The 144,179-nt window shown below is 38.4% G+C and overlaps 3 protein-coding genes and 1 pseudogene across 8 annotated transcripts; 1 reads left to right on the forward strand and 3 right to left on the reverse strand.

The window, feature by feature from the left end:
* The first annotated feature begins 23,358 nt into the window (after positions 1-23,358).
* LOC105061365 (uncharacterized) lies at positions 23,359-41,619 on the forward strand. 4 transcript variants are annotated; one of them, XM_010945384.4, is made up of 7 exons: positions 23,440-23,604; positions 31,308-31,438; positions 37,800-37,899; positions 38,156-38,332; positions 38,809-38,907; positions 38,992-39,234; positions 40,778-41,619. In XM_010945384.4, the coding sequence occupies exons 3-7, from the start codon at positions 37,831-37,833 to the stop codon at positions 41,237-41,239; spliced, it is 1,050 nt and encodes a 349-aa protein (XP_010943686.1). In that variant the 5' UTR covers positions 23,440-23,604; positions 31,308-31,438; positions 37,800-37,830; the 3' UTR covers positions 41,240-41,619. The 4 variants fall into 4 exon arrangements, with proteins under 4 accessions (XP_010943688.2, XP_010943686.1, XP_010943687.1 ...); XM_010945385.4 differs by having other exon boundaries at positions 31,308-31,407; XM_010945386.4 differs by lacking the exon at positions 31,308-31,438 and having other exon boundaries at positions 23,359-23,604.
* Positions 41,620-61,378: 19,759 nt separating this feature from the next.
* Positions 61,379-62,506, reverse strand: LOC140857075 (uncharacterized). Its single transcript, XM_073255356.1, has 4 exons — positions 62,386-62,506; positions 62,124-62,225; positions 61,671-62,030; positions 61,379-61,569 (listed from the first exon to the last, which is right to left on the reverse strand). The coding sequence occupies exons 2-4, from the start codon at positions 62,178-62,180 to the stop codon at positions 61,492-61,494; spliced, it is 495 nt and encodes a 164-aa protein (XP_073111457.1). The 5' UTR covers positions 62,181-62,225; positions 62,386-62,506; the 3' UTR covers positions 61,379-61,491.
* A 415-nt stretch (positions 62,507-62,921) lies between these two features.
* Positions 62,922-74,955, reverse strand: LOC140857072 (putative disease resistance protein RGA3). 3 transcript variants are annotated; one of them, XR_012140572.1, is made up of 4 exons: positions 71,341-74,955; positions 67,802-67,918; positions 63,192-63,383; positions 62,922-63,108 (listed from the first exon to the last, which is right to left on the reverse strand). XR_012140572.1 is itself a non-coding variant. In XM_073255349.1 (1 exon), the coding sequence occupies exon 1, from the start codon at positions 74,663-74,665 to the stop codon at positions 71,864-71,866; it is 2,802 nt and encodes a 933-aa protein (XP_073111450.1). In that variant the 5' UTR covers positions 74,666-74,955; the 3' UTR covers positions 71,168-71,863. The 3 variants fall into 3 exon arrangements, 1 of the variants encoding a protein (XP_073111450.1); XR_012140573.1 differs by lacking the exon at positions 67,802-67,918; XM_073255349.1 differs by lacking the exons at positions 62,922-63,108; positions 63,192-63,383; positions 67,802-67,918 and having other exon boundaries at positions 71,168-74,955.
* Positions 74,956-75,208: 253 nt separating this feature from the next.
* On the reverse strand, positions 75,209-106,469 carry LOC105061377 (protein NINJA homolog 1-like; annotated as a pseudogene).
* Positions 106,470-144,179: the final 37,710 nt, after the last annotated feature.

Below are 144,179 nucleotides of genomic sequence, written 5' to 3' on the forward strand. Positions count from 1 at the left end.
ACTATTAGTTTTTATATACTATGGCACACATACCCAATGATTTCAATTATGTCACTAGTTTATGTGCTTCTAGACCTATTATCTTTATGATAAAAATAGAATAAACATACATTGATATATATATATATATATATATATATATATATATATATATATATATATATATATATATATATATATGGCTTTACTTGGGGATACATGATAAGCAAATAGTAGCTGAGGATTCAAATATGAAATAATGTATAATATGAATTAATTATTGCAAGTTTAAAGATTATTATCTAAAGTGTTTGAAACAACATGACTTGAGAATATCATGCCAAGAGGATGTATCAATGAATCCTCATGATCACTAGATGCATCAATTGACTACATATAATGATCAATGAATAAAGTCACATATTATTTTAATTTTATATTATATACAAATCTTCATGCAAACCTCAGGAGAACTATCTTTGTGTGTGAAGGGGGTTGCATAAGTCATCAACCCAAAACTTTGTGGGTGCATAATTGTGTAATTCTTATGCAATTTGCCCGATAGAAAAAAATTGAACCTGCACTTATAAATATTTCTGCTCTATATCCATATATTTTTGCTGTATATCTGTGCATTTTTCTTATTGTTCTTTCTCCTACCGATATACTTATAACTTTTGCTTGAAGGCCAGAACCTGCTTAGTAATTTCCGCCATGTTCCCCATAGCTTCATCATGGTTCTGATTTTTACCCAAGTAGTTCTCGGGTGAGGGATCTAATCCCACCATTCAAATGCTCCCACTTTTCGTTTACCAAAAAAAAACGCTCCCACTTTTCCCTTGTTTTATGCCTATTGCATTTAGGGGTAGCATCTTTTTTTGCTAACTCAGGATTTTAAGAAGCCACATCTTATGACTGTTGCTTAATGTTTCTTCTTTTGTGGTGATTCATGACAAATGTTGTCATCACTAGTGATCTTCCCATATTTCTTGTATAGACTTGTAGTGAAGCAAGACTTTAAGCTCTTGAATTTTTTAAAAAAGATTTTGGACTTGCATTTTTTTGAACTTTGAATAGAATGCAAGAAATTTCATTCTCGGATTATTGACCACTTCAAAAACTTGTCCCCTTGTGTGATTGAGTTATAGGACATTGGTTGGGAGGGCCTCTAATTTCTAGAGTGTATGAGTAGACAGAATGCCTAGCTTCTGAAGGCATGAATAAAGTGTTTTTTTCTAGAAACCTCTTCTTCTTAGTTTGCTGTACCACTATGGGACCTTTCATTAACTTATTGTAGCTTCTTTATTTTTGATATCTTCCTTCTTTGAAAAATGAATAACACTTACAAGGTCTTGGGGCAGGAGGACCATCTTTGGTCTTCTGTGGAACTGGAATATGTTTCCAGATGTAAGCGTCTAGTAGCCATTAACGTTGATGTCGGTTTGTGAATTTGGTGATTTTAAAAATGTCAAAATGCTCATTGAAAAGAAAACTGATCACTTATTGTATGTTAAAGTAGATTTGCTTGTTGGTATCCTGTTCTTGTTTTCTTTAGATTATCTACTGAAAATGAGGTGATCATTAAGTGATTAGAGTATCTTGTTCCTGTTTTGTCTAGATTATCTTGTTCTTGTTTTCTAACAATTGATGTTGATGCGGTTCTAGTTGGTCTGATGATGTAGAATATTGCGACTTCATAAAAGATCAAATGGATGCCACTTTATAATAAGAAAACACATCGATGTTTACTACATGTTTGAATCCTCTTTGGAGTAGAATAGATCATGCAGAAAATGATGCATCAAATTGTATGGAAAGTTATGATAACTCTCAAATGTGAGGGCAGAATTAATAGAATCCATCGTACGCAGACAGGCATGTATATGATGATAGATACTTCACAGTTGCAATAGTGTCTGGATCGGTATGTCCTTTACTTCTGTTTAGAAGCGAGCTGATAAGAGACACCATGTAGACACTGACATTGGTTCTGTTGCCCATCTTATCATCAACATTTAGCAAGTACCTTATTCTCTGTGCATATGACGTTAGGTGATGACGTACTTTATGCTAAAAGAATGGAATGTTGAGACGTATTTCTGGTGAGAAATTCCATATTCCATTTCGCAGCAAGCCTAGTGGTGACAACTGAAAAGCTATCAGAAAAGGATTTCTTACCCTTACTTCAAAATGCATAATTATTTTGCCAATGCAAGATCACCCCAGATTAGCAAGCATTTACCATTCATTATAGATCTCCACTCACTATTACATGTTAATAATAGTTTTATGCCAATGGATAAAAATTTATTTGTGGTCCCTTGGAAATTTTCCTTTTGATTTGCGCATCTTCTGTTTAATGTACTAATCATGATGTGCACTCCAAGTGCAAATTTCGATTTACCTCTAGTAAACCATGAAAATTACAACCTTTGTTGCAAAATATATATGGTGCTGAACTTAGAGAGCAGTGCATGCATGTGTCTTCTGCTTTCATAGTTTAGTTCTTTGGTCATAATATCTGCTGGTAGCTTGTGATGTCGTGAAGAGAAATCCAAATTGACAATTTAAATAGTTGATATTTTCTTTTATTCTGATAGTTTATTCGTGACTTCTTCCCTGTGCTTTTGGTGCTGTGTAAGAAATTTCCAGGATCATGAAATGGCTTCTTTTACATACCATGTTATCAGACCAGGTTTGTTCTACCGCACTACGGATGGTAGGCCCATGATATTCTAGAGTGGCACCACAGTCATTATCAAGTTTGATGCCATCCCTTCTACTCAAAAAAAAAAAAAAAAAAAAGGGAAAGGAAGGTTTGATGCCATCCCCTAATGTATGATGGCCCATTGATAAAGATATTGGCTAAAGACTGCTTTTCTGGCTTCAGCTTTCTATAAACGAGATCATGTCCTTCTTCTAAAGTTGGTCGGTCTTGTTTTCCTTTTCTGGCGTGATAGTTATCCACAGGAATTTTTAGGGACACTGGAACATTGTCATGTCTCAAGCCATTACCTTACAGATTCTGATGGACCAAGAACAAGGCGCATAACATAAGCTTCTTTTGTATTGTTTATCTTTTATTGCTCACATAAATAACCACAAGTCTAGTAGTTATATCCTAGGAAGTAGGAACTTTCACATATAGCTCCATACATTCATAATCACGTACTGCTTGAATTCTATTAGATTGATAACTTTCACTGTAATAAAATTGCTGTTGTTAGTTCAATTCATATGTTTGATTTGAGTTAGCCATAAATAATATAAGTTCCTTTGCTAAAAGATAATCAGTTTTAACTTAACATCTCAAAATTCTATAGATCACAACATAATCTTGCCTCTTTAGACTGTTGGACTCGTAAAATTGCTAAATAGTTCATGGATGGAAATCATAGTTTCCTGGAGAAGAATTTCTGATTGCAATGTGCAGGATATTAAGATATTTAGAAGATCTAACTATTTCTTTCTCATATTTATAATTCTGTGAAACTCTGATTCCGAGTTTACATTGCTGAAAGGAGCCATTCCCTGACATCTTCAAGAATATAGCAAAAAAAAATTCACATCAATACCTCCAACCTGTATACTTGAAAGCAGCATCAACTGGCTAGAACTACATCTTTATGCGTGAGAATTGAACAATATTTTAATACGAGCTGAGCATATCTAATTTATCAGAGTATATCTCAGAAATTGTATGTCAAGACAATGCCAATACGAACAAAACACTAGATGTTTATTGTTTTAGCCTCCATAGCAACGTTTAATCCATAGCATCCGTAAGTAGCATGAGAAAGCTTGATGTCAAGTTGGGTTGGTGTTCACTAACTGGCTCGACTCGATAATTTCTAATCTGCACTTCTACAGGGTTTTGCAAAACTTCATACAGCATCTGTAAGTAGATATTGTAGATTGGGCAAATACTAGCCTATCTTCAGATAATTGTGCCAAATTAACCTTTCATCAATAAACATTCCTCTTCTTTTCCTCATGGATGAAGCAGTTCAAGCAGACTGATCCGACCAACTTCAACAAAGAAAAAACTGATTTGAGCAACAACATGACTCAGCTTTTGTGTTTTCTTGTAAGAATTGTGCATTGGTCAGTGACAAAGATTCACATGCTTCAGACTCATGACTCATAATCTGATTAGTAAACTATATATCTTTCTTCCTGCATGATATATATTTCAATATCTTTTCTTCCAGCACAAATTTAAAATGGCTGAATAATCATCTGGGCTTTTGGACGAGCAAGATTGTGCTGGGCTGGATTTTACAGGCATCCTCACCCTGTTTGATACTGTATCATATAGATCATAGATATTGAGGAGTTTAATACACTGCCAGATTGGTGGAATTCAGTACAAACCTGCACTTAATTTTGTCTAACCATTTAAACAGAAAGAAGGTCCGTCAACCTTTCTGCTCAAGTTTTATCTGGTTAAGGTCTGGAGCCAATCAACTTTTCCCTGGTTAAAGTTGTTTTCTGGATGAAGTACTTGCTGTCTCAGAAGCCATATAAGACTCCCAAGTCAAAGGTGGAGGCGCAGCTGAAGGTACCACTGATGATGTATGATTGAGTTATGTTTGAAAGAGATTTAAAGCTGGCAAATTGGCGATTATTTATCGCTATCAATGCATCTGCATAGAGCTTATAATCTAGCCACTTATAAAAGCTTGTCTCTTATATCAATCAGAGGCCATGGTTCAATAATTTGTGACCAGCCTTCTGGACCTCTCTAGTTTTAGGGTACTTGCGATTATTCTCAATGTCTTCACCTCCTTGCGAGATTGAATGATCGAATCATTTCACATGGCATGTCTCACCTATAAGTAGTTAATTGTTTAGCCTTCTTAATGGTGTCAAATACTTCATAATGTCCACCACCAAAACATCTCAAGATATTAGTTGGTCCAGGCATGGAAGGGAGCTTCGCACCGACATGCATATGTGATGATAGCATGTTGGTCTTGCTAGGTGGAACTTGGTGGATTTGATCATGTTAAGTATCAAACTGAGGCCAATTAACCCAGACTATCGGAACCTGATCCAATTCCCATGATTAATCCAATCACCAAAACTCGAACCTGATTCAACTTCGAAACTTTGCAACTCAAATGCAGTTAAGATTGGATTCAAGCACGAATTAGGTTGGATTGGATTGCAAAATTTATTAGTCTAAATATGGAAGTTTGGGCTGGTCCAGGTAGTTGTTCTCTAGAAATTTGTGTTGGACCTGGATCTGAATCAATATTTTCCACTCAGGTATGGGAGGGTCGGCTCGCTTTAGCCCTGCTCAAGTATGCGGGGCCATTGCTTTCATTGAGGTGACCAAGACTAAATAACTTGACCAAAAGCCTTAATTGGCTTGGATATGACTACAGCATTCCAAGTTGCTGAAGCCTCAACCACTTGAATTTTTCCAGCCTGGGGACCAGGTCTAAATGGGGTCCAAATGTCATCTAAGTGAAAATGGTTAGGGTTGGATGAACTCAATAATCCAAGATCTTAAACCAAACAGGTTGCCTTCTGCTAATTGGATCCAAAGTCACCTAACAACCCAATCAATTCCATAAATTGTCGAAAATCTACAAGCGAGAGTTTCCCTTTTTTTTTTTTCCTTTTTCTTTTTCCTCTTTTTTTTTTTCTTTTTGAGATTAAGATGGCTAATCCCTGCCTCTCTATTCTATTTACAGGGCTGACTATTGTTGGAATGGAACCCTGCTCCCAGCAAGAGCAAACGCTCCATGGTACGTCTCAAGCTTAAGCATGTCCGTCCTGATTCTATCCGATAGATGCAGCTGCATTTAAAGATGTTTCAATTTAGTTCCATGTGTACCTTATCAAGAGTTCTAGGCCCAAACCAAGATAAATGGCTTTATAATTGTTATGTTCAGCTTCATGTGTACCTTATCAAGAGTTCTAGGCCCAAGCAAAGGTAAATGGCTTTATAATTATTATAATGGTTTTGACATAGGGTTGAAATCGGATTGAATATGAATCCGGTACTGATATATCTATATCTATATTTATTTTGCTTGACAAACATAAATATAAAAATAATTGTTAGTTCAATGTAAAAATTTATATCCATATTTATTTTTCAAATGGATACAGATGCAAATTGGATTCTAGAAATATGAATATAAATATAGATTTAAGTCACATAATTAAACTTTATGATCATATAATCAAAGATATTACTATTTGAATAATACATCGAGTTAATAGTAAGTTAATATGATTATTTATTTTTTCTAAAAGTTCATGAGTACTATATAAAATTAAGAGTAAATTATAAAAATTTTCTGAGATTTGCATTTATTACACTTATATCTAATTGTTCGAAAAATTATAATTATATCCTCGAGATGTAACGGTGTTATTCAAACCATTTTACAAATATGAAATAACAAAAATACCATCTATCATTTAAGGAAAAGGGGTTTTTGTACTTTACTTTTAATATTAAAAATATGAATTTTGCTATGATGCTCCAAAGAATATTTTAATCTTTTTATTGTTTATATGTTTATAACTATTAGATTAAACATGGAACACTCAGATTTCAACCAATTAAAGCGCTCATGTACATGGCTGGTACAGTAAATATTTCAAAGATTAGAGATATTTTAGCATTGAATTGATTACAATTTTTATAATTAAATTAATCTTTTTTTCAAAAAATCTTCTCCAGCCAGCGAAGGCAGAGGAGCTGTGGATGGAGGAGCTGCGGTCGCTGACGGAGAGGTGACTGTAGGTGGAGGACTCGCGAGCATGTGAGGAGGCAGAAAAGCCGCGAGTGATGGGGGGCGGCGTGGATTGAGGGCAGGAGGGGTGATCGCAAGCAGGCACCGACAAGAGGGGTGATGTGGGCAGAGAACTCGCGGGCATGCGAGGGGGCGAAAGAGCCATGGGTGGTGGGGGGCGACGTGGATCGAGGGTGTGGGGAGGGGGGGGGGACGACCCACGGGGGGTTGGGAGGGTGTAGAACTTGTGGGTTGGGGTGGGGGGCAAGTGGGGGTGCAGACAACCCATAGGGGGTTAGGGGGATGCAGGCAACTTGTGGGTAGGGGTGGGAGGCAGGCGGAGGTGCAGATGACCAGTGGGTGGCCACGAGGAGAGGTTGCGAGAGGTGACCACAGGTAGGTGGGGGGACGAATGACCCACAGGTGGCTATGGGAGGTGATCGCAGGCAGGCAGGGGGGGTGGATGACCTGCAAGGGGTGTGGCAGCGAGGTGTGGTGGTGCGGACAAGCTGCGGGCATCAGGTTGGGGGGGAGAGGGGGTGGGAGTGTGGTAGAAGAGCTACGAGGAAGGAAGAAGAAAGAAAAAATTTATAAAATATTATTTTTTAAAAAAATAAAATATATAAAATTATAATGTGTAATATTTATGATATTTTTTATAGTAAAATATTATAAAGGAGCTCCATAGCCAAACTTTAAAAGATTCAGTATTTTTTTTTACTTTTAAAAAAATTAGGTTGTTAGATCCTACACAATGTCAACATTTCTAAATGCTTGTTGTCAATGGTCCTTAAAAGCATGCAACCTCTCCTTCCTTTGGTCTTTGGCTCTTCATCTCATGCATGTTGAAAGCTTCGAGAAATTGCTGGATAAAATAAAAGTGTAAATTTTGATTGTCTTTCTGCTACAACCAACCACATCAATTCCTCCATTCCCATCCAAGCCATTTCCATGAACTACAACTGCTAGAATTTTGAACAAGTTCACGCCAAAGAGCCTGATCTCCTGAATTGGTCTGGCCTCGACATAACCATCGATAGCTCAAGGCTTCCGATTGATGAACAATTGCTTATTCGGGTTGATTGATCGCTAGAAGGTAATGACATCCTCCAACTTTGAGGCTCTTCTCTTTCACGAACCAGCTCCACTCTTTGGTGAGTACGGCTCTTCTCTTTCACACTTTCTCATAGATGTCCTTAAAGTTTAGCAGCATATATTTGCAGGTAGCACCGCTAATCTGTAGCAAAAAATGCTTCTCAGTGTGCTGGTCCGATATCATGCGTGCCAAGAGGTCCTCCATCTTCATGTCCTAGACATCTTTCACCACCACCTCTTGGAGGTCCGCTTCCATGACCCTCAATCCCACCAGCACCCTCAATGTCACGTCCAGCAGTATGCTCCCTGTGTCTTCATCTCACTCAGTGCCACCGCCACCCCCACTTCTGGCTTCTCCTGTCCTCTTCAACGACATTGTCATCACCACCAAACTTTGTGCCTCCTGGTAGAACACCTGTAGCAGCCTCAAGCACAATACCACCCCATGTTACACCACCGTGGCCCACCCCTTTTCTTGTAACATACACCGACTTTCTTGTTGGGGTTTTCAACCTGCACAGTGATTGCTAGCTCTGTTGCGATGCTTCTATCCTTGGGATTGATGTCGACGGCGGTGATGCTGAAGCACCTGACCTTGTAGGTGGGCATGACGGGATTGATGTCGATGACACATCACCCTATAACCAATTCAAGGGTTACTTCCTCAGCCCTCTACCTTCCCATCGACTCTACACTAGAGTCTGTAGCTCAACTAGGAGAAGAAGAAATCATAAGGACAGTATTGAACAATTTCGACATACCTATTCTAGGTATGTCTTTGTTTCTTTAGGCTCTCCAGGTATTTACCTCTGAACTCTTTCAAGGTTTCTTTGTTATCAACACTTGACCAATTCAGATAAAGTGCCATGATAGTCTTTCAAATGGTAGTTTACCATAAACTATCCATATAAACTAATTAGGGATCGTAGGATCAAATCCATAAGCAATTCCTTATGCATGGTCATGTCAAGCCTTTTAAACTTTTTAATATCCTCAATCATTATCAAATAACAATCATAGACGGACTGCTCATCATGCATCACATGCACTGTGCGACTCTGATCACCTCACAATACTTGTGGATGAATCAAAATATCATTGATAGTGTACATATACTCATGCATAGCACCTATCTTTATTGTTATTGTCCATCCACTCGTCAAGTATAGCTCGTTGACTATGGGTTGGATGGGTTGTTAACATTAGAATAACTTAGTAGAGAACATTGCTTAATTTTTTTAAAATTAAGAACAATTCTTAAGTTTGTAAGCCAGTCTATGTACTCGATTTCGGTTAATCGATTGATATCTAGGATTCAAGCTAGAGGGTTGGAAGCCGACACAATGAACAGCAAAGAGCAAAGATTCTAATTGGGTGTTTGAATTTATTTTATAATTTTATTTTAGAAATTTTTAGATGTAAAAAGAGATTCTCACTATTTTATCAGAACTCCCACACTATCTGGATAGAGAAACGAAAATTCTAACGTGACAATTAAGTTTTTAGTGGGTGCTGCAGTCCCACTGATGCCGTGCATCTCACCTAACAATTATTGGTAATACGAATAAACATCAATGCATGGACAACTCTTTATCCAATTACTTTTCTAAACATATTACAACTATTTGGTCTCTAAGTCATGTGGGCTCACCTAACAATTATTGCCCATACTTCTTAGTTAAGTCAAACCTATCGTTGACAAGCAGGTGTAAAGCTATCATTGGGTCCCTCACCTAACAGTTATTGAGCCCAACCCCATCTTTACCCCACAGCAACTCTTTGCTAATAGAGTAGTTGAATGATTTCGATGTAACTGAACCACTGTGACCAGTCGAGAACAATCAACGTCGGTAGCACGCCCGCACATCTACAATGATGGAAGACCTTGAACTTAATATTTTATGAAGAGATTTGAGTTTAGGTCTCATCTAATCAGTCATTACAAGACTGATGTAATTGGCATGGGCTAAATCAAACTACCAAGCAACCATATTTATGACTCAATCTTTCAAATTGGTCAGATAAGTGGAGATTAATGGGGGTCCCCCCCGTTACTTTCTTTAGACACCAATAAATTAGTCAGGTAAGCAAATAGAACCAATTAAATAACCATCTTTCAATTACTTACCTTAAACATCAATTGGACAACTGATCAAAATTCGTGAGCTCAAGTAATCGGGCTCAAATCAACAAGCCAAATTAGGTCCTTAGGTTAATCGATTCTACATATGGGACTCAATCGATTTGATCAACAATAATTGTATGATCATTAACTTAATTGATCTAACTCAATTCAATACTGGACTCGGTTTAATCAATTACTTAATCGAATTAGACCCATATGTCCCAAATCAAAAATTTTAGATGTAATCCTATTACATGATCTAATTTTTGATTTTTTCATGATCAAAATCCTCATACACAAACATAAATTTCAGATTCTAAAATTATATTTTAAATCTAAATATTTTGCATGAAAGTAAGTATTAAAATATAAAAATAATTTTCAAGTTTTAACATACAAATATATATCAGATATATGCATGTAAAATCAGATCTTAAACAAAATTTCAGATCTAAACATGATATCATATATCTCATATACTAATCATAAATCAGATTAAAATTAAATTTATGATTTAAACATGCAATCATATATCATACATATGAATCAAAATTTAGATCATAAAAAAATTCAAGTTTCATGCATGTATCTATTTCACATGAACTAGAACTCTTTCTAGGTCAATTTTCAGATCTATGCATGCATCAACATATCAACTATATATTCTAGAATTAAATCTAAAATCAAATTTTAAATTTAAAGATCTATCCATACATCTCATGTATCAAGAAAAAATTAATTTTAAATTTTTTTTAAAAATATGTATATTAAAATTCAGCATATGAAAATTCGTAGCTCTGATACCACTGTTGGGATTCGGAGTTTGAAGCATGCATATATATTTCAAAACTTGATTTTCTAAACACCATAGTAGAGAATAAGATTAAAATAATTTTAATCTAAATTTTATAAGCATAAAAATATAAAACCATATGGATCTATTTCATATACTAAAATTGATATATGTTGAAATTTAGATTGTGATCAAATCACATACCTGTTTCGTAATCTCTTTTTTCAAATCTGGATCTGAAAGAGATGAGGCTCTCTGTTAGCCGCATAAGTATCTGATTTCTACGAGTATCCACTTGGGATCAATCTGGAACAGTCCTTTATAATCTGAATTTTGAATCTTCAAAATTCAGCCTGCTAAATCTGAACGAAGCCTGGATCGCGATCAATACTTAATTTTTCTCTTTGATCTTCTTCTTCTCCTCTTCTCTAGAGTTTCTCCTTGCTATATACTACTATCAGATACTAAAAACCAGCAAGAAAGAGGCACCCAAATTCTTTTGAGCATGGATCACCTTGGGATGCGCATCCTAAGGGAAGGATGTGTAGAACGCCCAAGAGAAGAGAAGAGAAAAGGGGAGGAAGACAGGGCATGGGGAAAGCCTTTGGATGTGAGGGGCCACTGGTTTAGATACTCTAGAAAACTTAGGGGAGGTCCTTTTAAATAGACATAAGGATTGAATCCTATTCAATCTCATAATACAAGTCCTACTTGCATTAGGATTCTTATTAACTTAAGTTATCCAACTTACATTAGGAAACCTATTAGGCACCAACAATTGGAGCCCTTGCACCCATAATTAGACATCCCAAAATACACCCAAGAGATGGCCTATATGAAAACAGAAGGTCCTCTAATTAATGGGCATGCCTAAATTGATCAAATCAAGGTGGCGCCCCATAATAACTATTAAGGAGATTCATAAGGGACTTGTACCCTTAATTTATGTGATCCATAACCTTAGACACTTAATAATTGAAGTCTCATGAATCTTATTCATATAGGTTATTAGCAGGTAATTAAGTTAGAATTAACTTATCAAATAAGTAATCTCAATGAAAAGAAGAATTGGGTCCAACCATGTGCTAGCAAGGTTACTATGAACCCAATGGATTTCTCTAAACCCAATTGACACTTCATAAGCTCAATTACTTATTTCAGGCCTAATCCCTTTGTTGTGTGATCTCATGGATTCAATTATATCTGGTAGTAAGATATACAATGATCTCTATCATCGTATCATTGAAACTCTTTTCAATGGATCGGAATAATTCCACTCTAACTCAACAAGAATTGTCGATCCAAAATAATTCCAGTGAGCTCTCATAATCCACTAATGACACCTAGCAGTATATAATGGTAACCCAATAGAACTGAAATGAACCTCTAGGTATAGTTAACGTGTGATTCAGTCCCTCTATCATGAGTCTCGATTAGATGGCAGGTCATAGATAAATCGTCAAACCTCAACATCGATCATATGATAGATTCAATCAGCTTAAGTCCATATGTGATTCTATAAAAATTCTTTTTTATCAATCACACTGCTATAGCCATAGACTTAAGGACTCAACCTCTTAAATCTCATAGGACTACTCTCTTGATGCACACCCCACTCCTACAGTAGATCAACTGTCGCCAACATCCACTATAAGGGCTTATTGAGACCCATGTTGATGTGTCAGTCAAACTCCAACAGCCTCACTGCGAGCAGTTGTATCATCTTAGATCAAAAGATCAGTCATACAACTGCAGCATCGAAAAAGTCACTAACGAGTGAGCAGACATCCATGTGACTTCTCGTGTTGGTCACGCTCAATGCTAGTTGTTCTCTAACAACCATCTGCACTCTTGCTCCAGTGCTCTACACTGCAGACTCGAGATCCATCTATCCGAAGGAAGCGATCTGTGCACTGGTCTATCTGGATCAATCACCATCCCCATGATGATCATATGACCAAGAGCAATTTAAGAATCAACCATCAATGACATATGCCTCAAATTCTCAACTCTTTGAGAATATGTGTCATCATCTTATTAATCCTTTGGATGATTCATGGACACATAGATATGAATGATAATATAATTATCCAATAAGTACAAAATCATGTCCTAGAGATGTGAAATGTGTCAGTCAAGATTGGCTTCTAGGGCATACATCCAACAATCTTCCACTTGTACTCAAGACAATCTGCCATGTACTAAGTCCTATCTTCACAAGACAGGCTATAGTCTTAGACTAGCCAAGTAACTTACCAATGAGTCATCCACATCATATGTGAAGTTTACTCTATGCACCTCTATATATTTCTACTTGAGATAGTCGGGTGTTCTGCTGTTCTATATGCTTGGATATCTGGTGAGACCTAGGCTCTTTAGCAAGGGTTATGGTACAATTATCTTTACAGTATAGTGTCACGACATCTGATAGTATGACAACTAATTCTACAACTAATATTACAATCAGAATATATCCTACATATCTACAGTGTACTCAGCTTCTATTGATCGATTATTTGAAATCCTTCCAAGATATCGATATAGGAACACATCCATGATGTAGATATTTTACCATCAATATCAGATATAAAGTCTGAATTAGTGTATCCTCCAACTCCTAGTTTTGATCTTTCTCCGAATATATCTCCAGTTCTTCTTAAGAGCTTAAGGATGTTTTCACAGTAATTCAGCGCTCACAGCTTGGATACAACTGATATCTACTTGTGATAATCATGGTATAATCAATTCAAATACTTTATGGCATATGACTATGCCCGAAAGGGTAGCAGACCTCTCTTCGAAATTTTTATGCTGAACATTTTCAACATCCGATCTCTGTACTTTATTGACAAGCATCCAATTGCATCTATCTCTATAGATCTTTAGGATGCCCACTTTATATCTTTCATGGAGAAACTGTATTCAACCATATTTTAACTGATGTCAGTATTGGACACTCCCACTGATCCTTTTGAAACTCATAATTTCTTATATCTGATCAAACAATTTGATCATATCATTGAAATGAATGTTTCAACTCTAAGGATATTATGGTCTTTGTGATCACCTATCACAAGAAGTGAAATCTATAGGCTATTCCATATAGAAATCTTTAAAAGATCTCTACTCAAGAAAGTTATTTCACATCCTTGGAGTCGATGTCTCACATCGCCTCGTTGTAGGTTCTGAGATCATCTCTATGTTTTCTATCTCCCATGAAAAATGATTTTTTTTACATTCTCTGTTAAGCATACTCAAGTACCTTTCGAGAGAAATGAAGATCCTACTATGTGTACGAGGTGGAGGAGAAATACACATCTACTGGCTTATGATTAATATATTCTTAAGGTCCCAAGGCTCTCTGCTCTTCAGAGACACTCTCTTAGAGCTTAACTTTCCTTCCGCTGCTTCATCTTAGTTAAACAGTTTTCCAAGAAGATAGTATTGAGTCACAATCACATTGTAATCCTATCGAAAAGTAATATCCCAAACTCTTTTAGGAAGAGCTTTATAGACCTATCCTCTAACATATCCACCTGCTATCCTAGACATAGGCTAAATATCCTTGAATCTCAAAATAATCAAGATTCCATTTTCACCATGTCATATCTTATATGGTGTGGTAGTAACAGGTTTAGAGAGAACCCAATTTCATAGAGATAAAGTATGTTCCTAAAGAAATATAAATAAATCAGTGAATTTCATTATGGATCAGATCATATCTCATATAGTCCCATGACTCTTCTTATCTCATTGAGCTGAGATTTACTAAGCGGGGTCTAATATGAAACAATGCCATTTTATGAGATAATTGAAAAATTTCTTTCAATGGTATTGCATCCTCGATCCGATCGAAGTACCTTCAAAAATTTTTTGATTTGTTTCTCTACTTACATCTGAATTCTTTGAACCTTTCAAAAATTTCAGATTTGTATCTCATATACAATGTAGAGACAACTCCTTGGTTAGCATATCACATGGACTACACACATCAAATGTGTACAAGGATAAGTATCTCAGTGATCTTTTTTCTTTTATCCCATAAGAGTAACTTGGTCATATTTTCTCAAAGAGATGATGCACAAACTAGATTTGACTCAACAATCAATGAACCCAAGCCCATATTTTTTTAGTTTCTTAATCATTTCTTCTCCAATATGACTTAGCTATAGGTTCCATATATACTTTAAATTTTATCTCAATTTTGGATCTCTCAGATCCAATGGCATTCACTGATTGCTCAATTAAGTTCACATATACATCAACATACAAATGATAGAGACTATTTCTAAGAATTAAATCCAAATGATGATCGCAAAGAAGAGATACCCATAGCTGCAGCAGCATCTATTGCCCTATAGCCAATTAAAGAGTTATTTCCTCAGCCCTTTACCTTCCCATCGACTCTACACTAGAGTCTGTAGCTCAACTAGGAGAAAAAAAAAATCGTAAGGACAGTATTGAGTAATTTCGATATACCTACTCTAGGTATGTCTTTGTTTCTTTAGGCTCTCTAGGTATTTACCTTTGAACTCTTTCAAAGTTCTTTTGTTATCAGCATTTTGACCAATTCAGATAAAGTGTCATGATGATCTTTTATATGATAGTTTACCATAAACTATCCATATAAACTAATCAGGGATTGCAAGATCAAATCCATAAGCAATTCCTTATGCATGGTCATGTTGAGTCTTTTAAGCTCTTTAATATCCTCGATCATTATCAAATAACAATCATAGACTGACTGTCCATCATGCATCACATGCACTGTGTGACTCTGATCACCTCACAGTACTTGTGGATGAATCAACATATCATTGGTAGTGTACATATACTCATGCATAGCACCTATCTTTATTGTCATTGTCCATCTACTCGTCAAGTATAGCTCGTTGACTATGGGTTGGATGTATTGTTAACATTAAAATAACCTGATAGAGAATATTACTTAATTTTTTAAAATTAAAAATAATTTTTAAATTTGTAAACCAGTCTATGTACTCGATTTCAGTTAATCGATTGATATCTAGGATTCAAGCTAGAGAATTGAAAGCTGACACAATGAACAACAGAGAGCAAAGATTCTAATTGGATGTTTATATTTATTTTATAATTTTATTTTAAAAACTTTTAGATGCAAAAAAAGATTCTCACTATTTTATCAGAACTCCCACACTCTCCGGATGGAGACGAAAATTTTAACGCGATAATTGGATTTTTAATGGGTGCTGCGGTCTCACCGATGCCATGCACCTCACCTAATAGTTATTGGTAACATGAATAAACACTGATGCATGGATAACTCTTTGTCCAGATGCTTTTTTAAGTATATTGCAGCCACTTGATTTTTAAATTATGTGGGCTCACCTAACAGTTATTGCCCGCACTTCTTAGTTAAGTCAGACCCACCGTTCACAAATAGGTGTAAAGTCATCATTGGGTCCTTCACCTAACAGTTATTGGGTCCAACCCCATCTTTACCCCGCAGTAACTCTTTGCTAATAGAGTGGTTGCATGTTCCCGATGCAATTGAACTACTGTGACCAGCCAAAAATAATTAATGTCGGTAGCATGCCCGCACATCTACAACAGTGGAAGACCTTGGACTTAATATTTTATGAAAAGATTTGGATTTAGATCTCATCTAATCAGTCATCACATGATTGATGTAATTGGCATAGGCTAAATCAAACCACCAAGCAATTATATTTGTGACTCAATCTTTCAAATTGGTCAGGTAAGTGAAGATTAGTGGGGGTCCTACTATTGCTTTCTTTAGACACAAATAAATTGACCAGATAAGTGAATAAAACTAATTAAATTATCACCTTTCAATTACTTATCTTAGTCATCAATTGGATAATTGATCAGAATTAATTAGCTCAAGTGAATCGGGCTCAAATCAATAAGCCAAATTAGGTCCTTAGGTTAATCGATTCTACATATGAGACTCAATCGATTTGATCAACAATAATTATATGATCATTAACTTAATTGATCTAACTTAATTCAATACTTGAGTTAGTTTAACCAATTACTTAATCGAATTAGACTCATATGTCCCAAATCAAAAATCGTAGATGTAATCCTAGTACATGACCTAATTTTTGATTTTTCTATAACTAAAATCCTCATACACAAACATAAATTTTAGATTCTAAAATCATATATCAGATCTAAATACTTTGCATGAAAGAAATATTAAAATATAAAAATAATTTTCAAGTTCTAACATACAAACATATATCACATATATGTATGTAAAATCAAATCTTAAACAAAATTTCAGATCTAAATATGATATCATATATCTCACATACTAATCATAGATCAGATTAAAGTCAAATTTATGATTTAAATATGCAATCATATATTATATATATGAATCAAAATTTAGATCATAAAAAAATTCAGATTTTATGCATGTATCTATTTTACATGAACCAAAACTCTTTCTAGATCAATTTTCAGATCTATACATGTATCAACATATCAACTATATATTCTAGAATTAAATCTAAAATTAAATTTTAGATTTAAAGATCCATCTATATATCTCATGTATTAAGAAAAAATTAATTTTAAATTTTTTTAAAAAATATGTATATTAAAATTCAGCATATGAAAATTCGTGGCTCTGATACCACTATTGGGATTTGGAGTTTGAAGTATGCATATGTATTTCAAAACTTAATTTTCTAAGTACCACAGTAGAGAATAAGATTAAAATAATTTTGATCTGAATTTTGCATGCATAAAAATATAAAACCACATAGATCTATTTCATATGCTGAAATTTAGATTGTGATCAAATCACATATTTATTTCATAATCTCTTTCTTCAAATCTGAATCTGGAAGAGACGAGGCTCTTTGTTAGCCGCACAAGTATTCGGTCTCTACAAGTATCCACTCAAGATCAGCTTGGAACAGTCCTCTATAATCTGAATTTTGAATCTCCAAAATTCAACCTGTTGAATCTGAACGAAGCCTGGATCATGATCAACACTTGATCTTTCTCCTTCATCTTCTTCTTCTCCTCTTCTCTAGAGTTTTTTCTTGTTATGTGCTACTACTAGATGCTAGAAATCAGTAAGAAAGAGACACTCAAACTCTCTTGGGCATGGAACATCTTGGGACGTGCGTCCCAAGGGAAGGGCGTGTAGAATGCCCAACAGAAGAGAAAAGGGGAGGAAGAGATGGCGTGGGGAGAGCCTTTGGATGTGAGGGACTGCTGGTTTGGATGCTCTAGAGATCTTAGGGGAGGTCCCTTTAAATAGGCATAAGAATTGAATCCTTTTTAATCTTATAATACAAGTCCTACTTGCATTAGGATTCCTATTAACTTAAGTTATCCAACTTACATTAGGAAGTCCATTAGGCACCAACAATTGGAGCCCTTGCATCCATAATTAAACACCCCAAAATACACCCAAAAAATATCCTATATGAAAATAAAAGGCTCTCTAATCAATAGACACGCCCAAATTGATCAAATCAAGGTGGTGCCCCATAATAACTATCAACGAGATTTATAAGAGACTTGCACCCTTAATTTATGTGATCCATAACTTTAGACACCCAATAATTAAAGTCTCATGAATCTTATTCATGTAGGTTATTAGCAGATAATTAAGTTAGAATTAACTTATCAAATAAGTAATCCCAACAGAAAGAAGAATTGGGTCCAACCATGTGTTAGCAAGGTTATCATGAACCCAATGGATTTCTCTAAACCTAATTGACACTTTATAAGCTCAATTGCTTATTTCAGACCTAATCTCTTTGTTGTGTGATCTCATAGGTTTAATTCTATCTGGTAGTGAGATATACAATGATCTCTATCATCATATCATGAAAACTCTTTTCAATGAGTCGGAATAATTTTACTCTAACTCAACAAGGATTGTCGATCCAGAATAACCTTAGTGAGCTCTCATAATCCACTAGTGACACCTAGCAGTATGTAGTGACAATTCAGTAGAATTGAAATAAACTTCTAGGCGTAGTTAATGTGTGATTCAGTCCCTCTATCATAAGTTTCGACTAGATGACAGGTCATGGATAAATCATCAAACCTCAAAATCGATCATATGATAGATTCAATCAGCTTAAGTCCATATGAGATTCTATGAAATTTTTTTTTCATCAATCACACTGCTATGACCATAGACTTAAGGACTCATCCTCTTAAATCTTATAGGACTACTCTCTTCTGCTAAGATCGATAGATCCCATCTTGATGCACACCCCACTCCTACAGTGGATCAACTATCGCCAACATCCATTACAAGAGCTCATTGAGATCTATGTTGATGTGTCAGTCAAACCCGGCAGTCTCACTATAAGCAGTAGTGTCAGCTCAGGTCAAAGGATCAGTCATACAACTGCAGCATCGAAAAAGTCACTAATGAGTGAGCAGACATCCATGTGACTTCTTGTGTTAGTCATGCTCAGTGCTAGTTGTTCTCTAACAACCACCTGCACTATCGCTCTAGTGTCTCTACACTGCAGACTTGAGATCCATCTGTCCAAAAGAAGTGATCCGTACATCGATCTATCCGGATCAATCACCATCCCCATGATGATCCTATGATTAGAAGCAATTTAGGAATCAACCATCAATGACATATGTCTCAAATTCTCAACTCTTTGAGAATATGTGTCATCATCTTGTTAATCCCTTGGATGATTCATGGACATATAGATATAAATGATAATATAACTGCCCAATAAGTACAAAATCATGCCCTAGAGATATGAAATGTGTCAGCCAAGATTGGCTTCTAAGGCATACATCCAACAGGAGCTCCATAGCAAAACTCTAAAAAGATTCAGTATTTTCTTTGACTTTTAAAAATATTAGGCTGTTAGATCCTATACATTGTCAACATTTCTAAATGCTTGTTGTCAATGGTCCTTAAAAGCATGCAACCTCTCCTTCCTCTGGTCTTTAGCTCTTCATCTCATGCATGTTGAAAGCTTCGGGAAATTGCTGGACAAAATAAAAGTATAAATTTTGATTGTCTTTCTGCTACAACCAACCACATCAATTCCTCCATTCCCATCCAAGCCATTTTTATGAACTATGACTGCCAGAATTTTGAATAAGTTCACGCCAAAGAGCCTGATCCCCTGAATTGGTCTGGCCTCGACATAACTATCGATAGCTCAAGGCTTTCGATTGATGAACAATTGCTTATTCGAGTTGATTGATTGCTAGAAGGTAACGACATCCTCCAGCTTTGAGGCTCTTCTCTTTCACGAATTGGCTCCACTCTTTGGTGAGCACAGCTCTTCTCTTTCACACCTTTTTATAGATGTCCTTAAAGTTCAGCAGCACATATTTGCATGTAGCATCGCTAATCTGTAGCAAAAAGTGCTTCTCAGTGCGCTGGTTCGATATCATGCGTGCCAAGAGGCCCTCCATCTCTAAGTCCTAGACATCTTTCACCACCACCTCTTGGAGGTCTGCTTCCATGACCCTCAATCCCACCAGCACCCTCAACGTCACATCCAGCAGTATGCTCCCCATGTTTTGATCCCACTCAGTGCCACCGCCACCCCCACCCCCACTTCTGGCTTCTCCTGCCCCCTTCAACGACATTGTCATCACCACCAAACTTTGTGCCTCCTGGTAGAACACCTGTAGCGGCCTCAAGCACAATACCACCCCATGTTACACCACCGTGGCCCACCCCTTTTCTTGTAACATACACCGACTTTCTTGTTGGGGTTTTCAACTTGCACATTGATTGCCAGCTCTACTGCGATGCTTCTATCCTTGGGATTGATGTCGAGGGCGGTGATGCTGAAGCACCTGACCTTGTAGGTGGGCATGACGGGATTGATGTCGATGAGGAGATGTAGAGAAAGGAAGCAATGGAGATGAAGAGGAAGAGGGTGCAGGAGTAGCAGAGCCGACTGTGGCAGCAACCTGTGGAGTGGTGGTGGCGGGGATTGTAGATGAGGAGTGGATTGTGCTGCATGTTACAGAGGGTTCTATAGGACAGCAGACAGGGGACGCTCATACTGGGTGCGTGGAGGCCTTGGAGAGGAGGCCATGGAGGGTTTAGTAGCCGTTTTGGCTTGTCAATGCTGGTCAGTGTGAGGGTCTTGATGTGCTCGCACTGCGTTTTGTTGCCCAAGCCCGTGAGGAATCAAAAGCCCAAATCGCCGCCATAGCCTGCAAGCATTTTCTCATATTGGAGGTCTTGTTGGCCCTAAAGGTGTGCTTGTTCTACCAAACCTCGTCATGGCTAGGTGTGCTTGCGCAGCATGTTGATGATCTTGGCCTGGGAGTGGGAGATGAGGAACAATAGCTCGACTGCATCATCATCATCGATCTCGAAGAAAGGCTTGAAGTTGGTGATGATGTTGTGACCTTGGAAGCATGAGATCGTGACATACGTTGTAGGTGTGAGTGGCCTTAGACTTCTTTTTTTTGAGGAGAAGGGAGTTGGAGAATAGAGTCCTAAAGACTCTTTCCTTGTTGAAGACTCTTTTGATCATTTCAGAAGATTGCTATGACATGACATGTAGATCCCATTTAGGGTTAATGGTGTGTCAAACAACATCTTAACTGAAGATTGCTATGACATGATATGTAGATCCCATTTAGGGTTAATGGTGTGTCTAACGACATGGGTTAAGATGTATGCTTAAAATAAATACAAAGAGTATAGATATAGGTTTTACAAATTATTGAATGTAATATAATTTTGATCTAATTTTAAAAAAAAATTTATAATTTATCTAAAATTAAATAGATTATAAATAGAATCAAATATTCAGATATGGATCAGATAGTTATTCATACATATCTAATCATTTTTCTAAAATATATATGAATATTAATATGAAAATTCAGATGTTCAAATTTCTGTTGATATTTGAATGGATTTGAATATGAAAATAGGTCTGGACAGATATTATTTGATCCACTTTTATCCTTTTATAATGAGAGGAGAAACAATAAAATTTATTATTATATATTATTTAGAATTATCATAATATGTGATAACATAAATAAAGCTGTTATTTTTTACTTGTATGTTTTGAAACTAACATATTGATTTTTTAATTCACTTTTTCAACTAATTTCTCTCCAAAACAGAGTTCACGGTCTGAAAAATTAATATTTTAATCCAGTAAACAGTGAATAAATCATTATTTTCCAACTATATTAATAATAAAAATTTGAAATACTACTTTTGAGGGAAATAGCAGGGTTTTAACCTTTACAACCAATAACAGTCTCGGTTGGGTTCACGTATAACGGAATAATGCCGTTGTTGAAACTTCAAACCGTTTCGGACATGGATGCAGGACTAACCCACACAATAACCGGTTTGGATTTGGTTGGAAGATTTTGTCGAGCTTCTGACACCTGGGAACTAGTTAGCGTCCTATAGCAGAAGAAAACTTGCGGTTGCGGGCTTGTCGGGAGTTTGTGGTTTTTTTCTTTTGGACCAATGGATAGAGATAACAATAAGAAACATGGGTGACAAGAATATTCTTAGATGGATTCTTATTGATTTTGAATAAATTATATTTTTAATTTTTAAATTATATCAATTTTTTTAAATGATTCTTAAACTATAAAAACTTAAGTTTTAATCTTTGAATTTTTTGAATCATTTTAATATTATTTTTTTTCCATCTCTAACGACTTTCTCACACCGAAAATCATATGTGGCAGTCACCGATGCTTACATGGCTCTGTTCATTTGAACAGATGGCACCAACGCTGACTAGAACCGATTTTTTTTTTCATTCTTCTTCTTTCTGCTCTGCCCCCCCTCTCCGGCGCCCCTCTGGCCCTCCTCTCCGGCGCCCAGGGTTTCTGCCCCACCCAACGCACCCTCGTCCGCTCCAAAGTTGGTAGGTCATGCGCTGGCGCCCTCCTGACCCAGCCCCACCCAACCCCGCCCTCGTGTGCCTCACCGTTGAAGATGGAGGCTTGAAGTGTGGCGGTGGGAACAACGGGCATGTGTGGAGTCGAGGTGGAAGCTGAGGGCGAAGGATTGGCCACCAGTGCACTCCAGGACCTCTAGATCAGCCGCTTTATTCTGTCGCTCCAAGCCTCCCATCCTGTTAAGCCTGTTGGGGGGGGGGTGCAGAACCCACCGGCGGTGATGGAGGGCGGGGCCCGGGGGGGTGATGCACAATCCACTGGTGCCGGAGGAGGGTGGCCGGAGAAATTGCAGGGGCATATGGGGCTGGGGCGGGGCTGGGGCCGGAGGTGGTGTGGCGAGGGGGGTGCCAGGGTGGTCCGGGGGTGTGCACCGGGGTGGGCGGGGGTGTGGCGGGGGTGCGGTCGGAGAGGTAGGTCGGGAGGAAAGAAAAGACTCCTTACAGAAGTCTTTTTTATTTTTTTTTGGATGCTTTACGATTTGTGCGAGATGTCGATTGAGTTTGATTGCCTACATAAGTAACAATTTAGGGTGAAAGAAATAAATTGATGAGAGTAAGTCGCTAAGAACTATTGGAAGCTTAAATTTTTATAATTTAAAAATTATTTAAAAAAATTGATATAATTTAAAGGCTAGGGACATAATTAACCCTATTTTTTAAGTCCAAACCTTGGGAGGTACTTGGGTGCCTGCCACTGTTCAACCCCCGACCAACAATCGGTCAAAGAAACACGCATGAGAGAGATTTCCAGGTTTACCTACCAAGGCCACCACAAGTCCTTCCTCTGTTCCCATCACCCCTTATCTCACAGTGGACTTTGATCTGGAGCCGGCTCTCCTGCATGTTTTTTTTTTTTTTTTTGATCTCTGTTACAGATGAGGTCCGTGAGAAGCAGCTAGTATTACATGATTCAGGCTCTATCTACCAGATTTTAGGTGGAAGGTAAATGGCTTTCTTCATCCTTCTTCCCCAAGCATTTGGGTTATTTATGCCTTGTGTTTCTTTCTCTTGATTCTCTTGATAGTTATTTATTTTGATTCTTATATGAACTGCTTGTTCTTATATCATTGGTTTTTTTTTTTTTTTTTTTGGTGGTCTTTGAGCACGATTCATATATTTCTGGATTGTAAATTGAAGTCATTCAAGAACCTGTCTGTATTTATCTCCTATGAAGAAAGAAGGCTTGGTATGATTGTTTGCACGTATGAGATGGAAAGATTGTTCCCCTCCTAATGGAAGTTTGGAGTTAAAGTTACGCACACTAGGTGGGGAAGTTAGATAAAGATCGGAAGCATTTGTCCCTAAGATCGGCGTTAGGGGCTTTTATTAACAAAAGTTTTTTTTTTTCCTATTTATTTTGAGTTCTTGATCTGATTCGATATAGGAAGTAAAATTTATGTTTTTCCTTTAACAAAAATAGATGATGGCAGGCAGGGGGAGAGCCATCTGGTGGGAGGACCAAGGTCCCAACTTTGGGGGACTCACCTCCTAAGTTTTAAACTGGGAACCTCCTCCATTCCCCTCCATTTGGAGGAAGGGCGTGACTACTGACCTTTTGCTCGATTTACATTCTACACTTTCCCTTTTACTTGAATTGGAGTTGTATATAAATATGGATCAGATGCCAGCAGACTCCATTGACAACAGATTGCGAAAGCGGTGTTGATCTGGCTGTAGGTAGGACCATTTACCTCACACTAACTTTACCTTAATTGATTGCTAATTCTTCCTTTCAACGTTAACTGTTTTACATCCTCAATTTTGCATTCAATATGTCTTTTTTTTTCCCCCACATTTATCAAATATGAACCTTTCTGTCAATCTCTAGTCTATCTGATCTACAAGTTACTGTAAGACCAAGTATTTTCCAATAACATAAACTTCCCGTTGCTAAACAAAATTCTCTGAATTACACTAGTACTCATTTTCCAGTGATTCAGTAGAGTTTCCTGCATGCTCTGAATTGAGTTCCCAAATAACAATAATATGTGAGAAACAATTTTAATGGCTGTGCTTGACTAAAACGTAAATGGTTTATGTATTTGGCAATGTCAAGCAAACTTCAAATTTGCCACTTAGATGGTCTTTTCATGGAAAATGTTCTCAATACAGATCCAACCTATTTAATAATATTTACTAGAGAACATGGTCAAAGGACTAAATATGCATATATTTTTTTCAATGCAAAGAAAGGCTCACTCAGCAAGTGCCATTGGAAAAAAAATGGAGCATCACCAGATTGGATGACCATAAAGGTCTAGAATTAGTTGTACATGACATATAGAACAAAGCTGTATAAATTTATAACAATCAACTATTTTTCATATGTTTTCTTTAATATACTCATTATCAGTGGATAGACTGAAACAAGAAATATATAAATCCAGTTGAAATCTCTATAATCAGTTAAAAGGCCTATTCATGCAATGAAGACATTTAAATTATTATGCTATATCTTACAAGAAGTTTAAATATTTTAGCAATGCATAATATACATTCTATGATTTACTTGTATTCTATTTGCTTGTGATTGCTGTTTCATTCTCAAGAACGTTGCAAGCTTACTGCAAATCATTTGTTGCTTTGGTAGCAGCATCATAAATCCTTGTCAATCTTTCAGATCTAGATTTCGAAAATCAGATTTATACTTTGCCTCCCTTTATTTAGTTAATATATTTCATGTATGCAGGATTTTTGTTAGGTACAGTCAATTATTTTTCTCCACATGTTTTAAATTTATAGAATTGAATTTTAGAAGTTAAAGATATGGCTAGAATGTTTGAGACGACCCCTAAGAAACCACTTTATATACTATGCTGTGTTTATTGTCCTCTTTGAGGGCTTACATCGATAGATTTTGCACTTCATGTTTTGGTCTTGTCTAACTCTGACAAATTGTTATCAGGAGTGCTAGTGGGCTGGGTTGGTTCTGGGTCAGGACTAGGCCTAGGACCAATCCATACTTTTCTCAAGTTGGGTCTAGTTTGGTCCAATTTAATCCTTCTTGAACCATTGTCCAATGATTTGGGTCTTGCCTTTGATCATTGGTGTTGCGCCCATAAAGGTTGGTTTTGGTTGGGCTTCCACTAGAAGCAAATTTGACTGTATTAAATTTGAATTACTTCTTGATAGTACGGATATGTCACTGGATTCACATCTCAATTCATGGATGTTGATGATATCATAGAAATATACATGAGGTCTAGGGGTAAAGAAATTGAATATTATGGTGCATTGTTTGGTGACCCGTCCAAGTCAAACTGCTCAACCCACCTGAACCACCACCTGCCACCTCTTACTGGCCAGGTCAGGTTCACTATCAGCATGCCAGGAAGAGACTGTTGGGAGGAGGCTGACACTAGGAACAGGCCATGGCCAGGAAGAGGTTACCTTGGAAGGTTGAGGGTGGAGGTTTTTCCCCAATTTTTGCATATTCTTCTTCTTTTGGTCCATCCAGCATTGATGTTGAGGAGGTCACTAGCCATCACCTGCTAGCCAACAGACAGAAGGAGTCAATTCCAGATCTGGTCAGAGGGGAAGGTTGCAACCATATCTTGTCAGTGAGGAGGCATCCAGTTGGGTTTTTTAAGGACATGAGAGCCAAATCTGGTAGGAAGTGGGACTAAGCTATTCTTCCTCTTCCTTTTCTTCTTCTCCTCAACTGGACCAAAGCACCAATAAGTAGAGAGAGGGAAGAAGAGAGGATGGATTGGAGGGTGAAGAAGAGAGGATTGGTTGGTTCTGGATTTTGGGAGGAGCAGACATGATAAACTAAAAGGATAGGAAATGGAAGAGCAGTTAGCCAGTTGACTCATGTTTGACCTGCAGTCAAATAGCCTGTAACCTTGCCATTCGAGCAGTTCAATCTAGGTCATATTCAAAACACTGGTATAATGAACATCTCCTATTTTGTTTTGAAGTCATGGAGCAGCTGGTATCTTGAAGCTTGAAAAAAAAAATGTTAGAACTCTCTTAACATTGTAGTGTGATGTATCAAGCATTGGGTTTGTTTAGCCCTACTTTCGAAAAACTCTATAAGTGATCACTAGTTAGTGGTACTAGTTTCTAGAAGTCTGAGACACTGTTGTCATTAATTAGGAATAGAAATCAAATGAAGTGGTTACAGTAACTTGGTACCTCTTACATTACAAGCTCTATATAAGCTCTTGCAGCTGTGCAATTATTAATGAGAAGAGCCTATTCTATGTTTTGTTTTCTCCTTCCTAATTACACTAACATCTCCTTGTTGGTCTTAGCACAATTTAAGGACTCGCCTATAACTAACTATAGGTGATGAAATTATGGGCTTGGTCAACCAGGAGATACATTTTGAGCATGTTGTTACCATCGGTGCTAGGATGTAAGTTGCCTATGACCACTGCTATTCTTTTTTTGGTGATTGCAATAAGTGAAGAGGAGAACAACAGAAAATAAAGCAAAATACAAAGAAAAGAAAGAGTTATTGAGGCCGGGGGCGACACAATCCACAAGCGTCAGCTGCCAAGAGCGCTGCTAGATCCGGGTGAAGCAAGTCGAGCTGAGAAAGGAAGAATTTGCCACTAGTGCGTATGACCACTGCTATGAGGGATGGCTAAATGTACTTGATAATGGCAACTCTTCAATATACACTTCATCTGAAACAGAAAGAGAATATGATGGGGGATCATTGAATTGAAAAAAAGCTAAACTAATTTCAGTTTTAGGCTTGAGTGAGCTAGAGAATTACTAGAGCAATGCCACAGAGATCATGAATTAGCTCACTCCCTCTCTCTTTCTCAAGTCCATACATGTGGGAATTGGGGGTGTTTTTTAACCCATGGTGGAGTGAACCTCAGGCGGAAACACATCCCTGAAGTTCCACTATACCAGTAATGATTCATGCAATTTATTGTGGAGTTTCCCAAACTAGGAAGATCTATATTTCCTTAATCTATTTACTAACTATCATAAAGTTTCATGATGAGAGAAATCTCGAATCATAGACCTTCTCAATAAAACAGATCAAACTGGTTATTATTGAAATGATTCAAACCATTTCAAAGATCTATAAACTGATGTGAAGATCAGTTAGTCCATCATATTTTTCTTTACAGGAAAATAATGAGATAGTTCCATGTGCTCTGATTCATCATTTGTAATTTGATCTAGGAGCAATACCAAAGTATTTCAAAGAAGGGTTATTTTGACCTAGGTTTGTTTGCGGCCTAGATCAAACTAAGTTAGATGGAGTCTCTGTTGCTACATTGCAAGAGTTGAATATGAGACTTCATACAGCTTAAAGTTCATAGGATGAAAAAAGGTTATCTTGAGGCTCTTATACTCATTATGCCTAGCATTGAATAGACTAGCTGACTGGGTATTTACCTTATCAACTATCAAATCAATGGCGGGTTCTATTTGATTTGGCATCTGAATTTGCTCTTGAATCGAACCAAACCCAGTATTTGTTAGGCTATTGTTCTCTTGTTCCCTCGAATCTATGGTAAGACATCGATTTGTCAAAAAGATCAATTATGTTTATTGTATAATAGGCTCCCCTAAAAAGCATTAGCGTACATATCAAGGACTGCCGAACCAGAATTGGATGCCATGCCAGTCGGACGGCGATATGGTTCGGCATGGGTATTCATACCGGTCCATGCTGGACCAAACCGACAGGACAGAGAAGGGGAGAGGAAGAAGAAAGAGAGGAAGAGAGAGGGGGGAAGAGAAGGAGAGGGAAAGGAAGTAAGGGCCTTTGCGGTCGCCAGAGGCCGACGGAGGCCGTTCGAGCCTGCATCAAGGGAAGTGAGGGTGGCTGAGGCTGGAGGAGGGCCTCCGCCCTTCTCCAGTGTGAAACAGTGGTTCGCCCCGATTTCGTATTTTTCTTTTTAGGTTTTATCACGCGAAGTGGGCAATTGGGTTGCCGACTTCGCCGTATTTTATTTTTTTTCAATTTCAGTTGAAGTTGGCAATCCGATCACTGACTTCAACCGAAATGAAAAAAACAAAATATGGCGAAGTCGGCAATCCAGTTGTCGATTTTATGCAATAAAATGCAAAAAGAAAAGTGAGACAGGGGTGAATCCCTGTTTTGCACTAGAGGGCGGAGGCCCTCCTCCGGCCTTGACCACCCTCATGTCTCTTAGTGCGGGCTCGGATGGCCTCCGTTGGCCATCGAACTGGACCGGCTTTTCGCCAGTACAGTTCAGCATGGTTGGAACTGTTCGGTTCGGCGAACGGTGGTACGTATAAAATGGTATACAACTATTGTTGTTCATGCATCACATGTGGATCGGTGGATTTCTCATAGTTGGTGCTGCTGCACATGCAGTCATTTTTGTGATTAGAGACTATGGTCCAACTACTCGATATAATGATCTATCAGATCGTGTCCTTAGGCACTACGATGCAATCATATCACATCTTAACTAGGCATGTATATTTCTAGATTTTCACAGTTTTGGCTTGTATATTCATAATGATACCATGAGCGCTTTAGGGTGGCCCCATGATTTGTTTTCAGATACCGCTATATAATTACAAAACATCTTTTCTCAATGGGTACAAAACATTCATATTTTGGCACATCTTTGGATACTTATATATCTGAATAAACAACTTGTCCTCACACTTTGTTAGAGGAATGATATATTGAAGTTCTTTATGGTAGTAAAGCATACCAAAAGAGCTGTAACTTTTGTACATGCTCTTGAACTTCAAATTCTAGTTGCATCTCAACTATGGCTGTTTAAATCCTAGCCAGACATGTTCCACTTAAAAACATCCCTACTCATCCAATCTTAATATGGTCAGTTTTGTTTCTCTCAAATTAACTCTAAATAGTTATTTGCCGAGGGAACACAAGTTTTATCACTGATTGAGAGTCAAAAATTTACTTGTTTTTGTCGTTGGATAAACACCACAACTAGATTATAAGGAAAATTCCAATGGAAGTGGAAAATCTTTAATCTAGCCTTTGCCTCTTGGACTTGCATTGTTTGATGGGTGAAAGCATAGATAACCATGACACTCTTAAAAGGGGTTCTAGGATTAGCTATATATCTAAAGTGCAGTAGATGCATGGAGAGCTCGAGCAAATATGGTGAAAATGGACTCCGTAACTTTCTGTTTGGATTTGTTTTTGTATTCGAATCTATCAAAATATCTCTTTCAACATCTGACTACTACCCATATCTAAATTCATATCCATCAAAGAAAATCAGAAGATTTTGGTATGGATAGACAACTATCTGATGCATATCCAAATATCCAGTTCTGATCGAAACTAGTTTAATCTTATATAGCTCTCATTAATCCTAAAGAAAAATAAATGACAATATTAACATTTCTTAAAATTAATCAAAAAAAATTGCATACAGTGATCCTTTCATTTGATGGTTCATAAAGTTTAACCATCCAATTTATATCCATTTTTATATTTGCATTGTCAATATCTAATTTGTTTTTGCATCTACTTAAAACAAATATAGATAAGGATTTTAGTATCTGATTAATATCCATATCTATATCTGTTGTCATCAAACTAACAAACACTAATATGGATATATAAATGTATGACTCGTATCCAATCCATATTGAGTGCTACTAATGGATGCTTCATAAAAAACAATGTAACTCTGATTATAACCAATTAAATATGATTGGCAAGACTACACATGATCAAAATAAAATTTTTTGGCTCTTAGGTTGTGGGTTTTTTTCTTGTCGAAACAATCAATAGCAATTTCTTACTTTGAGAAACATTCATGCTGGAGTTCGAGGGTGTTAGGGGCTAGAGTCGTTGACACTCTCAGCTAGAATTCCCAACTTTTTTTTCATAAACATATGAACATTGTGACCAAAGAGGATGGAATTAATTGAAAACTAAGTGGCATCCAAAAATCCATGTTTGCCCAAGGTCCTTATCAAAAAGATGAGATATCAGCCATCTTAGTTGAGCGAATAAGATGTGCTGAGATTCTGTTCTTTCAATTGTAGTGAAAGATGGTAAAGAATTTAGAAACAATTGAGATCATGATGCATACTCAAGACGGAATAAGAAGAATAAAAAGCAGCCACTAATCATTCTTATAAAAGACCACCTAGAAGGCCTGGACCAAAAGAAAATAAGAGAAGATGGCTGCTCAGAAAAGCAATCTCATGCACATCAGTCTGAAGGAAAGCTTCATCAGTGCTACTATAGTCAACATCAAGTCAGCTTCCCAATGCATCTCGAGTCACCCAAAATGGCAGTTGGATGAGGAAGTTATGGATAATTTACTGAAAACATGCTAGTACTGACAAACTGCTAAAACATTATAAAGTCCCATTTCATGGTCCGTAATTTGAGGATGAGTTTCTTTATTTTTTCTGAATTTTATATTTCATTCTTTTAGAAACTCATGTTAGATGAGTTATGAGTCCAGTATGAGTGAGAAAACTATTTTCTACTATTTATTTGATATTTTCTCTCTTTATTTTCTTTTACAAAATTTGTATCGTGTTGGAACTAGGGAAAATCTATTGGTTTTAGGAGATGTCTACTATAAAAACCTTGCTTATGCACTCAGTTTTGAGAATTGAAACGCTAATAAAATTTCATTAAGATTTCTTCTCAATTTCTTTGAGTGATGAGAGGCTGCTTGAGAGCCTGTGCTGTGCAGCCAGGGTTCAAGAGAAGGCTTTGAAGAGAAGCCAAGGTTCTTCAATTGAGGTCTGGTGAAGATTGGAGTTGTGAGGTTGAAGGTCCAGCAAGGAGAGGAGGTTTGAGGCATTCTACTTATCTCTAGCTTAGGTTTAAGCTCTTAATCCATTATCCTTTATTTCTCTTTGCTGTAATTTCAGTTTCTTATTCTTCTTTGTGCTTCTAGCATAATTTTTCTGCTTCTACTTAGTTGGGATAAGGAATCCTATGGGCCTCCTTGCATCACTTCTTGAGTTATATAGTAAAGTTAACATTATCTATTATTGCCACATATTATAGTTTTGATATTTACTAACTAAAAATTTTGTTTATAACGATAAAAATACTGAAAGTCTCAGCAGATCTATTGATTCCACATCAATTGATATTTTATATTATTTGAAACAATGAAGGCTACCATTATATATATATATACACACACACACACACACACACATTGTACAAATGATTGCTTGGTATTGATACAATGTCAAAGTCTTGAGTAAGTTCCTGACTGCTTTAATTGCATCCCTTGATTCAATTCTAACCTCAGAGACAACATTTCACCATGCCATCCTAGCCATTGCTATCATCCATGTTTTCCATGGACATAAAAAATAATACCATCTTTCAAGAAGTTTTGAACTGATGTTTGGGATGATTTTAATCATTATGGACCATTCTAAACAAATAAGTAGCTGACAAGATAGATGCATCGGCCATCCCACCTGAAATAAATCTAAACTATATCCTTTAAGACATGGCATGATATCATAAATAAACTATGAAAAACATAAACATATATCTACATTTTGTACAAAAGTGATTTCTCATTCAAGCACATTGGTTACCATGTGAGGTTGGAGAAAACAACGACTTCCCTGGAAGAAACTCCTTTGGTACATTTTTTAGGGATAGTATAAAAGGTTACACTGGAGTCTCACCAGAAGAAATCGCCATGCTTGACATTACCAAAGCATATCTTGTGCCACAACCTTCTCTAGCCTCTCTCCTAAAAATCTCTTGCCTTCTGCCTACACAAAAACCTTCAAAGCTCTTTTAATAAATCCCAAAGTTAAAGTTCAGACGTCATGACTATGCAATGTAAATCTTAAGATTTATAAAGTTATCAAAGGATACCTCAAACTAAACTTCACTTGTCTTCAAAGAACTAACTGCCAGTAGACCTTTCTAACTTTCTGTTTACAACCTAAAGAGCATTTATTCTCTTTTCTTTTGTGATCCACAATTAACAATTTGCTAGAGTCGAGGGAGGACCCACTCTTGCCTTATTGGTGTGCATGGGACTCAATTCCTGCTAATTCCTGAGTAGAACAGAGGACCTAGCTTTGTACTCCATAAACCATAAGATTATAGGATTTTGAGCTATGGCACTGAGAAATATTGTTTCTTTCCATGTGAGCTCATATACTCAATCAAAAAATCTCAAATAATATATAGATTTGCCATAGTGACAAAACAAGATTTTCTTAAAACAGTCTCCACCTTGGCTTGTTTTAATCAAGCCACTTGGGAATTCCTCTCTTCTTGGTTGTCTTTGAGCATACCTCCTCAAGCAAGATTCGCTCATTCGATATTGGAGGGTGTATCAGCCAACAACTAGTCTAGCACTGTCTGGGCTTGTACCATACTGTTCTAGGGCATATCGAAATAGGGAGAGCCAGAGGAGGGAGATGGGGAGAAAATGTAACGACCCAGGACCTCACCTAAAAAGACTAGCCGGAAGGTATTATTTGGATTCCTTGGCTCTATATAAGTACCCAAGATTTTCTCAAAGAATAACTGATATAGAATTAAATACATGCCTGCACGGGTCCTTACATACTCCCCTTATTTAAGCCCTGGCATTAGCACAATCGGCCAGTGGTCAGCCTTGATGAACCTGTGTTGCAGTATCCCATAGTCTACATAGGCTATAGGCTAGATCGGCTCTGATACAATTTGTAATGATTCAGGACCTCACCCAAAAGGCCAGCCAGAAGGTGTTATTTAGATATTTGTACAGGATCAAAGAATCCAAATAACACCTTCTAGCTGCCCTTTTGAGTGAGGTCTTGGGTTGTTATGGAAAAGGAGAGAGTAATAGAGAGGGAGGGAGAGAGAGTAGGAGAGGAAGGGAGGAAGGAGGAGGGTTGAGGGAACCTTGACCCTAACCCGAGCGAGCGAACGAGAGAGAGGAAGGGGGAGGGCCGAAAAATCCTAATCCTAACTTGAGTGAGAGAGAAAGGGAGGGACTTATTGCCCTCAGACCATCATGATCGGTCGTGGTGGGACTTTTAATGGAGCTGGTGAAGGTTCAGCCTCTATACCGAACCAATAGAGGGAACCATCTCGGTTCCCCGTTGGTTTGGCTCGAGATGTTCTAAATTGGGTAGTATGGTGAACCATACCCTCAAGGGTTTGCATGAATTGGACTTTTTGTTGATCCTATATACAGGAACCCTTGAACCTTCTATCTTCGCTACTTGAAGAAGATATCACCTAAACATGGCTATAATTAGGTCCACTCACATATATAGCTTCATCATGATCTTGCGAATATCTACTTGTCAATAATAGAGCTGGAACAAACCTTATTTTCATGGTTTTATCTTGCCTATGTGTTATGGAGATCTTTTCTTTTAGAAGTAACTCAACATATTGCCATGCACCTACATCCCTTGGAAGCCATTTTAATGAAGGAAAACTAAATTCTATTCAGCTTTTGGACATGCCTAAAATTGGTTAGAGTTTTCACAACACCATCAAACATATTCACCTTTATGCTTCCTATGGTGACGATTGCATGTGATTTATTGTTTTCCATCATAAACTGACTACCACCATAGAGCTTGTAGGTCTCAAATCACTCCTTATGTAGGCATGTGTGAAACGTAAGCTCGAGTCAAGAAAGCAAGCATTATAGTAAGAGTACTTACAAGAAGAAACTGAAAAGCAATACTTTCTTGGACCAAAGACCAGTTTTATCCATTTTGTGGATTTTTTTCTTCTTGAAATCCTTTTCCTTTTTCAAGTTCTCGCTGATTTTGTGAGTGTCTTTTTTATGTCCCTTTTTTCGTGATGGTAACAAGTCATTTAATTGTCCATGCCTCTTAATCTTCAACATAAGTCCAGCATCTTGACACTCATTAGATATGGTCTACTTTCTTGTCAGACAACAGAACCCCTATAGTCTCCTCAAATATGATTATATTCTTCCTTAATTCAAGAGAATCATCAAACTCGATATGGACTACTTTGGTCACTATGGATATGATTGGATAGGATTTAGGAGCAAGATCCACCACATCGAGAACCTGAATTGCAAGCCAAACTTTTGAAGGCCATAATTGAGTCATACGTGTAATTTCGATGATCATTTTCTTTAATTGGACAACTTTTCAAGATCTTCGATGTGATCCTGCCCTATCAAGGGGACAGACCCCCTAATGGTCGAGCCCAAATTTCTTCATCTAGAGATCAAAACGGGTTGGTCAAACTGAAAATTTCCTTTCTAGGTAAGATTTTGACCATGCGTAGCTTTCAATCCAAGAAGAGTCTGATAGAGCGACAGAAGGAAGAGTTGATGTAGAATTCGAGATATACTTTCTGAAGAGTTTTAGCTTTTTCTAGATTATTTCTATTAGGTATGTCTATTTTTGGCAAAAAGGTTCCCCTAGAACTTGGAAGTTCAATCCGACTCCAATTGTTTAAGGATGAAAGTTTATTTAGAAGCTAGGAAGAGGAATCTAATCCGAATTTTGCAAGAACATACCTCACTATATAAATAAAGGAATGTACCTCATTTAAAAAAAATAAATAAAGAAAGAGAAAGAAAAGGGACTTGAGCCATATTTTCAAAAAAAATTTCTCTTCTTCTACCTTTCTTGTGAGATTTGAGTTGAGTAGGTTGAAGAAAATCTTTCTTCTCCTCAATCGGATACTTCCTATTAAAGAAAAATCACTCAATCTCTGCACATGATTTCACAATATTTTAGCATCAATGTGATATAGGCAAGGCGCCCTCCATATGCCACAAGACATGCCTATTGCTAAATCCACTAGAAAATATAGCTTTTATATGTGGGTGCACATCTCTTTTCTTCCTCTTTTGCTAAGTTAATTATTTGTATGAGTAGTTCTATAAAAAAAAAGAGAGCTTATTTTGTGCATATGAAAAGTTCTTTATGTCACATGACATGAGAGGATTTGTGTAACTTGTCAAAGTTGCTGCCAAACATGAGGGGCAGTTGGGTAAGTTGCAAAGCTAGCATTAGTGGGCCAACAAACTTCTTGTACTCATTTAAAGGGTGCCTTAAATGCCCAAAATCACTTCCTGTTATTGTACAAATTCCCAAAATGGGAAGACCTTTATTTTCTTAATTGGTTAATCAACTATTTTGAGGTTTTCTAATTGATTCAAAGGAAATACATCATTTTGAAGATTTAAGAGAGATGATAACAATGGACTATTTATGGTGGTAGACAACAAGAAGTGGGAGGCGGCAAACATACGAGGCAATACGAAATTGCATTCGTGAAAGGCAATAACAAAGTCCAATTCAGTAATTTTCCCCCAATCTTTTGTGTCTCATTTGCGGCCTGCTCTTCTCTATTTCCTTCTTTTCCTCCTCTCGCCCTCGTTCTGCGTTCGTCTTCATTTTGTTTCTCCTCTTCCTCCTCTTGAATCTCATTATTTTTTAATTTTTTTCTGATTTATTTATTATTTCCTATATATCTTATATGTTTATGTGAATTTTTGAATTTGTATATATTTTAAATCAGAAATGCACAAGCACCCGCGTAGGTGGTGGCATACTACTTAAGTGCAATGGGATACCCCATCTGCACTTATAGCTTCCATTTTCAGAACCTTGTTGCTACTTATTTAAAAAATGATAAGGTCCTGATTGTGTATATATTAAATTAATGAAAGTGATTCTAGAAAACAAGGTCTCAAGCTTTTAATCCCCTTTCAATGAAAAAATGCAGATGTCGTGAGGGTGCATTTGTAACCTGATACCAAAGATACCCCTAAGAAACCTGTACAGAAATTAGAAACAAGAATTTTTAACAAAGTTTCAGGCCCAGGTCCTGTTAGGTCTATAAATTTTATAGTTTACATGCTTATGCTATGAAATTACATGATCAGTTTGAGTCACGTCCATGTCAGGTATATTATATGACACCTGGACCTAGATTAGGAATCTCTATTGACTCTCCTTTCGAACAACCTATAAATTGTGAAGCATGCAGATACAGGAAATGGATAAAGCACTATACAAAGAATCTAATGTATTAGATGTAGAATATGTTCCAGTTGGGATACAAGAATAAATAAATATACAATCTTTACTATACATAGAAAGGCATCCATAATAAATTATCATAATTTGTAGTCCATGCTTCATACAATAACATCATTAACAAACCCCATCATTTAATCATAATTAAAATCCATAGACCACAACCCATACTTTGTACAATAATGTCAACATTACCAAACACTATTGTCAATATTCATAACAAAAGAGCAAGCCCTCCCCGATATCCTTGGTGATATTGGGAAATATCTAGGGCATTTCTTGAGAAGTCTTCAGAGTCTTTTTTAAGTTTAAAATATGGCAATGAAAACAAGTTTTTTGACATGTAGTATGGCCATATCCAGCATATATCAGTATGTGATAGATTTTGGATAAGGATACGACAAGCAACTAGAAGTATCCATGCTTTCTAGCCCACAAATCTTAATTTCTTTTTTGTGTAGCTCAAGTCTAGGTTCATCCAAGTGGTATCTGGTCAATGAGTATGGTTGAAAGCTTTCACTGAAATCCTTAAGCTATCAAGCACCCTATTCTTTGGACCATTCTTAAATTTACTGATTCCTTTTGGATCCCAACCAAACCGGCTGGGTGATCTTTGCAGAGCATCTATGATTCTCAAGGTCTTTTTTTTCTAGATCAAACATCTACATGATAAACCAAAAGAGCGTACAGCATACAGCATAGAGCTGATGATGCTGTATCTAGTTCTTTGGACCACTGCTGAGATCAGGTTTGAAAAACATCACCTCCCAAATTTTCTATTGGATTAAATTTAGAAGCATAGATGGTGTTTTCAAAAATTAGTTGAATGAATTGCTTCAGTCATTTGTGTTTTACTCAAAGAATCAGTTCTAAACATTTTACTACTATGTTGGAAAAATGATCTCAGCACAAGACAGAGGACCCTGAATCACGTAAGATGTATCTAACAGCATCATATACATCAATATAACCTTTTTTTCCCATCTAGATAGGCTACTTTTGGGTATTTAAAGTTGTTTACATAGGAGACTATACTCTGTTCTATGAAATAAGATATTGATTCAGTTGATACATTTGGCTATGAATTTCCCTCACAGGAAAATTCAGTCTTTGTTATTGGTCTTCTTACTGGTATGCTGATGTACTCATTTTAATTTAATTTTTAGATCTTCCAGAAGTTTGCTAAATTATGCAACAATGCCTTTGAGAAAATCAAGATCGAGTGCTGTTGAGAAAGCCCTCCCTCCTGAAGAGCAGCAAGCAAAGGTAAACATATTCATTTGAACCAACTAAATACTTCCATTTATGCTTCTTAAGTTTTATGCATGAAATCTTTATTCTGAACTTTGGTTTCACTTAATGCATCTTATAGTTTTCACTTGAAAAACATCTTTAACTCCTTCCCTTTTCTGAGAAAGCATGTTAAGATCTTTATTGAATATTGTATCTCACAGCATTGTTATGGGTTCATGTTGTATTATGCTTATCATATATAGGTAATGTTGATGCTTTTGGCATGCAGATAAATGATGTTCGAAGGATTATTGGTCCATTGTCAGAAGCACTGCCAGACTTCTGTTCAGATGCTTCAATATCAAGGTACCTCCGGGCAAGAAACTGGAATGCTGAAAAGGCAAGTAAAATGCTGAAAGAGACTGTGAAATGGAGATTGAAATACAAGCCAGAAACCATTCGCTGGGTATGGTAGTTCTGTATGTTCTTGAAGAAATGCATTTTAACACAAGTTTGTGATGGACCAGGCAAATTATTTCTGAATTATAATTCCTTACAGGTTGATAGTAGTGTATTTCTCTCTAATAGAGCTCTAAGAAGAGGCTAGATTTATTAAAACGTTAAATCAAAAGGACACAATGACCTTTTGCTGCATTTGGCAAGAGCAAGATATAAATTGACAGAACACAAAGATTAAGTGATCTACCTCCTTCATTTAGTTTATTAGTGTGGCATCGTTCAACTGTAACAAAGAAGAATCTGCATCAAATTTTTATATCGCCAGAGCCCTTTTTCAAAGAAAGTGAAGATAAAGTTGCTATGGATTAGCTGCATAGAATTTTTAGCTTTCACTCATTCTTGATGTATTGGTAAAGCATACATGATCAGAAGTTGTTTGTAGCTTCTCTCTGTTTCCTGATATAATTTCTTTTTGACCACTAGGAAGATATCGCTCACGAAGCTGCGACTGGAAAGATTTACCGGGCTGATTACCTTGACAAATATGGAAGAGCTGTTCTTGTTATGAGGCCTGGATTTCAGGTGGGAGCGAAAAATAACAGAAAATTGTGAATATTCAATACATTTCTTCATCACCTGACTGTTTTGCTATCTCACTGTAATCAGAATACCAACTCAACAGAAGGGCAGATCAGATACTTGGTTTATTGTATGGAGAATGCCATTTTGAACTTGGCAGCGGATCAGGAGCAGATGGTCTGGCTCATTGACTTCCAATGTTGGACAATGTCAAGTGTATCAGTAAAGGTGACTCGTGAAACAGCCCATGTATTGCAAGACTTCTATCCTGAAAGGCTGGCCTATGGAATCCTCTATAATCCTCCAAGGATCTTTGAATCCTTCTGGAAGGTATGCAATTAATTTTTTGGTCCATTATATCACCCTTACTAAATTTATGGACTAGTGAAACTACACACAATATCCAAAACAAACTGAGCACACAGAGATGAGCATACAAATCTAGAGCTAATTTTTGTTAGGTTATGTAACTGGATTGGGAGCTACTGCTGCATCTGATGAGAGGCGTACTGCATCAAAACTATTAGAACAAGAGAACTATCCTAAAGAAAAATCTCATTTCAATAGTTAACTTACATGATACAAAAGAAGTACTATGGAACACCTTTGCAGAGGACAGTCCTTGAAAAATTCTGTACCATTTATTCCAACACAGAAGCTAAAACTCTTGAGTTTGAGTTGGCATCTCTTTCCACATGAGAGAGCTTCCAGGTTTTATTCAGGTGGTGGCATCCACACTATATTTCTGAAAAGGAAAAGAAAAAGAAAAGATCATCCTTACAATCTGAAACTTCTCTACAAGGATAAAAAATATCCCTGATTTTATGTAGAAGTTGTTTCAGCATTGGTAATAAGCCAAAGAAGTTTGCTTGATGCATTTGGAAACTTCAGATTATTCTCTGAACCAGTTCACTTCCTATATAACTTTTGCAAAAGTCCTGGACTCTAGCCCAAGTAGTGAGATAATATCATAATGTCTTTCTAGTTCTGGATGGTGAAGCCCAGGTGCTCAATAAATGCAAAGAAATTAAGACTCCTTTTAGGGTGTAAATTAGTCTCGGTAGAACCACAGTATTGGACCCCATGTTATAACCCCTTAAAAATCATTCAAGTGAATTATTATGAATTTTGATTTCATATCAAATACTGAAAATTTTTAGTTGGTTTAGGACTCTTCATATTTTAGGATTCCACACCAGTGCAGACTTCCATCACTTTGGAATTGTCACTTACTACCATGAGAATATCATGCATCAAATTTACTGGGCATACACCACTTTAACTGAACATATCTAAATCTGTTAGATTTATAGAGAGGGATTTTTGTACTAACTAGCTCTTAGTTGTCAGAAAATTGTACCTAGCTTACCATATCTGACTTGGATCTCTCCACTAATTTGCTCTGATACCTGCTTCTAAGTGCTTCCTCTTTGTCTACTTACTGTTATGTATGTATATGTATATGTATATGTATGTATATGTATATGTATATGTATATGTATATGTGTGTATGTATATGTATGCATATGTATATGTATGTATGTATATGTATATGTATAGATACATACATACGTATATAAGAAAAGAGATTTCTTTACTAACTAGCTCTTAGTTGTTAGAAAATTCTACCAAGCTTACCATACCTGCTTTAAAGAGAATTCTATACTAACTAGCTCTTAGCTGTTAGAAACTTCTACCTAGCTTACCCTACCTGCTTTGGATCTCTCCAATAACTTGCTTAAATACCTGCTTTCTAAGTGCTTTCTTTGTTTACTTACTTTTCTAAAGGAAATCTACTTCTGTGCCCGTGCATTGGACATGGTTCATGCACCTGCTTCCAGTTTTGGTGACTAGAGCTAGCCTTTTCTTGCAGATTGTAAAGCCTTTTCTGGAGCACAAGACATACAAGAAAGTAAAATTTGTTTATTCTGACAATGTTGACAGCCAAAAGATAATGACTGAACTCTTTGACATGGACAAGCTTGAATCTGCCTTTGGTGGTCATAATCCAGTTGGATTCGACATCAACAGGTATGCAGAACGGATGAAAGAGGATGATAAAAAGATGGATGCTTTCCTAAATTCAGGTGGCTCCTTTTTCTCCCAGCAGCAGCCACTTGTTTCACTTCTCCAACAGCCTGAATCCTCTTTGTCCGAAGCGCATTCAGAAGCCTCCTCTGAGACCTCTTCATTGAGTGACACTGAATTGCCGAAGCCTGAGGAGATCAAAAACTTGTCAGAAAAAGAGATTAAAGGGCAGTTTGGCTGCAAGAATGGTGTGGCTTCTGGATCAGAGATTCAGCATGATTTGATTCAAATGCATGAGTCGGCTTAAGTAACTAGATTTTACCACCTCACATTGGTGAGTTCGCATGCAACAAGACAAAAGCATGCACATAGTTGACTGAAATGGCTACTCTTGAGAAGAGGTTTACATTACATTTCCATGAGAACGAACCAATATTCTAAAAAGCCTTCTTGTGGGGCTGCAGGCCAGGGCAACCTACTTCCTCCAGCTGAGCCTGGCACAAGGACTGGTCCTTGCTTTATATGGGCTTATCAACCCTTTAGTTTTAAAATGCATGATACACAAATCTCTCTTTGTTTTCTTGTTTTTTGTTTTTTTTATTTTTGGGTACAATCGAGCAGTCACACCAGTTAGGTGTGAGTACAGTTCAAGAAATTAACATACTTATCATGCAAGATCTTTAGACATTCGTTGCCTTGGCATCAAGTCCAGTCTCCGGTGTGATCGACAACAAGGAAGGTAATTCAATTTTGTGGCGTTATTTGTTTCTGGAAGATATATTGAACAGTCATCACGGTGGAGTGACAGAGGGACCTCTAGATGTTTTGGAATAGTGGATGAATTTTTAGATGTTTTATCTCATCTCAGATCCACCTAACGACAGTAATAGAGTCATTCTTCATGAATATCTTCTCCATTTACAACATCTGTCGTGTGTAGATGATATTTGTCCAAGCGGCATGGAGCTTCACTTTGAGAACTGATAGCTCGAAGAGGGGAGAATTCAGTAGTCAGCAATCTAGCATCTGGTCTTTAGATGACGTAGTTTACAGCATCTTTGCTATTCCTAATATTGCTATCAAAGTTGATCTTGACAAATTCTGAGGGTGGGGGCTCGTAGGATATCAAAAGAGCCTTTTAGGTTGCTGCATGCGCAACAAGAGAGTCTCAGGAATTCAAAGAAGTAAGGGATTGGCCAGCACCGTCAAAACAGCAGTACTCAATAAGGCTATAGGCTCTTTTCAGCATTTTATGAGTGGACATCATTTCATAATCGAAGACAAGTTATTTCTAAACAGCCAAATCTAATAAGCGACATACATCATCCTATCATTGGAGGGTCGATCTTTTGTCATACTTCAATGGATCACATCTAAGGAGGATAGTCAAGAGCCATTAACAACTCTCCAAGGCTGGCCACCTGCCATCTTCCAGATCAAATATGCTCTTGAGCAACAAAGTAGGGCATGCTTCATCGACTCATCCTTAAAGTTTTTTTGTTTGAGAGAGAGAGAGAGCGCGCGTTTGTGGTGGATGTGGATAAACACGCAATTTTAGGCCGCACAATGAGATAGAATACCTATAAAACCTATTTCTGAGAATGGCAGGACTTGAACTCGGATACTTAGTGCAACCATGGAGATTTTACCAGCAAGTAACAAGCACTTTTGATCCTTCGCTGGCCCATTACCCATACTAATAAATGTCGGGTTAAAGGGGTGGGACTTATGGCACGCATGATGAATTGCATTCTGGTAAAATAGAACTATATGATGCACCATGTCAGATGTTGTACTACTAATAGTATTATATTGAACATCTCAGACAACAATTTTGCTTGTCGGTCAGTTATAGCTGAGGGTCTGCAATCATATAAAAAGCTACTGTGGCGTGGGAACGGAGGTTTTTGTCCTGACTTCCTGAGAATCAATCTTAGATTTGTCTTGAACCAGCCAACAATTTGGATGCGAGCTGTATGGCTTAAGCCTTAAAGTTGGAGGCAAGTTTACTATATATCCCTCATATGAAACAAAAATGCCTAGAAGATGCAACTTGAGCCAGATTTTTCTGAATCCAATCCAATTCATTAGCTGTGTTTGGTTAGGTCACTGTAATTGATTGATTTGAGATAGGCATTGCTGAAAGATCTCGGCCTGAATTGTGTCACTTGATGCAACTTAACCTGAGCAAAGGCCATATATTGTGTAGGGCTGCCAAACAGATCAGACTCAAAATAAATCCATATTCAGCAGCTAAGTTTCTGAATAAACCTCATTTAAACCGTCTGAATATACCTAAGTCAGCCTTTGGTTGCACTGCTTTGTATATCCACCTTGGGTGTAAGGAGATGTTGCAACTTAAGTAAACAGCACCAGTCTCTGGCTGAATTCCATATTTTCTAGAGGATTTCTAGTTTAGGCTTCTTCTACAGACATCTAAAGCACTGCTCCATGCTGAAAGCAAGTCTAGATTTGAAACCAAGTTCAGTTTTTGCATCCTAGATAACTCTGTAACAGAATAGTTTCAATTGGACATTAGTCTGCTAAAAATTCATTAAGTTTGAAGTTTTTCAAAACCTTTAATTTTTGCCCAATGAATGGGAAGAGCTGGGATGCTCTACGGTGCATGTTTTGCACCGCAGAGATATATACACCCTTTTGATGACTACCATGTTGCATGATTATGGAGATAGATGATGACTATAAAATATTAAAAGATGATGCACCATGTATGGCAGCCATCAAGCAATGTACAACTTTATACAATACAAAATTGATCTATGAAGATCATTAGACTTAATGTAAATTATTTTGACTACAATAGATATGGTTAAATAGGATTTAGGAGCAAGGCTTGCTACATCAAGAAGTTAAATTGTATGCCAAACTTCTAGAGGCCATAATTAGATTGTATGACGTCCTATTAAGATCATTCTTCCTTCTCCTTGATCAGTCTAAAAGGGAAAGCTTTAAAGGATGATGACTAGTGCCATCTACATATAAAGGTTTATTTTGCGAAGTCATATATAATGAAAGCCAATAAATATTAGTACTATATAGATATAATATGTAGTTAGATCTATATGAGCTACATGATGAGGGCAGTTGGATAGACCATGAATACAAAATTAAAATTTAATTAAGTTATATGAAATCAATAAAAAACTTCCTCTCCAAATTATTAAATAACATTTTTGAAATTCAATAATATTAATTTGATGATTGAAAAAATAAGAGTGACAATAATAAGAAGCTCCGAAGAAGAAATAATTAAAAAAGAAAAAATTTAAATGATGACTTTGGATGCAGTCTTCTTTTGTAGGTAGGTGGATGGCATCACTCTCCAATCGAATTTCTTACTTTTTGATGAGAAGAATATCTTTTTTAAAAGTAATTTATATCATAAAAAATTATAATTGTATGTAGAGGTATCCCCTTAGTTGTATGTAGAGGTATGCCCTTGGCACTACCCAAGTTTTCATTACGATCATGATAGACTGTGATTTAATTTGTTTTCATTTTTTTTGATAGCTACTTTATGGATGATTAAAGCATTGCATCGATTGAAATGCTGCCATAGTAGGAAGTGCCACAATTGGAGATGAAGGGCCTAGCGATCATTGGATAGCTCTATATTTTATTGCATTAGTTGGTTTAGACTTTTATATCTTCACGTTGAGATACGTTTTAGCACTACTCATATCTTTCCACACATGAACTCCTATAAATTTTATTATTGGATGCAGTGGTTGAGCTAGGAATTTACTTAAGGGGGCCAAGATCGTATTGTCATGAATATGGTAATTTAGCCTAATTCAATGGTATAATATTGCGAGCTTAGTAAAAGTATTTTAACTTTGGAGTTTGAGAAAAATAAAAATCTTTTGATAGCTATGATGATACTATGGTGAGAATTTAAATTTTCTAATAAAAAGGATATATATACAACTAAAAATTTATCCGATGATCAAATTTTAGTAATCATACTATTTTGTCTTAATATGATAAACTACAAAAGATCTTTGTTTATGTGACATCAAATTAAAAATTAATCAAAAGCAAAGCATAATCCTATTTCATAAGGGTTATTTCTAATATTATGGTGGCCATGGTGAAGTAGATGTTTTAGTTATAATATAAGAGAAGAAACTTGATGTACTAAATATAATAAGGATGTGAAGGAAAAACTAGCTTTTTCCGTCGTAGGATCTACCAGATCTAATAAGATCTGAGGCGGAATATTTCAAAAAAAATCCTACGATTATTTCATATCTAAAATCTATTAGATCTAATTTCTATTATCTGATATTAAATCTAAAATTAAATCTGAAAATATGAGAAATAGAGAAATACCTCTAGGGTAATTTGATTACCTTGTAGATGATCGCAGCGATGCTCGAGGTTCTGATGTAGCCACACAGTCGTCTGGCCTCTATTGGTATCCACTCAAGCAGGATCTGGATCGTCTTCTCCTCATGAATCTTCACTCCAAAAATCAGATCTGGATCTGATCTGAAAGTTCTTGAAAAGACCTTTTGAAGCTGGAGCAGCGGCTTCTCGACAGATTGCTGCAGCCTCTTGATCAGGCCGCCACCACGCCTTGGATTAGCACCAGATGGACGCCCAACTTCTTGGGCGTGAAGAGGAGAGAGAGAGGACTAGAGGGAGCATGGAGAGGTGGAGGGGTTTCAGGTTTTTGCTGGTATGGCGCATCATCATCTAACCCTAGGCGCAGATAGGGTTTAAATAGACCCTACTGCGCCACACAGTGCCACATCATTCGACCAATCAGAAAATTTCAATTAATTCTGAAAAATTTTGATTGGTGGAGTGATGTCATCTAATCACATCAGATGAAAATTCCCACAATCTCTCCTACTGTTGGTGCCAACACTGGATAAGCCCAGTGAGGTTGGCACCGAATAGTCCAAGTTGATCAAAGCATCAGAGTTCTCATCTCATGGGACTCTGATCCTTATCCAATTGGGGCGCAAGCCCAATCTGATTATGGCGCCCACTTTGAGGTTGAATTTAGCAGGTGGACACTCCACAAAAATTCTCCAATGACCTCTTGCCAAGTGGCCTTCAGTCCAAAGTCCTGTTAGATGTGTGCCCTAGATGCCAGATTGGCTGAAACATTCCTGTACAAATCTAAGGGCAAATTTGTAATTCTGACTATAAATGAATAAAAGGGTTATTCTACTATCACATTGTGTACATTATGTCTGTGATACATCCTTTGAGTTAGTAGGAATGTTAATTCATATTTTCAAGAGTTAAAAATTTAAGGCATGAATTTACATAACTAACTCATAAACAGCTCCTGACCATAGGATCATCATAAAGATGGTGATCGATCTGGAAGGTTGGTGTACGATCACTTTCTTAGGATAGATATGTCTTGAGTCTACGGTGTGGAGACACCGAAGCGAGAGTACAGGTATTCATTGAGAACGAGAGTACTGAGCGTGACCATCTCGAGCAGTCATAAGGAAGTCTACCTTCTCATTGATGACTAGCTCGATGCTGCAGCTGTGTGTCTAGTTCTTTGACCTGAGGTATATCGACAGTTCACCTTGAGTGTGTTATAGTTTGACTATACCATAACTCGATCTCCTAGCCATTCGAAATCCTGAGGTGTATGTTGGCTATAGCATATTCATTATAGGAACCAAATCCCACCAAGATGGGATCTATCAACCTCGGTAGATGAGAGGAGTAGTCCTATGATGATCGAAAGATCGAGTCCTTAAGTCCATGGCTATGACAGAGTGAAATAATGAAAAAAAGTTTTTCATTGGGGTTTCACATCGGACTCGGATTGATCGATTGATTCATATGACTGATGTTGGGTTTGACAAGTTCACCTTAACCCTAATTCAGTCAGGACTCATGATAGAGGAACTCAATCACACAGGTAGCTGCACCAAGAGGTTCGTCTTCATTTTTTATGGGTTGCCACCATATACTGTTAGGTGTCACTGGTGGATTTTGGGAGCAATTAGAATGATCTTGATGATCGATCATTCTAATTGTCTGAATCAGAAGAGTTCTGATCCATCGAAAGAAGTTTCGATGATGTCGATGAAGAGATCACGATATGTCTCATTACCATATGGAAATGAACCTAACTGGGTCACACAAATAAGAGTTAGGGTTTGGATATCATCAATTGAGCTAGCTCAGTTCGATTGATTTGGATTAGATCCAATTAGGTTCAAGAAAATCATGTTAGCACACGATTGAGCCTAACTTTCTCCTCGTGTAATCTTTTCCATCTCGACTGAGCCAAATGTGATTTGACTCATCCAGAGAACCTTGAGAAGATTTCTCTCAGTCTGACTGGAGCTAGTCCAGCTCAAAAAAGACTTGTCTTAATTCATGAGGTGAATTTAAGACAAACATCTGCTAATTTCTGTCACCTGTCATTTTTCATTTTAGGACATCAGTCAAACGTTGATCCATAGACCTTGGATTGAAAGCCACTTGGCAAGAGGTCATTGGAGAGTTTTTATGGAGTGTCCACTTGCTAAATTAAGCCTCAAAGTGGATGCCATGATCAGATTGGGCGTGCGCCCCAATTGGATAAGGATCAGAGTCCCATGAGATGAGGACTCTGATGCCTTGATCAACTCAAACTGTTGGGCGCCAACCTCACTGAGCTTATCCAGTGTTGGCGCCAACAGTAGGAGAGATTGTGAAGATTCTTATCTGATGTGATCAGATGACATCACTCAACCAATCAAAATTTTTTAGAATTAATTAGAATTTTTTGATTGATCGAATGATGTGGCACTGCATGGTGCAGCAGGGTCTATTTAAACCCTATCTGTGCCTAGGGTTAAAAAAAGGATGCACCATACCCAGCAAAAGTCTGAAACCCCTCCACCTCTCCATGGCCCCTTTGGTCCTCTCTCTCCCCTCTTCACGCCCAAGAAGTTGGGCATCCATCTGGTGCTAATCCAAGGCGTGGTGGCTCCTTGATCAGGAGGCTGCAATAATCTGTCGAGAAATCGTTGCTCCAACTTCAGAAGCTCTTTTGAAGAACTTCCAGATCTGATTTTTGGAGCAAAGATTCGCGAGGAGAAGATGATCTAGATCCTGCTCGAGTGGATACCGATAGAGGCCAGGTGACTACGTGTCTACATCAGAACCTCGGGCATTGCTGCGATCATCTACAGGATAATCAAATTTCCCTAGAGGTATTTTTTTATTCCTCATATTTTTGGATTTAATTTTAGATTTAATATCAGATAATAGGAATTAGATCTAATAGATCTTAGATCTAAAATAATTATAGGATATTTTTTTTAAAATATTCCACCCCAGATCTTATTAGATTTGGAAGATCCTACGGCAGAAAAAGCTAGTTTTTTCTTCAGGTCCATGGGTCAACGTTTGACCGATGTCCGAAAATAAAAAATGACAGGTGACAGAAATTAGTAGGTATTTGTCTTTAATTCATCTCATGAATTAAGACAAGTCCTTTCGGAGCTGGACTGGCTCCAGTCAGACTGAGACTTCTCAAGGTTCTCTGGGTGAGTCAAATCATATTTGACTCAGTCGAGATAGAAAAGATTACACGAGGAGAAAGTTAGGCTCAATCGTGTGCTAGCACGATTTTCTTGAACCTAATTGGATCTAATCCAAATCAATCATGGGCTAGCTCAATTGATGACATCCAGACTCTAACTTTTATTTGTGTGACCTAGTTAGGTTCATTTCCGTATGGTAATGAGACATGTCGTGATCTCATCATCGACATTATCGAAACTTCTTTCGATGGATCAGAACTCTTCTGATTCAGATAATTAGAATGATCGATCATCAAGATCATTCTAATTGCTCCCAAAATCCACCAGTGACACTTAGCAGTATATGGTGGCAACCCATCAGAAATAAAAATGAACCTTTTGGTGCAGCTACCTGTGTGATTGAGTTCCTCTATCATGAGTCCCGACTGAATTAGGGTTAAGGTAAACTCATGAAACCCAACATCAGTCATATGAATCAATCGATCGATCCGAGTCCGATGTGAAATCCTAATGAAAAACTCTTTTTCATTATTTCACTCTGCCATGGCCATGGGCTTAAGGACTCGATCTTTCGATCATCATAGGACTACTCCTCTCATCTATCGAGGTTGATAGATCCCATCTTGGTGCGATTTGGTTTCTACCATGAATATGCTACAGCCAACATACACCTCAGGATTTCGAATGGTTAGGAGATCGAGTTATGGTGTAGTCAAACTATAACACACTCAAGGTAAACTGTCGATGTACCTCAGGTCAAAGAACTAGACACACAACTGCAGCATCGAGCTAGTCATCGATGAAAAGGTAGACTTCCTTATGACTGCTCGAGGTGGTCACGCTCAGTATTCTCGTCCTCAACGAATACCTGTATTCTCGCTCCGGTGTCTCCACACCGTAGACTCAAGACATAGCTACCCAAGAAAGCGATCGTACACCAACCTTCCGGATCGATCACCATCCTCGTGATGATCCTATGGTCAGGAGCTGTTTATGAGTTAGTTATGTAAATTCATGCCTTAAATTTTCAACTCTTGAAAATATGAATTAACATTTCTACTAAGTCAAAGGATGTATTACAGACATAATGTACACAATGTGATAGTAGAATAATCTTTTTATTCATTTATAGTCAAAATTATAAATTTACTCTTAGATTTGTACAGGAATGTGTCAGCCAATCTAGCATCTAGGACACACATCTAACAAACTCCTATTTGACCTAATGCCAATTGGTTACATATCTAAGTCCCATCTTCTCAAGGTGGGCTTGAATCTTCTGCTGGTCTAATGGCTTTGTCAGCGGATCTGTCACATTGTCTGTGGAGTCGACTCTCTTAACCTTGATATAACTTTTTTTGAGGTAATCATGGATCAGATGGAATCGCCGCTTGATATGCTTGGACTTCTGGTGGGACCTTGGCTCCTTAGCCAGGGCTATGGCACTATTATTGTCGCAGTAAAGAGGGATGGCATCCGATGACATCACTCCAAACTCTATGATAAATTTTTTATACCAGAATGCCTCCTTCGCAGCTTTCGATGCAACAATATACTCTACCTCTATGGTGGAATCAGCAATCACTGTCTGCTTGAAATTCTTTCAGCTAACTGCACCACCATTGCAAATGAACAGACTCCCAGATGTCGACTTTCGATCATCTATATCAGACATAAAGTCTGAGTCTGTAAATCCCTGAATCTGGAGTTCTCCATTCTCAATTAGCAGGATGTCATCTACGTACAGTATGAGGAAGACAACTGTGCTCCCACTGACCTTCTTGAACACATATGGTTCCTCCTCGTTCTTGATGAAATCAAATATTTTGATCACATCATTGAAACGAGTATTCCAACTCCGAGATGCTTGCTTAAGTCCATAAATGGACTTTTGCAGCTTGCAGATCTTGTAATCATCATCACTAGATGTGAAACCAAGCAGCTGTTCCATGTAGATATCTTCCTCAAGATATCTATTTAAGAACGTCGTTTTCACATCCATCTGACATATTTCATAATAGAAATAGGCTGCAATAGCAAGCAATGTGCGGATAGATTTTAGCATGGCTACGGACGAGAAGGTATCCTGATAGTCAATACCTTCACGCTGACTATAATCTTTAGCTACGAGCCTATCCTTGAATGTCTCCACATTTCCATCTGCACCTATCTTTCTCTTGAAGATCCATTTACACCTAATAGGTACAATACCTTCAGGTGGATCTACCAAGGTCTAGACTTGGTTTGAGTGTATCGAGTCAATTTCTGATCTCATTGCCTCTAACCATTTCTCGGAGTCGATATCTGATATCGCCTCATCATAGGTCTTGAGGTCATCATCATGAGCCCCATTTTTCGTGAGAAATATTTTCTCTACGTCCTTTTGTATAGTACCTAAGTACCTTTCAGGAGGACGAAAAATCTTAGTCGATCTATGAGGTGAAAGAGATTGTGTTAGGACTGGTTCTAATTGATTGGGTTCCTCAGGTTCTTTAGCTCATTGCTCTTGGGAGACATTCTCCTTGAGCTTAATTATTCTTCCAATGCCATCATCTTGAATGAACTATTTTTCAAGAAAAATAGCATGTCGACTCACAATCACATTGTGGTCTTCCGAAATATAGAAATAGTATCATAATGACTCTTTAGGATATCCTATGAACCAAGCTCTAAAAGACCTGAACTCTAACTTATTCGCCTGCTGTCTCTTGACATGAGCCGGACAATCCCAAATTTTGAGATGACTCAGACTTGGCTTCTTACCATGTCATATCTCATACGGTATGGTAGGAACGATTTTAGAGAAAACCCTATTCAATACATATATTGCTGTCATGAGACAATGTCCCCAAAGAAACTCAGGGAGGTTCGTGAAGCTCATCATGGAACGGACTATATCTAATAGGGTTCGATTTTTTCATTCTGAAACCCCGTTGAGTTGTGGCGTTCCAGATGGAGTCCATTGAGAGACTATGCCATTGTCCTTAAGATAGTTTAAAAACTCCCGACTAAGATATTCATCTCCTCGATCTGATCGAAGAACCTTAATGGACTTTTCTGTTTGTTTTTCTACCTCATGTCTGAATTCTTTAAACTTTTTAAAGGCTTCAGACTTGCGTTTCATTAAAAATACATATCCGTACCTAGACATATCATCGGTAAAGATAATGAAGTAGACATAGTTGCCTCTAGCCGACACATCAAATGGGCCGCACACATCTATATGTACTAGGGCAAGTAGGTCTGTGACCCTTTCTCCATGTCCTATAAAAGGATACTTGATCATTTTGCCTTGAAGACATGATTCACAAACTGGATATGACTCGAAAGTCAACAGACTCAATAGTCCGAATTTCTTCAATTTGTTAATCCTGTCTTCCACTATATGACCTAGCCTTAGGTGCCACAGATACCTATCATTTAGACTATCTCTAGGTCTTTTACTTCCTATGACATTCATATTTTGCTCGATATTAAATACAGATACATCAATATGTAGCTGATAGAGATCATTAATAAGAAAACCATTTGCAACTTTATTATTTTCATAAAATATATTACAATGGTTCTTATGAAAGCTAATCACATAGCCTTCTTGTGTTAAACATGAAATAGAAATCAAATTCCTGCTTGCTACAGGCACATAATAACAATCTCTAAGAACTAGATCTAATCCTAACGGTAATCGCAGAGGGTAGGTTCCCACGGCCACAGCAGCAACTCTTGTTTCATTCCCAATGCGTAGGATCATATCCCCATCCCTCAGCCTCCTGCTCTCCTCAAGATCCTGCATAGAAGTGCACAAATGAGCACTAGAACCAGAGTCAAGCACCTAACTGGATGCAGAGAAAATCGTAAGATTAGATTCTATAATGAGCATACCTCCAGAAGGAGCATCCTTCTTGTTCTTCAGGGTGGCCAGGTACTGAGGACAGTTCTGCTTCTAATGGCAGTCTGAATTGCAGTGAAAATATTTTTTCTTTTCAACAGCCTTCTTCTTCGGTTCTGTCTTCTTCTTCTTTTCATCCACCTTCTGCTTCTTCACAGACTTCTTCTTTTTTCCAAAAAACTTTCTCTTGGAAGAAGTCCACTCCATAGTAAGGACTGAGCCTTTTCAACCCTTCAAAGAAAGCTCAGCCGTAACCAACATGTTCATTAACTCAGCCAAGGTACACTGCATCTTATGCATATGAAAGTTCATGATGAACTGACCATATGCATCAGACAAGGACTGAAGGATCACATCAATCTGAAAATTTCTGTCTAAGATGACACCGAGCTTCTCAAGCTCCTCAAGGTCCTTGATCATTGTCAAACAATGATCTTGGACTGACTGCCCATCACGCATTTTAGCCTTAAAAAAGTCTTTGGCATACTTGATACTTGGCTGCGTGACTTTGTTCACCAAATAACTCTTGTAGGTGAGCCAACATTTGATGAGTAGTCATAATATTATCATGCTGGCACTGCAAGTCATCAGACATGGCACCCAACATGTAGTACCTGGCTTTGTTATCATCATCCGTCCACTTTTCCAGAGATGCTATTTGTTCAGTAGTCGGACATGCTGGCATGGCAGGTGGGTCCTGGTCCAAAATATGAGTCAGTTTCTCAGAATCCAGAATAATTCTGTAGTTTCTCAACCAATCCTTGAAATTGGATCCAGTCAATCTGTGGGTGTCTAGTATTTTGGTCAGGGGGTTGGACGCAGACATGTTTCCTGTAGAGAGTCAAAAATTTTTAGTTAGATTTTGTAATCAGACTTAACCAATTTATTTAGGAATTTTATTTTTAAACAAATTAGGCTCTCACTATTTTCTCAGATCTCTACACTCCCTAGGTAGAGATGTGAAAATCTCCGTAATTAGTGATTTTTAGTGGGTGGTGCGGTCTCACCAACTGGCTCACCATCTCACCTAACAGTTATTGGTGATGGGTCAACCGATGAATGGACAACTCTTGTCCAATGATTCTTTAATCATGGTGCACCCAAAACTTGTTCTCTAATTCATGAAGCTCACTGTGCCCGAAATATTGCTTCAATTCTTAGTTAAGTCAGACCCACCATTTGCACGAACTAGATTCCTGATTGGATCCCTCACCGTATCCAGAATATTGAGCACGACCCATCCTCTAATCCATAGCATCCAATGCCTAATGGATATAGTTGCGTCTTCCTGGTGCAACTGAGCAACGGTAACCAGTTGAGAACAATCAACTCCGGGAAGGACCCGCACATCCATAATGATGGAAGACCTTAGACTTAATATTTTCTTAGAGAGATTTGATTTAGGTCTCATTAAACTTGACTTGACATAGTCATAACAATTATGACGAACCTAGTGACATGGGTTAGCTCGAATTGTTAGCCACCTCAAATCAGAACTGGATCGACACATATGGCTAGGTAAGTGAGACCGGTGGAAGGGATATGCCATTAACTTGACAAGAACGTATTCGAGTCGAGTAGCTCCCAATTAAAAATCAGTCGATCGTATCTACCCAACTTATCTTAGACACCAAATTGTCGAATCAAAATCAATGGGGTTAGCCTACAATCCAGGCTCTAACCACTGAGCCAAATTAGGTCTTAACTTGATCGAGTCATATCTGAATATGATTCGACCTTGACCTAAACTTAATCCTATTAGGTCGGTCAATTATTAGCTTTCATTATCCCACCTAACCAACTTTTGATTCGGTTTGATCAACCGCTAGACCTAATTGAGCTACTCAAGCCTGAACCCAATTTTATGAAAATAACTTAGATCTGAAATTCTCAATTTTAGACCTAATTTAATTTTATAAGCTTAATTCATTAATCAAGTCTTGGGTTCATAAACAAAATATGTAAAATAAATCCTAGGGTTTCAGGATCTAGGATTTTGCAGAAAAGTAAATTTGATTTCTGATTAATGATGAACGCGCAGCACCCCGACACGCCATAAGAACATCCCATTGAATGAGAGGAGAGGGTCTTAAACCCTATTTTGTTCTTATGATCGGATGGCCATGATGAATACCTTAATCAGAAATATTAATTTAACTACAAAACTAGTTAGATCTAAGTTACATATCACATATATAATTTCAGATCTAACTTATACTTGCTTTGCATACATCTCATGTATTAAAATCTGATCTAATTAGCATGTTTTCAGATCTGATGCATCACATGCAACATCTAAAAAATAAGATTTAAATTGAACTATTCAATATGAAATCTATTCTAGACAGTTACTAGAATAATTCTACAACTAGTCTAGGCATGTAACAGATCAATCTTATGTATTAATTAAATTTTATTTTTTATTTTTTGATCTGAATATAATATTTATAATATTAAAAAAATAAAGAATAAATTAAATTAAATTTATATTTTAATTACATTAAAATATAAAACTATAAGACTATTCATAGATTAAACTATTTCTAGTCTAGTCATGCATCTCATACATGTTAGATTTACTTAGATTTAATTTTAAATTTTTTATTTTCAGATCCTATCATATCTGATGTGACATCTAAAATTCATTAATATCAGATAAATAAAAATAAAAATCAGATCTAAATTAGATCTGAAATAGAGCCATCAATCTGGCTCTGATACCAGTTGAAGGAAAAACTAGCTTTTTCCATCGTAGGATCTACCAGATCTAATGAGATCTGGGGTGGAATATTTTAAAAAAATTTTTACGATTATTTCAGATCTAAAATCTATTAGATTTAATTGCTATTATTTGATATTAAATCTATAATTAAATCTAAAAATATGAGGAATAGAGAAATACCTTTAGGGTAATTTGATTACCCTATAGATGATCGCAGCGATGCCCAAGGTTCTGATGTAGCCATGCAGTCACCTGGCCTCGACTGGTATCCAATCGAGTAGGATCTAGATCATCTTCTCCTCACGAATCTTCGCTCCAAAAATCAGATCTGAAAGTTCTTCAAAAGACCTTCTGAAGCTGGAGCAGTGGCTTCTCGACAGATTGCTGCAGCCTCTTGATCAGGCTGCCACCACGCCTTGGATTAGCACCAGATAGATGCCCAACTTCTTGAGCATGAAGAGGAGAGAGAGAGGACCAGAGGAGGCATGGAGAGGTGGAGGGGTTTCAAGTTTTTGCTGGGTATGGTGCATCATCATCTAACCCTAGGCGCAGACAGGGTTTAAATAGACCCTGCTGTGCCACGCAGTGCCACATCATTCGACCAATCAAAAAGTTTTAATTAATTCTAAAAAATTTTGATTGATGGAGTGATATCATCTGATCACATCAGATGAGAATCTCCACAATCTCTCCTACTGTTGGTGCCAACACTAGATAAGCCCAGTGAGGTTGGCGCCCAACAGTCCAAGTTGATCGAGGCATCAGAGTTCTCATCTCATGGGACTCTGATCCTTATCCAATTGGGGTGCAAGCCCAATCTGATTATGGCACCCACTTTGAGGCTGAATTTAGCAGGTGGACACTTCACAAAAACTCTCCAATGACCTCTTGCCAAGTGGCCTTCAGTCCAAGGTCCATGGGTCAATATTTGATCGATGTTCGAAAATGAAAAATGACAGGTGACAGAAATTAGTAGGTGTTTGTCCTTAATTCATCTCATGAATTAAGATAAATCTTTTCTGAGCTGGACTGGCTTCAGACAGACTGAGAGAAACCTTCTCAAGATTCTCTGGGTGAGTCAAATCACATTTGGCTCAGTCAAGATAGAAAAGATTATACGAAGAGAAAGTTAGGCTCAATCGTGTGCTAGTATGATTTTTTTGAACCTAATTGGATCTAATCCAAATCAATTGAACTGGGCTAGCTCAATTGATGACATCCAGACCTTAACTCTTATTTGTGTGATCCAGTTAGGTTCATTTCCGTATGGTAATGAGATATGTCGTGATCTCATCATCGACATCATCGAAACTTCTTTCGATGGATCAGAACTCTTCTGATTCAGACAATTAGAATGATCGATCATCAAGATCATTTTAATTGCTCCCAAAATTCATCAGTGACACCTAGCAGTATATGGTGGCAACCCATCAGAACTGAAGATGAACCTCTCGGTGCAGCTACTTGTGTGATTGAGTTCCTCTATCATGAGTTCCGACTGAATTAGGGTTAAGGTGAACTCGTCAAATCCAACATCAGTCATATGAATCAATCAATCGATCCGAGTCTGATGTGAAACCCTAATGAAAAATTATTTTCCATTATTTCACTCTGCCATGGCCATGGGCTTAAGGACTCGATCTTTCGATCATCATAGGACTACTTCTCTAATCTACCGAGGTTGATAGATCCCATCTTGGTACGATTTGGTTCCTACAATGAATATGCTATAACCAACATACACCTCAGGATTTCAAATGACTAGGAGATCGAGTTATGGTATAGTCAAACTATAACACACTCAAGGTGAACTGTCGATGTACCTCAGATCAAAGAACTAAACACACAGCTGCAGCATCGAGCTAGTCATCGACGAGAAGGTAGACTTCCTTATGACTGCTCGAGGTGGTCACGCTCAGTATTCTCGTTCTCAACGAATACCTGTACTTTCGCTCTGGTGTCTCTACACCATAGACTCAAGACATATCTACTCTAAGAAAGCGATCGTACACCAACCTTTCGGATCGATCACCATCCTCGTGATGATCCTATGGTCAGGAGCTGTTTATGAGTTAGTTATGTAAATTCATGCCTTAAATTTTCAACTCTTAAAAATATGAATTAACATTCCTACTAACTCAAAGGATGTATCACAGACATAATGTACACAATGTGATAGTAGAATAATCTTTTTATTCATTTATAGTCAAAATTATAAATTTGTCCTTAGATTTGTACAGGAATGTGTCAGCCAATCTGGTATCTAGGGCACACATCTAACAAGATGGTCATTGAATTCCAAGCCTTGAGTAAGGCTTAAGGGTATTATTAGGAAAGGTTTTAAAGTGAGGCACCCCCGTTAGCCTTAGGCCTATATTTTCTTATTTGAAAGGGGGTCGAGGACATCATGTGCTACTGAGTAGCTGCATGGTGGCTGGAGTTAGAAACCAAAAGTCAAGCCTCCTTTGCACACACTTGAATACATAATTAGGGCTTGGATTATTGAAGGACTCTAAGTGATTAGGTCAAAGAGTCTTGAATTCCAACCACCTGCTCATATGCTATTAAACCAGGACCCAAGAGAAACGAAAAATAAGTAAAGAGACTAAAAGAGACACAAGTAATTCATAATTGAGGAGCAAAAAAATTTACTCATATCAATTCAATTAATAATGGATGCTATTCATTGGTATCAGAAGATCATAATAAAGAAATCAAAAGAAAAAAGAAAAAGGGTGCTCCTACAATGCAGGGTCAGTATGATCCAACTTGCTTTCTCCTTTCTTGAAGAGATCCTTTGGAGATCTCATGTAGCTTAAACCCTTCTTTGGTCTAAGCCTTCTTGGATCTCTAATTGGAGTGGTTCCTCAAAATTAGGAGACTTAGATTCAAGGAAATTGGGATAGAAGGAAGAAGGAAGAGCCAACCTAACCAAAAGCTAAGAGATCAAATCAAAGAGGGACTATAATAGTTTGAAGGTTTTCAATTCTCTCCTCTAGGAGGGTATTCATACCTATAGGAGGAATTAATCATAGAGTTTGCTTTTTTATTTTTTTAAACTAAAAAGAGGGTTAAGAGAATATTAAGGGTCTGTTTAGATGTCTGAGCTCAAAATCCCATAAGATTCATAGCTTGGACTAAGCCAACCAGCTAAATCAGGCTCAACTAGACCTATCTTTATAAATATCCAAAGAACTATTAGAGTGGACTGGTCCGAATCCCATAGAGAGAAAAAAAGACCTGCCCACTCCAATAGTTCTCTGGGATCTTATAAATATGAGCCTAACCTAGTCTAACTTGGTTGTCGTGGTCCAATGCACGAATGCCATAGGATTTTGGGCCCAAACATCTAAGCAGGCACTAAGTGGTATCTTAAGATTGGTTTAAGGAAAGAGCCATACATCAAAGCTTGGTCTAATAGATGGGATACTCTGTCCTAGATCTAAAGGCTAGGAGTACATATCTTTTTAATTATAGGAGGAAAAGTTAGTTAGAGCTTAAAATTATTTAGATCTATTTGATGTTCTTACCCTTTTCCTTTCATTTTTTGATGATAGAGATGTCCAAAGTATGAAATTTTAACTAGAATATCAATGGGGAGAGACCATATTTTAATTTTGAACCCAGATGGATCACATTTGTCCTAGTTTCAAAAATCATCAAATTTAGGCTCAAAACCAAACTATGTTGGATCCAATCGACTTGCATATGTGGAAATTGATTAAACTAGGCTTGAGGAAGTCTAATTGAACACTAAAATCATTAGTCGAGAGAGAGGTAGATGAATTGATAGGTAATCGGAAGTAAATTGGATTGGGTTAGTGAATGATGTACAGTAAATAAACTCAGAAGATGCTTGGTTGGTGGGAGTGAGGGTCCGAAATCGGAATGGGAATGGATAACTCCTATTCTAACTATTTGGTTGGGAGTAGTCCCATTCCGATTCCGATTTCGAAATGGAATAGGAATGGCCCAATCTATCTAAAACTCAATCTCCACTCTCTCCTATGGATTCATATTTTCATTTCTGTTCCGATTTCGATTTCGATTTTAGTCATAAACCAAATGCTTCGAGGGATTTGGCCATTCTGATTCCAATCCATTCCGATTTTCATTTCGATTTTGATTCCGAATGCGAACCAAATACCCCCTCAGGTTAATTAGTAGAATTAATTGAAATTTTGCTCAATTGGGCCTACAATTGGTTAATTGGAGATGGACATAGATAGAGAAAAGAGTGAATTGGGTTTCAAATAAATCAGGGCAGGTGAATTAGATCATAGTGAATGGATTATTCTTGTGGAAGCAAAGACCACTGAGAACTCTTGGTCTCCATCCATAGGCACCCTGGTGCCTTCATTTTTCTAACAAAAGAGGAGGCACCCTAAGGTTTCCATCATCTTATCTTCACATGGCACAAACACCATTATCAGGCACCATCTAAAAGCGATGAAGGGGGAGGCGTGAGGAATACAAGAAAGCTAGGTGTTCTTCCTTCTCCAAAAAAGCAGAGAGAGAGAGAGAACTTGTGAGATAAGTTGGGCATTCCCTTGGCCTTGCGTTGCTAGAGATTCAAAGCTAAGTAGAGCTTTGAAGGATAGGCATATTGACCAAAGCAACTGACACTAATAATTTCAAAAGGTTGTGTACTTTCATGGCCCTAGTCTCTTCCAAGAACTTGAGAATCAACTCCATATCACCAATATAAGAAGTTGGAATTCTCTATTATGTAAATGCAAGCTTTCTTATGTGAAAATATCATGAACGAAAATTCTAAAATTTTGTTGCAAATACTGTGACAACCCCCAGATTCAATGATAAACAACCAAATTTTTGAACAAATGCCAGGGAAAAGTTACGACTAGAGTTTAAAAGTTTAGCTTAATTTACCAGCTGTAGTCTACCTTTTGAAGCAACCAGCATTTTGATTTTGACCCTCTCCCTGCTCACTTGTTTTGAATGCATTTACTTTTACCAGATCTGGACTTATTAAGTCCTTGTCTTGATGGACCAGATCAGCTGAGCAAGGTTAAGGCCAGAGTGGCTCCTCCCTCTATAATCAGCTCATTTTCTAACCAGACCTGAGCAACAAGACTATTTTCAAACTCAAGATCAAGTCCCACCACAATATTTAGGCCTGACTGAGACCTCAACAACAAGGATCAGGTTGTGTGCTCAAGTCTCATCCTGCCTACAGCTGGAATTTTTCTCAACGGTAATGATGATAGTTTTGTGAAATGCAACACCATATGGATAGATGGAAGGAAGCATGGAGACTGTAAATTGCTTTACTATGGGAATTGAGGTCCTTCATACTTCCCTAAAGTACCAAGTAAGAGTCAGGAAGCAATAAAACTCGTCAAGGGATCCTACAGGCACTTTTTTCTTACCAGATGAATTTTGCTGTAGTGCTGGAGCATTTGCCTCCTAATGGATCACGTAAAAAGAAGAAAGAGAATCAAACTCCCTTTTAGGAATCAGAGATAGTGCAGCAAATTTTGGCCACCTATAGCAAAATTTTCTCACACTCAGTGCCAGTATCTTCTTAGAATCGATAAATATGGTTGGGATAGGATCAAGTCCAAGCATTCAACCTTGCATGGGAAAGTCTAAGGCATGGATAAAAATAAGATTTGCCATCTTGGTACCGGCCCCCATACTGATAAAATCTTACTATAACATCGCACTACAGGAAGAATGGTCATTAACGACGCTATTAATGGTCATTAACGACGCTTTAAAGCGTCGCTATTTCTCTTTACGACGCTTCGAAAAGCGTCGGCAAAGCGTCGCCTATGTAAGAGTGGAGACGAACAGCGCCGACGCTTTTTAAAAGCGTCGTTATTTTTTAACGACGCTTTAAAGCGTCGTAAAAATTAACATTAACGGCGCTTATAAGCATCGTTAAACATGTCTTAACGACGCTTATAAGCGTCGTTAAATATATTTTTAACGACGCTTTAAAGCGTCACAAAAAGCAATTTTAACGGTGCTTTTTAGCGTCGTTAATGACTCTGCGTCATCCACTCTACCAAGACGCTTTTCGAAGCGTCGGCTTTTTGTCTTTAACGACGCTTATAAGCGTCGTTAAAATAATTTTAACGACGCTTATAAGCGTCGTTAAAGGTTTTAAGAGAAAAAAAAAATACAGATATTATCTACAAAAAAAAAGAAGAATACAATACATTCCTGTACGAAATCATATCAATTATTCGAACATAAACCTGTACAATCACCACATTCACATTCACACCTGTACAATCACCATCATTCACATCAAAAGCAAACTTAAATAGAAAATTTAATCAAACCAAAAGATAATATTTTATATAAATAAAAATAAAGTACTAATCGTCCATTACAATCAAGAGTAATATAAATAAATATAAAAATATAATAAAAATAAAATAATATCAATCTGCAGGCGGATGGTCGTCGTTGTCTCCACGTGACGTGCCGCTATCTCGACGGGTGCCTGATATGCCAGGAGCCTACAAGAAACATATCAAAAGCATGATTTGCATATCTATAAATAAAAATATATAAATCATTAAATTAATACAAAAATATATATTTAATATTATGTGTTTACCTGAGATGAACCATACATCTCTAATAAAGATGTAAGGCGATCAATCTGTCCCCTCATGGCCTGCATCTCGGCACGGCTCTGTCGCATCTCCTCCATCTCAGCGGCACGACTCTGTCTAATCTCCTGTATCTCCGCCTCGAGTCTGCGAACGCGTGAATCCTGAGCATCTGCTGCAGCATGCTGCGTATATCTACTAACCTCAGATAACTGAGTGGGGGTGACTCCTACTCCATAACCCCTCACTCGGCCGTAGCGCTCTGGTCCCATCAACTCTGTGAACACCTCGGCCTCGATACGGCTCTGCTGCGTAGATGCTGCGGACTCGTCGTCACGCTCCGCAATGAGAGATGTAGCCCTCTCCTGTATTTTTTTTGAAAACAAAAGTTATACATTAATAGCTAACAAAATTAAATTTAAATCATTGCAAAAAATATAATATTAATAATGCCGTACATATAAATCTCTCGACTCATCTCGAACAAAAGTACCATCCTGATGAGTATGAGTCATCCGGTAAAACTCCACTTGTCCGGGTTCCCTCCCATGCTCATCCTCCTACACAAATAATTTTAATTTTAAGCAAACAGTTATAATAATTTAAAAAAATATATGAGTATCATGATACAGACATGGTCTACGATACATAATGATATTAGTTATATAAATATTTCAACATAAAAATTAAAAGTTAATTATGAAAGTTTAAGGAATATACAAACTCCTGTCGGAGTCGTGCATAACTCTTCGACCCCGATGTATGAGGAACAGACTGAGCTGCTCGTGCAGCTCTACCAATAGCAGAATAAGTCTGTAAAATAAAGTAAAGAACTTGTTATATATATAATATATAATAAAAATCAATATTTTTATAAAATATTTAGAAAAAAAAGATAATAAACAGATAATATACCTGTGCCCTCTCGGAGAACCAATAATGAACCAACTCCATCCACTGATGAGGGGGTACATCAGGAGGACAATTCCTAGCAACCTCCTCCTCTGTCATACCCTGTCTCATATAGTCCTTCTTCAATTGTGCTCTATATTCTTTCCATTTGCGGTTGAGAGACTTCATTACAAAATCATGAGTGGATGGAGGGAGAACAAACTTGCTCTATAAAAAAAAAAGTTAAATGAAATAAATTATATAAATGATTAACAATTAATATACAGTATGAACATCAATTCATTACCTCTATAACTCGGAGGAGCTCAACTTTGTACGTTGGAAGCATGTCATTCTATTTTGCATAGCCCAACGGACATAGCTGAGGCCTCCGAGCAACAGTCCCCAAAAATGAAGTCAATAAGCTGGCAGCTTTCTTAATTGGCTGACCTAGCTGATTGCACTCCACAACAATCCTCTCGCCCTCACGCATCTGCCACACATCTCGTACTACTGTGGGTCCGCGTCTGGGGCGTACTCTCCCGGATCCGTCTGCAAAAAATACATAAAAGTAACTATATCATAAATATACATAAAATGAAATAAAAAAAAATTACATGAAAGATAATATATACCCTGCACGTGTATCTCATCATCTGGCTGATGAACAGGAGGATCGTGCTGTGCTGATGATGAAGGACAGGGCTCAGAATGCTGTGCAGCTGAACTGGCCTCAGGCTGCTGTGCTGAAGAAGATGTACCGGCCTCTGTCTGTAAAAACTGGAACTGCACACCAGCATATCGTCCCCTGCGACGCATGATGTCACCTAGCATTTATATAAATAAAAGGTAGAATCAGTTAATATATGGAGTAAAATAACACAATAATTAATGCAAAATATATACATCATAAATAATTATTACCAGTAACAATCAAGCAGTGGTGTTTTCTTCGAATTCTGTTCTAACCAACATCGTCGTAGCATTTAAATCATCAGCTGGCACAAAATTGTAGGGCATACATTGTGTATAAGTGTCATCGTCATCATCCTCCACTTGGTTTTCCATATCATATAAGTCTCTAGGTTTTGTTTTGATGACAGTAAACCAATCTTTATCTTTTGCGTCTTGTACATAAAATACTTGACGAGCTTGAGATGAAAAAATGAATGGGTCATCCTTCAATAACACACCAGTGTGTATCAACCTTGAAAAATTTACAAGTGTAAATCCATTTGCATCTTGTTTCAAACCCCTTGGTGAGTTTATGTCTATCCAATCACATCTAAACAGTACTACTTTAAATTTTCCATAATAATCCAACTCATAGATATCTTTAAGTGCACCATAATAGGATTTTCCATCCGCTTCCACCATAACACCGCTATTCTGTATTTTTCTAAATTTCTTCCGTTCTCTAGTATGAAATTTAAAGCCATTAATTATGAAACCATTATATCTATTCACAATCTTGTTAGGTCCTCGAGTAAGAGCTATTAGTTCATCTGAATTATTTGTCTCCATCATCTTTGATACCTAACAAAAAATGATATGACGAAGTACAGTTGAGTTATCTGATATTAAATATGTATCAAAAATTAATATATCCCATAATTAAATATAAATCACACCTGATTCGAAAGCCACATAGGGAATAACTCGACCAACCATCGCTGTTCAATCCTTGCATTAGGACGAATGTTATGATTGGCTCGTCTCTGATAAATTAAAAATTTACTGCATAAAATATAAATATATCATTTAGAACATTATATCTAATATAAAATTTAAATTTTGATGTCATTCCTTAAATATACTAACCTGCGATGGTCAGATATTATGTCACTATGAAGTAACACATAACGATGTGCTTGTGCTAAGGATTTTTGATCAAGTACAATACCTTCACCTCTTCCCAAGAATTTTCCAGCAGTTAAGAATTTATACAGTTCTGCATTCTCCACAAAGTCATTATGCCGTTGAGGTCGACTAAAAATAGTCTCTACACCTTGAAGATATCTTGAACAAAATGTCAAACATTCATCCGCAATATATGCTTCAGCAATCGAGCCTTCGGGATAGGCTCTATTTCGCACATAATCTTTAAGACGCACAAGATACCTTCAAGAATTAAATATTTATTAAAATATCAGTATGCTGTTGTTTCTAATAAAATTATCAAAAGATTTAAGGTTTGTAATAATACCTCTCAGTAGGATACATCCATCTATAATGTATCGGTCCACCAACTTTAACTTCTGAAGCTAGGTGAATGAGCAGATGTACCATAATAGTGAAAAATCCAGGAGAAAAAATGTTTTCCATCTGGCAAAGTGTAATTGCAATATCCGATTCTAACTGATCAAGTTCCCGAGAATCAATAACTTTGGAACATAATGCCTTAAAGAATGACGATAATCGAAGTACAATTGTAACAACTTGTTTCGGCAATGACGATCTTAAAGCTATTGGAAAAATATCTTGCATCAATATGTGACCATCATGACTTTTAAGATTTGAAAGTTTTCGATCCTTTAGATGCACACATCGTGAAATATTTGATGCATATCCATCGGGTACTTTGATACTTTTCAAAACTCCCAAAAAATTATCCTTTTCTCGAGCAGACATTGTGTAACATGCAGGAGGCACATAAATTCTATCATTAGCAAGCATTTTAGGATGAAGTTCCTGTCGGATATCCATTTCTTTTAAATCAAGACGTGCCTTCATGTTATCTTTGCTCTTTCCATCAAGGTTTAGAAATGTTCCAAGTAAATTATCGCAAACATTCTTCTCTATATGCATGACATCAAGATTGTGCCGAATAAGATTATGTTTCCAATAAGGTAAGTCAAAAAAGATACTTCATTTTTTCCATAAATGTTTACTTGGCTGTTGTGTAGATGCTATCTGTGTGTCTTCCTCATTTTCATCCTCGAAATAATTGTCTGGATCTTGAAACACCTCTGCATCTATAGTACTGATACTGACTTCCTCTGGTAACCCTTCGTGCACTGAGCTTTCAACATCATCCCTTCCTCTTTTTTTAGAGGACTTTGAGTGCTTACCATAGCTGTAATTCATGCCATCCATTTGTCTATGAACATCAGTTCCAGAAGGTGGAATAGGGGCACATCCCAATTCTATAGTACCATCAAACAAATCTTTCTGAAATCGAAACGGATGATTTGCTTCCAACCATCGACGATGTCCCATGTAACAAAATTTACCTCCATGTTTTAACCAAATTGAATATGTTGAATCTCCACAACAAGGACATGTGACCCGTCCCTTTGTACTCCAGCCAGATAAATTGGCATATGCTGGAAAATCATTAATAGTCCATAACAAAGCTGTCCGTAGTTTAAATGTTTGGCCGTTGGAAGCATCAAATGCATCAACACCCTCCCACAACTGTTTCAATTCCTCTATCAAAGGCTGTAGAAAAATATCAATATCATTGCCTGGACCCTTATCTCCTGGAATAACCATTGACAAGATAAGTGATGATTGTTTCATGCACATCCACGGTGGCAAATTGTAAGGTATCAAAATGACTGGCCAAGTGCTGTAGGTAGAACTCAGGGTCCGAAATGGATTGAAGCCATCAGAAGCTAAGCCAAACCTAACACTGCGAACATCAGAGGCAAAATCAGGATGCCTATCATCAAATACTTTCCATTGAAGACTATCTGCTGGATGTCTCAACATTCCATCCTTTGTACGTCCTTCATGATGCCATCTCATTGATGAAGCTATTTTTGATGATGCATAAATCCTTTTCAATCTAGGTATAAGAGGAAAGTAACGCAATACCTTGGCCGGTTTCTTTTTACTCCGCGTTGCATCCAATTCATTCAGTACATCATCTCGATCTTCTTTTTGTGTTATCCATCTTGAAGATCCACATACATTGCATGACTCTTGATTAGCATTTTCACCCCGATATAACATACAATCTTTCGGACAACTATGAATCATTTCGTATCCAAGATCCAATTCCTTTACTACTTTCTTGGCTTCATAATACGATGGTGGTAAACGAGTGCTTTCTGGAAATGCATCCTTTAATAACTTGAGCAGCATGGTAAAACTCTTTCCAGACCATCCATTCAAATATTTTATATGAAATAAATGTACAAGAAAAGAAATCTTAGAAAATTTTGTACAATCCGGATATAATTCTTCGTCTGCATCTTTCATTAAGGTGTAATAACGAGCTGTCTCATCATTAGATGTATGTATGGGCTCCTCAACATGCATACGTTCCGTATGCGTACATCCATCAAACATCCCAACTGTTTCTTGTATACTACTGGATTCTCTTAAATTTTGAACATCAAATCCAAAAGTATCTGTGATCAAACCCCTTATATCATCATCTCTTGCAGAATTGTCTTCTAGGCTAGTGGATCCGCAATGAGTCAGGGGTTGGTTACATGATGATGGCAACATAGATTCTCCATGAAAAATCCAGTCGGTATAACCTCTTAAAAAATTATTCCATACCAAATGTTCTTCAATATTTTGTGGATCTAAAGAAGAACTATTTACACATTTCCGACATAGACATAAAATCTTTTCATTCAAACTACTTTTCTCCATACCAAATTTAATGAAGTCATGAACTCCATCTAAATATTCTTTACTATTCATTGGTTTATTTATCCAACTTTTGTCCATTGTAGGATAAAACTGACCGAACTTGCAATTTATCTAAAAATAAAAAAAAAATTATACAATCTATATTAATGCAATGAGTAAAAAATATCAGTCATTTCATAAAATCCAAAAAAATAACAGCTAGATAAAGTTTACATAGTAAATGCTTGCTATCATCAACTAATAGGTAAAGAAGGTCCTATCCCATTCAGAAAATGCATTAATTCTATAGGTCAATTACAAAAATCAAATGATATGCAACAAGAGCCGAAAAAAATTTCGGCAGCATTTCCCCTTAGTTCTTCCGTATAGGAAGAACAAAAGAAAAATACCATCCAAAATTTATTCCGAACCCTCAGCATACCATTTGATTATGGTAATGACCTATAGAATTACTCACATTTTCCAAACTGTCCATACTGGACAATCAATTGATCAATGTACATAATTCTTTTATCCGTACAAAAATAAATAAATGTACGGATACAATAGAATATGTACATTAATCAAAAGATGGGTCTACGTTTCTATGCAATGCAATTTTTTTTAAAATTAATTCATAATTAACTTGATTTAATACCTGATATTAACTTGGGGAGTAATGGAGAAAGAAACTTGGCCCAGCTTAATCCAGATACTTAGTCTTCATCAGCCACGAAGATAAGGATAACGTAGGCCACATGATATCAGGGTCCAGCTACATAACGAGCGCCACATGTCAGATAAGCAATCAAGCAGGATTCATGAAACTATGAAATTATCCATTCATCAACCATGTATCACAACCTTAATTAATTGTACTATATATTTTCGGGTGAACCTCATAGAGAGATACTAAGAGGGTGTGGTTGTAAATTGATCTAGCTCTATATCATTTATTTTATGCTATACATGTTTACCATATTTGATAATTTAGGAGAGGTGTGGATGAAGATGATCATGACTTATACGTTCGCTCCACAAGTACATATGAACCAACCATCATTCGATATTAGATTTTTTATTTGTTTGTCATTATCTTTAAAAAATCTCAATATTATTCTGGTTATGTGCTATCATGTGCTGGTTTTCTGTTCTTTTTCACCCCTCTTTTTAGATCATGAAAAACTTATTACACCAACCAGATAGTGACCTACTCAGTGTTTTATGTAGTTAAGCCAATTTTTATAATTAATTTTTCAAATCATGTCGAAACAATCTTTAAAGTAACTGTTACATTGATCTTTAAAGAATCTTTAAAGAAATTGAAAATATAGAATGTTAAGAAAAGTTTGGTACATTGATCTTTAAAGTAAGATCAACAAAACTAACACTACAAAACAAAGGTTAGGGAGGTCTGGTGCGTTTATCATAACACAATGCATGCTCAGCACACACCAATATAGAAAGGTACATAACATTGTTAATTAATATTGTATCCACAGATTAGCAAAGATAAGGTACGCAACATCATCGAATATTTTTTTTTTAACTAATTCCTTCTCATTCATCTCAATAATCTCATTTTCTCTCATCTAATTTTTTTTAATTATGTTAAATATAAAGTATATCAATACCTACTTTGAAAAATTATAATATGTGAAGTTGTACCTTAAGGATGATCATTTTTTGGGATCAAATTTCAAAAAGAAATTCATATTTTATATTTAATTTTAATTATTATTTTTTATTTATAGATAATAGCTAAATATTTGACTTGAACTATAGACCGATTTAATCTAATCCTAACCTAGATATCATACTTCAGTCCAACCCAACTCGAATGATCTGTGAGGTCTAAAATTATTTCCATATACTCAATCAGACCTATTGTGATCAACGAATGGTTTCGGTCCAGGTCAAAATCAAGACCTAAGAATGAAATTGGGTTAAATTGAGGTCAACCATGTCCGGGTCTGATCCAACCCATTTGCAGCCACAGATTTACTCAATTTCATACTTGAATTCCTAACTTCTCTTCCATAGGATATAGAAGTTTTATTTGGCACATCCAATATCTAAATTTTAGATTTTATAGATGAATAATGATCCAAATGACAAAGCACAAGTTCAAGTATCACTATCATAAAACTGCATTACTTCCAAATTAGTGACAAGGGAACCACAAAACTAGGTGGTGAAACTTTGTACACAAATTTTTCAAGGGACAAGATGTTACTAGAAACATCATAATAATAATAATAATAATAATACTAAACTGACAGAGAAAAATAGCCCCCACGAAAAAGGGCAACTGCATCGAATAACAAACTACAATTTCAGAAGAAATCAGCAATTACATTAAATATTTCTTTATTTTAAAGCAACCACAACCACATATCTCCCAATTCATAAGCAACTAGACTAGAAAATCACAAAGCAACCAGATATTTTGAATGAATACCCATCTATCTTATTTCCATCTATTTTTCTGCGGATTAATTCACCAAAACAATCAGCAAAAAATTAATGCAAAACAGGCATGTTATTATGAAATTCTAGAGCAGTTGCAATAATATATATTCATCAAAAACACCCTAAAATAAGAAAGTCTTTCTATTCGTGCTAAACACCACTTGAATTCCTTTGCCGAGCGAAGATGATGCTGGCCGCGGCATCTCTGAGCTCCGATCTATCAACATCAGGTTTCGTGCCCCCACCAAGGTTGGGTAGTTTTCATGCCATGGACTACATTGGAGAGGCCATGACCCAGCAGCGAGGCATGGGAGCTCATGGATGAAACGAACACAAGCTTGTCAGGGCACGGCTCTGAGATGAGAAGACCGAGACGCAGCCAATTAAATCAAGGTTTGGTACTTCACGTAGAGGTAAGCCTAGGGGTTGAACCGGTCAGTGTCATGAGCCATGGTTTGGGGGATTACAGCGGAGCGGTGGCGGCAGTGGCTGTGCTAACGGACGGGAAGGGGCCGGGGGCGGAGATGATGGGGGAAGAAGGATGGCAGAGCGGTGTGAGTCCATGGTTCTAAAAGCTCCTAAGAAGAAGAGAAGAGGAGGAGGAAGAGATCTCACCTGACCACGGGAGCGAGGGAGACAAGGGCGAAAAGGTGGCTTGGGAGCGCACGGGAAGATTGGGGCGCTAGGGCTGCTCTGAACCAGTGAACCGGGCACTGAATTTGGAAGCCCGTTCGATCGCCGGGAGGGGGGAGGGGAGGAGGGCCGGTGCGGCGTGGACGGCGGCTGCGCTGCCGGCGGCGGAGATGCTGTCGGCGGAGGAATGGGGGAAAGGGGCGGCAGTAGATAGATTAGGGCACGGGAGGTCGATCGGGGTATTAAACGAACCTAACGACGCTTTTTAGCGTCGTTAAATAATGGCGTAAAAAAGCGTCGGTATTTTATTTATTTAACGACGCTTTTGCTAAAAGCGTCGGTGTTGACAGTGTTCAAAATTTACGACGCTTTTAAGCGTCGTTAGAAAACGACGCTTTTTAAAAGCGTCGGCAGGTCAACGCAACCTGCTGACGCTTTCCAAAAGCGTCGGCAAAAAAAAGTCGGTAATTAACGATTTTCCTATAGTGTCGGTATGCAGTACAGTATGGTATGCCTTTATCAATATGGGACGGTTCGGCATATCAGTACATATGGTATGTATGCTCCATACCATCCAGTATGAGGTGGTATGGCAAATCACGGAGAAAAGTTTTAATAAACTTTCTATACCATAGGTTTCATTTAGACTCATGAATTTGGCAAAAAATACTTGTAATTTAGACCTTTTATTGAGGCAGCAAATGACATCAATTTGTAATGGATTGAAGTTCATAATAATTAAACAACAATACATAAAGTGATCATTATCAATCAAACAGTGACTAAAATTTGTTAATGGATACAAATATGAACTAACTTTACTCTTGTTTAATTACAATGGAAGACAGAAAATGCTATAACATCACATTTATGTCCATTGCAAGATGATCATGACTTTGTCTAGAATGGCTTCTCATGATTTGAGTACTAGATGCAATACACCTTCATTCAAGCATTGCAGGAAGGAGTCAGAAAGACATGATCTCATGATAGCTTACATAAACTGGTAAGATACATAACCCTTACAAAACAAAATTCACGACAATGCATTTGGAAGTAATATTTTCTGCTCCAGTTCGCAGTTATACTTACAAAGCAAGCTGACTGCTCAGACAATTCAACTTGAAGAACTCTCACCGATTCTTCTGAAAGGAATATGCTGTATCTTAGGCCAATCAGCTCCATTTCTTTTGCAACGTTGTTGCAGCAAAGGGCATCCACTGATAGCTAGATATTTCAGAGTTTTAGGCATTCCTTCGGCCGGTAATGATGTGAGCCTTGGAACATTGTGAATTTCCATATGATTAAGGGATGGTAACAAATGCATTTGACTCGGCAAGGATTTCAGACTGTCACAAAAACAAAGTCGAAATTCTTTTACAGCTGCAGGCAGTCCCCCCTCAGCAAAGGATGCTAGTTTTGGGCATGATGATATCTCTAAAAATTCAAGAGAAGCAAGATCTTCGAAGGACAGAAACACAAGATTATCACATCCTTCAATCTTCAGTTTTCTAAGAAATTTCAAGTTATGAAGATTGATCCACCCGGGTACAGATTTAAGATCAAACAATTGAGAAATTGTCAGTGAGGACAGAGAGGCGAGCCGAGGAATCCATCAGATTAATTTTGGATTGCCTCCTTTTATCACCAACTCCTGAAGGAATGGAGGCACAGGAAGAGACAACAGTTTGTGGCAGTTTCTTATCTCAAAATATTCAAGAGAATGTGGTAGGTGGGGAAGTTCATTTATCTTGGGGCAATCTGAGATGACAAGTTTTTTAAGGCAAGCCATGTCACCTTCTATTACTTCATACCAACTCTCCAAGTTGCGCATGTTTGCTATAGACAACATCTCAAGCAAGGGAAAACCCGTTGTATTGCCATTACCAAGAACCACACGGCCCATGTGTCGTACTTCAGGCAACCCTTCTAAGTATAGATTTCTGAGTTGTGGCAACTGTCCCACTAGAGGGAGGACTCCACATCTTCTGCAGTTGAAGAGTCTCAGCGTCTCTAAATTTGAAAGTGATCGATCCCGAAGCCAATTTGGAAATGAAGTTCCATTGTAGTTATCTATCCATAAACTTCTGATGTTGGTGTGTGGACGGAGGTTTTCAATTACTTGTTCTTCACTTCGAGTCTGTGAGTTTGAGCAGGTGTTGTCACTCCATCTCAGCATCAGAAAGTCAAGGTATTTTTTGTTCTTCAAATTTGCATCTTCGGCATCCTTCACATTCATGACTACATTTTCCAGTTTTGAGATACATAGTTCTCCTTGGAGATCCAAGTCCTTCAACTGCCCTAAACCACATCCACTCTCTGCAGAGACACTGAACCTTGACAATGTTCGCAGAGAAGTTAATTGGCCAATCCCTGGCGGCATGGAAATCAAATCAGTACATCTATTTCTATGCTTATCCCAGTCCAGATGCAAACCCAAATGCCGCAGATTAACCAAGTTGCTCATGCCTTTGGGTAATTCTAGAAGCTTGCTGCACTCACCAAGTTCCAGTACCTGCAGATTGTAAAGGTTACTGACAGATTCTGGCAACTTTTCTATCTGTGTGCCATAAAGGTTGAGCAACCGCAGATGAATTAGATTTCCAACAGAACCTGGTAACACAACTAATTCATTCTGTCGCAGATCTAAAGCACGTAAACACTTCAAATTTAGAAACAGATCATGCGGAACCTGCTTTGTGGGCACACCATTTTCAGGAAGCCAAATAAATGCTCTTAAGCTTTTGTTTCCAAAAGTTTTCTGAAATGTGACGGGTTCCATATTCTGAAGGCATGACACCACATAGCGAGCATTCTTTGATTCGCCATATACTGCATTTTTCTCAAATCTCAAACATTCATGTTCAGAAACAGATTGTGCTAGCTCATGAATTAGGCCTGGCATTTTGTACTTCAGTTTCAATTGTGGGTTGCTGCTAGAGATTTGAAAAAATGACCTCCACAGGAGATAGTCAAAGTACCTACCACCAATACTCTCCAATGACCTCACTTCCCTAGGCTTAACAAGACCAACTGCGATCCACAACTTGACTAATTCATCTCTATCAAACTCATAACCATTGGGAAATGTAGAACAGAAAGCAAAACACTCCTTCAGATGCAATGGCAAATGATCATAACTCACCTTCAAAGTCCGTAGGATTCGGTTGGCATCATCATCTGGATCTTGCAGATCACTTAATACACTTCTCCACTCCTCTTCATCTGTTTTATTGTACAAGAGGCTGCCGATCGACTTGGCTGCCAAAGGTGATCCCTGACACTTCTTCACTATCTCCCTACCGATCTCCACCAAGTTCCAGTGCCGATCACAAGCTCCTGGCTCGAATGCCATGTCCCGGAACAACAACCAGCAGTGCTCCTCCTCGAGACCATTCAAACGGATCAGAGGCAACGTGCGCATGTTCCTTGAGACCAATTCGCTCCTAGTAGTTATCAAAACCATGCTTCCCTTTACTCCAGCAATTAAAGGAACTCGCAACGTATCCCAATAATATTGCTCCTCATTCCAAACACCATCTAGCACCAATAAGAACTTCCTCCCTATCACCAGCTCCTGAAGCCGGCGTTGCAGCAGATCCAAGCTCGGAAGATCGCATCTTTCTTTAGTTCTTGCTCCAATAATCTCCTTTGTAGTCTCCGTCACATCGAACCCTTTGGAAACACCAACCCAAATCCTCAAGTCGAAGAAGTGTTCGATCCGTTCGTCACCAAAGACAAGCCTGGCAAGCGTCGTCTTTCCCATTCCTCCTGCTCCGACTATCGAAACAACAGCAAGTCCATCTTTCCCACCCGAGATCAACAATTGAACAATCTCTTCTTTCTTATCATCGATGGCATCGATTAGGGGCTCACCTTGGAGAGAGCCCGCCACCGGAGGGAGGCGTTCTTCCCTAACCTCTGCTCTCCTGGACTCGCCCTCCCTGTGATGGAGATTACGCCAGTCCTCGACAATGGAATTGTAGTTCCTGCTGATCTGGACGATCTTTCGTGAAATCTTCCAGAGCCAAACTGGGTTGACGGAGAGGGAGTGCCAAGGTCGCTTTCTCTTTAGAGAGCGGCTTCCGTCGCCGGCGGCGGCCACGGAAGCTTGGAGCTTGGAGAGTTTGACCCGGGTCTGGAACTCGTCGAGGAGGTCCTCTGCGTCGAAAGCTATGTCTTTGAGCTCGGAGAGCCAAAGGCGAGCGTTGCCGTCCTCACTGAAGCGGGTCTCCTCGGCGCCCTTGAGGCAGGCGTGGATGCGGTCGACCCTGCGGCGGAGGTTTTCGAGGTCGGACTCGACGTCGAGTAGGCGGGAGAAAGAGGAATAGGCCCAGGAGAGGCCGTCGGCGCAGGCGTCGACGACCTTCTCGGCGAGGAGGTCGACGAGCTCCGACAGCGAATGGAGCTCCCGCATTAGCGTCCAGAGAGCCACGGGCGTCGCAATCGCCGACAGGAGGAGGAGGAGGAGTTCCGGCAGAAGCTTGACTTTGTCTTGGTGTCAGTTGACTTGGTGGAGATGGCCGACGGCTACAGGAGGACTGAGTCTGGCTCATATGGATGAGGGATTGCATCGAAGGAAGGATAGATAAGAGGAAGGATGGATGAAGGTGGGAGGACGGTGCAAAGATGAGGAAGAGGAGGGATGAGAGGGAAGATGGATGGTCTCGTACGTTTGGTGGAATGCGAAAGTGTGGACGGAAACGATTTTCTTGTCCATTTGATTTAGAAATAATAAATGAGCATGGATATTTATATTATACTAGCTTACAATTCCACGAGACGCGGTTTTCTAAAAAAAATATTTGATTTTATTGATTTACCAATATCTATTCCGTATACATTTCAAAATGGAGGAAGAAACATGATATTAGCTTAAAAACGATACTAATATTTTCAGTAATATCCTGCTGCATAATTCACCATTACAGATTGATGGACAAGATTCTGAAGAGCTGGATTAGTTCTTTGCTGAAGCTACAGGATTGTTAGCAGGAAATGATGCTAAACTTGCATTATTGTCCTGATTGGATGCATCGATACTTGCATGTTCAATAAACTCTTCTAGGTCTTGTGAGACCCATCACAAGCACAGATAATCTTTATTTGGTTTCTGTTATTTGAATTGTTATAGTGGTATTATGAATGTCTCAGATTTACAGCTCTATGGGCTATGATTATGCTGTGAAGAGGCATGCTGCGAAGAACTGAGCTATATGCATACTGTGAAGAGCTGAGCCATATGCATGCTGTAAAGAATTACTTTTATATGAGTTGAGCTGATCTTAATATGAGCTCCTTTATACTAATACGAGGTATCCTGAGTATCTATGCTGATATGAGCTGAGGCCAAAAGCAATAAATGTCTCCACGTAAAGAGCACATGAAGGTAGACTAAAATCTTTCTTGATTGACAACCTATGCAATTAATAGGTGGGATCCTCATCTGTCATGAGGTGATACCACTCATTCAACAAGGTCAAAAAATCAGGCACGGTCTTCAAGGTTATTCAAAGGGGTATTCAAATTCTCCACTCAGTATGCTACCAGCAACGATCTTCTCACTTCTCGGGAGTGATTAAGGACTGATTATCTCACCCAGTTTGACATGTCTAACGGCCCTGCAATCTCGAGATCGTGCAATCTCACAGCTAACAACCCAATTATCTGACATCCTTTTATATAAACAACCAGAGCCCTGAGGACCCAAGTAAGTCCAATCAAATCTCTCTCAAAAAATCCATTGCTACTTTTTTATTTTCTATTTTTCTGGCTTAAGCATCGGAGGATCCTCGTCGGAGCTACAACCTCTGATTTGGGACTTATTTTACAGGTCACTCCAGCAGCAGCATCCTTGCTCAAGGATCAGGTGTCTGTCATCCAATCTCGATCAATTTCAATAGCAACAAATAAAGGAAGGGCCTACATTCGCATTCATAGCTCAAAGACGGACATCTTTCTGGTTTTTCAATACCGCCGTCGCTTCTCGACAAGTGGTCAATCAGGTTGACAATCAAGTACAACCGTTGGTGAGATTTAAGCCGTCCACCTTCAAATCGACTAGACGGTCCGACCATTCTCAATCCATCTAACATCGATTAGATCTAGTAGTCCCTAAATCAGTCAGCACCATTTAAATAATCCTGGTAGGGCTCAAAATTGGAGAGCTGGTGATCCGAATGAGGAAGGAGTTATTTTTTATTTCCTCATTTACATTTCAAACTTTGAATTTCGGAATAAGAAAGGAGATCATAGCATCCCCACATGCGGAAGGAACGAAGATCCAAACAAGGAAGATCGTGATAGATTCAAAAACCTTTATGGTAAAAAATCCTCAGGCCATCATTTATTATTCCATGTTAATTCTTTTTTGCAGGACCACGGTCCTTGAGCACATGAGCCAAGATGAATTTCGAGGTCAAACCAAAATAAAACCCAAAACTTAGGATGAAGCTTCAGACTGAGCCAAGATTTTGGCTAAGCCGAGGCCATGGTCCTCTCCCCATAAGAGACTTCAAAGTCTCCCTTGCTTGTACCTCAATCAAATCTGGCTTAAGCAGGTTCCCGAGATGTAAAAAAAAAAAAGAAAAGAAAAAAGAAGAAAGAGAAGAGAGGTCAGGAAGAAAGGAAAAGAAGAAAGAGGGAAAGAGGTGGCGGCTGTAGGCCTCCCCTACACCCGTCACACATCCAACCGGCCTCCCTCATGGCATCCTCGTGCCTTCGACCGATGCCAAGGCCAACACCAGCAACTTCATGCCCCCGTATTCCCACCTTAGTCAGTGCTGGAGCCGGCCATTGTAGTGGCCCGAAGCCTTCCCACGATCGATGTGGCAGAAGCCACCCATGGTGCCAATGAAATCATCATCCGGCACCACTGAAGCTTCTCGACCCAAAACCTTCCACACACGCATCTACAGCGCACGAGCTCCTCCCGACATCGAAGTTGGGCCTAGAGGCTCTGAAGCCTCCCCCACTCATGTGCTTCACCTCTGACAGCATCGGAGAACTCGCTTGCGAGTGACCTTGAGGTCCTCCCTTTCCCCCCATGTCCTTGAGCTCGACGGCATGGGCAGCCTTCCCACTGGTGGAGATGCTGATGTTCTAAGTCAAAGTTTGGCTGTCATGTGAAGAAGCGAGCCTAGATGGAGATGCTCGTCGACCAGCTTGGCCTTTTGAGGGCAGTCGGTACCACCAATGGCAGTGAGGGCCATCATGTGGTGAAGCTTCACCTCCTTCTCTTCCGTTTCATCCTCATCTGATGAAGGCCAATTTGTGAGCCGCCTTCAGTAGCGACATCTATAACCTCTTCGCTGGTGCTCTCTTCAGCATCGCCCTAGTCCCCACTGAGCTGGCCGCAAGTACTCTTCCTCCGAGCTCGCATCACTTCGAGCTTCTTCCTCCGAGCTCACGCCGCTCCAAGCTTTCTCCAAGCATCCGAGCTCCCGACCTCTAATCGAATTTTGAGGTGAGCTTCTCTGTTCTGCTTTTCCTGCAAGTTCATCCCCTCATACTCATCGGACATCTGCAAGCTTGGATCCGCACTCCCCGACCACCGTCCAAGCTCCCACGCCTCCATTCGGGCTCACATCGGCCATTTGCAAGCTTGGATTCATCCCTGGCCTCCATCCAAGCTCCAACTCCCTCCATCTAAGCTTCTAGCCCCCATCTGAGCTCCCAACCTCCATTCAAATTTTTTGACCGCTCCTTTTGTGGGCCCTATCGAGCTCTGACAGCCTTGTCGTCCTAAACATTCAAAGCCATAAAGGGTTCCTTCGAGGTAAAACTGGTCGGATTTGATGCTTGGGGGGATGGCAGATCCAAAGTTATTTGTGTGCGACGCCCTCCACTCATATGCTTTGGCATGAAAATCATCCAAAGCCAAGGTTCTACGACTGTACCGTGGCCACCCATGAGGGGCCCCAAGGTATGCTATGTTTATTTATTATGGCCCAGGTGGACAACCTACAGGAGAAAGTAGTGGAGCACATGCCGAACATGGATCCACAACATTCTAAGTCAAAAATGAAGCATAGGAATGCATGGAGATGGTGGAACATGGCCATCCAAGGTTGGATCAGTATCAAATAGGTTCGATGCTTCGGTCAAGGCCGATCCAACCGATCCGAGCTAAAAAATCCATCATCCAAGGTGACGTCAAGGTAAAATCTGAGGTAAATCCTTCAAATCCAAGGTAAATCCTTCAAGTCCGAAGTAAATTCTTCAAATTTGAGGTAAAAGTATGCAAATCCGAGGTAAATCTTTCAAATTCAAGGTAAAAGCATGCAGATCTGATGTAAAACATGCAAATCTAAGATCCAAGCACACAAATCTGAGGTAAAAATCAGGTTAATCCAAAGCTAAAAACAAGCCCAAACTGAGGTAAATAATAGGAGTCAAGCAAAACCCAAAAAGCCCCTAAATAGTGCTCATAACTCTCATGGTAAAAAGCTTTTGAACCTTATCTATTATTCTATGTCATTCTTTTTAAACAACAGGTCTTCAAGCATTTAAATTAAAATGGAGATCAAACCAAAGCCACAAACATGAGGTGAGACCTATGAGACAATCTCCAAACTAGCCTCTAAGAGTCAACGTCATCAGAAGATAAATCTGAGCAAGCCAAGTAGAAGCAAACTAGCTCAAATAGGTAACAACAGTCTATTTACCTCCAAAAGTATAATCTAACTAAAAAATCAAAAGGCCCAGTTAGAGCTGGTTTGGCAAGTTTCCCCATCTTTTGTATGCAAATCTATAACTTAAATCTCGATGACTCCGAGATGGGGCTAACTTATCAGACCTCTATAGAGCTCAAGTCGTGCAAGAAGTAGAGAGAGACCTTTGAGGAAACCTCTAGAGGATTGACTAATCAGATCCTCAGAATACCTGTCAACCGCTCGATCGGAGCATAGGGATAGGTCGAGAAGCACAGGATGCCATAGGCACAAGTTCGCCGCCCGCACACACTATCTCTCACACGAAGATGAGAAATGCTAGATGTCGTAGGCACAAGATCACCATAGGCACACAATACCACTTGTGAGGGCTAATTTACTAGACCCTCAAGAAAACCTCGATGACTTTGAGGCAAGCCTAACTTATCAGACCCTTGTAGAGCCCGAGTCATACAAGAAGCAGAGGATAACCCATGGGACCTCTGGTAACCCATCGATCTCTATCCAGACCCACTCGTCGAGTCTCCTCCAAGCCAATCTCTTTCTAAGGATAACCCATGAGACCCCCAAAAGTCCGTCGATCTTTATCCGGATCTATCGAGCTTCTTCCTTTGGGCCATCCATCGAGTATTCCTTCGAATCCATTGAGATTATTCTTTCAAGCAATTCGTCACCTTCATTCGAGCCAAACCTCTAGACGAACAAAGGCTAACTAAAAAGATCCTTGGCTTATCAACGGCCTTTCATTGGCCCTGGCTCCAAATGGCCTATGATCGACTCAAAATTTAGGATCATTTTCTCAACTGTTTCTATCATCCGTATTAATGCCTTAATGGGATACGTGAATGGACATCCCTATCATATCAATAGTACTCTTTTCATCTGATTCTCAGACTCAGGAGTAGGGGGTATGTTACGATGGTATCATGGATGCCTTAAATTTACAGCTCTATGGGCTATGACTATACTGTGAAGAGGCATGCTATGAAGAGCTGAGCTATATGTATGCTGTGAAGAGCTGAGCTATATGTATGCTATGAAGAGTTGAGCCATATACATGCTGTGAAGTGCTACCTTCATATGAGCTGAGCTGATCCTGATATGAGCTCTTCTATGTTGATACGAGGTATTCTGAGTATTTATGCTGATATGAGCTGAGGTCAAAAGCAATAAATGTCCCTATGTAGAGAGCACATGAAAGCAGACTAAAATCTCTCCTGATTGACAACCTATGTAATTAATAGGTGGGATCCTCATCTGCCATAAGTTGACACCACTCATTCAATAAGGTCAAAAAATTAGGCATGATCTTCGAGGTTATTCAAAAGGGATATTCAAATCCTTCACTCAGTATGCTACTAGCAATGATTTCCTCACTTCATGGGAGTGATTAAAGGTGTTGGATTCCGACCATGCATCGGAAAGTAATTTTTAAAAATTTTAAAATCATACAAATCAGTAGTTTTATCAAATAAAACTACCGAGCCAGAATCCAAACTCTAGAATCACCTTACCGATAATGATCAAAGCAAAATCAAGCATGCATAGGGATAAAATTTTATACTTTCATCAAAATAAAAAAGTGGCATGTTGGTGTTCTCCACAAGACCCCAAGGTAGAAGTTCTCCAAGGGTGATCCACATGAAAGATGGCCAAGGTCCTTTCCAATCGGTGCGCTGCCACAGCCTTGTCCCTTAAAGAATACTGTCGACTTCGAACTTGCATCACGATCGCACCAAAGCCCAGTTGCTTTTGATCTTACCACCAGAACAACATCAAGAAGACACTCTTCAGATGTCATACAACCTAAAATTTGATTTTTGACTCCAACATATAGAAAAATCAAAACCTAAGGCACTCAAGCAATACTTGCTGAAAATCTCACCACCCTTGTAGCAACTTTTGTCACCCAAAATTTTCTCTTTTTTTCTTAAAATTTTTTCAAAATTTTTTTTTTATATTTAATACATCCCTTCTCTTTGATTTTAGTTGAAAATTATAGCAAGAATCCATGTGGGGTGTCCCCTATAAATAGGGGACTAGAGGACGTCACATGGTATGATGGGGCACCAACCTTTGGCACTCCAACTTCCCATGTGCCAAATAAGTTCATCGAGTAAATTTTTGGTGATCAATTACTTAGAGTAAAAGGACTCTTAGTCTTCTACGTGCCATAAAAAAATTAATAAATTTTGATGACAAAACATAAGATTTCTGATCAGAAATTTAAGGCAATGCGTGTTAATTAAGAGCCTTCTTTAAGGACTCTTTACTTCACACACCAAAAAAAAAGGGGCGGCATTTATTTTTGTGCATGGGTTTTGGTGGGCACAGAGGACTCCTCCACTTGAAACTGATCTAAGTTGGATAAGAATCCAATCCAAATTGACCCAATCCCATTAGGTCAAAGCCAATTGGTCTAGATTAGATCAAACAATTTGATCTAAACCAATTTAAAAAATTGGGTTAATACAATGTGTTAGCATATCAAATTAACTCATAAAATTTATATTAAACTCTAATTAGATCAGATTAAAATCAAATCTCAAAGTATGTGATCCTTTGGATTTCAAATCTAGCTAGTAGTGGATCCAGACTTTCGACGTAACCCTAATATGATGAGATTAGGTCATCCGAAGAGTCCCAATCAACTTGGACTCTTCCAATTTGATTCTAGAATCAAATTCTTTCAATTTTGATGAGCTCATAAGTCAAGATTGACATCTAGCAACGTATCATGACTATCCGAAAGATTTAAAATTTTGATAGAAAATTATCAAAATACTCTTCAGTGGCAAGTTTTCGTATAATTCAATCCTTTAGTCAAACAACATCCCAGATGAGCTGTGGATATGAAAATATATCAAATCCAATCACTTATCATTATGTATCTCAATTAGAAAGTGATGATTCAGTTGATGATATATTAAATTTTTTTTTCTAATTATCATCCTGCTTGGCCAAAGAGTTCCAAATCAACGACCTATGAGATCACATATGATATTCGATCTCTTTATTAGGAGTAACTGATCTCTTATTGATCACTCACAACCTTCATGCACTCTTCACCATATCCAGAACACCCCACACAAGGATCAGAGAACTAAGTTAGGTAGTGAACCAAAACATGGATCCAAGTACATAAGGTACCATAGTGATCTTAGGTCTAAAGATCACATACACAACTCCCACTAGAGAATTATTAGTTGATATGTAAATAAGACTCCATCTGATATTCTCTCATAGGTCAATTCAGTAAACTTATTCTCTAATGAGTATCCATAATTTTGTATTAGTGTCACCACATAAGTGGTTGTGAAATCAACCACCCTCATTTCTGAGCATACATAGGACATGTCAGTCTTACCGATATCATTGATCTCTGACTCAATGTACCAACGACTAGGAATATTTTAGGTTAGGACTATCAAAGAATTATGTCTCACCGGCGTGATCTCATCACGGCCTTAAAAATATTATCTAAACCTATGGGATTCATTATAATCTTAAAATAAATAAGATACAGCATATAATCAATCAAAAATATCTTATTTTATTAATAATAAATATCAATTACATGAGTCTGGAAGATAAATTAATAAACACCCTATCGCATTCCATATGTGATTGGCTTGTAGGGCATTATTCTTTCAAAAGGTTGAATCATCTCACTTAGTTTGACATGTCCAATGGCCGACAATCTTGGGACCGTGCAATCTCACAGTTAACAATCTAGCCGTCCGACATCTTTCTATATAAACAACTAGAGGTCCGAGGATCTAGGTAAGTCCAATTAAATTTCTCTCAGAGAATTCGTTGCTACTCTTTTATTTTCTGCTTTTCTGACTTGAGCATCGGAGAGTCCTCGTTGGAGCCACAACTTCCGATTTGGGACTTGTTTTGTAGGTCACTGTAGTGCTAGCATTTCTGCTCAAAGATCAGGTGTCCATCATCTAACCTCGACCTATTTCAGCAGCAACAGTAGGTAACACCAGAAATAGTTTTTTCGTTTGGACCAGGTGTAGTGGTTGAAACCCATGGTAGTTCTGGATAAGAACCACATCCTCCAAAATTCACATCTAATGCAAACATACTTGGCCTTATAGCAGATCCTCCATGGGAAGAGATCTCTACCATAGGTTGATTTGCTGTTTCCTTTGGCCTGAAGATTGTATTGCTTCCCTTGTCCTCCTCTTCAGCCTGAGAAGAAGAAGATGCACCAGCCTCCCCAAATTGTTTACCAATGCCTTTTCCAAATTTGATGATTTTTCCTCGTACATAAAAGCTGATGATGAACAATGAGATGTTAGAACTGGAGTTACATGGACATGATACAGAGAAAGGCATAGCCTATAATCTTACAGTGCGGGATGAATAAAAGGTTAAAGTTCCGGTGGTGGGTATGGGTGATGTTGCTTTTTTTCCTGTTGCGTACTTTTTGCCTGATAAGAATGGGAAAGGGAAGATGAAGGAATGGGGGTTCAAGGTCACCAAATCAATGTATGAAAATAAATATTAGCCCAAGGAACTTTTGTGATTTAGAAAAGGCATCATGATATAAGGAGAAAAAATAGTCAACTATGTGATTGATCTTGGTTATTAGTTATTACACCGAATTTTAGTAACCTGGGATGCCGCAATGCATACTCTTAAAGTGCAGGCTGTCCTTTCCCATACCTCCATTTGGCATCTGAATTCACATATGACAACATCATGCAAGAATATACAAAGACCTAACATTCTTTCCTTGTAAAAAATAATTAGATATCTCAAGTTGCACAACATAAGATCATACATTACTGTTGCGGCCAATCCCCTGTTGCACCCGTTGCCGGAGAAGAACACTTACAAAAGAAGTCCACGTTGATCGGAGTTGTGTTCGGTAGGGATCTTTCGATGGTTAAATCAGTAGAAAGTGGTAAACAACAGATAAATTTTTAAAGAGACAGAATATCAGTCCAGAAGTCCCTTACCAATGCTGTTTATTTACCTCTTTTTATAGCTGAGTTATTGGTAACCATTTGTAACGGTTAGGTATGTGGGTTCCGCTTATTTCGATACTATGTGATAGTGGGATGGATGGTTAATACCCACTAATGATCATGGTATGTAGCCATTATGTACTTTCTATGCTGACGATTTTCGGTATACCGACTCTATGTCGGTAGTTTGAGTATATCGACTGTATGTTGGCAATTGTAGAAATTTGAATGATCATCAATCAGTAATTTTGATATACCGATGGCCATTGGTCATGAAGTCAGTTGAGTCACCATAACTGAATTGTATTTGCCAAGTTGAGAATAGCCGACTGTTGATCGGCTTACTGATTGATAGTCAGTGGTCTATGCCTATTAGGCCGATTAAAAGTCGGGTGATATATTATAATTGAGGCGGAACTCATTCTGTGATGTAGCTTTGATAGTTCATCATCCATAACTGATAAATATTTGATCAGCCGACTGTGAATCGAAAAAGCAGACTGAATTATCCCAACAGTTACCCCCCACTCTCAAGCCCAAGGTGGCTTGACATGTGGATTGGCACATGGCTTGACATGTTGGATGAAGAAAGTTGTCACGTGTTATTTCGAGCCCCGACTCAACTACAGATATTAATAACTTCTTTGAAAAATAAAGAGTCTCCAGTCATTTTATCGCTTTGATAACCGTGAGATCATCATTGGGATGTCGATTCTAGAAAATAGTTTGGCGTTCGGAGAATCTGATTGATTTGATTCTGATTAGTCAATTTTGACCATATGTCTAGGTGTTATTGGCTCTCAGTCGTTTATGTGGATAGAGGTGAGATAGCTTGATCTGACGGTAGGTACATCGAACCATCCGATCGATGGTCAGTTTTGATATAGCTATGTGTCAAAATCTGGGATAGTCTTGATTTGAACAATTTCATCTCGACTGTTGATGGGTCCTATATATACAATGTCACTTTCATTTGGATTTTTCATTTCTGTATTTGTTATCTTCTTTTTCAACTGAGAATTTTGTCTTGGGTGCCAAGAGCTTCAAGGTTCTTGGAGTCCTCCTCCTCGTATTTTCATGGTCTCCAAATCATCCCTTAATTTCAAGTCAAGTTTTTCCTTTCTCATTTTTTCTTCTTCTAGGTTTTTTTCCTACCATTTTCAATAGCTAGTAGGACTAGGAAAGATAAAGGAAGGGTTAGAATAGATGAGGCTCCTCGAGATGGTCGGTCAGAAAATTTGATTGACGATTCTCTTTCAGGTCCGGACGTAGAAGTTTCTTTCTTATCCAGATCCAATGTCGAATGGCTCTGGGAACAATATCGTATTCCAGAGCAATTTCAACTCTTTGCATCTGGTTCGGATGGTCGGGTGAATTCTCTTCCTTCGGATCAGATAGTAATTTATGTAGAGGACTTTCAGGCTGATCTTCATTTTCTGATTTCGGAGTTTATCCGAAATCTCCTTGATTATTACTGTCTTTGTCCTACTTAGTTGGCTTCAAATTCTATTCAGTTGATCATTAGTTTTGCTTTGTTGTGTCGCTTGATCCCAACCAACCCTTGACCTTTATTTTTCTATATTTTTTTCATTCTTTGTCCCCATCCAAAAATTAAGGGTTGGTGGTTCTTCAACTCGAGGAAGGATTTATCTTTTATTTCTGATCTTTCTTCGTCCATTCACAGGTGGAAGAACTAATTTTTTTTTGTTTCTTCTTTTCATCCTGGGGCTTTCCTTTATCCTGGAGAGATCTGAGAACAAGTCCTAATGAACATAATCGGACTGACGTTATCGATCGGGAGGACTTTATCCGACTGAAGGATATGAAAGTCTTCGCACAATGAGAGCTACTGATGGAGTAAGCTCTATATGATGTTGGACTTAGTCCGATGACCTCTCTAGGTATAGCTTACTCGGTCATTCACTTTATTTTCATTTATCTTTGAACTTTGTAACTAAATCTTTTTGCTTTCTGATTGCAGCTATGCGATCAGTGGTACGAATCTCGATCGTTGATGTTCGCCAACATGCTGCTAAAAAGATAGCAGCGATCGATGCCAGACCATCCCGAACGATGAAGAAAAGTCAGGCTAGCTCAGAGTTAACATTAATGAGGGAGACCGACATTCCATCGATAGTGGTTCCCGATGCTGAGCATGTTATTGCATTGTCGGCTCTAATAGTGCTTCCTTCGTCTGATGTGCCACCGGTCGGAGTGGAATCAACCAAAGATGGCGATGTCACGGCCATCATGCCAGTAGCGACCAAGACGACGTCAATCATGGTTTTGTCAGTGGGGAGATAGGCTAAGTCTGTCATTGCGCCCAAATTAGAACCGTCTGTTGCTATGCTGACTATACCTTGGGCACCTTCAACTGGGCCGATGCTGTCTCAGGCGCCATCAACTTCTGATTTTATGGCAGCTTCGAGCGAATGACCGCCAACTGGAGAGCAGGGAAAGGCTCTGACTATTTCTGCTGATGATGATTCATTGACAGGCTTCACCATGCTTTTCGATGTCTGGATTCTTGCAGATGAGTCAACTTTGGCCAATCCAAAATTGGCCAAGCGATTCATCGAAGTTGCATTTCTCTCGACTGATAGGAAGAACAAAAAAGATCAGACTGTGTCCAAGATTTTTTCATCTTTCTATCTGATGATACATGGCGTTAGTTGATGATGCTTTTCTTCTCTTTTTTTTTTTTCATTTGATCGGACTTGTTTTCTTTTCTTTTCAGCTAGCATATGATATGCATGCATTGGAGAGCGGGTATCGAAAAATTGATGAATTTCATCGAGCATGGATGGATAAAGTTGTGGCTGCGAATGCTGAGAAGGCTACTGCTGTTGAGCTCCTCCAGGTGGTAACTGAACGAGAGAAGGCAGCGGTTGAGTAGGAAAAAGGGTTCCAAGAGGAAGTCTCCCATGCTAAGGTCGAGTTGGAGTCGACCAGAGCTAAATTAAAGTCCGCCCAACAGAACATCAAGTCCCTGAAGTCCTGAATCAAGAGCAAGAAGCACTCGATTAGCCGACTCCAGAGAGAACGTGATGGCTGCATCGAGGAGCTGGAGAATGAATGGGAAAGGTATCGGGCCATCGAGGAGAGGTTGGCATTGGCTGATGTAAAGTCGGCTTTCGCTAAGGAGGAAGCACAGTCGGCCAAAGACATTTTGAGTTAGGCTATCAAGGATTACAAAGAATCATAAGATTTCAAAAATGAAATCCTCGAGGGAGGCTACTTCTCTTATTACGTCGGTTATGAAGATGGCAAGGATGCGGTCAAAAAGCTATATCCGAACTTGGACCTAAGCAGCATTGTCGCCCCTAATTCGGGAGAAGAGACTGTCGAGGAGATTGTACCAATTGAAGAAGTTACACTGACTACACCAGAGTCTGCTCCCATTATTAATGAAGCTGTACCTGAGTCGGCTATTGCCGAAGGCCACCAAATTGGAGCTGCGGTGGTTACCAACACAGTCGAGGAAGAAACTGACTTGTGACTGGTGTAGATATCTCTTTTTTCTTCCTTTCTTGTAATCGGACAATAATCCAACTTGCTTTTGTAATCAGACCTTAGGTCCAATTTTATAATCCTTTTACCCATGAATGAAAAGTTAAATTTTTCTAAGTATAGGGTTCCTTTTCAATCTTAATGTACGTTGTTGTCGATATCATTGAATATCAGTCGGATTGCCAATTATTGATCATTGTGTTGAATGTCGATCAGTAGTCGTAGTAGAATAATTTACCTGCTAGTCAGATATCAGCCGACTTAGCTTTTGATATAAAAAAAATTTGATAGACGGAGTTAACCGAATATCCTTTGACTGACCAAAATCAAGTCAGTTTATTATTTTGTTCAACCATAATTGAATCGACATATTGTTCCACTTAGCCATAGCTAAGTCGGCATAAGTAGTAGTTCGACTTGAGTCAGTTTTTATAGTGGTCCGATCGAGATGTGGTCGGTACATGTTGATCGATTATTTATCGATTTGATATCATTTTTATAGATAATTAAATATTTTAAGAAGATTCAGAATCTCAATATTTTATTTTAAATGTGTTGTATATGTGAACAACTTTACTGATAGTATATTTTCAGATTATCGGCATTTCAAGTATGAGAAATAGTCATTCCATTGAGAGTTTCTAGTCGATACGCACCCAGACGAAGTGTTTCAGTCATCTTGTATGGTCCTTCCTAATTTGAAGATAATTTTTCTTGATCCAAAGGTTTTAAAACTTCTATCTTTCTCAAGATCAGATCTCCTGAACGGAAGATCTTCAGCTTGACATTCGCATTATAGTATCAGACTACTCTCTACCGATATGTTGCCATTTGAACTTGAACTTACTGTCGAACTTCTAAGAGTAAATTTATGTCGGCTCTTCGACATTCGAAATTACTTGGCTCATTATACTGTTCGACTCTCACTGATGGCAATCCAATCTCGAGCGAGATTACTGCTTCTGTTTTGTAGGTCAAGTTGAATGACGATTCTCCCGTTGGTATACGAAGAGTTGTCCGATATATCTACAAGATCGGATATAATTTTTTCATCCTGAGGCCTTTAGCTTCATTCAATCTGATCTTAAGACTATGTAGCATTGTTCGATTTGTCACTTCTACTTTATCATTAGATTGTGGATGGCCGACTGAAGTGAGCTTGTGCGTAATATAAAATTTTACATAAAACTTTTTGAAGTTCTGATTGTCAAATTATCGATCATTGTCGGTGATGATGGTGTGTGATAAATCAAATTTATATATGATTAATTTCTAAATGAAGTCTTCTATCTTATTTTTAGTGATTTGTGCCAGGAGTTCGACTTCCACCCATTTGGTGAAATAATCTATGGCAACCACTATGAATTTTCTTTGACTAGATGCTGGAGGAAACGGACCGAGTATGTCGATTCTCTATTGTACAAAGGGCCATGGTGTAATGATTAATGTCAGTTGGCTGGCTGGTTGATATTGTATGTTGGCATATTTCTGATATGATTCACATCTTTGGACAAATTCAGCTATATCTTTCTTCATGGTGGGCCAATAATATCCTTATCGCAAGACTTTATAAGCTAATAATTTGCCCTCCAAGTGATTTTCACAAATTCTTTCATGAACTTCTCTGAGTGCATAGTCAGCGTCTGTAGGTTTCAAGCACTTCAATAAGGGGAGGGAGAACGATCTTTTATAAAGTTGTCCATTCATTAGACATATTGTGAGGCCATCCACTGTAGTCATTTGGCTTCTGAAAGATCTTCAGATAAAGTTTCATCAGTCAAGTATCAGATGATTGGGTCCATTCAACTTGGTTCATCATTAATTTGTATCACTTTGTCAACTTTGTCAATACTCGATTGTTCAAGATATTCAATAAACATTTGGTCGAGCAAGATCAATGAGGTAGTTGTGAGTCGAGAAAGTACATCAGCTCAAACATTCTCTATTCTCGAAAAGTGAGAGATCTCAAAATATTTTACGACTGATGTAAGATCTTTTACTTTTTGAAGATACTTCATCGTAATGGGATCTCGAGCTTCGAACTCATCCTTGACCTGTTTGCTGATCAATTATGAATCAGTGAAGATCTTGAAACTATCTATATCAAGTTCTTTAGCAATTTTCATGCTGGCTAAAAGAGCTTCATTCTCGGCTTGGTTATTTGAGGTTTTAAAATTAAACTGAAGAGCATACTCAGTTATGATTCCTTTGAAATTGGTAATGATGGGGCCGGCTCTACTATCTTGAGTGTTGGATGCTCCATCAAATGTAACACTCATATTAATGCTAGGTCGACCTCTGAAGTTTTAATTTGTTTTGATTTGCTGTCGAGTTTATCTTTAGGATTATCATCAGACATGGTGCACTTGGCAATAAAGTCAGCCAAAATTTATACTTTCATTGATGGTCATGGACGATATTGAATATCAAACTCACTAAGTTTAATTGTCCACTTCACCACATAACCAGAAGTATCAGGTTGGTATAAAATTATTTTCAATGATTGATCTGTTAAGACAACTATCAGATGTGTCTGAAAGTACAATCAAAATCATTGTGCTGATATGATCAGAGCGTAGATCATCTTTTTCACTCTTGAGTATCATACTTTGACATTATGGAGTACTGTGTTGGTATAATAAATTGATCATTGAATTTGATTTTCATCTTCCTAGATAAGTACCGAACTGACCACCTCTATCGAGGTCACTAGATAGAGATATATTATTTTTCCCACCCTCAATTTTGTGAGTAATGATAGAGATGTTAGATATTTTCTTAAATCTTTGAAGGATTGTCGGTACTTATCTAATCATGAAAAATTTTTCATTTGTCGTAAGATCTTGAAGAAGGGTAGGCACCTTTTTGCTAACCTTGAAATGAATCGGCTGAGTGCGGTGATCCTTTCGTTGAGTTGCTGTATCTCTTTTCTAGAGCTTGAATACTTCATGTTAATAATGATCTTTATTTTCTCAGGATTAGCTTCGATTCTTCATTGCAATACAAAAAATTCAAAAAAAATTTTGACAATCACTATGAATGGACACTTAATTGGATTTAATTTCATCTTGTGTCATCGAAGTGTGTCAAAGATTTTTTTTAAAGTCTCGAATATGATTAGAAGTTTTGAAATTTTTTACCAGCATATCATCGATGTAGATCTTCATGTTACATCCGATTTGTGTCTTGAATAATCTGTTGACTAGCTGTTGGTAAGTTATTCTGACATTCTTTAAACCGAATGGCATTACTTTATAGCAGTAGATGTCTTTATCGGTTATAAAGACAGTATACTGCTCTTCTTCGGATGCCATCTGAATTTGGTTGTAGCCGAAGGCATCCATAAAGCTTAAGAGTCAATGTTTTGAAGTCGTATCAACCAGTTGGTCGATCTTTGATAGAAAAAAGCTGTCCTTCAGACAAACTTCATTTAAATTAGTGTAGTCGATGCAAATTCGCTATTTTCTATTGGTTTTTTTCACCGTTACTATGTTAGCGAGTCAATTTGGATAGTTAGCTTTTCTTATGAAGTTAGCTGTGAGGAGCTTATCAACTTCTTCGTTGATGACCTTCTACCATTCAGGAGCAAAAGATCTTTTCTTCTGCCTCACTAGTCTAACTTTGAGATCAATGCTTAGCCAGTGAGTTATTACTTTCGAAGAAATTTTTGGCATATTGGTTGCCGACCAAGCAAAAATGTTGGCATTCACTCTTAGTAGGTTCACTAGTTATTTTCATTTCGGATCAAGTAATTGCGATCCAACTTGGACCATCTTAATAGGATCATTTTCTCTTAGTGGGATTGAAATCAGTTGTTTGACTGGTTCATCCCTTTCTTTATTTTCTCTTTAGTCCAGTTTATCAACCGACAGAGAATCTTTAGATTGACTATTCTTTGCAGAGACCATAAAGCAGCGTCGGGCCAATTGTTAATCTCCACTTATTTCTCCAATTTTTTTTCTTATCAAAAATTGGACTAATAAATGATATATTGACACTACCGCTCTCAAGGCATTGAGTCCTGATCATCCAAATATGACGTTATAAGTCGAAGAAACTCGGACGACCATAAACATTAAGATAATGGTACTTTATTGTGGATCTATTCTTGCAGTTAGTAAAAAAGTAATTTCTCCTTCCACGGTGACTGCATCTCCAGTGAAACCGACTGATAGCATCGAGACTCTTCTGAGTCGATCAGTCGATAGTCGCATTCGAGAGAAAATCGAGTAAAATAAAATATCATTTGAGCTTCTATTATCAACCAAGATTCTTTTAATATCATAACTTGCTATGATTGTCAAGATGACAACAGCATCATCATGAGGAGTGTGTATTCTTCAAACATCATCTTTTGAAAAAAAGATTACTTTGTTGTTAAATCGTCACTTCTTTATCGATTCTTCTTTGATAGTTATCCTCCAATCCTTCGATCGTCCAAAAATCATGTTGATAACTTTCACCATAGGCCGATTGTTGATTGCTTTCTCAGATTATGGCTGAGATTGTCGATCGGTAGGACGTTGAGTCGGGCGGTCTTGTCAGAATTTTTCGAGATAGTCATGTTGAATCAGGGCCTCTATTTCATCCCTGAGTTGAATACATTGTTCGGTATCATAACTGTGATCATGATGAAATTGATAGTACTTTTTTTTGTCACGACTCCTCGATGGTGCTTTCATTGATGGGGGATGACGAAGGTACTCTTCTCCCTCAACTTCATTTAGATTTGCGCATGGAGAGCAGATAGAGGAGTATAGGAGTCATATCTACTGTCATAATTATTTGGTCTTGGACTCCATCGGTGGGGTGAAGCTCCTTTGTTGATTGTCGACCGACTTGGCTTGGTCGGAGTGTTGGGAATAGTGTCCCAAAGTCAATCGTCAGCCTGTTGACGGTTGTGCTTCTTTCGTATTAGTATATAAATTATAAATAAATAAAAATTATTTTGGTATTTTTCATCACAAATTATTTCATCTTCTAATGAACTTCTGTGTTGTGGTGAAGTCCTTAGGACTATTTAGACTCGACAAAGGAGGATTTATCGTTTAGTCCTTAAACCTGCTCGCGACCAAATGATACATTGTTACCAAAGACAACAATATTTATCGAGCATAGGTCGTTGTGTGCCATATAGATTGGTTGTCCTCTTAATCAAGGAGTGTGGAGATACTGGTATGGCATACAAGTGAGATGTAAGGGTACATCTGCACTGAACGTGACCGACTCCGGAGCTATCTCTGCTGTCAAGATTTGCTCCGAGGGGATATGGGTATAAATGTCCCTCCGACCTGAGACCGCCACGGTGACTTGCAAGCAACTCACTGCACTTAGGCACTGGACTACCTGAATTTTTAATTCAGTGATGGAAGGCTGCTGGGTGTAGTCAAGTACTTGACTTGTCGGTGCGTGTGTCAAGATGGGATTGACCACTTCAGTTCAGGAGCTATGTACAGTCGTATTTCAATTTAACAAAACTTTGGTCAGAGTAGTCCTGGTGAGGAGTCACAGGACTGATTGAGTTGAGCATGACTTGGATGATCTAATCAGGGTTGATAGTTTAACTTTGAGTCATCCTATACACAGGGGTCAAAAAGGTTGAATTATACAGTAATCATATTCATGTAGGTTCTGAGTGTTGCGATTACGACTATTCGACCTATCCAGATGTCGGGTACCATTGCTAGATGGTCACTTCGATTAGTACAGAAATTGGTTTCTGTGCTACCGACTTAGGTTCGAACCTACGGGGTCACACACATTAGAGGTTCCTATCTGATCTGATGGCTGATGAAGAGTCTTAATATTTGTGGACTATGAGTCCTATGTGTTTGGGACTCTGTAATCAAGAATCAAGATTTTCTGATCAAGAGTCCCACACATTTTGGGTACCAGGGTCAAGAGTCCCACTGGTTTGGGACTCTTCGATTAAGGTTTCATATTGATGGACTTTGATACCCGATTACTCATCGGATTTGGATTCAAAATTTATAAGAGATTTAATTAATGATTTGATCACTAATTAACTCAATTTGATTGAGTAATTATTTTTGGATCAAGTCTAATTGAATTGGATTCAGTTGGGTTTGACCTGATTAGGTTAAGAGTTGACCTAATCGTCGAGATGGTTTGGTGCCTGATTTGATCAGGGGTTGGGTTTAATCAATTTTTAATTTGATTAGGATTTTATTGAGCTTAATTAAGCTTAATTAAGTTGGGTTTAATTTAGTCTAATTGTGCTTAACCTATTTTGATTAGTTTGGTTCAATTAAGATTAAACCACCATTTGAATTTGAATCCCTGCACCACTTCACATCTCTGCGCCCATTTGAATTCACGAGAAGAAACTTCTCATGAATTTTCTCTCATGCAAAGCCCTTCTCATTCCCACTCTTGTGCACCAATCTTTGGATAAAATTGATTAGTTAGCCATTCAAATTCAAAGCGTGTTTGAATTTGAATGGATAACTTATCCCTTGCGCCTTCATGTCCTTATCCTCTTTAGCACCTCATATCTCACACGAGAAAGAGTTTCTCATGAAACCTTTCCACGCACAAAGTAGCCTCGCACCTTCTCTTCTCATGCTTAAGTGGATAGGGATGAGTTGATTTGCATTTGAATTCAAATTTATTTGAATTCAAATGTGTAACCACTTGTCTTTATCCTCTCATACGGATAAGACACATTCTACGTTGTTTTAAAAAGAGAAGAAGGATGGCGCGTGCGTAGAATTTTTTGAAGAGAAAGCCTGGGGTGTGAGGAAGCCTTGTGCATGAGGTGAAGGTCCAAAACCTTTCAAGAGAAAAAGAAAAAAAAGAAAGAAAATTGGGCACAGGGTTTTCAGTGAGTTTCCTAGGGTTTCAGCCTGGGGTTTGGAAAGTGAGAAGGTGAGCTACGAGTATCGTGAGCCCACCAAATTTTAAAGAGAGCTTCATCAACCTCTAAAACACAGTTGTTGATGATCCAGAGTATTTGAGGAGTCAGCAGATATCGATCGAAGGAGTTCGATCAGCATCGACCGTCAAAAGGGCTTTACAATGAGCTAGCACTCGTGAGGAGCCGATCAGTCTAGAAGCTTCGTATGGACGATCTGCAGAGGCCAGACATGCTGTGTAGCTGTATTGTGATGATCAGATCCTTTCAACGATGATCAGATTGCGGTGATCGACTACCCGCACAGAGGTATTGTGTTCTGAACACAAAACAATAAATTATTTACTATTCAAATTTGAATTTCAAATTTAAATACATGTATGTTATATATCATATTTAGATCTTAGTATAGGATAAATATATGTTAATCAATTAGATTAATTAACTATTTTCACTGTAAAATAGTGATTTTAAAAAAAATTTAAAATTACCATTTTACCTCTACACTCAAATTTCGCTTCAAATGGTATCAGAGCAGGTTCTAAGATATGATATATGAATTTACATGCGTAGATTAAGTTATAATCTAAAAGTTTAAATTTAAAATTTAAAATTCAAAATTTAAAATTTAAATTTTGAAAGTTGTTCGAAATTCAAAATTCAAACTTTTGAAATTCAAAATTTAAAATTTAAATTTTGAAATTTGAAATTTAAAATTCAAAATTCAAAAATTTAAAATTCAAAATTTGAAATTTAAAATTTGGTTAAAATTTCAAATTTAAAATTCAAAATTTAAAATTCAAAATTTGAAATTCAAAAATTTAAAATTTAAAATTTGTTTGAAATTTGAAATTCAAAATTTAAAATTTAAAATTTGAAATTTAAATTTTAAAATTGGTATATTTACGTATACTTGATCCAAGTAGCAAGTAATCTAATTGGGTTGGTTGCCATGACCGTCCGGTCATAGGAGAAAAGTAGGGTTTAATGGTCCTCTCCTCCCATTCGATGGGGTCTCCTATGGCGGTAGGGGTGCCGCTGTAATTATATCTCATGCAGATGAAGCACCCAAAGGACTTAATTGTAAAGGTTCAATTATAAAATTTATCATGAATGTGTTGGATTAGTCTAAAGAAATATTCATGATTTATTTTGATTGAGTTATTTTCTTTTATGTAATTAGTAATAGGATTGCTATTTATGAAATGTACTGATCTATTTATGAAATGAGTCAACATATTTGGTGAACAGAAAATAAAACCTTTCAAATTTAAAAATTATTTTCGAAAAGTCAAACCCTGACCCATCAGCCTAAATACTTAATTAAAAGAATTAAGTGTTGTCAAGTTGGTCTAGAATTATGAATTAAGACCTAAGACAATTGCATAAACTTGTGGGTTAATGGGTTAGATAGATTAGGTCCATAATTGGATTAGACCTAAGGTTAGCTTAAAGAAATAGACTAAATTAGAGTAATTGATCAAATCTAATCAAAAGTTGAATTAGATTAGGTCAAGGATACTCTAGACTCAACTCCAATAGTTGTAGTTGAATGGGTCCATGTCTTTAACTAGACCAAGATGGACTTAATTCATGGCTACGCGGTGAAATCCTATTTACTAAGTTGATCAAATTAAAACTAATGAACCGATTGGTGTCTAAGGTAAGTTCGACTGTTTGACCAGTGATTCTTAAGTGGGAGCTACTCGCATTGATTCGATCTCTGATGAGTTAATGGCATATCCCCACCACTGATCTCACTTACCTGGCCAACCTGGTGAGTTAGGTTTTGATTAGATCACTTGGTGATTAGGGCTCACCCATGTCATTAGGTAAATCAGTGTGACTGATTTAGGTGCTCCTAATGCCAGCTTTAATTAAATCCTTTTTAATCTGACTTGGTGAAGTCAGTGGGAGGATTGAAATTGGCTGGTTAATTTCTTCTCTTCTATCCTTTAATAAAAATTCTCAAAAATTATTAGGTCCCTAAAATGATTAAGTTATAGTGATAACTAAGTCATAGCCTCCCATTAAGTGAGTGATAATGAGTCCATTAGTTTAATAATCATTGGAGGCCCAAAGGCCTGGTGCTTATTGACTAATGAAATTATCATTCATAATATGATAATTTGTTTGAGTCTTTCTGATAGTGGTCAGGTTGGCCGGCCAAAGTCGGACCTGATCATTTATTGGTCCGATTCACCAAATCAAGCATGTTAATGGTTGGACCTAACCAGATCTTTTCAATGGAGGCCAAAGCCTACTGATTAGGTTCTGGGGCAAAATTGATTACTAGAAGTTGTTTAGAGAAACAACTGGTTATGAACCTACCCATAGATGCACATGGGTTGACCAACCAAAGTTGGGCTCGTGTGTAGTCTGTGTGGATTCTAGTACCCACTAAGAAATTAAAGTAATTCCTCGAATTGGAGGTTGAGGCTACTAGTTCGTTAAAAATATTGAGAGAAACTTTAGCCTAAAGTCCAAGTCTTGAGTATTAATAATTTATATACTGATAGAGGTTTGATTTTTCTTTATGCAGCTATGGCCACTACCTTGTCGCTTCGATCATTATTAGATAATGACAAGCTCATGGGACCTAATTTTGATAGTTGGTATCAAAAATTAAAAATCATCCTTGAGCATTAGCGGATCCTTTATGTAGTAACGGATCCGGCACCAGAGAAACTAGCCCCGAATGCTAGAGGCACGGTCTGAGATACTTACTAAAAGTGGATCAACGACTGCACCACCATTCGATGCATAACGCTGGCGGCAATGAATTATGAGTTCAGCCGCAGGTTTAAGAACGTCCAGCCGTAGGAGATGCTTCAAATATTGAACGACTCCTTTGGCATGCCTGACAACGTTGAAAGGCACAAAACTAGTTGTGCCATTTTTAATGCTCGAATGAGGGATGGGATCTCAGTCACTAATCGTGTACTGTACACGATCGAAATGATTGAGCGCCTAAGTAAACTGGATTTTCCCCTGCACGAGCAGCTCGGTAAGGATGCGATCCTTAATTCATTGTCCAAGTCCTTCCTCCCCTTCCTTACTCATTTTTGAATGACAAAGCCTGCAGTGAACTACCACGGCTTGTTGGGGTTGCTGCAGAACTTTCAGAAGGACCACCAGCTCCATAAGGAGTTGGTGAATGTTGTGGGAGGGTCTTCTTCTGGTCGTCGACCTTTTAAGAAAGGGAAGAAGAATAAGAAGAAGAAGAACAAGAAGGTGCAGCCGCATGCTGGGACGTCTGCACAGGGTCAGACCAAGAAGTGCAAGCCCGACCAGAGCCAGGCAGAGTGCTTCTTTTGTAAGAAGTAGGGGCACTGGAAGAGGAACTATCCTCTATACATTGCCTCCCTGGACCCAAACAGGCAGAAGAAGAAATAAGGTAATTATATGATAATACCTTGCAACTTTTTCATTTATGATACTACTGACTGGGTATTGGATACCGGAAGCCCTTATCATATTTGCAATTCGATGCAGGATCTGTAGGTCAGTAGGAGATTTGATGATGGCGAGAGGTTCCTGAACGTTGGAGATGGAAGCAAAGTTCTAGTTCTAGCTTTAGGAATCATGAACCTTATAATCAATTCTCGTAATATAATTATGAGTGAATGTCACTATTGTCCAAGTTTTTTATTAAATATTATTTCTGTAGGCCTTTTGGCCATGTACGGTTATCAATTTTTAATAAAAAAAAATGTTTGCAATATCATTTTGAATGGTGTTACAATATTTGTTGGACAACTAAATAATAAAATTTACTTACTATCACAGCCTGTTAATGTGGTTCAAACCTCCGGTATACATCCTAGAATAGATAATATATCAGAAGTCTACCTTTGACACTGTAGGCTAGGTCATATCAATAAGAACAGGATAAACAGGTTGGCTCAAGAAGGAATTCTTGAAGTTGGTGATTGTGAATCACTTCCAACCTGTGAGTCCTGTCTTCTTGGAAAGATGACCAAGTCACCTTTTACTGGAAAAGGTGAGCGAGCCAGTGAACTCTTGGGTCTGGTACATTCTGATGTACGTGGACCCATGAGCTCAAGTCCAAGAGGTGGATATTTCTACTTCATAACCTTCACAAACGACCTATCGAGGTATGGGTATGTCTATTTAATGAAGCATAAGTCGGAATCGTTTGAAATGTTCAAACTATTCCGAAATGAGGTAGAAAAATAAACTGGAAAGTGCATTAAAACTCTTCGATCTGATCGAAGAGGTGAATACCTTTCCAATGATTTTCTGACATATCTTGGGGAGAATGGGATTCTCTCTCAGTGGACACCTCCTGGAACACCATAGCATAATGGTGTGTCTGAAAGGAGGAATCGGACCTTGTTGGACATGGTCCGATCCATGATGGGGTTTGCTGGTCTGTCGATCTTCCTCTGGGGATATGTACTCGAATCGGCTTGTTACCTTCTAAATAGGGTTTCGAGTAAGTCTCTAACCAAAACGCCATATGAGTTATGGATAGGACGTAAGCCAATACTCTCGCACCTTAGGGTTTGGGGGTGTCCGGCTTATGTTAAACGTTTAATTACGGATAAGCTTGGACCTAGGTCTGACAAGTGTAATTTCATAGGGTACCCAAAAGAGACCAAAGGGTATTATTTCTATCTAGCTGATGAGCAAAAAGTATTTGTCAGGCTTAAGGCAATCTTTTTAGAAAAGGAGTTCCTTGGTGAAGGGACTGTTGCCTTTAAGGTCGAACTTGAGAAAGTTTGACAGGTGGAAAAACCGACACAAGTAGCTGAACCTGAATCGGATTTGATTAGATCAGATCCGGAGTCCATTGTTCCTGCACCCTTAAGGCGGTCTGGTAGAGTACCACGTCAACCGGACAGATACTATGATTTCTTGATCCAGGATGGAGATCCTATCGAACTTGATGAAAATGATGAGGATCCGATCACCTACATGGATGCAATGCAGAGACCTGACTCTGAGAAATGGCTAGAGGCCATGAAATCCAAAATGGAGTCCATGAAGGTCAACGATGTGTGGACATTGGTTGACCCACCCGAAGGAGTAAAATCCATAGGGTGTAAGTGGGTCTTCAAGAGGAAAAGGGGCGTAGACGGAAAGGTGGAAACCTATAAAGCCCGTCTGGTTGCCAAGAAATATCGTCAACGTTATGGTATAGACCATGATGAGACGTTTTCTCCTGTGGCAATGCTCAAATCCATTCGGATTATGCTTGCGATAGCTGTCCATCTGGACTATGAAATCTGGTAGATGGATGTGAAGACAGCTTTCCTAAATGGAGAGTTAGACGAAGAGGTGTATATGATACAACCTGAAAGATTCACATCCACAGATGAGTCTAAGGTGTGCAGGCTACAGAGATCCATTTATGGACTTAAACAGGCATCCCGGAGTTGGAACATACGTTTTGATAGGACGATCAAGATGTATGGCTTCGTTAAGAACGGAGAAGAGTCCTGTATTTATAAGTGGGCTAATAGTTAAATAGTAGTATTTCTTGTATTGTATGTGGATGACATTCTCTTAATCGAGAATGATGTCCCTACATTACAGGAAATAAAGATTTGGCTGTCGTCACAATTCTCCATGAAGGATCTGGGAGAAGCTTCCTACATCCTAGGGATGAGGATCTATAGGGATAGATCTAAAAGGCTGCTTGGCTTATCCCAGTCCACGTACATTGATACTATGCTGAAAAAGTTCAGCATGGAGAATTCCAAGAAAGGCTATCTATCGATAGGCCATGAAATTTCTCTCTCGAAGAGGGATTGTCCGACAACACCTTAAGAGAGAGAGCGTATGGATAGAATTTCATATGCTTCAGCAGTGGGATCTATCATATACGCCATGACATGTACACGACCAGATGTGGCATACTCACTAGGGTAGTGAGTAGATACCAATCTGATCCAGGAGAGAATCACTGGAAGGTTGTTAAAACCATTCTGAAGTATTTAAGAAATACTAAGGACCAGTAGCTTGTTTATGGTGAATCGAACTTGAGACTTATAGGGTTTACAGACTCTAGTTTTCAGTCTGATCACGATGACAGCAAGAGTGTGTTGGGATTTATTTTTACCCTTAATGGTGGGGCTGTCTGCTTGAAGAGTTTCGAGCAGCACACAGTGGCTGATTCAGTTTGCGAGGTGGAGTATGTCGCTGCATCAGATACTGCCAAAGAAGCAGTGTGACCGAAAAAATTCATCACCGATCTCAGAGTAGCACCCTCCCTTGTTGGTCCAGTTCTGCTCTACTGTGACAGCTCTGGAGCCATTGCTCAGGGGAAGGAACCAAAGGCACACCAGCGGACGAAGTATATTCTGCGTCGCTACCATCTCATCTGAGAAATTATGGATCGAGGAGATGTCGACCTTCAGAAGATCAATGGGAAGGAGAATCTGGCCGACCCATTCACTAAAGCCATTACGGTGAAGGAGTTCGACGACTTCAAGTCAAAGATGGGTATTAGATACTGCACCGATTGGCTTTAGGCCAAGTGAAAGATTGTTGGGAATAGTGTCCCAAAGCCAATCGTCAGCCTGTTGACGGTTGTACTCTTTTTGTATTAGTATATAAATTATAAATAAATAAAAATTATTTTGGTATTTTTCATCACAAATTATTTCATCTTCTAATAAACTTCTGTGTTGTGGTAAAGTCCTTAGGACTATTTAGACTCGACAAAGGAGGATTTGTCATTTAGTCCTTAAACCTGTTCGTGACTAAATGATATGTTGTTATCAAGGACAACAATATTTATCGAGCATAGGTCATTGTGTGCCATATAGGTTGGTTGTCCTCTTAACCAAGGAGTGTGGAGATACTGGTATGGCATACAAGTGAGATGTAAGGGTACATCTGCACTGAACGTAACCGACTCCGGAGCTATCTCTGCTGTCAAGATTTGCTCCGATGGGATATGGGTATAAATGTCCCTCCGACTTGGGACCGCCATGGTGACTTACAAGCAACTCACTGTACTTAGGCACTGGACTACCTGAATTTCTAATTCAATGACGGAAGGCTGTTGGGTGTAGTCAATTACTTGACTTGTCGGTGCGTGTGTCAAGATAAGATTGACCACTCCAGTTCAAGAGCTGTGTACAATCGTGTTTCAATTTAGCAAAATCTTGATCAGGATAGTCCTAGTGAGGAGTCACAGGACTGATTGAGTTGAGCACGACTCGGATGATCTAATCAGGGTTGACAGTTTAATCCTGAGTCGTCCTTTACACAGGGGTCAAAAATGATGAATTATACAGTAACCATATTCACGTAGGTTCTGAGTATTGCGATTGTAACTATTTGACCTATCCGGACATCGGGTATCATTACTAGATGGTCACTTTGATTAGTACAGAAATTGATTTCTGTGCTACCGGCTTAGGATCGAACCTGTGAGGTCACACACATTAGAGGTTCCTATCTAATCTGATAGCTGATGAAGAGTCCTAATATTTGTGGACTATGAGTCCTACGTGTCTGTGACTCTGTGATCGAGAATCAGGATTCTCTGATCAAGAGTCCCACACATTTTGGGTACCAAGGTCAAGAGTCCCACTGGTTTGGGACTCTTCGATCAAGATTTTATATTGATGGACTTTGATACTCGATTACTCATCAGATTTGGACTCAATATTTATGAGAGATTTAATTAGTAATTTGATCATTAATTAACTTAATTTGATTGAGTAATTATTTTTGGATCAAGTCTAATTGAATTGGATTCAGTTGGGTTTGACCTGATTAGGTTAAGAGTTGACCTAATCGTCGAGATGGTTTGGTGCCTGATTTGATCAGGGGTTGGGCTTAGTCAATTCCTGATTTGATTAGGATTTTATTGAGCCTAATTAAATCTAATTAAGTTAGATTTAATTTAGTCTAATTGTGCTTAACCTATTTTGATTAGGTTGGTTCAATTAAGATTAAACCACCATTTGAATTTGAATCCCTGCGCCACTTCATATCTCTGCACCCATTTGAATTCATGAGAAGAAACTTCTTATGAATTTTCTCTAATGCAAAACCCTTCTCACGCCCACTCTTGTGCGCCAATCTTTGGATAAAATTGATTAGTTAGCCATTCAAATTCAAAGCCTGTTTGAATTTGAATGGATAACTTATCCCTTGCACCTTCATGTCCTTATCCTCTTTAGCACCCCATATCTCACACGAGAAAGAGTTTCTCGTGAAACCTTTCCATGCACAAAGTAGCCTCACACCTTCTCTTCTCATGCCCAAGTGGATAGGGATGAGTTGGTTTGCATTTGAATTCAAATTTGATTTGAATTCAAATGTGTAACCACTTGTCTTTATCCTCTCACGCGGATAAGACACGTTCTACATTGTTTTAAAAAGAGAAGAAGGATGGGGCGTGCGTAGAATTTTTTGGAGAGAAAGCCTAGGGCGTGAGAAAGCCTTGTGCATAAGGTGAAGGTACAAAACCTTCCGAGAGAAAAAGAAAGAAAAAAAAAAAAATTGGGCATAGGGTTTTCAGTGAGTTCCCTAGGGTTTTAGCCTGGGGTTCGGGAAGTGAGAAGGTGAGCTACGAATGTCGTGAGCCCACCAAATTTCAAGGAGAGCTTCATCAATCTCTCAAGCACATTGCTAATGATCCAGAGCATCTGAAGAGTCGGCAGACATCGATCGAAGGAGTTTGATCAGCATCGACCGTCGAAAGAGCTCTACAACGAGCTAGCACTCATGAGGAGCCGATCAGATCGGGAGCTTCGTGTGGATGATCCACAGAAGCTAGACATATTGTGTGGCTGTATTGCGATGATCAGATCCTTCCAACGGTGATCAGATTACGGTGATCGACTATCCGCACAAAGGTATTGTGTTCTGAACACAGAACAGTAAATTATTTACTATTCAAATTTGAATTTCAAATTTAACTGCATGCATGTTATATATCATATTTAGATGCTAGTGTAGGGAAAATATATGTTAATTAATTAGATTAATTAACTATTTTCACTGTAAAATAGTGATTTTGAAAAAGTTTTAAAATTATCATTTTATCCCTGCACTCAAATTTCGCTTCACGGAGCTCCACTTTCTTTTTATTTTTTTTTCTAATTTTTTTTCTATTTACACTAATTAGAAGCATCCTCATCCGCTCAAATATACTTGTATGCATACTCCAAAAGTTTAGCATAGATCCGAGGGAGAGTTTTATCTAGAGAGTAGGTAAATCTGGATCCCTTCAAACCTCTTTTGATGATCGAGATGTCCGTATCTTTATTGAGGTCTTTGTCCTCAAGTGTAGCCACATTAAAGTGAGCCACAAAGTCTCTCAGTGTCTCTGTCTCACCTTGCTTGATGGAGAAGAAACTATCTGATGTTCATGGTATCTTTCGACTGATGCTAAAGTGGGCTATGAACGAATGTTCGAGCTGCTCAAAAGAATTTATGCTCTTTGATTGGAGCCTAAAATATCAAGCTCGAGTAGCATTCCAAATGGTAGTTGAGAAGTCAATGCATAAAAGAGCGTTGGTCATTCTCTAGATCATTATGAGAGCCTTGTAACTCTTCATATGGTCAATCAGATAGGTGGAGCCGTCATTTGGCTCCATCTGCGGCATCTTGAATTGGAACGGGATCGGCTCATCCAAGATACGCTGAGAGAGAGATTGAATGGTGTGGAAGCGGAGGTCATTAGAGGATTTTTGATCTTCCACTTGGAGTCGGACGAGTTGGCGGTCGATCTTCTTAAATTTGCACCCATAATTGTCGAACCATCATTGTTAGAAAAATTCAGGGTTAGAGTCCCTTGAAGAATTTGAGGATTGAGAAGTGAAAGGTGCATGTGACCTCTTCCCCTTCTTGATGCTATGTCCATGGGAAGGAGAAGAAGATCACCGAGAATGGTGAGTGGTATGGTAAGAAAGTGGTGGCTCGACACGATGAGAATGTCGAAATGGTCGTCGTTCTCAGGATGGAGAAAGAGACCGTCATGGAGGATGACGGCTGTGCTTGGATGGCACTGAATGTGCCGCCGGCTTCTCTGCCAGTTGTTGTTGCTGCTGCTGCATTTGTTACTGTTAGAGATTGTGTACTACCTCTGTCAACACTTTTATTTACTACATTAAAGCAGTGATTTGAACGTCCGTAGTGACTACAAGACGTGAAGAACTAGATTCTGCCATTGAAGGTAGAGGAAGATCTCATTGGCAGAAAGATTATCTTGCGGATCTTATGGAGTTATTCTGGGCTCTTATTTTTGTCATGATTTCTTGTAGCCTGCCCCTCTACCTAGCATGCCAATCTGTTACGGCCAATCTCTTGTTGTGCCCGTTATTGGAGAAAAACACCTGCAAAAGAAGTCCATACTGACCAAAATTGTATCCGGCAGGGATCCTCCGATACTTAAGTCAGTGGGAAGTGGTGAATAGCAGATAAATTTTTAAAGAGACAGAATGTCAGCCCAAAATTTTTTTATCAATGCTGTTCATTTACCTCTTTTTATAGACGAGTTGTTGGTAACTGTTTGTAATGGTTAGGTACATGGATTTCACTTATTTCGATACTCTATGACAGTGGGATGGACGGTTAATACTCACTAATGATCATGGTATGTAGCTATTATATGCTTTCTGTACTGACGATTTTCTGTATACCGATTCTATGTCGGTAGTTTGAGTGTATTGACTGTATGTCGGCAATTGTAGAAATTCGAATGACCATCGATCGGTAACTCTGATATACCGATGGTCATCGGTCATGAAGTCGGTTGAGTCACCATAGCTGAATTGTATTTGTCAAGTTGAGAATAGCCGACTATTGGTCGGCTTACTAATTGATAGTCGGTGGTCTGTGCCTATTAGGCCGATTGAAAGTTGGGTGATATGTTGTAATTGAGGTGGAACTCGTTCTGTGATGTAGCTTTGATGGTTCATCATCCATAACCTATAGATATTCGATTGGCCGACTGTGAATTGGGGAAGTAGACTGAATTACCCTAATAATTACAATATTTTCTAAGTCATAAAACATAACTTTCAAGATACTCATCTTTGGAAGAAAGGCAAGGCACATAACAGGCTATGTAAGTCTGTGCTTAAAATTTTCTCAGCTACATGAAATGCCTTCGCTGTCTTAATGTGTCTAGTGCTCGAAATTCCTTTCCCAAGCTAAGGAACAATCACCGTCAATAATTAACTTAGATATTAAAAATTTGAAAATCCTTAGATATTATAAGGTGTGCTAATCTGAGCGTTTCCAACACTAAAAAGAACTTCAGACATTGATGCAGGAGCCACACCTTTCAATCGTTAATATTCATAATAGATGCTGCATGTAAAAGAACCTCAATGATGCTAGTATACGATTCAAAATTTAAAAAAGCAATGGCGATTAAGGTATTGATAATCAGAAAATTGTAGGAGTCAAGGAAGATAGATCGATCATGAGAGCTCTTTGCATCACCCTCTGAATGTTGTGAGGCTCCATCAGCATTATCTTTCATGGCAAAGGAAGATGCATGCTGAGGCTGAGAACCAAAAGCCCAGGAAGGATTTGTCTCCAAAGTTGGAAGCTGGACTGATGAGTAACGAAAAGCAAGCTACAAGTTGCTAGAATTCATTGTTTGGACCACAGGCCATTCACTATTTGCAAGAGGCATCAGTTGCATGACGCATGATCAAGGAAACCTTGTTGCATTAGGTGCATTTGTAATGGTTGGTACCTTAACTGGTGCTGGATAAGGGACAGTCATGACAGTCAATGGTTGAAGAGACAACGGAACACCGCCACGTTCCCAATTTCTTGATTGGGAACCATTCCCCGAGAAAGATGGCTGTTTCTGCCCTTGAAAGTTTACTCCACTTTGATCATTTAAAACATGTTTATCAGTACCACATTTATCACTTTTGGAGCTGACCTCATGCTGCGAAACCAACCAAGAGTTTGAGCCTCCCGCTTCCGACGAAAAGTCATCTCCTCAAAAATGACAACTTACATTTGCTGCTGCCAGATTTCTCTTCCTCAGCGTCAGTTGCTTTGTTGTTTGGAATCCACCGCTCTTGATACCTGGTGAACTGTGCCTGACTGCTAATGCACATCATTAGAACCTTTTGCCAAAGCGGCAAAAAGAATGAAGCAACTCCGTGTCACATCGCACCCATATATCAGTAAAAACAAGAAAACAAAAAGAAATTTCAAGCATAACATAAAAATCCATCAAGAAATGCAGAAATAATAACAGAAAAATCAGCAAATTTAGCGATTTTAATGCCCGCGATGCCAACCCCTTTTTTTTTTTTTCCGATGCGCATGAAGGGATTCTACCAACACAATGATGCCTCCATTTTTAATATGTACACTAATTTAAAATTTTATACGGCACATGAAATATAATTTTTTTTAAAATAATATTAATTTTATTTATTTATTTTATTATATTTATTTTAAAAAATAAAATGATAGAAAAAATGACATGCTGCACAAAGGTAGTTCATGGGGAGATGGGAGAAAATTAGAAGTTATCCAAAGGAGGTAGCCGGGGGGCGGGGCTGTACAGGTCATAGGGTGTCAAAGGGGCATGGCTGGTTCGAGTCAAATTGGATCCAAATTTTGACACTGCTGCTCTAGTGGAGGAGGTTGATCGGACTGGGGTGGAGGTCACGACAGCTGCCCTTGATGTTATCCCCATCGAGCTCATGCTGGTTCCATCTATGATTGATCGGCGCCACGAATTCCACGAAAATCAAAAAGAATGACTGGAGCGAGCCCAGCTCATTGATTCGGCTGCCCTTCTACACTTCCATCCACCATTCGATCCACCATGTATACCTGAACCTCCAATCGAAACTTAGGAAGCCCTCCGATCTCCCTTAAGTACTCTCTTTCTCTATGGATCTTTCAAAAAGAAAAAGAAGCAAAACAAAACAAAGAACTGATCTATTTGTGATGGCAAAAAAAGATATACCTTTTCATAACCGGATATGCGAACTCAATTCAGCCAATAGGTTTGTCCATTTGGTTGGCATGAAATAAAGCTGAATTGGGTTCTCACAGCGGATCAATTTTGAAAGAAATGACCCCAAAATAGCGTCCAACTCAACCCACTTAGCACCAAATCACATGGGCTCTAATTTTTAAGACACCTGTATATTCTGATTTGTGAATTTAGCCTACCAAATTTCATTGATGCATATGAAATGACAATCTATGTTGAGTGCAGAAAAAGCTGACCAACCCAAATCAATTTAAGGGAACAAAAAATAAAAACGCTGAAATACAGACCAACTTTGGATCGAGGGAGACTCTCTCATGGTTATTAACTGGATTACTCGTTCCCATACTCATAAGAACCCTTTATGGCCTATATTACGGTATATTATGATTGCAGCAGCACTTATTTCTTTTTTTTTTCTTATCTACTTTGTGCTCCATTTATTCATATACATATCAGGTGACAGGATCTGCAGCTTGTTTATTGTTAAGAGAAGGGCATCTCTTTACCTGTTATGATTATCACTTGATGATGTTATTGCAGCTATCTGTTCTAGTACTTGGGAAATTTATCTGCAGGTACACATGGCATCGGAAACAATAGCACTTCATTCAGGATCCTCTGTATCTACAGGATAAACATATATCGAATGGGCTCTGTCTTTTATTTTCTTTTTGAAGGAAAGGGATGGGCTCTTTGTCACTGTAACTGAGTTTCAGTGCCGGATTTTATCTATTTTGAGGTAGTACGAATTCTCTATCTGCTGGGCTCAAGTTTCCATTCTTCACTTCAACGATCATGGTATCCGTGTTTTAAACTTCTTGCCAGTTATGTTTTGGTTTGTAACTTGAATATATTATCGAGCCATCCGGCGTGTTTCAGTGTTTGAAACATGTACCGTAAGCAGGTTGCTCTATCTTTATCTTAATGAATTTAGCCATGCTCCTCTTATCAAAAAAAAAAAAAAAAAAAAACACTGAATCAGTATAAAGATTGAAATTTTAGTTGGCAGGAAAAAGGCTCGTTGTAATGGCAAAAAGTAACACAAAATTAGTATTGATCTTTAATTTCCATATCTTTGGCAGTACATCACCTGAAACAAAAGATGAAATGAAAGAAGGATAAACAAAATGTTAGGATTTGACACCTCGAGATTCGATCCATACTGAATCCACAATGAGGTCCGCGATGACGAACGGATGCCAACAAGCCCAAAATCATCCCAAACGAAATCCGGATGAAAGAGATATGCTCGATAGAAGATGGCATGAAAATCGAAGCGATGGAGGCCGGTGGTGGCTAGCGGCGGGCTGGTGGAGGCCGTAGTGGTGCGACCGTGCGCCACAGCATGCAGCCCAGTGCACGGACATGCAGGCGCGTGCGGTGCGCGCCCAGGCCCGGGCATGCGCATGGGCACGACCTAGGCCCATGCAAGCGCGCGTGGGTATACCCTTCACACGGTCCACGCGCAGTGCGTGGATCGGTGGTCCACAGGGACCCGCATGGATCGAAAGGATGTTTCCCCTTGGTTTCTCGTGATCCACGGTGGACCGGCTGACGTTTTCCTATGATTTCTTGTAGTCTACGGCATTTTTGATGGACCGATTGCGCGATCGGATGGTTTGGAGTGCTGTCGATCGTGATATGATAGTTCAGGGACCTTTTTGGGTGCTGTGAGGAGTCCATGACTCCTTTTTGGGTGCTATGAGGACCTAAAGCTCTTGTTCACAGAACAGAGACGTGAACAGTGGTTGGTTGTTCAGCAGAGGATCTAGAACAGCAGTAGAGGTGAGGCGCTGACAAAGAGCAGGAGCAAGGGCTTCAGGCAGACTATCAGGCAGCGGACAGCGATCGCTTTAGGAATTTAGGGGGATCTTCCTACTATTAAAAAATCGGATAGGCAGCATATGTATATTTCGAAAACTCTTTTGACTGTAGCCGAAAAATAAATGGATTAAACTCTTTAACCCCACATGAATAAGATCAAATTTAATCCTATCCAAGTTCAGGAGAAAAATATACATATAATCTGAAATTTAAAAAGAAGTATGATATCGTATCTCAATACCTTAGCGCGGGTAGATATTCACCGCTATCGATGATCATAGATTCGTAGATGCTCGAGCCACACACGTGTCCCACTTCTACGGATATCCATCAGGATCAATCTCGAACTGAACTTTTTGTAGTAGATTCTTCTTCTCCAAGAAAAATCTTAACCTTGAAACTTAGATCAATTCCTTGATCTAGACTGCAGGATCAACTCCTTGATCTACAGCCTTCTTCTTCTTCTTCTTGTTCTTTATTGTAGATGGACAGCACCTCTACTATTGGCATGTGGAAATATGGGATGCCCAACCCTTGGGCATGGAAGAGAAGAGAGGGACGAGAGGAGGCATGGAGAAGGAATAGAGAGAGATTTTTTCTCACAAAATTCTATCTTTTTGAAACTCCAGAGACATTCTCTTTATATAGGCACTATTTTGACTCAAAATAGGAATCTAATTATCTTAAAAATTTACATTCTTATCTCATAAAAATTCTCTATCTTTTAATTTAATTTTTTTTCCAATAAAACTACATATAATTGGTAAATAATCATCCCCTTAAGGTAGGTACAAGAGGTGCCCAGGGAATATAAGCCAGGTAGTTGGGACGCCAACTTTGGGCACCCCACATTAGGGTTTTGATCAAAAGAGGGGCGTGGCCCCTCTCTCTCTCCTCCACGCCATGCCACATAAGAGGGGGTGGGCCTCTCTTGTAATATCCTGGGATTTGGCACCCCAATTCCTGCCAAAATTGAAGGAAGGCGCCACCCATTCTTCCCTTTTATTCCACACACCACTTAGAGATAATTAGGAGATAATGAACAGATAATATTAGAATAATTATACCAACTAATTGACTTAATCAAATCCTCTTGGGCTCATAATCAAGAGCCCAATTAAATCCAAATAGATTTAGGTTAGATTCAAGGCTATAGACTTGATCAAATTGAAGTTCGAGAAGAATTATGTTTAACCATATACTAGCATGGTTCTCATAAACCTAATAGGATTTCAATAAATCCTAATCCAATTAGAATTTCATAAGTCCAATTGGTAAATTCGAGATTAAATCTCTTAATGTGTGACCCCATAGGTTCTATTCTATCTGGTAGTGAGATATATTGTGATCTCCATCACAATATCATCAAAATTCTTTTCGATGGATTAGAATATTTTTAATTCTACCTTTCGAGGGCCATTGATCATCAAAATAATGTTCGATGAGTCTCACAATCTATGAGTGACACCTAGCAGTATGTAGTGGCAACCCAATAGAATGAAAGTATGAACTCTTAGGTGCAGTTATCATATGATTCTGTTCTTCTATCGTGAGTCCCAATTTGACAGAGCTCATGGAGCACTCGTCAGACCTCAATGTCAGTCATATGCAAGATTGGCTTGACTCGAGTTTATTTATGAATCTCGTGGAAACTCTTTTTCAGTTTTCACACTTGCTTTGGCTAAAAATTTTTTGAACTTAGTTTCGCAAATCGTATAGGACTTCTCCTTGTCTACCAAGGTCAATAGATCCCATCTAAGTGCATCCTACTGCAAATATCAAACCTGAACCTACTGAAGCCAACATACACAGTAAGGATCCGAATGGCTAGAGATCAAGAAAATATGCAGTCAAACCCAGTAGCCTCGCTGTAAATAGCCAATGACATCGCAGATCAAAGGACCACTCATATTACTGCAGCATCGAAAAGATAACTGATGAGTGAGTAGACATTCATGTGGTTCTCATGTTGGTCACACTCAGTACAAGTTATTCTCTAACAACCACCCGCACCTTCATCCTAGTGTCTCTACACCGCAGACCTGAGACTCATCTGTTCACAAGAGAAGTGAACCGTGCACCGATCTCAAATGGATTGATCACTGTCCTCTGTGATGATCCTTTGATCGGGAGCATTTAGAAATTAACTACTAATTAATATATATCTCAAATTCTTAATACTTTAAGAATATACAAAAATCATCTTTGTTAATTTTTAGAACAAATCATCAATATATAAATATGATTGGAATGAAAAAATCCTTTATTAATAATAAAAAGATTACAAGGATAAGTTTAAGCCCTGGAATTACATAATGTGTCAGCCAACAACTGGCTTCTAGGATACAAATCTAACAAACTCCGTCTTGACCTAAAGCCAATTGGCCATATACCTAAGATCCGTCTTCTCAAGGTGAGCTTCAGTCTTTTGCTGGTTGAGAGGCTTGGTCAGCAGGTCCGTCATGTTTAGCACGGAGTCGACTCTCTGTACCTCGATGAAATTCTTCTCGAGATATTCGTGTATGATATGAAACCACCGCTCTATGTGCTTGGACTTCTGGTGAGACCTGGACTCCTTAGCAAGGGCTATGGTGCTGTTGTTGTCACAGTGCAGTGCAATAGCATCTGATGGCATCACATCCAGCTCCACAATGAATTTTTTGAACCAAAAGGCTTCCTTAGCAGCTTCAGAGGTGACGATATACTCGACTTCCATGGTTGAATCTGTAATGATCGGCTACTTGAGATTTTTCCAGCTAACCGCACCATCATTGCATAAAAAAATACACCCTGATATAGACTTTCTATCATCGACATCAGTCATAAAGTCTGAATCGGTGTATCTCTCAACTTTCAGCTTCGATCCTCCATCAAAGACCAACATCAAATCTTTGGTCCTTCTTAAGTACTTAAGAATATTTTTAACAGCAATTCAGTGTTCTTCACCTGGATTCACCTGATATCTGCTCATGACACTTATGGCAAGTACTATATCAGGACATGTACATAACATAGCATACATAAGTCTCCCTATTGCCGATGCATAAGGGATCTTGCTCATACGTTGGATCTCCTCAGGTGTGTCAGGGCACATCATCTTGAAGAGATGAATGCCATGTCTAAGGGGCAAAAGACCTCTCTTGGAGTTTTTTATGCCGAACCTCTTCAGCATCTCCTCAATGTATATTTGCTATGAGAGTCCTATCATTCTCTTAGATCTATCTCTATAGACCTTTATACCAAGAATGTAGGAAGCTTCTCCTAGATCTTTTATGGTAAACTTTTTCGACAATCATACTTTGACCGATGTTAGCATGGGAATATCATTCCCAATCAGGAGGATATCATCCATGTGCAATATGAGAAATGTGACAATGCTTCTACTGATCTTTTTGTACACACATGGCTCCTCCTCATTTTTGATGAAATCAAATATTTTGATCACATTATTAAAGTGAGTGTTCCAACTCCAGATGCTTGCTTGAGTCCATATATGGATCTTTGCAGCTTGCAGACCTTGTGATCACTATCACTAGATGTGAAACTTAAAGACTGCTCTATATAGATATCTTCTTCAAGATATCCATTTAGAAAGATAGTTTTCACATCTATCTGCCAAATTTTATAATCATGAAAAGCTGCTATCACAAGCAAAGTATGGATGGATTTCAACATGACCACAGGTGAAAAAGTTTCATTATAGTCAATGCCTTCATATTGACTATAACCTTTTGCAACTAGCCTTGGCTTATAGATCTCTACCTTACCATCCAACACAATTTTTTTTTGTAAATCCATTTACACCTAATAGCTACAATACCTTCAGGTGGATCTACTAAGGACCAAACCTGGTTGGAATGCATGGAGTCAATTTCTGACTTCATCGTCTCTATCTATTTTTCGGAGTCTACATCTAACATTGCCTCATCATACATTTTGGGATCATTTCTAATGTCCCTATCTCCCATAAGGAATGCTTTCTCTAAATCCTCTGTAAGAATACCTAAGTAACTTTCAGGAGGATGGGAGACCTTGATCTATGAGGTGGAGAAGGTGTCACATCTGCTGGCTCATTATTAGGTTCAGGCTCTTGGACTCGATGCTCTTTAGAGACTTTCTCTTCGAGCTAAATCTTCCTCCCATTACCTCTATCTTGGATAAACTCTTTTTTCAAGAATACAGCATGATAGCTCACTATTACATTGTGATCCTCTGGAAGATAGAAGTAGTATTCTATGGTTGCTTTAAGATACCCTATAAAGTGAGTCCTAAAGGACCTAGCCTCTAACTTATCCACCTGCTGTCGCTTAACATGTGTTGGACATCCTCAAATCTTGAGGTACCCAAGAGTTGGCTTCTTACCATGCTATAACTTATATGATGTGGTAGGAATGGATTTTGAGGGAACCCAATTCAAAAGATGAATCACCGAAAGTAAAGCATATCCCTAGAGAAAGTCAGAAAGGTCTGTGAAGCTCATCATAGACCGAACCATATCTAATAAGGTCTGATTCCTCCTTTCGAATACCCTATTGAGTTGAGGTATCCCTGGAGGTGTCTACTGTGAAACTATGCCATTATCCTTGAGATAGATCCAAAATTTTTCACTAAAGAATTTTCCTCCTCAATTTGATCGAAGAACCTTTATAGATTTTTCGATATATTTTTCTACTTCATATCTGAACTCTATAAACTTTTCAAAAGCTTTAGACTTTCGGTGCATCAAATACACAAACCCATATTGTGAATAATTATCGGTAAAGATTATAAGGTAGATATAGCCTCCTCTAGCTTGTACATTAAATGGACCACACACATCAGTGTGTACCAGGGCTAATATCTCAGTGGCCCTTTCTCCTTTCCCACAAAGGACAGCTTGGCCATTTTTTCTTGAAGACATGATTCATAAGCTGGATAAGACTCAGAAGTCAATGGTCCGAGAAGACCATCTTTCTCCAATTTGTTGAGTCTGTCCTCTCCAATATGGCCTAGCCTAAGGTGTCACAGATACTTTTGGCTAATCCTATTTCTAGATCTCTTAGATCCTATGTTATTCACAACTTTCTCATTAATATTTACACTCGTATCCATATGCAAATGGTAAAGATCGTTAATCAAAAAAGTACGTGCAACAATTTTATTTTTGAAATAAATTGAATACATGTCTTTATTGAAATGAAAATTATAGTTATCTTGTTCCAGCACAGAGATAGAAATTAAATTTTTACTGGCTACAGATACATAATAATAGTCTTTCAAAATTAAACTAAGTCCTAACGGTAGTCGCAGAGGATATATCTCGATGGCTACAGCAGCAACCTTTGCTCTATTGCCGACTCGGAGAGTGATCTCACCTTCCCTCAGCCCCCTTACTTCTTAAGACTCTGCATAAAAGTGTACAAATGAGCACTTGAACTAGAATCTAAAATCCAACTAGAAGAAGAGAAAATCGTTAGATTAGTTTCAATAACGAGTAATTCAGATGTACCTTCAGAAGGCCTATCCTTCTTCCTGCTCTTGACAGTCACCAGGTAGGCCAGACAGTTCCTTTTCCAGTAGCCTTCGATGTTGCAATGGAAATATTTTTCCTTGTCGTCGGCTTTTTTCGAAACCTACTTTTTGGGCTTGGTCTTATTCCTCTGCTTCTTCGTGGGCTTTTTCTTCTTCGTAAAAGAAGATTTTCTTTTAGAGGAAGCCCACTCCACAACTAGAACTGTATCCCTTAAACTCTTCAAGGTGTCCTCTACTGTTACCAGCATATTCAATAACTCAGGCAAAGTGGCATCGATTTTATTCATATGGTAGTTCATGATGAACTGTCCATATGAATCAGGAAGAGACTAGAGCATCAGATCCACCTACAATTTCTTGTCCATGTTCATCCCGAGCTTCTGAAGCTCCTTCATGTCCTTGATCATTGTTAAACAATGATCATTGACGGACTGTCCATCACACATCTTCGCTCTAAAAGTCCCTAGGAGACCTCAAAGCGAGCTGTGCGACTCTTTCACCATACAACTCTTGCAGATGAACCAGCATCTCTTTGACAGTTCTCATGTCTTTATGCTGTTGCTAAAGATCATTGGACATGGACGCAAAGATGTAGCACTTTGCCTTATTATCTTCATCCATCCATTTCTCAAGTGCGGCTCATTGATCAGGAGTTGTACGAGTAGATAACACAGGCACTTCCTGGTCTAGGACATGGGTGAGTTTCTCAGAGCTGAGCATAATTCTCAAATTTTGGAGACAGTCTTTATAATTGATGCCCGTCAACTTATTAGTATCGAGGATTTGGGCTAAGGAGTTGGTACTTGATATGGTTATCTGCAGAGAGAATAGTTTTTAGTTAGATCTTTGTACTTATAAGATTGTTTGTTCTAGAAACTTTAAAAATAAACAAGGGCTCCCACTATTTCCTCGAATCTCTCATAATCTTCAGGTGGAGAAATGAAAACCTATACGTGATCGATTTCAAACGGGTACTACGGTCTCATTAATCTATACACACCTCACCTAACAATTATTGGTGAGCACAGATCAATGAGTAGACAACACTTTGTCTATTGCTTCACTAAGCAAAATATAGTGGGCTTGATCTTTAAGTCCTATGGCCTCACCTAATAGTTATTGGTATATTTCTTCGTTAAGTCAGACCCATCATTCATCAGTGGATGCAAAGTCATCATTGAGACCCTCACCCAACAGTTATTGGGCCCAACCCCATCTCTACCTCGAAACATCAAATGTCAATAAAGTGGTTGTACATTCCCAATGCAACCGATCCATTGTAACCAACTGAGAATGATCAATGCTAGGAAGGCACCCTCATCTCTACAATGATGAAAGACCTCTAAACTTAATATTTAATAAGAAGATTTTAGGTTTAGATCTCTTCTAAATCAGTAGATCTGACATCTGACTAATTAAATTAGGTTAGCACATCAACATATCTAACCAGTCTAGCGGCATGGGTGAACTCGAGTCAACAAGTAACCTAACACGAAATTGAATCTCCCAAGATGGTCAGGTAAGTTAAGATGTGTGGGGGTCCCCCCGTTGCTTTCCTTAGACACCAATCAAAATTGATCAGGTCAGACAACGAAACCAATTAAATAATCACTATCTAAATACTTGCCTTAAATACTAAATTGGTCAATTAGAATCGATCAGGTTAACCTATTAAAACAGGCTCGAACCATTGAGCCAAATTCGATCTTGAGTCAATTAACTCACATCAAAATGTGAATCGATGCAATCAATTACAACTAAAGTCGACTTTGAGCCCCTTTAATCTAATCTTAATCAACCATCGATTAGGTTTAATCAACTGCTCAAAATAAAAAATAGATTCTAGTCTGATCTAATCAATTAGACCCTAATTATAGTTTGATCATTAGACCTAATTTATTCAATCCATAACCACATGCAACAATATAATTTTAGATCTAAAAATAATTTTTAGATTATATTTCATTGCATATAATTAGTGGCTTATGATCTTGAAACTGTTTTAAATCTAAACCTAACGTCATATATTAAATATATGTAGTTTCAGATCTAAATTAAATATGAATTACATATATATCAAATTTTAGATCTAAAATTAAATTTACATATATCAAATATACATAAAATTAGATCTAAAAAATGATTAAAATATTTTAAAAATATTTTTTTAAAAATTGATTCACATCAAACTAGGACAACCTTTACAATATAAGAGGTAAATCCTATATCAGGACAACTTTATATTAGTTTGATGTAAATTTTTAATCATTCTAATTTTAGATCTAAACTTAAAATTAAACATATCACATATGCTAATTTTTAGATCTAAAAGATTGATTTACTTACTTTAAAAATAATTTTCAAAATCAATCAATCTTGTGTTAGGATAATCTTTGTAATATAGGGGGTAAACTCTATACCAGGACAACCTTATATTAGCACAAGATCGATTTTAAATCACTAAAACTTTTAGATCTAATAGAAAAATTAGATCATATGTGTTTTTAAAAATCAGTGGCTCTAATACCACTGTTAGAAAATCAGATAGGCAGCATGTGTATATTTCAAAAACTCTTTTGAACGCAGTGGAAAAACAAACAGGTTAAACCCTTTAACCCCACATGCATAAGATCAAATCTAATCCTACCCAAGCCCAAGAAAAAAATATACATATAATCTAAAATTTAAAAAAAAGTATAAAATCATATCTCAATACCTTAGTGCGGACAGATATTCATCACTACCGCTGATCACGAATTCGTAGTTACTCAAGTTGCACCACGTGTCCGGCCTCTACGGATATCCACTGGGATCAATCTTGAACGAATTTTCTCATAGTAAACTCTTCTTCTCCAAGAAGAATCTTAGCCTTAAAATTTAGATCAATTTCTTGATCTAGACTACAAAATCAATTTCTTGATCTGCAGCCTTCTTCTTCTTCTCCTCGTTCTTTGCTGTAGATGAACAGCACCTCTACTATTGACATATGAAAATATGGGACATCCAACTCTGGGCATGGAGAAGGGAGAGAGAGAGATTTTTTCTCACAAAAATTCTATCTTTCTGAAATCTTAGAGACATTCTCTTTATATAGGCACTACCCTGACTCAAAATAAGAATCTAATTATCTTAAAAAGGTATATTCTTATTTCATAAGAATCTTCTACCTTTTAATCTATTTTTTTCTCAATAAAACTATATATAATTGGCAAATAATCAACCCCTTAAGGTAGGTACAAGAGGTGCCCACGGAATATAAATCAGTTAGTTAGGGTGCCAACTCTTGGTGCCCCACATTAGGGTTTTGATCAAAAGAGGGGGCGTGGATCCTCCTCTCTCTCTCTCCTCCACGCCATGCCACATAAGAGGGGGTGGGCCTTTCTTGCAATATTCTGGGATTTGGCACCCAGTTTTTGCCAAAATTGAAGGAAGGCACCATCTATTCTTTCCTTTTATTCCACACACCACTTAGAGATAATTAGGAGATAATGAAGAGATAATATTAGGATAATTATGTCAACTAATTGACTTAATCAAATCTTCTTAGGCTCACAATCAAGAGCCCAATTAAATTCAAATGGATTTAGGTTAGGTTCAAGGCTATAGACTTGATCAAATCGAAGTTTCGAGAAGAATTAAGTTTAACCATGTGCTAGCATGGTTCTCATAAACCTAATAGAATTTTAATAAATCCTAACCCAATTAGAACTTCATAAGTTCAATTGATAAATTTGAGATCAAATCTCTTAATGTGTGACTCCATAGGTTCCATTCTATATGGTAGTGAGATATATTATAATCTCTATCATAATATCATCAGAACTCTTTTCGATGGATTGAAATATTTTCAATTCTACCCTTCGAGGGCTATCGATCATCAAGATGATATCCGATGAGTCTCATAATCTATCAGTGACACCTAGCAGTATGTAATGACAATCCAGTAGAATGAAAGTATGAACTCTTAGATACAGTTATCGTATGATTCAGTCCTTCTATCGTGAATTCTGACTTGACAAAGGTCATAGAGAACTCGTCAGACCCCATTATCATCATATGCAAGATTGGCTCGACTCGAGTTCATTTATGAATCCTGTGAAAATTCTTTTCCAGTATTCACACTTACTTTGGTCAAAGACTTTCTGAACTTAGTTTCGTAAATCGCATAGGACTTCTCTTTTTCTATCAAGTTCGATAGATCCCATCTAGGTGCATCATACTCCAAACAGTGAATCTGAACCTACTGAAGCCAACATACACAATAAAGATCCGGATGGCTAGAGATCAAGAGAACATGCAGTCAAACCCAGTAGCCTCGTTGCGAATAGCCATTGATACTATAAGTCAAAAGACCATTCACACCACTACTGATGCAAAATTTGAGTGCAGGGATAAAATAGTAATTTTAAAACTTTCAAAATTATGATTTTATAGTGAAAAATATTAATTAATCTAATTAATTAATATATATTTATCCTACACTAGGATCTAAATATGATATACAGCATGCATGCATTTAAATTTAAAATTTGAATTTGAACAGTAAATACTTTACTGTAATATGTTCAGAACACAATACCTTTGTGCGGGTAGTAGATTGCCACAATCTGATCACCATCAGGAGAGTCTGATCATCATGATACAGCTACACAGAGTGTCTGACCTCTGCAGATCATCCACATGAAGCTTCTGATCTGATCGACTCCTCACGAGTGCTAGCTAGTTGTAGAGCCCTTTCGACGGTCGATGCTGATCGAACTCCTTCGATCGATATCTACCGATTCTTTGGATACTCTAGATCATCAGCAAATGTGTATGAGTGGATGTTGAAGATTTTTCTAAAATTTGATGATCTCACGACACTCGTAACTCACTTTCTCACTTCCTGAACCCCAGGCTGAAACCCAAGGGTACACTAAGAAAACTCTGTGCCCTTTTTTCTTTCTTTTCTTTCTTTTTCTCTCGAAAGGTTTTGGACCTTCACCTTATGTAGAAAGGTTTCTCACGCCCCAAACTTTCTCTCCAAAAAATTATACGCATGCCCCACCTTTCTCCTCTTTTTAAAACAACATCGAACATGTCTTATCCACGTGAGAGGATAAAGATATGTGGTTGCACATTTGAATTCAAATCAAGTTTGAATTCAAATGCAAACCAACTCATCCCTATCCACTTATGGCATGGAAAGAGAAGGGTGTGGACTCTTTGTGTGTGGAAAGGTTTCACGAGAAACCTTTTCTCGTGTAAGATATGTGGCACACAAGATGGATAAACATGAAGGTGCAAGAGATAAGTTATCCATTCAAATTCAAACATGCTTTGAATTTGAATGACTAACTAATCTGTTTTATCCATCCATATGGTGCACAAATGTGGACGTGGGGAGGGCTTTGCGTGAGAAAAAATTCATAAGAAGTTCCTTTTCATGAATTCAAATGGGCGCAGTGGATATGAGGTGGCATAGGGAGTTTGGGTCAAGGTGGTTTCATTATTTAAACAACTTAATTGAACCAAATAAGTTAGGCCCAATTATACTGATTTAAATTCAACTTAATTAGGCTTAATTAGGCTTAATAAAATCTTAATCAAATCAGGAATTGACTAAGCCCAACCCCTGATCAAATCAGGGACCAAACCACTTCGACGATTAGGTCCACACTTAACCTAATCGGGTCAAACCCAACTGAATCCAATTCAATTGGACTTGATCTAAAAATAATTACTCAATCAAATTGAGTTAATTAGTGATCAAATCACTAATTAAACCTCTCATAAATATTGAGTCCAAATCTAATGGGCAATCGGGTATCAAAGTCCATCAATATGAAATCTTGATCGAAAAGTCGCAAACCAGTGGGACTCTTGACCTCGGTACCCAAAATGTGTGGGACTTGTGATCAGAGAATCTTGATTTTTGATCATAAAGTTCCAGACACATAGGACTCATAGTCCACAAACATTAGGACTTTTCATCAGCCATCAGATCAGATAGGAACCTCTAATGTGTATGACCCCGCGGTTCGAACCTAAGCCGATAGCACAGGAACCAATTCCTGTACTAATCGAAGTGACCATCTAGTAATGGTACCCGACATTCGGATAGGTCGAATAGTCGCAATCGCAACACTCAGAACCTACTTGAATATGGTTACTGTATAATTCATCTCTTTTGACACCTGTGTTTAGGATGACTCAGGGTTAAACTGTCAACCCTGATTGGATCATCCGAGTCGTGCTCAACTCATTCAGTCCTGTGACTCCTCACTAGGACTACCCTGGCCAAGATTTTGCTAAATTAAAATATGACTGTACACAACTCCTGAACTGGAGTGGTCAATCCCATCTTGACACATGCACCGACAAGTCAAGTACTTACTACACCCAGCAGCCTTCCGTCACTGAATTAGAAATTCAGGTAGTCCAGTGCCTAAGTACAGTGAGTTGCTTGCAAGTCACCATGGCGGTCTCAGGTCGGAGGGATATTTACACCCATATCCCATCAGAGCAAATCTTGACAGCAGAGATAGCTCCGGAGTCGGTCACATTCAGTGCAGATGTACCCTTACATCTCACCTGTTTGCCATACCAGTGTCTCCACACTCCTTGGTTAAGAAGACAACCAACATATATGGCATACAATGACCTATGCTTGATAAATGTTGTTATCCTTGGTAACAACGTATCATTTGGTCACGAACTGGTTTAAGGACTAAACGATAAATCCTCCTTTGTCGAGTCTAAATAGTCCTAAGGACTTCACCACAACACAGGAGTTCATTAGAAGATGAAACAATTTGTGATGAAAAATATAAAAATAATTTTTATTTATTTATAATTTATGTACTAATACAAAAGGAGCACAACCATCAACAGGCTGACGATTGGCTTTGAGACACTATTTCCAACAATCTCCCACTTGGCCTAAAGCCAATCGGTGTAGTATCTAATACCCATCTTTGACTTGAAGTCGTCGAACTCCTTCACCGCAATGGTTTTAGTGAATGGGTCGGCCAGATTCTCCTTTCCATCGATCTTCTGAAGGTCGACGTCACCTCGATCCATAATTTTTCGGATGAGATGGTAGCGGCGCAGATATGCTTTTTTCATTGGTGTGCCTTTGGTTCCTTCGCCTGAGCAATAGCTCTAGAGCTGTCACAGTAGAGCAGAACTGGACCAACAAGGGAGGGTGCTACTCCGAGCTCGGTGATGAATTTTCTCAGCTACACCGCTTCTTTGGCTGCATCTGATGCAGCTACATACTCCGCCTCGCAAACTGAATCAACCACTGTGTGCTGCTTGGAACTCTTCCAGCAGACAGCCCCACCATTAAGGGTAAAAATAAATCCCGACACACTCTTGCTATCATCGTGATTAGATTGAAAATTAGAGTCTGTAAATCCTATAAGTCTCAATTCTGATTCACCATAAATAAACCACTGGTCCTTAGTATTTCTTAAATACTTCAGGATGGTTTGAACAACCTTCCAGTGATTCTCTCCTGGATCAGATTGGTATCTACTCACTACCCCTAGTGAGTATGCCATATCTGGTCGTGTACATGTCATGGCATACATGATAGATCCCATTACTGAAGCATATGGAATTCTATCCATATGCTCTCTCTCTTGAGGTGTTGTCGGACAATCCCTCTTCGAGAGAAAAATTCTATGGCCTATCGGTAGATAGCCTTTCTTGGAATTCTCCATACTGAACCTTTTCAGCATAGTATCAATGTACGTAGACTGAGATAAGCCAAGCAACCTTTTAGATCTATCCCTATAGATTCTCATCCCTAGGATGTAGGAAGCTTCTCCCAGATCCTTCATGGAGAATTATGACGACAGCCAAATCTTTATTCTCTGTAATGTAGGGACATCATTTTCGATTAAGAGAATGTCATCCACATACAATACAAGAAATACTACTACTGGACCATTAGCCCACTTATAAATGTAGGGCTCTTCTCCGTTCTTAACGAAGCCATACGTCTTGATCGTCCTATCAAAATGTATGTTCCAACTCCGTGATGCCTGTTTAAGTCCATAAATAGACCTCTGTAGCCTGCACACCTTAGACTCATCTATGGATGTGAATCCTTCAGGTTGTATCATATACACCTCTTCGTCCAGCTTTCTATTTAGGAAAGCTGTTTTCACATCCATCTGCTAGATTTCATAGTCCAGATGGGCAGCTATCGTAAGCATAATCCGAATGGATTTGAGCATTGCCATAGGAGAAAATGTCTCATCATAGTCTATACCATAACGTTGATGATATCCCTTGGCAACCAGACGGGCTTTATAGGTTTCCACCTTTCTGTCTGTGCCCCTCTTCCTCTTGAAGACCCATTTACACTCTATGGGTATTATTCTTTCAGGTGGGTCAACCAATGTCCACACATCGTTGACCTTCATGGACTCCATTTTGGATTTCATGGCCTCTAGCCATTTCTCAGAGTCAGGTCTCTGCATTGCATCTATGTAGGTGATCGGATCCTCATCATTTTCATCAAGTTCGATAGGATCTCCGTCTCGGATTAAGAAACCATAGTATCTGTCCGGTTGACATGGTACTCTACCAGATCGCTTTAAGGGTGCAGGAACACTGGGCTTCGGATCTGATCTAACCAAATCCAGTTCAGGTTCAGCAACATGTGTCGGTTTTTCCACCTATCAAACTTTCTCAAGTTCGACCTTACAGGCAACTGCCCCTTCACCAAGGAACTCTTTTTCTAAAAAGATTGTCTTAAGGCTAATAAACACCTTTTGCTTATCAGCTAGGTAGAAATAATATCCTTTGGTCTCTTTTGGATATCCTATGAAATTACACTTGTCAGACCTAGGTCCAAGCTTGTCCGTAATTAAACGTTTAACATAAGTCGGACACCCCCAAACCCTAAGGTGCGAGAGTACTGGCTTACGTCCTATCCATAACTCATATGGTATTTTGGTTACAGACTTACTCGAAACCCTATTTAGAAGGTAACAAGCCGATTTGAGTGCATATCCCCAAAGGGAGATCGACAGTCCAGCAAACCCCATCATGGATCGGACCATGTCCAACAAGGTCCGATTCCTCCTTTTAGACACACCATTATGCTGTGGTGTTCCAGAAGGAGTCCACTGAGAGAGAATCTCATTCTCCTTTAAATATGTCAAAAATTCATTGAAAAGGTATTCATCTCCTCGATCAGATCGAAGAGTTTTAATACACTTTCCAATTTATTTTTCTACCTCATTTCGTAATAGTTTGAATATTTCAAACGACTCCGACTTATACTTCATTAAATAGACATACCCATACCTCGATAGGTCGTCTGTGAAGGTTATGAAGTAGAAATATCCACCTCTTGCACTTGAGCTCATGGGTCCACATACATCAGAATGTACCAGACCCAAGAGTTCACTAGCTCGCTCACCTTTTCCAATAAAAGGTGACTTGATCATCTTCCCAAGAAGATAGGACTCACAGGTTGGAAGTGATTCACAATCACCTAGTTCAAGAATTTCTTCTTGAGCCAACCTGTTTATCCTGTTCTTATTGATATGACCTAGCCTACAGTGCCAAAGGTAGACTTCTGACACATTATCTATTCTAGGACGTTTATCGAAGGTTTGAACCACATTAACAGGCTGTGATAGTAAATAAATTCTATTATTTAGTTGTCCAACAAACATTGTAACACCATTCAAAATGATATTGCAAATATTTTTTTTATTAAAAATTGATAACCGTACATGGTGAAAAGGCCTACAGAAATAATATTTAATAAAAAGCTTGGACAATAGTGACATTCACTCAAAATTATATTATGAGAATTGATTACAAGGTTTATGATTCCTAAAGCTAGAACTGAAACTTTGCTTCCATCTCCAATGTTCAAGAACCTCTCGCCTTCATCAAATCTCCTACTGACCTGCAAACCTTGCATCGAATTACAAATATGATAAGGGCTTCCGGTATCTAATACCCAGGCAGTAGTATCACAAATTGAAAAGTTGCAAGGTATTATCATATAATTACCTTGCTTCTTCTTTGGCTTGTTCGGGTCCAGGGAGGCAATGTATAGAGGACAGTTCCTCTTCCAGTGCCCCTGCTTCTTGCAAAAGAAGCACTCTGTCTGGCTCTGGTTGGGCTTGTGCTTCTTGGTCTGACCCTGTGCAGACGTCCCAGCATGCGGCTGCACCTTCTTATTTTTCTTCTTCTTGTTCTTCTTCCCTTTCTTAAAGGGTCGACGACCAGAAGAAAACCCTCCCACAACATTCACCGACTCTTTTTAGAGCTGGTGGTCCTTCTCAAAGTTCTGCAGCAACCCCAACAAGCCGTGGTAGTTCACTGTAGGCTTTGTCATCCGAAAATGAATAAGGATGGGGAGGAAGGACTTGGGCAATGAATTAAGGATCGCATCCTTACCGAGCTGCTCGTGCAAGGGAAAGCCCAGTTTACTTAGGCGCTCAATCATTTCGATCATGTACAGTACATGATCGGTGACTGAGGCCCCATCCCTCATCCGAGCATTGAAAATGGCACAACTAGTTTTGTACCTTTCAATGTCGTCAGGCATGCCAAAGGAGTCGTTCAACATTTGAAGCATCTCTTGTGGCTGGACGTTCTCGAATCTGCGGCTGAACTCATCATTCATTGCCGCCAGCATAATGCATCGGGCGATGGTGCAGTCATTGAGCCACAACTGGTAAGTATCTCGAATCATCCCTCTAGCGTTCGGGGCTAGCTCCTCAGGTGCCGGATCCGTTACTTCATAAAGGATCCGTTCATGCTCAAGGACGATTTTTAATTTTCGATACCAGCTATCGAAATTAGGTCCCATGAGCTTGTCATTATCTAATAATGACCGGAGTGACAGGGTAGTGGCCATAGCTGCATAAAAGAAAATCATACCTTAATTAGTACATAAATTATTAATACTAAAGACTTGGACTTTAGTCTAAAGTTTCTCTCAGTATTTTTACGAACTGATAGCCTCAACCTCCAATTTGAAGAATTACTTTAATTTCTTTGTGGGTACTAAAATTCACACAGACTACACACGAGCCCAACTTTGGTTGGTCAATCCATGTGCATCTATGGGTAGGTTCATAACCAGTTGTTTCTCTAAATAACTTCTAGTAATTGATTTTGCCCCAAAACCTAATCAGTAGGCTTTGGCCTCCACTGAAAAGATCTGGTTAGGTCCAACCATTAACATGATTTGATTTGGTGAATCAGACCAATAAATAATCAGGTTCGACTTTGGCCGGCCAACCTGACCACCATCAGAAAGACTCAAACCAAATTATCATACTATGAATGATAATTCTATTAGTCAATAAGCACCAGGCCTTTGGGCCTTCAATGATTATTAAACTAATGGACTGATTATCACTCACTTAATGGGAGGCTATGACTTAGTTATCACTATAACTTAATCATTTTAGGGACCTAATAATTTTGAAGATTTTATTAAAGGATAGAAGAGAAGAAATTAATCAGCCAAATTCAATCCTCCCACTGACTTCACCAAGTTAGATTAAAAAAGATTTAATTAAAGCTGGCATTAGGAGCACCTAAATCAGTCACACTGATTTACCTAATGACATGGGTGAGCCCTAATCATCAAGTGATCTAATTAAAACCTAACTCACCAAGTTGGCCAGGTAAGTGAGATCAGTGATGGGGATTTGCCATTAACTCATCAGAGATCAAATCAATGCGAGTAGCTCCCACTTAAGAACTACTGGTCAAACTGCCGAACTTACCTTAGACACCAACCAGTTCATTAGTTTTAATTTGATCAACTTAGTAAATAGGGTTTCACTGCATAGCCATGAATTAAGTCCATCTTGGCCTAGTTAAAGACATGGACCCATTCAACTACAACTATTGGAGTTGAGTCTAGAGTGTCCTTGACCTAATCTAATTCAACTTTTGATTAGATTTGACCAATTACTCTAATTTAGTCCATTTCTTTAAGCTAACCTTAGGTCTAACCCAATTATGGACCTAATCCATCTAACCCATTGACCCACAAGTTTATACAATTGTCTTAGGTCTTAATTCACAATTCTATATCAACTTGACAACACTTAATTTTTTTAATTAAGTATTTGGGTTGATGGGTCAGGGTTTGGCTTTTCGAAAATAATTTTCAAATTTGAAAGGTTTTATTTTCTGTTCACCAAACATGTTGACTTATTTCACAAATAGATCAGCACATTTCATAAATAGCAATCCTATTGCTAATTACATAACAGAAAATAACTCAATCAAAATAAATCATGAATATTCTTTTAGATCTAATCTAACACATTCATGATAAATTTTATAATTGAACCTTTACAATTAAGTCCTTTCACTACTTCATCTGCATGGGATATAATTGCAGCGGCACCCCTACCACCATAGGAGACCTCATCGAATGGGAGGAGAGGGTCTTTAAACCCTACTTTTCTCCTATGACCAGACGGCCATGGCAACCAACCCAATTCAATTACTTGCTACTTGGATCAAGTATATCTAAATATACCAATTTCAAAATTTAAATTTTAAATTTCAAATTTCAAATTTTAAATTTTGAATTTCAAATTTCAAATAAATTTTAAAATTTCAAATTTTTGAATTTTTGAATTTTAAATTTTAAATTTAAAATTTAAAATTTCAACCAAATTTTAAATTTCAAATTTCAAAATTTGAATTTCAAACTTTTGAATTTTGAATTTCGAACAACTTTCAAAATTCAAATTTTGAATTTCAAATTTTAAATTTAAACTTTTAGATTACAACTTAATCTATGCATATAAATTCATATATCATATCTTAGAACCTGCTCTAATACCATTTGATGCAAAATTTGAGTGCAGGGGTAAAATGGTAATTTTAAAACTTTTTCAAAATTATGATTTTATAGTAAAAAATATTAATTAATCTAATTAATTAATATGTGTTTACTCTACACTAGGATCTAAATATGATATACAACATGCATGCATTTAAATTTGAAATTCGAATTTGAACAGTAAATACTTTACTGTAATGTATTCAGAACATAATATCTTTGTACGGATAGTAGATTGCCGCAATCTGATTACTGTCGGGAGAGTCTGATCATCACGATACAGCCACACAGTGTGTCTGGCCTCTGTGGATCATCCACATGAAGTTTCTGATCTGATCGACTCCTCACGAGTGCTAGCTCGTTGTAGAGCCCTTTCGACGGTCGATGCTGATCGAACTCCTTCGATTGATGTCTGTTGATTCTTCAGACACTCTGAATCATCAGCAAATATGCATGAGAGGATGTTGAAGATCTTTCTGAAATTTGGTGAGCTCATGACACTCGTAGCTCACCTTCTCACTTCCTGAACCCCAGGCTAAAACCCTAGGGTACACTAAGAAAAACTCTGCGCCCTTTTTTCTTTCTTTTCTTTCATTTTCTCTCGGAAGGTTTTGGACCTTCACCTTACACAGAAAGGTTCCTCACACCCCAAACTTTCTCTCCAAAAAATTCTACACATGCCCCACCTTTCTCCTCTTTTTAAAACAACGTCGAACGTGTCTTATCCACGTGAGAGGATAAAGATAAGTGGTTGCACATTTGAATTCAAATCAAGTTTGAATTCAAATGCAAACCAACTCATCCCTATCCACTTATGGCATGGGAAGAGAAGGGCGTGGACTCTTTGTGCGTGGAAAGGTTTCATGAGAAACCTTTTCTCGTGTAAGATATGTGGCGCACAAGATGGATAAGCATGAAGGCGCAAGAGATAAGTTATCCATTCAAATTCAAACACGCTTTGAATTTGAATGACTAACTAATCAGTTTTATCCATCCATATGGTGCACAAATATGGGCGTGGGGAGGGCTTTGCGTGAGAAAAAATTCACGAGAAGTTTCTTCTCATGAATTCAAATGGGCGCAGTGGATATGAGGTGGCGCAGGGAGTTTGGGTCAAGGTGGTTTCATTATTTAAACCAACCTAATTAAACCAAATAAGTTAGGCCCAATTATACTGATTTAAACCCAACTTAATTAGGCTTAATTAGGCTCAATAAAATCTTAATCAAATCAGAAATTGACTAAGTCCAACCCCTGATCAAATCAGGGACCAATCCACTTCAATGATTAGGTCAACACTTAACTAATCGGGTCAAACCCAACTGAATCCAATTCAATTGGACTTGATCCAAAAATAATTACTCAATCAAATTAAATTAATTAATAATTAAATTACTAATTAAACTTCTCATAAATATTGAGTCCAAATCCAATGGGCAATCGGATATCAAAGTCCATCAATATGAAACCTTGATCGAAGAGTCGCAAACCAGTGGGACTCTTGACCTCGGTACCCAAAATATATGGGACTTGTGATCAGAGAATCTTGATTTTTGATCACAGAGTCCTAGACATGTAGGACTCATAGTCCACGAATATTAGGACTCTTCATCAGCCATTAGATCAGATAGGAACCTCTAATATGTGTGACCCCGCAGGTTCGAACCTAAGCCGATAGCATAGGAATCAATTTTCGTACTAATCGAAGTGACCATCTAGCAATGGTACCCAATGTTTGGATAGGTCGAATAGTCACAATCGTAACACTCAGAACCTACGTGAATATGGTTACTGTATAATACATCCCTTTTGACCCCTGTGTTTAGGATGACTCAGGATTAAACTGTCAACCCTGATTGGATCATTCGAGTCGTGCTCAACTCATTCAGTCCTGTGACTCCTCACTAGGACTACCCTGGCCAAGGTTTTGCTAAATTGAATTACGACTGTACACAACTCCTGAACTGGAGTGGTCAATCTCATCTTGACACATGCACCGACAAGTCAAGTACTTACTATACCCAGCAGCCTTCCATCACTGAATTAGAAATTCAGGTAGTCCAGTGTCTAAGTGTAGTGAGTTGCTTGCAAGTCACCGTGGCGGTCTCAGGTCGGAGGGATATTTATACCCATATCCCATCAGAGCAAATCTTGACAGCAGAGATAGCTCGGAGTCGGTCACATTCAGTGCAGATGTACCCTTATATCTCACCTGTATGCCATACCAGTGTCTCCACACTCTTGGTTAAGAGGACAACCAACCTATATGGCACACAATGACCTATGCTTGATAAACATTATTGTCCTTGGTAACAACGTATCATTTGGTCGCGAACTGGTTTAAGGACTAAACGATAAATCCTCCTTTGTCGAGTCTAAATAGTCCTAAGGACTTCACCACAACACAGGAGTTCATTAGAAGATGAAATAATTTATGATAAAAAATATCAAAATCGACGATTGGTTTTGGGATACTATTCCCAACAACTACAGCATCAAGAAGACTACTGACGAGTGAGTAGACATCCATGTGGTTCTCATGTTGGTCATGCTCAGTGTAAGTTATTCTCTAACAACCATCTGTACCTTTATCTTAGTACCTCTACACCGCAGACTCAAGACTCATCTGTCCACAAGGAAGGTGAATCATGCATCGATCTCAAATAGATTGATTACTGTCCTCCATGACGATCCTTTGATCGAAAGTATTTAGAAATTAATCACTAATTAATATATGTCTCAAATTTTTAACATTTTAAGAATATATAAAAATCATCTTTATTAATTTTTAGGATAAATCATGGACACATAAACATGATTAGAATGAAAAAGCCCTTTATTGATAATAAAAAGATTACAAGTACAAGTTTAAGTCCTAAAATTACATAATGTGTCAGCCAACAATTAACTTCTAGAACACAAATCCAATACTTAAAGAGAGAACTTTTGTGAGAGAGAGCTTCTTGTGAGGGAGAGATTGGATGTACGAGGGTTGAGGGTATAATCTCCTCTTGTAATTTTTCTCTTTTTCTTATAATGAAGCTTGCATGCCCTGTGGAGGCGAGCCTTTTTTGGCTGATTCATGTATTTGATTATTTCTATTTTATTTCTTCTTTCTTCCTGCTGCGATGCACGGTATCGAAAAGTTTCTGTGGATATGGTGTCCTAGCTAGACATCTCCAACAAGTAGTATCAGAGCGAGACGGTGCCAGAATATAGATTGCGGTGATGGTGAGTAAGACTAAAGATGAAGAAGACAGGATTAATTAAGATAGAGATCAATAAGTTTGATGGAAGGATCAATTTCTCTTTATGGCAGGTAAGGGTGAAGGATGTGCTCATCCAGCAAGGGTTGATCGATGCTCTCTTGTGCGAGGAGAAGCTGACTACTATGGAGGTGCAAGATTGGAGGTGGCTCCAGATACAGGCGGTGAGTATGATCTGTTTGTACTTAACAGATGAGGTGGTAATCTATGTGCTTGACGAGACTTTCTCGATGATGCTGTGGTCGAAGCTCGAAAAATTATACATGATAAAGTCTCTCACCAACACCCTCTTCCTCTGGAGGTAGTTCTACCAGTTACAGATGACCGAGGGACAGAGCGTATAGGAGTATCTCAGTCACTTTCAGAAGATTCTCACTGACTTTCTCAGCATTGGCGAGAAAGTTGAGGAAAAAATCAAGGTGCTGGTCTTGCTAGCATTGCTTCTCCCTTCATATGAGTTCTTGGTGATTGCTCTTCTAGTGAGAAAGAGCACCATCAAGATAGATGAGGTCACCATGGTGATTCTTCAGAATGAGATTCTCAAGATGGAGAACCCAGCTTCGAGCTCAGGTAGCAGCTCAGCTTTGGTAGTTTCTGAAGGAGTAGGAGGCAGTAGATGGAGCGACAGGAGATCGTGACGAGGACGGTCCAAGTCTAGGATGAAGGATTTGAGCAAGATCAGATGGTATCGGTGTGACGAGTTAGGGCATCTAGCTAGAGATTGCTCTCAACTCAGGGATCAAATGAAGGCTACTGCAGTGACGGTCAGTAGCGAGTCAGAGGATGATGCCTTGGAGATATCTGATGAGGTGCCTACTTCTTTCCAGCAGTAAATTTTAGATTCTGTATGCACGTATCATGTATGTTGTAGAGAGAAGCAGTTTTACTCCCTGGAGAGCAATGAGGGCACTGTTTATCTGTCAGATGGATCGAGCTGTACGATCAGATGCATCGGGATGGTCAGCTGGAGGATACATAATGGTGCAGTGAAGAGATTGGGAGAGGTTCGATACATACCCGATTTCAGACAGAATCTTATCTAACTGAGCAGCTGGATTCGAGAGGCTATAGGATGATAGCTGGTGGAGAAATCCTGAATGTGTTGCATGGTGATAGGATTATTTTGGAGGAAAAGAAGAGGATGAGAGAACATTACTACCTAGTGGGGAGTCCAATGCGAGGTGGAGCTTCAAGAGCCAGAAGGAGCCCAGAGCGAGGTGGAGCTCTAGGTGGAGGTGGATTGGGCATGAGATGCGAGACTCAGGAGGATGAGAGGTGATATCGCAAGGTGAGATTCCTATTACTGCATGATGATACCCAGAGCAGATCTCAGATTAGGAGCAGCATAGCATACGATGGAGATGGGATCGAGTGACCTGGCTCAACTCTCATGTCTATCTATCCATGATCAGTAGATGATTGCCTCAAGGCATGGAAGCAAGGAGATCCAGAAGCTCTCAAAGTTAGGAGGAGACCAAATATCGAATCAAGATGAAAATTGTTGGGATTTGATACCTTGAGATTCAATTTACACTGAGCCCAAGTGAGATCTGTGATGATGAATGAAGTCTAACGAGCCCAAAATTATCTCAAATGGAGTCCGGATGAAAGAGATATGCTTGATAGAAGATGGCATAAAAATCGGAGCGAAAGAGGCCGCGATGGCATGATCGTGCGCGGCAGTGCACGGCCCAGCGCCCGGACGCACAGGTGCATGCAATGCACGGCCTAGGCCCAGGCGCATGCATGCACGGGTGCGGCCCAGGCCCATATGAGTGCACGCGGGCACAGCCCATGCGATACCCTTCATGTGGTCCACGCACAGTGCATGGACCGACAGTCCATAGGGACCTACGTGGATTGAGAGGGCATTTTTTCTTGGTTTCTCATGGTTCATGATAGACCAACTGACTTTTTTCTATGATTTTTCATGGCCTACGGTGTTTTTGGTGGATCGATTGCACGACCAGATGGTTTGGAGCACTGTCGATCGTGATCTGATGGTTCAGAGACCTTTTTGGGTGCTGTGAGGAGTCCATGACTCCTATTTTTGCTCGAATTCAGGGCTTTAAAGCCCTTATTCACAGAATAGAGATGTGAATAGTGGTTGGTTATTCGACAGAGGATCCAGAGCGCAGCTGAGGTGAGGCACTGACAGAGAGCAGGAGCAGGGGCTTCAGGCAGACTGTTAGGTAGCGGACAACAGTCGCTTCAGGAGTTCAAGGGGATCTTCCTAGAGAGAGCTTTTGTGAGAAAGAGATTAGGTGTACGAGGGTTAAGGATGTGATCTCCTCTTGTAATTTTTCTTTTTTTCTCATAGTGAAGCTTGTATGCCTTGTAGAGACGAGCTTTTTTTGGCTGATCCACATATTTGATTGTTTTTATTTTATTTTTTCTTTCTTTCTATTGTGACACGCGGTATCGAAAAGATCCTGTTGAGATGGTGTCCTGGCCAGACATCTCCAACATAAGAATACCTCATCGATCTCCTAAAAATCTGATTGAATGGCTCAATCCCCACTCAATAACTCAGAATACATCAAGTCTTCTTTCACTGCTAGAACTAACTTTTTTTTCCAAAAAAAAAAAACTACATACCACATTCAAACCAAAGAATCCATTCAAGGGGCTTCATATTGCTCTGAGAGAGCCAGATGTTTCCCAGCATGTCGAGCTCTGTCCTTCCCAATCCAATGGAATCTTGAAGAGATCTTGGAGTCTTTTGCTATGAGTCGCTTGTGGCGGTGTTTGACGATGACTTTATTTAAAGCAAGCGAGATGGCTATAGTACATTTTTTTTCTTTTTTGTTTTTCAAACCTTCTCTCTACCCTTCTATCCCCTCCTCTTGTTCTCCGTAATCCCATCCCCCTCCCTCTCTTGTGAGAGGTGTGAGACCGTAGGAGAGCGGTGACCTCCATGCCATCCTCACCCTCGGCCTCCCTGCCGCCCCTGTTTCCTATTTTTGCTTGTGGAGTTGGGGCATGGGACCGAAGGTGGGGTGATGGAAGAAGATGACACTAAGATCTAGCGATGCATGCTCGAAGAAGCTTTCGAAGAATCTTCGGACGATGACGGCCCAACCCGTTCGGTTGCTGATCCCCTCCCTCTCGGTTCATGGATCCTTTCCCCTCTCGCTTCTTTCCCAACCCGTCATTGGTGGAGCACTATTCGAGCAAAGAGACTGTGTGAACAGGAAAGCCACGGGCAAACAGGCAAATGGGGAAGCTTGGGGGATGCTGATGCCATGCGGCTCCCTCCCCTTTACCCCAAAAGCCCACATGTCAAACGGAGGTCTCTCCATGGAGAGGCCTCCATTTTAATATATATATACATTAGATATAAGATTAATATTAAATTATTTTTTATAAATAATAATATTATTAATAATTTATAAAATTTATTTATATTAAAAATAAAGTTATAAATTTATAATTTATAATTATAAAAATATAAAAATATTTAATAAATTAATTTAAATTAATAAATAATTAAATTAGTTTTAAATGAATTAGTTATAAATGAATTAAATTATATATATTAATTATATAAATAACTAATTAATTTTATATAAATTATTAATTGAATAATAAATATAAACAAAAAAATAGAAGATTATATATATATATAAATAATTAATTTTATATAAATTATTAATTGAATAGTAAATATAAATAGAAAAATAGAAGATTAAATATATATATATATATATATATATTATTTTGATCAAAATATTATGTGAAGAGTAATTTATCAATGTAGAAATCCATCCCTCGTATGTTCCACCTATTCTTTTTTACATTTTTACTATAAAAGGATACAAATTGATAGGCCAAGATGGATGGATAATCTCTCTTTTCTATCTATTATTCTTAAAATTTTTTGAATCAAATAATAGATGGAGGCCATCCATCCTCCTTCTCATGATCCCAACTAAACACAGCAAATTTGTGGCTTATTTGCATAGGAAAGATTTGGCTGTCTAGGAATAACTTAATGTTCGAAGTCGAGGTGGTGCCTATGCATTGGATATTGGAGAGAGCCTATTGTTTAGGTAAGGAGTATTGTTGTTTTAAAAATGCCGACATGTCTCTTGTCACTCCGAGATCTTGGGACTCTCTTGCTGCGTCTGCAGTGATCTGAAGGGTTCTTTTGATTTTTTAGGAGTCACCTCCCTTGGGGTTTGCCAAGATAAACTTTGATGATAGTATTAGGGATGGCAAAGGTGGTGCAGGCTATGTTATCTAGGGCTTAGATGCCAGACTGTTGGCTATAAGGGGCTTTCATCTTCACGAGCTATCTGTCCCCAAAGCAGAGCTCCATGCTGTTGTGCTCTGATACTACTTGTTGGAGGAGAAAAAAAGAAGAAACAAAGAGAAAAATATCATAAATAAATCAAGATAATATAGATTGGCCTCAAGTCTACCTCCACAGTGCATGCAAGCTTCACTATGAGAGAAAGAAAATCAACCAAATACAAAAGGAACTCATCACTCAACTTTTGTATAAAGATCTCTCAACAAGAATTCTCAAAACTCTCACAAAAGCTTTCTAAAATCTCTCAAGAAATTTCTCTGCATGACCAAAACGTCATCAGCTATCCAATGCAACAAATGGCTCATCAATCGGAGTTATATACCCTCCAAAAATATCAAAATAGTGTTTCACTAGAATATCAGGCTCAAATCAAACTCTAGAATCTTTTTGGACCATCTGATTATGACTGGCTTGAACCAGAGCCATCCAATCATGCAATCAGGCCACCTTAACTCTTGATCAAACTTGAAAGTGATCTAGGCCATCTGATCGTGACCGACAGCTCAAACACTAGAATATCAGGCTCAAATCAAACTCTAGAATCTTTTTGGACCATCTGATTATGACTGGCTTGAACCAGAGCCATCCAATCGTGCAATCAGGCCACCTTAACTCTTGATCAAACTTGAAAGTGATCTAGGCCATCTGATCGTGACCGACAGCTCTCCGAGCTGTCGGATCATGCACTTATCCATGCGCGGCTTGTGAGCCGTGATAGAGCACCATCCATCGCAGATCGCAAAGGATAAACAGGCGTGGGCACCCACGCTGGGTCGGGCCCACACACTGGGCCGCACCTACCGCCGACCCATGCGTGCCTGAGCTGGCCCATGCCACCATCGGCTTGCACTGGCTTGTGGGTCCCTTCAGTGGCCCATGGGTTGTATCAACTACACCCGACCTTTTCTTGCAGCTGTCGGATCATGCACTTATCCATGCGCGGCTTGTGAGCCACGATAGAGCACCATGGGCTGTGTCCACTCTGACCAAAGACCTTATCCATGCCAGGCCACTCGATCCCACCTCCATCATGGGCTGTGTCCACTCTGACCAAAGACCTATTCGAGAAAGTCTCCTGCAGTAATATGAACTTCATTCTGCGATCTCGCCTCTCGCCTCCTGAGCTTCCCGTCTCATGCCCGATCCACCCCACCTAGAGCTCCATCTCACTCTGGGCTCCCCCTGGCTCTTGAAGCTCCACCTCGTACTGAGCTCTCTGTTAGGTAGTAATATCCTTCTCTGATCTTTTTTCCCTGTAGAATAACCTTATTGTCGTGCATAACCTTCAGGATTCTAGCACCAGTTATCTACCTATAGCCGTTTGAATTCAGTCTGCTCAGTGAGATAAGATTCTACCTAAAATTGGGTATGTATCGAATATTGTTCAATCTCCTCACTGCACCATCATGCATCCTTGAGCTGACTATCCCAATACCTCTGATCGCATAGCTCGATCTATCCGATAGATGAACAGTGCCCTCATTGCTCTCTAACAGCTCCTCTCTGTAATAAATATGATGAGTGCATGCAGAATCTAAAATCTACTATTGGGAAAAAGCAGACATCTCATCAGATATCAACAGGACATCATCCTCTGACTCGCTGTTGGCCATCGCTACAGTAGCCCTCATCCAATCCTGAGTTGTTGGAAATCTCTGACATGATATCCTAACTTGTCACACCAATAGCACCTAATCTTGCTGGGGTCCTTTGTCTTGGACCTAGATTATCCTCCTCAAATCCTCTACCGTTCTGTCTGCTGCCATCTACTCCTCTAAAAATCACCAAAGCTGAGCTGCCGCTACCTGAGCTTGAAGTCTAATTCTTTCGTCAGAGATTCTCATTCTAGAGAATCACCATGGTGACTTTATCCATCTTGATGGTGCTCTGTCCCACTAGAAGAGCAGTCACTAAGAACTCATACGAAGGGAGAAGCGATGCTAGCAAAATCAATGCCCTAGTCTTCTCCTCAACCTTCTCATCTATATTGAGAAGATCAATGAGAATTTTTTAGATATGGCTGAGATGCTCCTGCACGCTCTGTCCCTCATCCATCCATAGTTGGTAGAACTGCCTCCAGAGAAAGAGAGTTTTGATGAGGGACTTCGTCATGTACAACTTTTCGAGCTTCGACCACAACATCATCGGAGAAGTCTCATCAAGTACATGAATCACCATCTCATCCATTGAATACAAGTGGATGGTACTTACCATCTGCATCTATAGTCATTCTCAGGTCTTTTCCTCCATGGTGGTCGGCTTCTTCTCATATAAAAGAGTGTCGATCAACCCATGTTGGATGAGCACGTCCTTCACCCTCGCTTATCATAAGAAAAAAAATACTCTTTCCATCGAACCGGTTGATCTCCACCTTGGTTGTTACTTATCTTCTCCATCTCCAATCTCGATCAATACCACCTCTGCTTGGATCATCTAGTACTACTTGTCTATGGTAACTAGGCTTTGATACCAATTGTTGTGCTCTGATACCACTTGTTGGGGGAGGAAGAAAAAAGAAAGAGAGAGAAAAATATCACAAACAAATAAAGATAACATGAATGGACCTTAAGCCTACCTCCATGGGGCGTGCAAGCTCACTATGAGAGAAAGAAAATCAAATAAATATAAAAGAAACTTACCACTCAACATTTATATAAAGATCTCTCAATAAGAAACCCCAAAATCCTTATAAAAGCTCTTTAAAATCTTTTAAAAAATCTCTCTGCATGATCAAAACGTCACCAACTACCCAATGCAATAAACGGCTCATCAATTGGAGTTATATAGCCTCCAAAAAGTCCAAAACAATGTTTCACTAGGATACTGGACTCAAATCAAATCCTATAACCATTCTAGACTGTCCGATCATCATCGGCTCGAACTAGAGCCGTTCGATCATGCAATCAGACCTCCTTAACTTTTGATCAAATTTGAAAGTGATCTGGACCGTTTGATCACGACTGACAGCTCTCCAGATTGTCGGATCGGATCATGCATCGATCCACGTGCGGCCTGTGAGCCGTGAGAGAGCACGTTCCACCATGGAACATGAAGGATAAATGGGCTTGGGCACCCACGTTGGGCTGGGACTACATATTGGGCCACACCCGTGGCCGGCCTGCACATGCCTGGGCTGGCCCATGCCGTCGCCGGCTTGCGCTAGCCCGTGGGTCCCTCCAACAGCCCGTGGGCTATACCAGCTGCTCCCGGCATTCTTTCGCATGTATCTCCTCTGTCTGAACTCCGTTTGGACTGTTTTTGGGCTCATTAGATTTTGTTTGTCATCTTGGACCTCGTTTGGGGCTTATTATGGATTGAATCTTGAGATAGTTTTCTCAACACGTGCCACTTGGGTGAGCATTTTATGCGCAAGGGATGAGCTGCGAGTAGAGAGGATCTCCGTTGAGGGTGACTCAACCACAGTCATCAGCTGGATCCAAGATGAGGTGAGGCATCTACAAGTTCATCCGTTGATCTATAACATCTAAAGTTCCCTTCGTCAATCCACCGTGATATCTGTTCGGCATATCTTTCAGGATGTGAATAGCATCATGAATTAGGTTGCATTTTTTGTTGCCGAATATATTGGAGACTGAATCTGATGTCAAGATGATGACTGTCATGGACAGTATATGATATTTTTATATTTTGATTTTTTGAGTTATACTCATATTAAAATGGTGTGACCGCTCGCTTGTAATATATAAAAAAAAAAAGGTTCAAAGCCTTAGGACATAAGGCGAAAACTTCCGAGCTTTTTATTCCTACTAATATTGGAGGTCCACAATTTTGGCAACTAATGCAAGAGAAATCAAGGCAAGTGCCGCTGCTGATGCTTCCGTCCTCTCCTTGAGTGATGGCTTCCTCGTGTTATGTGGGTAGATTGCATAAAAGTCCAGAAGCCAAAAAGTCTTTGGACGCGTGCTGTTGTTGACTAGGCAAATGAATGTTGATTCTTTTTTTTTTTTCCTATCAATTTCATTACAACTTTTGCTAAAAATTCTTGTCACATTGGTTGTACACAATTTACTACTGTTTAGTCAATTTCAGCAATATAGTGGTACTGAGCCTCTTATCCTTCATCTATCTTCGAAATGGATGTGATCTTTTAGTGCCTCCTTGTTATTGTTGATGTTTTGTGTTCTTGTTTATCTAGCAAAAGCTCTAAAAATTTATCAACAAATCAAAAATAAAAGAGTTTCATCATTCATATTGTTCACTCCAATTCATTTTGGAATTACAAAGGACTTCGTAATTGAATGACAAAAGGAAAAACATGTTCTGCAGCAGTTCTATTGTTTTCTTTTCCTTTGTAAAGCTGCAATTTTGTTGTCAACTAAGCACAATGAACCGCAGGAAGATCTACTTGGAACACAATATGTCGTTTAACCATGATAACAAAATTTTCAGTAAAGCCAATTCATCAAAAGTTCCTTCATATGCTTTAGTTCTTTTGGCACTTCTCTACGATACACTAGTCACAACTACGATGCTTGTCAGTTCTTAGATGTTATGTAATGCAGCAGTTACCCAGTAACAGCATTCTGAAATGAGATAAAAAAGAACCCCATTGTTCCCAAACCAAGTTGTCCAACTAATTTATGTTTTTAAAAACAGAGCATAAATTCACACCTTTGAAACAGTGCATGTTAAACTACAACGTAACATACATGGACGAACTATAGATAACTATAGGGAGAGAGAGAAACACTCTCTCAATTAGCCTACTTTCACTTACACCCCCTCTATTTAAATAGTACCAAGCTAGTGTTTAAAATTTTTAAAATATTCTAAAGTGATCCTACCGTTTATCTCTATTAATGAAATAGTATCACATGACCATCATATATTTCCATCATTTTATAAAATAATCAAATTACCCTTAGCATTATTTGCTAGTAAGGTGTTAGTTTTAGCACCAAGATGCTCCAAAACATGTGAGTTATTATGTGATCTATGCTGATTCATTTCTGGTTACCATTATTCATGCATCCAACAAACTCTAAATCAAATGAGAAGGAGAAGAAGAAGAAGAAACACTAAATCAAGTGGAGAGGAAAAGGAGGACAGTACCATGGAGACATCTCGATCAATTCTTCTGCTTGTCCTCATGAGCTGCCAATTTTTGTTATTATGGAATAAGGCCACCTTTGAGAACCTCTTGGACCATTGGAAACCCTAGCTGCCATTTCTTTGGATGAAGCATATATAGGGTATGTTGCCATTTTCATGATTTTAGATTTGCTATCCAATTTTTGGCTTGAATCTCTAGCCTCTTGGTGTTCTAGGTAAATGGGGGCTATAGTTACATCTATTGGCACGATTCACCTTCAAATGCAAGAGACAAGGATGTCATTAACAGGCTTGTGCAATGGAATAGGAAGCTCGAGGCCGAGATTTCAAGTTGTAAAATAAGGATCGAATGGCCATTTTCTATATGCTAGCATATTGTGTTGTTATGGCTCACATGCTATGGTTATTGAGTTTTAAGTATATTAAGGATCCTAGGTTGAATGTTTGGGGTTTGTTCAATATTGTTAGATGTTTTGTTTTGGAGGCAATCCCAACTTATATTGTAATATCTAAGCTAATTATGTTGATATTCTCCTTTAATTAAATAGCTTTACTCAACCTACAATGACCAATTTTTGCATTGGAAGCATAACAATGGTTTCTGATCCAAAGCATATTCCAAATGCCTAAAACATTTGAAGTTGAAATACCTAAATATATATTCATGAAAAGCTACTACACTTACACCCCCATACATTTTTAATATTTCAATGACACCCCACCAATTTGCTAATGTTTTGATGATGCCCCCTATACTTTACATATGTTTTAATTACACACCCTCTACTTTTAATTCATTGCAGATATACCCCTTGTAATTTAAAAAAGGTGAATAGAACTTGCTACATCATCCACAGATATCTGCTATTTTATATCCAATTTAACACAAAATAATCAAGTGAAAATCAAAACACAAATAACACATTATATTGGCACATAACGTCTCATCAGAGAACCAAACATATATCACTATCATCTTGTTTGAAAAATCATGGATTGAGGTGACATCGAGCTTCAGAAGATCGACGGAAAAGAAAATTTGACTGATCTATTTACTAAAGCCGTCAAAATCAAGAAGTTCGATAATCACAAATGGAAGATGGATATTAGATACTGTTCTGATTGGCTTTAGTCCAAGTAGGTAATTGTTGAAAAATATATCCTAAAGTTAATTGTCTGTTTGTAAACGATTGTGCTCCTTGTAAATTATATATGAATTTTTGATTAATAAAAATTATTTGATATTTTCATCATAAATTTTATATCTTTCTTATTGAACTCTTATATTATGATAAAGTCCTTAAAACTACTTCTAATTGATAAAGGAAGATTTATCGTATAGTTCTTAAACTTTGTTCGCGATCAAATAATACGTTATTATAAGGATGATAATGTTTATCAAGTATAAATTATTATGTACCATATGGGTTGGTTGTCCTTGTAACTAAGGAGTGTGGAGACACTGATATGGCATGTAGGTGAGATGTAAGAGTACATCTCACTGAATATGATCAAATTATGGAGCGCTCTGCTGTCAAGAGCTGCTCGCAAAGGTATGGGTATAAGTGTCTCTCCGATGTGAGATCACCATGGTGACTTACAAGCAACTCATTGTGCTTTGGTACCGAACTATTTAAATTTTTAATTCAATGACAAACGGTTTCTGAACACAGTCAAGTATTTGTGAAATCTCTGTGTGAGTCAAGATGGGATTGACCACTCCTAATTTTAAGAAATGGTACTACAATATGTTTCAATTTAGTAAAATCTTGATCAGGATAATCCTTATGAGGAGACACAAGATTTATAAAGTTGAGACATAATTTAGATGTACTAATTAAAAGTTGACAGTTTAACTCTGAAGTCATCCCGAGCATTGAGGGTCAAAGGGATGAATTATACGGTAACCATATGCCAGAGATTCTTGAATGTTGCTTTGCGACTATTCAGCCTATTCGGACGTCGTTATCATCGCTAGATTGTCATTTTGATTAGTACAAAAATTTATTTTTATGCTATTAGCTTATGTTCAAACCTATGAGATTACACACAAAAGAGGTTCTTGTCTGATCAGATGACTAATCAACAATTGAGAATTGATTAAGGATATAATCATCAATATGATTGATGATAAACCTTATGCAAAAATTATGATAAAATAATTTGCTAAGAGTTAGTGAATTAATAAAATATTAATTAGTAATTAGATTGCTGATTAGCTAAATTTGATTGAGCAATGAGGTTTATATCAAATCTAATTGAATTAGATTCAATTAGATCTGACCTGATTAGGTTATAAGATAATCTAATCGTTAAGGATGTTTGATTCCTGATTTGATCAGGACTTGGGCTCGATTATTTTTTAATTGGATTAGGATTTGATTGAGATAATTAGGTGCCTAATTGGATTGGGTTTAACCTTCTTAATGGGTCTAACCAAATTAGATTTGGATTAGAACCTAATGGGATCAAACGAGAGTCCAATTAGATTGGACTTACCCTTTGCGCCAACCACCCATGACCATGCCACCTTTCATCATGCAAATTCAGAATTTGTGTGATGAATTCCCATGCCAAAAAGAGGATTGTCGCCCCTCCAATTTGCCCTAGTGGATAAGGATTAGGTTTGTAAGTATTTGGATTGAAATTCAACTTGAATTTTGAATTCAAGTTTGAATTGAATTCTAAGTTCAAAACAAACTACCTAATCTTATCCCATCTGCTCCCTTTTGTTGCCAACCTTAAGAAGGGATTAATTTTGTGTGATAAAGCAAAAGTTTTTTACCATGAAAAAATTCTAGGAGAGGCCGAACTACAGTAAGGGGCATGAGGTCTTTGGGGTGGGCATCCATCTTGGCATGTGAGATTAGAAAAGAACTGTCCCCTCTTTTGGTGAGTGATCTAAGGTTTCTGGTGAGTAAAAAACAAAGAGAGAAGAAAAGTTCTCCTCCTTCCTTCCACCATTACTTCATCCTCCTAATCCATCTTTGGCTTCGGAAGAGTTCGTGAGATCCGAAGAGGAGCGCAGATCAGCCATCAAGAGAATCTCCGTGCGAGCTAGCACTCTCGGGAGATTGATTAGATTAGAGCTTCGAGTGAACTCCGTGGAGGTTGGATAACCTATGCGGCTACTGCAGTAGACTAAAAGAATCTCAGTTCCATGGTAATCAGCAGTGGTGTTCTTCAACCCGCACTTAAGTATTAGATTCAAAACTCAATCACTTAGTAGATGTGATCTACTGTACTGATATGATCAACTATTCTTAGATTTCAGATTTAGCATGCATGTATGTTAATGTCATCCGATCCTAGCATAGACAGTTTTTAGATTCGATCTAGTGCATGATAAGATTAAAAAGTTTAATCTTGCTTGCTTCCATTATAAAATTTTTAAAATTAATGCATGAAACTGTCTGCCATTCCCTTCAACTAGTATCAGAGCATGGTTTTGTTTGACATAAATATTTATGCATATAGATCTAATTTCTGATTGTTTAGATTAGATCTAAATAAAGTTTTTCTTAGTAACCAAGTACTCAGATTGAGTTAATCACCAAGGTCATCTGGTCATAAGAGGAAGCAGAGATCAAAGTCTTTCTCTTGCCCATTCGACAGGTTCTCTTATGACGTGTAGGGGTACTGCTATGATCATATCTTATGAAGAAGAACAGTGAAAAGAATTTTTTTTAAAATTATTTTAAATATTATAAATAAAATTTGAAATCATAAATAAGTTTAAATTAGATCTAAAAAAGATTTATAATTGATTTTATTGCTGATTATGTGAAAATATTCTGATCTGAAACTTTGCAAGTATAGCTGCCACACCTGCTGAGTCAACTAATTTCAGTTTGAGTCGACTCAAAATCCTGATGAGTTGGCTCAATTCCTTGCAGAGCTGACTCAGTTGTGCAGGCTAAAGATGAAGGTTTCTGTTCATCATCAGTGAGTCGACTAAGTCTTAGAACTGAGCCGACCTATTATGATGAGTCGACTCAGTCCAGGGGTGAGTCGACTCAATTTTTTGGACAGAATATTTTTGCATAAAATTTAATATAAAATGATTTTCATTTGAAACTATTTCAATATATACCCTAAATCG

This window comes from Elaeis guineensis, chromosome 1 (genome assembly GCF_000442705.2).
Source record: "Elaeis guineensis isolate ETL-2024a chromosome 1, EG11, whole genome shotgun sequence".
NCBI classification, from domain to species: Eukaryota; Viridiplantae; Streptophyta; class Magnoliopsida; order Arecales; family Arecaceae; genus Elaeis; species Elaeis guineensis.

What these genes read in the sequence shown, in the direction of transcription:
- LOC105061365 (XM_010945386.4), top strand. Translation starts at nt 23,504, where the DNA reads ATGTTTTTTTTTTTTTTTTTGATCTCTGTTACAGATGAGGTCCGTGAG. An exon ending in CTGAAGAGCAGCAAGCAAAG is followed by an intron (nt 37,900 to 38,155) that starts GTAAACATATTC and finishes TTTGGCATGCAG; the next exon opens with ATAAATGATGTTCGAAGGAT. An exon ending in TCTTTGAATCCTTCTGGAAG is followed by an intron (nt 39,235 to 40,777) that starts GTATGCAATTAA and finishes CTTTTCTTGCAG; the next exon opens with ATTGTAAAGCCTTTTCTGGA.
- LOC140857075 (XM_073255356.1), bottom strand. Translation starts at nt 62,180, where the DNA reads ATGACTCATACTCATCAGGATGGTACTTTTGTTCGAGATGAGTCGAGA. An exon ending in ATGAGTCGAGAGATTTATAT is followed by an intron (nt 62,031 to 62,123) that starts GTACGGCATTAT and finishes AAAAAAATACAG; the next exon opens with GAGAGGGCTACATCTCTCAT. An exon ending in AGATGTATGGTTCATCTCAG is followed by an intron (nt 61,570 to 61,670) that starts GTAAACACATAA and finishes TGTTTCTTGTAG; the next exon opens with GCTCCTGGCATATCAGGCAC.
- LOC140857072 (XM_073255349.1), bottom strand. Translation starts at nt 74,665, where the DNA reads ATGCGGGAGCTCCATTCGCTGTCGGAGCTCGTCGACCTCCTCGCCGAG.